Here is a 144,179-nt window from a genome sequence, read left to right as displayed (position 1 = left end):
TGATACATGTAAATGAAATCTGAAACGTTCCTTGTTATAGTTTGTAGTGAATTTAGAAAGAACTTAATATGATCATTATCCTAATACTTGAGAGCTGATTAGTTTACTTATCTATTGAGTCTCAAAAGATGATTTGTATGTATGTGGTTGCTTATTACTCTGCTCGTGCTTACCGTTACATCCTTCACTGAGTCCCGGGCCAGGACACGTTTTCGTGCGCATATTTATTACATTATTCACCGAGTCCCTCACTAGAGGGCCGGGACACGTTATATGTATATATATATGATGATATGATGATATGATGATATGATGACATGATGATATGGGGATGGCGACCAGGAGATCATATGTTCATTATTCACCGAGTCCCTCACTAGAGGGCCGGGACACGTATATGTATATGTTTATGATGCTATGATTGTAATTACCGAGTCCCTCACTAAAGGGCCGTTATATATGTTATATACAGAATGATTATTCAGCTTTGATTACAAAACTCTATATCGATATTGATATGAGAACGATACCGATGAAATATGTTCAAAGGTAAGTTTTATGAAATTCTGTTTGTTGCATTGGGTCCTACACACCTTGTCTCAGTATGAGTCTATTACTATATTTCATGCTTTACATGCTCAGTACATATTTCGTACTGACCCCCTTTCTTCGGGGGGCTGCGTTCATGCCCGCAGGTACAGACGCTCGTTTCGGAGATCCGCCAGCCTAGGATATCTATTCAGCTACTTTGAAGTGCTCCTTTGTTCCGGAGCCTAGCTTGTGGTATAACTCCCTTTTGTTGTATATGTATGTGTTTATTTGGGGTACGGCGGGGCCCTGTCCCGTCATATGATACTGCCAGTACTCTTAGAGGTCTGTGGACATTTGTGTGGGTCTGTATATAGTTGTTCCTGCGTTGTATGAACACGACTTATGTTTTGGGCGTACCCATTCGTAATGGCAGCCTTGTCGGCTTGCATATATGTATATGTTTGGGATGTTGCGTGTAGTGGCAGCCTTGTCGGCTTGCGTAGATATATATATATATGTTGTTGTTGAAGATCGTAACTCCTCAGGAGATAGGTGCCTATGACATACAGAATTGTGACAACTTTAAAATAACGTCCTGCCTTTTTATACAAATAAGTTCATAATATGCTGGTTATAAAAGATTATAGTTAACAGGGGATATGAGTGTCCAACTCGGGCACTAGTCACGGCCTACGGGGTTGGGTCGTGACACGGGTAGCCCAGAGTCGACAGAAATCATACGCCGATAATCGACGTCGACACTTGGAGTTCCAGGTTGGCGATTGGGTATTTCTGAAAGTGTCACCCATGAAGGGTGTAATGAGATTCGGCAGGAAGGGAAAGATCAGTCCAAGGTATATTGGACCTTATCGGATCATCCGTAAGGTAGGCAAGGTTGCCTATGAATTGGACCTACCATAGGATTTGGACGCAGTGCATCCAGTCTTCCATGTGTCTATGCTTCGCTAATGTATAAGCGATCCTTCCAGAATATTTCCCCTAGATGATGTCCAGGTGACAGAAGAGCTGTCCTATAAAGAGCAGCCGATAGCCATACTGGATCGTCAGGTGAGGAGACTGCATACAAAAGATGTGGCTTCCGTTAAGGTATTGTGGCGGAACAATAACAGGGAAGAGATGACCTGGGAAGCCGAAGAAGAGATGAATAAAAAGTATCCTCACTTGTTTCCTTCACCTACAGGTAATCTAAATTCCTAAATTGATTATGTTGATGGATGAATGAACTGTATGTGATAGTTATAAAAGAGATTCCCCCGAAGTGTTTACAATACCCTATAAGACCAGTTCGACATTCGAGGACGAATGTTGTAAAGGGGGGGGGGGGAGAATGTTATATCCCATATTTTGTGCATTAGGACATTTTAAGCCAACCGCGTTAAGTTAAGGACAAGGCTATTTTCCGGTTTTGCCTTAATGCACAAGTTGCTTATAAGTATTATTGGTACGAAATATTAAGGGAAAAGTTGGAATTAGGAAATTGATTATTTCATGAAATGGAAAAAAAAAAGAGAAAAAGAAGCCCCATGGCCGTGTGGCACAAGTGGGTCCCACCCATGGCTTGGCCAATTGCCTTGAGCCATGAGGTGGGGCATGTGTCCACAATTTAGGGGCTATGTAATTATATATATATATGGGACATGACCAAGCAAGACTCATTATTCATCCCTTTCCACTCTAGAAACTTGAAGAAAGTTGGAGAAAAAAAAAAGGGAACCATTCGGCCATGGCTAAGAAAATTGGCCCCATGAAAAATTGATCAAAAAAAATATTTTCTTCTAGTAATTCAACCAAGTGGAAGCCCTTATTAACGTGGAGTGGTTGTTGGAATAAGCAAGCATTCATTGTGCAATTTACAACCCTAGCCAACCAAGAAGATAAGTGGAAAAGGTAAGGTTTAATCTCCTTTTCTATGTGTTAAGGGTGAATTGTGAGTGTTTTAGTATGTAGAAATGGATGAAATTCATGAAATATATGTGTGTTGGTTGTAGCCGTGTGGGTGTTGTGTTGTGTGGAAGGGATGAATTAATTTTCCTTAGCATTTTAGTTGTTGTTGTGGATTCTATGATGCAAATGGAGGTTTAAGTGGTTCAAGTTGGCATTATAATTGTTTGTGGGTTGTTGTAGGAGTTAATGTGATTTTAATATGGTTTCTTGTAATTATGAGAATGAAGTTGCTAATGTGTAGATTATTGGTGTAGTTCATGAATGTGGAAGAAAAGAATGTGTTATTGTTATTGTTATTGAGTTTGGAAGATTGCGGATTGTGTTGTTATAGGTAATTTGAACATAAATGAAATGCCGTCGAATTGTGTAGAAATGGATACCAACGTTAGAATGCGTTCTGAATTAATTGTAGAAGTTGTTAATGGGGTTTATGGTGTTGTTGTTGATGATTTAGCCGAGTTGAATTCTCGGGGTTGGTTTAATTTATAAGGGAAATGGTACCGAAATTTCTGTAAATGAAGTGTTAGTCTAGGATTGGACTCTTAAGTATCCATAGCTAATGTTTGAGATCTTTTGACGTTGTTGTAGATCTTGCGAAAGCCGACACTTAAGTTCGAATTAGCTTAGGAAGCGGGCAAGGTATGTAAGGCTTACCCTTTCTTTCTATTGGCATGTCCTAGAGCTGAGTAAGTATGATATGTTGTTACACCTCGGAAAATGTCCCGTTGGTACGCAAGTGAACGAACTAATGATGTGTGCGAGGAGTGTTAGTGTATAATGTTTCATGATCAAGGTGCGTAAATGGACGAGAATGATTAGAATGAAAAGTCGAGAAATGAGAAAAATTGAAAGTTGGCAAAACTGCCCAGTGGTCGTATAGTGCAAAATACGGACCGTAAAGTGCAATACGGTCCGTAAACTTGACGTCGTAAACTGGCATGTCCAACTTCAACTTTCTGCCAGCTAAGGAAATGGCTAAAATACGACCTGGTGGACGGACCGTAAAGTGATTTACGGCCCGTAAACCATGGTCGTAAATCCCATGCATGCAGGCCAAAGTCTCTGGTCCTGCTTAAGCTTAAAGACGACCACGAAGGACGGTCCCTAAAGTGGAATACGGACCGTAAACCTCCATGGACGACCACTGTTCACCGAGCACAGATTTTCCAATTCATTAAATATGAGGATCAAGACTTATTTTATTTCATTACAACATTACACCACTTCTCTCTAAAACTTCTCTCTACATTTATTATATGAGTTTTCAAGGATTATAAGCCATCAATAACATTAAGACAAGTGAATCAAGGATAAGAGAATCATCAAGGATCATCCAAGTCAAGAAATCCAAATGGAGAAAAACTAGGGTTTTGCTCAAAGAAGAGTATTATCAACCAAAGCTTGTTCCTACAACTTCTAAGGTAAGATTCATGATTTTTACAAGATGTTTAAGGATTGGAGAATTAAAATACATGGATTGTAGAAAATGTGGTCAACTAGGTCATGAATGATGAATAGTGACATTTTGAGAAATAGTTTGAATTGAGTTATGAATGTTGTTGTGTTGCGATATGAATGTGTTATAAATGGTATTAAGATCATGAACTAAACACTTTAGACGAATGGCCGAAGATGGGTGTTATGACCATGAATGTGGGTGGATTAGAGGCAAATTGAGGAATCTAGATAATGTGGATAATGTGAATGACTAATGGCCATTGTTATGATATTAATGAAGGTATAAACGCTAGCATTGGAAGGGAACGTGGAACGTGCAAGTGTAGAATAGTTCGACGGAAAGGTATGTAAGGCTAATCCTTCTTTCATAAGGCATGGTTCTTGGCCAAATTCCTAAATTCCTCTATATGGGTATGTTGTCTTTACATGGTCGACATTCCGAGCTCATAAGCTCACGACCCTTGATATGTACTATGATTGTACTACGTTCCTCGTATGACGAGTAAGTCTATAATGTAAATGTAACGATAATGATGAGGATAGTAATGATGATGAGAGTAAAATGAGACTAGAGATGCTTACGAGCTATGATATATGTATATGTATGTCTATGAAGGGCTAGGATAAGACCCCGAGCTTATGATGCCAGGTAAGACTATATGTATATGACTATGTATAAAGTATGTATACGATTACGAAATGCGCGCACAACTCTGCAGAGGGTACGGATAACCCTGATGCCTTGGTAGGGCCAGGTATGTATGACCTTGAGCCTTGGTTGGCCAAGTATGTATAAGACACCGATCCCATGAGGTCGGGTATGCTATGTAAATGCTATGTATGTATATAAGTGTATGGCTATGTATATCATATGAATATGAATGTGAAAAGACTATGTATATGAATGCAAATAGGGGCATGTATACGTATATGAGCACAAGTATGGTACGAGTATTATTATGGGATACGAACGACGATGTATGCAAGTAAGCGATATGATGATGACGATATTACTGTCTCCCCTCCTATGCTATCTTCGTATGATATCTATTATGCTTCTATATTGATGTTGATCATGCTTTACATACTCAGTACATTCTTCGTACTGACGTCCTTTTGTTTGTGGACGCTGCGTCATGCCCGCAGGTGCACAGGGAGACAGACTTGATCCATAGCTGCTTATTCAGAGGTTGCATAGCAGAGCTCCATTTCTTTCGGAGCCGTAGCCTTTGGGTACTTATTATTTTGTGTATATAAAATTATGGGCATAACGGGGTCCTGTCCCGCTCATACGATAGCTCATACTCTTAGAGGCTCGTAGACATGTGTGTGTGTGGGTAGATGTGTTTGGCCTTGTCGGCCTATGTTTTGTATATCATTTTGTCGGCCACGTTGGCCCATGTATATTGATGTGGCATAAATGCCTATGATGATATAAATGTGTGGTTGTCCATATGGGACTAGTTGACGAATGAATGGAGATGCATGTATAATTATGTGGATCACCTAGATGTAAGTATAAGAGTAAGCTAAGAGGGTGCTCGGGTGGGTTAGCACTGGGTGCTCGTCGCGGCCCCGAGTCGGGTCGTGACAAAAGTGGTATCAGAGCAGTTCAGTCCTAGGATGTGTCTACGAGCCGTGTCTAGTAGAGTCTTGGTTATGGGTGTGTTGCGCGCCACACTTATAAACGGGAAGCTGCGGATATTTTAGGAATATATGACCTTCTTTCTTCATAGGAATCGTGTGATAGAGCTATGATGTAAGAAATTCTTGTTCCAAAATCGTGTGTTGTGTATTTCAGAGATGCCTAAAAAGAAAAAGGCTACAGCAGCCCAAAAGGGCAAGACGGTGGAAGAAAAGCGGGCTGAAAGAGCACTGCCACCGGTAGTAGAGGAAGATGAGTCCCAGAGTGCAGTTCAATCTCAGTCCTCCCAGACAGTGCCTATTACCGAGGAACACGTGGGAGCCTCAGCCCCAGCTCCAGCTCCTCCACCGAATGCTTCGGGCCAAGACGTGAGAGAGGCCATTAAGTTGTTGACTCAGTTGGTTGCGGCCCAGACTCAGAGGCCAAGCGCAGGGCAAGGTGACAGGACTGTTAGTGCAAGGGTCCGTGACTTCATTGCTTTGAAACCCCCGGAATTCTTTGGGTCGAAACTGGAGGAGGATCCCCAGGACTTTATTGATGGTATGCTAAGGACGCTCCAGTTGATACATGCTTCAGACACCGAATCGGTGGAGCTAGCGTCATATAGATTGAGAGATGTCTCAATCCAGTAGTATACGGTGTGGATGGCTTCGCGGGGAGCCAATGCACCTCCACCGGTATGGCAAGAGTTTGTTGATGCTTTTCTCCGTCATTATATGCCTCCGGAAGTTCGGCGAGCTAGGGCCGATAAATTCTTGAATTTGAAGCAAGGTAGCATGAGTGCTACAGAGTATAGTCTCCGCTTCAATTCCTTGGCTAGGTATGCTTCGGCCATAGTAGCGGATATGGGCGATCGGTTGCACCGATTTGTGAAAGGCCTAGGGCCCCACTTGATGGATAAATGCTTAACTGCGTCCCTTCAGGATGGCATGGATATTGCACGCATTCAGGCACATGCTCAGGAATTAGAGGAACACCTACAGCAGCAGAGAAATGAACGTGAGCAGGATAGGGGCCATAACAAGAGGGCCAGACCTTCGGGTTCGAGGAGCGAGTCCAGGGGCGGACACAGACAGCAGTTTCCCAGCCATTCAGGTTATTCTATGACCAGTACACCTCCACAGTTCACGGGGCAGAGATTTGACAGATCTACTCGTTCCGAGCCGAGTCAGGGTTATTCGGGGTCTCAGTTTAGAGGTGATTCAGGCCAGCCAAGGCCACCCGTACCACGATGTTCTCAGTGTGGAAAGTTGCATTGGGGTCAGTGCCGATCAGGTTCAGACGCTTGCTATTCATGTGGTCGGCCAGGCCATATTATGCGTGATTGCCCCTCAGTACATGGTAGAGGTAGGACCCAGCCATCAGGGTCGGTAGCCGGATCTTCGGCATCTGTACGCCTTACGGGGCCAGGTTCACATGCGCCAGTCGGCCATGGTAGAGGTAGAGTCAGAGCTCCCAGTACCAGTGGTCCTCAGCACCGTATTTATGCTTTGGCTGGACGCCAAGATCTTGAGTCTTCTCCTGATGTGGTCACAGGTATATTATCGGTATTCTCTCATGATGTATATGCTTTGATTGATCCGGGCTCCATATTATCATATGTTACTCCATATATTGCGGGTCGATTTATAATTGAGCCGGAGTCTATCAAACCTTTTAAGGTGTCTACACCCGTGGGTGAATCGGTAATAGCTAGCCGAGTATATAGGAATTGTGTGATTGTGATTTGTGATCGTCGTACCATGATTGATTTGCATGAGCTAGAAATGGTAGATTTTGACGTTATTATGGGCATGGATTGGTTGGCTTCTTGTTATGCCAATGTTGATTGCCGAATGAAGATGGTTTGTTTCCAGTTTCCGGGAGAACCAGTCTTAGAATGGAAAGGAAATTCGGCATCACCAAAAGGTAGGTTTATTTCCTATCTAAAGGCAAGGAAGCTGATCACGAAAGGGTGCATTTATCACCTAGTGCGAGTTCAAGATGTAGAAGTTGAGTCGCCGACTCTTCAGTCAGTTCCGGTAGTGAATGAATTTCCAGATGTGTTCCCAGAAGAGCTTCCAGGCCTTCCTCCCGAGCGGGAGATTGATTTTGCGATTGATGTGTTGCCAGACACTAATCCCATATCTATTCCTCCCTATAGGATGGCACCAGCAGAGTTGAAAGAGTTGAAGGAGCAATTAAAAGACTTGCTTGAAAAAGGCTTCATTAGGCCTAGTTCATCCCCGTGGGGAGCACCCGTATTGTTCGTCCGGAAGAAGGATGGCTCCTTGAGAATGTGCATTGATTATCGGCAATTGAATAAAGTGACGATTAAGAACAAGTATCCCCTCCAGAGGATTGATGATTTATTTGATCAATTGCAAGGTGACAAATGGTTTTCAAAGATTGATTTGTGGTCCGGGTATCACCAAGTAAGAGTTAGGGAGAAAGATATCCCTAAGACAGCTTTCAGAACAAGATACGGTCATTTTGAGTTCCGACTGATGTCGTTTGGGCTAACTAATGCACCGGCAGTGTTTATGGACTTAATGAACAATGTAGTCAGGCCTTTTCTGGATCTATTCGTGATTGTATTCATCGATGATATCCTAGTGTATTCTAGATCCGAGGCAGAACATGCGGATCACTTGCGTATTGTCCTTGGAGTTCTTCAAACCCGAGTGTTATTCGCGAAGTTTTCCAAATGCGAGTTTTGGTTGAACTCAGTGGCATTTCTGGGCCACATTGTTGCAGCTGACGGTATTCGAGTGGATAGCCAAAAGATTGAGGCAGTGAAGACTTGGCCAAGGCCCACAACCCCTACGGAGGTTCGTAGCTTTTTGGGTTTAGCAGGCTATTATAGAAGATTTGTTGAGGATTTCTCTTCTATTTCTGCACCGTTCACCAAGTTGACTCAGAAGTCAGCTAAGTTTCAATGGACAGATACTTGCGAGCGCAGTTTCCAAGAGTTGAAAGGCCGACTGACTTCAGCCCCAGTCTTGACACTTCCAGAGGGATTGGAAGGATATGTTATTTATTGTGATGCTTCGGGTGTCGGGCTAGGCTGTGTATTGATGCAAAATGGTAAGGTGTTACGTATGCTTCTAGACAATTACGGAAACATGAGCAGAATTATCCTACCCATGACTTAGAATTGGCCGCGGTGGTCCATGCTTTAAAGATATGGAGACATTACTTATATGGTGTCCACGTGGATATTTATACAGATCATAAGAGTCTCCAGTACATCTTCAAGCAGAAAGAGTTGAATTTGCGGCAACGACGATGGCTAGAGTTGCTAAAAGACTATTATGTTGAAATCCTGTACCACCCCGGAAAGGCAAATGTCGTGGTTGATGCTCTTAGTCGTAGGTCGATGGGAAGTCTATGTGATGTACGACCAGAAAAGAAAGAGATGGCCCGTGATCTTCAGCAGTTAGCTAGCCTAGGAGTCCGAGTGGTAGACTCAGGTAGCAGCGGAGCTACTATTCAGAATTCAGCAGTTTCATCGTTAGTAGCGGAAGTAAAAGAGCGACAATATGAGGATCCTATGCTAATGCAGTATAGAGATACACTCCCTCAGAAGGAGGAGTCATCATTTGACATTTCGGAAGACGGAGTTCTCCGATGTCGAGGCAGGTTATGTGTTCCCGATGTGGCAGATCTACGCCATCAGATTTTGAGAGAAGCTCATTGTTCCTGTTACTCCGTTCACCCCGGAGCGACGAAAATGTATCATGATCTTAAGACTATATATTAGTGGAATGGGATGAAGAAAGAACACCAAAAGCCGGGTGGCTTATTGCAAGCTATAGAAATCCCAACTTGGAAGTGGGAAGTGATTAATATGGATTTCATTACAGGGTTACCCCGTTCTCGACGTAAATATGATTCTATACGGGTGATCGTGGATAGGCTCACAAAGTCAGCGCGTGGCATGAAACACAGCGTCCACAAGAAGGGACGTCAGTACGAGCAATGTACTGAGTATGTAAGGCATGAACAGTGACATAGTAAGAAATACCGAACACGAAAAATAATATAATGGACGTATGGGGATAAAGTAATATAAAAGAGGTCAACCTGTGCCTCTGAATTCCCTTTTAAGGTGAATATCGTGCATGCTTAGCTTTTCAAGAATTTTTCTGTACATATCTATACATATATAATATCTCGTCCGGTCGTTAAAGTGCGGTAATATATATAGATACATATATTTATATACATATAGCATCTTACATGGTGCTATCTTACCCGACCTTCTGGGACTTGGTATCATCTTACCCGGCCCTTTCGGGACTCGGTGTTATCTTACCCGGCCCTTCCGGGACTCGATATCATCTTACCCGGCCCTTTCGGGACTCGGTGTTATCATACCCGGCCCTTCCGGGACTCGGTATCATCTTATCCGTCCCTTTCGGGACTCGGTGTTATATTACCCGGACCTTCCGGGACTCGGTGTTATCTTACCCAGCCCTTTCGGGACTCGGTGTTATACCCAACTGATCAGTGGGAGCGCAATGCATACATACATACATATACATAAAATTATATAAATGAAATCAACATCATCATTAACGTTATCATTATCACTATATCCTTCCTTGAAGGATCAACCATCGTAATATGAAATTGAGAATGTCATGAGAGTACCAAGAACCATGAACTTAGGTAGCATTAGAAATAGAATCGTCATCGCTATATCTCACCTCGAAAGAACAAGTATTATGAGGTGGGATCAATCACAAAGAATAGTCTCAAGATCATGAATAGGCTCAATAACATCGTAAGGATCATGAGATTCATAGACTTCTAGCATTTGTGGAGGCAAGGATATTATGGATATGGTACAAAGGTTTATAACAAGGAATCATGCCTTTAGAAAGAAAGGGTTTAGCCATACATACCTTTTTGGTCACCTTAACTTTAACTACTCAATGCTTGTCCTCCCAGGCTCGTAAATCTATATTCAAGAAAATTTATACTATTGTTAGACTCACCTTTATACGCTTGTCTTAAGCCCTCAAACTAACTCTTCTAGAATCTGCTGAAATTTCGGCAGTATCTCCCCTATTTATATGCCTAGCCCGAAATTATAATTCAGCAACCAACAACCACAACAACAACAACAATGACAATCACATCATTTCTAACACCAATATGTACCACAAAACATCCCACACGATGTTTTCCCAATTTCCACAACCAACCAACTCGCTATACAATTATTTAACGACTTTATCTCCGTAAATAAACTAAAATTAACATTAATAATCGGAGATTCATACCTTATTCTTGTTAAAACAGAGACATCTTCAATATCTACCTTGAATCCACCGCAAAACCATACCAGAATCACATCCATGCGTTTATCCGAGCTTCGATTAATACTTCTCGCTTGAAAATTGCTCACTTTGTGATCGCCCCTCTCTCTCTCTTCAATTTTCTGGAAATATCTGGGCAAAACTTGTGAAAAAAAAGGGGTTCCTACCCTTTTTATAAGGGTCAAATTCGGGTCAAATTCAGGTCGGGTCACTGTAGCAAGTCGGTTAATCTTGTAACGTTCATAATTCTCTACTCCGATGTCCTATCGCCGAGAGGTTTGTTGCGTTAGAAAGTATACTCGGTGAACTTCATTTGCGGCCTTTGAAACACCTTAAAACTCTTAATATACAGGGAGATATACCCCTCCAAAGTTGACCCAAAATTCTGTCCAAAAATTCTTTCAACTATTTTCCAAATTTTCGACAAATTTATTTTCTTCGATTTGCTTGGTCCCGAAGTTTCCCATAGCTTATTATATGAACGTAAACCGTCATGACCATAGGATTACTTTATATAATATCATATATCCTTGAATGGAACTCCAGTATCCATACTTAGAACATCCAACTCTTATTAATTTCCACGTACGAAACTACGGGGTGTAACAATAGGGTCCTTCCATTTTTAACGTTTATTCGTGTACAAACATCCATGTCCGTATCCATACTCATTTACATTTCGTATCCATAATCATGTTCATATACATATTCTTATTCACATTTGTATTCATACCCATATCTATATTACATACATATTCATAGCATATACATAACGTTTACATAGCATGCCCGACCCCAAAGGTTCGGTGTTTCATACATACTTGGCCAACCAAGGCTCAAGGTTACACATACCTGGCCCTACCAAGGCTTCAGGGTTATCCGTACCATCTGCAGAGGTGTGCGCGCATTACATAATCATATACATATTATTTACATATCCTACCCGGCCTTATAAGCTCGGGGTCCCATAATAGTCATACATAGTTACATATACATAATAGCTCATAAGCATCTATACTTTTAACATCACTATCATCATTGTCATCGTTATCATTATCACTGTTGTCGTCATTCATTACATCTATCTTTACAGGCTTACTCGTCATATGAGGAACCTAGTACAATCGTAGCATATCAAGAATCGTGAGCTTATTAGCCAGGAAAAATTGAATCATTTGAAGGACATCATAGGCTTATAGAAGATTTAGATGATTGGCCGAAGATTTAGATAATTGGCCGAAGAACCATGCCTTATGAAAGAAGGGTTAGCCTTACATACCTTTCCGTTCAACTATTCTACACTTGCACATTCTCCTCCGAAGCTCACGTTTCAACCTTCATTAAAGTCATACTATCATTAGAAATCGATAGCTAGCATACACGAGTCAAACTAGAGAAAATTGGACAACATCTCCTTTATTTATACGACATTCCTCCATAGCGTATATCAACTCCCAAACGTCAATAATACATTCACAATATCATAACAATAGTCTTCATTCATCCACATTATCTATATTTCTCACTTCGCTTCCATTCACCCATATCCATGGTTATAACACACGACTACATTCATTCACATACATTGCCTATCCCATGTTCTCAATGTCATTTATAACATATTTATATCACAACACATCAAGAATCATGACTCAATTCAAGTTATTACTCAAAATGGCACTATTCCACATTCGTGACCCATTTTTCTATACCCTTCTACAATCCAAGTATTTCAACTCTCAAATACCTTAAAAAACATAGAAATACCATAAATCTCACCTTAGATGTTGTAGGAACAAGCCTTGGTTGGTAATACTTCACTTGAGCAAAAACCCTAGTTCATCTCCAATGAGATTTATTGACTTGAATGATCTTTAATGGGTTTTCTTACACTTAATTCATTTAGTTTATGTTGTTGATCACTAATACCTCTTGAATTCTTGTGGAACAAATGTAGAGTGATGTTTTAGAGATAAGGGGTGTGATATGGAAATGAGATGAAATGAAACTTGGTCTCTTATTTAATGAACCATTTCAGTCCCCGACCAGATATACGGACCAACATACGGTCCGTACATTTTATACGGGCCGTATGTTTGGTCGTATGTTTGGTCCAGAGAAGTATGTCATTCTGGGATGATTATACGGTCCTAACATACGGACCATATAATTTATATGGCCAGTATGTTTGGCCGTATAATCCCCAGTGTTTTGAAGCTCGTTTTCGTTGACTCGTTTGATCTCCAATCCTTATGGAACCTTTTTAGCACTTGCTTGACACCTCAATACCAATCTAAGGGACGTTATCACTCTTTTCCAAGACATCATTAAATCCTCATTAACGCGTTACTTGTAATTCCTTTCTGATACCTATCGTATGCGTTGCCTTCTCTTGGCCAACTTTCTTCCCCTATCTCTAACATCTTGAAATCTTAACTAGGGTCATCGAATGTCATTTCTTATCTATTGAAATACTGTATCCTCGTACTCTTCACTAGTCTGTCCACTTGTACATCAACGAAAAAATTTCCGAGGTGTAACAGTTTTTATGATGATTTCTATGACCGAATGGCATCAATAATCCTTTCTAATAATTATTGTTGAAAGCTAGTTGCGACGTTTACCTCAATTGTAAAATCCTAACATTAGAAAGAGATCTTTTTCTCAATCTTTTTCTGGAAACTAGTGATTTCAACATGAAATCCTGTTAAAATCATTGTTTGGTAGCAATATAACTTAAATGCGTTAAGGCTCACCTTTGATAGTAGGGAAACATGGAAATAAGAAATATCGGATAAACACTTGATAGGACTGGCGGAAAAGCTAACTCATACGCCACTACACCAACACGACGGAGAATCTCAAATGGACCAATGTACCTCAGGCTCAACTTACCCTTCTTCCCAAATCGCATGACACCTTTCATGGGTGAAATCTTCAAAAGAACCTGCTCACCCGCTATAAACTCCAAATCTCGAACCTTCTGGTCTGCATACACCTTTTGCCTACTCTGAGCCGCTAGAAGCTTTTCTTGAATCAGCTTCACCTTGTCCAAAGACTCCCTTAGCAAATTTGTATCCAAAGGTCTCACCTTGAAAGCATCAAACCACCCAATCAGAGAACAACACCTCCTACCATATAAAGTCTCGAATGGCGCTGGTGCCATATCAATACTCGAATGATAGCTATTCTTGTACGCGAACTCCGTCAATTGTAAGTGTTGGTCCCAATGACCACCAAAATCAATAACATAAGCCCTCAACATAGCCTTAAGTACCTGAATGTCCTCTCGGACTAACCATTAGTCTGCAAATGAAACGCGGTGCTAAGATCTAATAAAGTACCTAACTCACTTAGAAAAGTCTTACACAAATGGGAGGTAAGATAAGCATCTCAGTCTGAAATAATGGAAATAGGAGCCCCATGCAATCGCAAAATCTCTCGGATGTAAATCCTGGCCAACTTCTCTGCATTATATGTAACCTGATCAGGAATGAAATGTGCAGACTTAATCAACCTATCCACAATGAACCAAACCGAATCATACTTTCCCAAGGTCTTCGAAAGACCCACAAAGAAATCCATAGCTATCCTCTCCCACCTCCAATCGGGAGTGGGAAATCTATGAAGCACACTGTGAGGGCTCTGGTGCTCATACTTGACCTGCTAGCAATTCAAACACTGGGCAATGAAATCTTCAATATCTTTCTTCATTATACCCCACTAGTAGTGCTTTCTCAAATCACGATACATCTTAGTCGCATCCGGATAAATACAATACCTAGAAGTATATGTTATATCCTGTGTTTTTATGCATCGAAAAGCGTGCGAGTTAAATGACACTAGTAACGGAAACGAGGTTATCCCCAAAGCTTATAGGTGGTTAGAGTGATTACGGATGTATCATAAGGATTACAAGTTAAACAAATTGAAGAAAATAAGTTTCGTCAAGGTTCGAAATTTATCGAATGAAATACGGTCCAAGCTATAATATCTCGTATTTTTGGACTAGAAAATTGAACCATCCAGCATGAGCAAACTTACTCGAGCTCAGAAGATTTGGTCACATTCAGTCGTGAAAATCAAGAGCTCGGTGTATAAAAAGGATGAAGTCTCGAAAAGATTTAAGATGGAAAAGTGTGGCGACGATGATTGCAAATAATATTTATGTGTAGCAACGGAGGCTATGGACTAGTGCTATATCACATGAGTAGGGTAATGGGTATATGGATAATTTTAAAGGTGATCAATGTTTAAATGAATTGAGATCAAGAAATTAATTATGTGAATAATTGGAGCAATGTTAGATTTTGGAGGGAGATTAATGAATTAATTAAGCAATTGTGGATAACTATTTTAGTGGGCTGCCACGTGGAATGATTTGCAAGTGATGAATAAGGGTCATGTAAAAATAGGTGGCATCATAAGAAGGAGTATAGATAAGTTATTATTACTTGGACCCCACATTTTAAAGAGGCAAAAATAAGAGCTATTTCTGAATGATATCATTCTCTCATTCATGATATATATAATTGTCCAACCATTATGTTATTGGGTACAACAATAGTTAGTAAATATATCAGCAACATTGCCCTTCTATGTTAGCAACTACACGAGTTGTTTTCAAGGGAAGTAACGTGTATTTTTCCTCGCAAGCAACATATGAGTTTTGCCCGGTTCTTCGACCGCGTTGTTCCGTTTGTCGTGTTGTTGAATTCAGACTTTTTTCAAAGTAAAGTAAGATGGAAGTAGAGTAGTTCTTGGCATATACGGTAAGAATTCTCCTATTCTTGATATATTAAAATTCATCCAGGTCATAGTTAAATTGTGATATGAGAAATACAGAATTAATTGCGAGAAATCAGATAAGTTATTGTTGTTGTTGTGTGGGATGATTTGAGGTATATTTTTGGGTTGTATTGTGGCTGGAAATTGCTGGAGTAACTTAAGCATATTTTTGTTGTTGTAATTGATATGTATTTTGAAGGAAAGAAAAATATGAGAAGTGTGTTTGATAATAGTATCTGGGCTTGTCGCTCGTCGTGAAATGTTTGTGACTGGTTGTTGCTACACAGTATCTTGTTATTGATGTATACTTGTTGGATTGTTCTGGTTGTTGTTGTTGATATATGGAATTTGGGAAAATGAGAAGAACGAGGGAGGTGCTGACCATTTTGTTCTAGGATAAATTAAAGTTTCGTTATACGATTAAGAGAAGCGTTTGTATAATTAATGATAGTATAATTGTTGTTATCATATAGATCGTGGATCCAATACGAGTTGAGTTTTGAGTCATTGAGCTAAGACCAGGTATGTTATGGCTATCCCTTCTTTCTTTTTGGCATGAATTACATAAACGAGCGAACGATGAACATACATAGCTCCAATGGTACTTGACATGACAGTTGTTTTTGATTCTCAAGCGTTGGTTCATTCTAATTATTCTATTGAGTCTCAAATGATGATTTAGTTAGTATATGGTTGCTCCAGATATTCTAATCGTGCATAACGTTATTACATCATTTCACCGAGTCTCGGACCGGGTACGTATTCGTGCACAGTTTCATTGCATTATTCACCGAGACCCTCACTAGAGGGTCGGGTACGGTATATATATGATTATTTCACCGAGTCCTTCACTAGAGGGCCGGGCACGGTATATATATGATTACTTCACTGAGTCCCTCACTAGAGGGCCGGGTACGGTATATATTTATATTTCACTGAGTCCGTTACTAAAGGGCCGGGTAAGGTATATATTTACATTCCTAGTCATTGCCTTTGGGGCTACTTGCTTGGTTACTCTCTGCCTTCGGGGCTATTCGTATTACAGGGGGTTTCTCATACTTTCATTATGTCTTATGTCTCATTCTTTATGATTACTGCTGCCTTACATACTCGGTACATTATTCGTACTGACGTCCCTTTGCCTGGGGGAGCTGTGTTCATGCTACGCAGTCCCAAATTGTTTTGCAGGTTACGTATTCAGCTAAGATGGATGGATATCAGCTGGGATTGGAAAACTCCATTTTCCTCCTGGAGCAGTGCCGAGTCATATGGTTATCATATGTGTGTATGGGTACGTCGGGGCCCTGTCCTGACTCATATGGTTCAGGTGTTTACGCTTAGAGACTTTGCAGACAGTGTCCTGTGGTTAGTATGTTGAGATGTCATGTGTTGAGTAAAGCGACCATGTAGGCCGATATATCAATTTTACGTACTCAGTTATTGATTAATTGAGTATCTTCGCAAATTTCTATAGTTTGACGGAAAGTACTTTATTATGTTTTCGATTTTTTTTATATGTCCAGTTTCATTATGTGAATGCCAGAGGGTTCGCTTAGCTCTAAGTAAGAGTTGGGTGCCCATCATGCCCTATCGAAATCGGGGTGTGACAAAGTGGTATCAGAGCAGTTCGTCCTAGGGGTTGTCTGCAAAGTCGTGTCTAGTACTTGTTTATTGTGTGTTGCGCGCCATATTTATAAATAGGGGGCTACAAGGCATTTAGGATGGTTACTCTTCTTTCATATCTAAGATCGTGCAATAGAGCCAAGCCATAGGAAATGAGATTCCTTATACTAACCCTTGATTTCAGCAGAAGAACAGTATCCACAGAAGCAAGTGAGTGGTGATATTTATGTTACAGAGGTAAGTCACTTCGTTGAGGCTACGTTATCAGAATATGTATTTATATGATAATGGATTGGTTGTCATAGAGGTAAGTCAGTATAAGTACAACAGAGGAATTGATTAAATGTATCTCTTGATGATAAGTTCAGTTATAAGTTTGTGAACTAAACAAATTGAATGAATAAGTACAAAGGTAAGCAACGGTACGAAGGATGTATGTCGGGTAAAGTAAGAATGTTGAGGTATGATTGAAATATAAAGCTGAAGAATGAAAGGGAAAGTAAATGGGAAGGTATAACAGGGCAGATCGCTAAGGATCAGGTACATATTGAGGTGTGATATTTGAGGTAGGTTCAACATCTTTGTACTTTTACTTGAAATTGGGAGCCCTGTGTGGCTGAGATATGTCGTGTGTGTATATATATATATATATATATATATATATTAGCCCTATGAGGCATTATTGGTATTTGCTGCGTGCAGGTTTTGAATAGTAAGAAATATAGAGGAAACTCTGCTGAAATTTTCCTAGAATTTAAAGGAGACAAGATATAAGCTTGTAATATATCCTAACGGGAAAAGATGTTGTGTAAACAATAATGGCAGGACGGGATTAAGTTAGGAGTATCGTTGACAACTATAAGACATGAGTAAAATTTTGTTGAATTGATAGCAACAGTAATTATAAAATCGGCATTGATATGGTAAAGTGAAATACTAGCGTAAATTAGGGAGACTGGTAGTACTAAAACATGACATAAAAGAGAAAGGGTAACTCGAATAGCGTATGATACTGAAGTATTGATCGGATGGATAAGCGCAGGTAAAATACGACAAGTCTATTAGCATAATAAAGTAACAACATGACTGAGATAGGGGTACGAAATACGAAGGGTTATAACGAATGTGAATACATTGGTAAGACAACATATGTGGTAAGTGTAATAGGGCTGATAAGAAAGAGTAACATGTTAAGTATGCTTACTTCGCGAGGTTCATTCTATTTTATAAGCAGGCTTGCGAAAGAGATCAAGAAGTGGCACTCTATAGAGATGATTATGATCAGGGTATAATGAGAACATAGCAAGAACTGTAATACAAAGTAAGTAAAGTATAGCGAGGAAACGACTAAAGAGATGACATGTTCTATATTAATAAAGAGTGAATGCAAGTGTGAAACCAATAAGAGAGCCATGGGGACTTAGATAAGAAATCTTATAAGACCTTGTTAGGGGAAAGTCCAGCATAGATGTTTCGCCATGACAGAAATGATAGCAAGCAAAAGGAAAAAGAAAGTCAACTTGAAAAATAAATCAGAGAAAAGTGATATGGCAAAGTATAATCGAGATCGCGAGTGATATCTTTGGCTGGATGTAAAAGACCAAGACTACAAAAAGATGAATAACGAAATAGAACGATTGTTAGGAAAAGGATCAGCATAATAAGGATGAGAAGGAATGATCAGAATGAATAGAATAAGTTTTGGAAGCAAAAAATGGATTTTATAGAAGTAATATATTCTAAAGGATAAAGCGGTACTGAGTTAAGAATAGGGTTCCTTGTGAGAGGAATAAAGGATTGATTATAAAACAGGAGGTAATAAGATAAATTGAGGAGGAAAGAATGTAAAGGAATAAGTATGGGTAAAGAAAGAAAAGGAAATATGTGAAGTATGCGCGCTTAAGAAGTAGTCGTATTATGAGAAAAGGAAGATGCATCTCCTACGAATATCCTGTACCAAGACTGGACGAGTAAAATATATAAAGGAATAAGTTGGAAAGAAAAATGGGGCCATGAGTTATGACTTTACTATACGACGACAAAGCGATAAAGCAACGCTATCGTCAACGACAAATACGATATGATTATGATTGGTTTTGAAATCAATGTTGAGTGCAACACAAGAGTAAAATAGTATGAGGCATAAGGGGTATTAGTTGTGCATGAGACTTCAATCCTTGAAAACAAAGATGGCAAGTTTAAGGGAAAATGCATTTACGGTTACTATAAGTCGATTACGGGAAAGAAAGGAATAACTTGAGATGGGAAGAAAAGGGAAAAATGACGCTATGAGTGAACTCTGAATATCGAAGATTGGGATAAGTGACATTACATGAATTGTACGGATAGCTAGACATACTACTATTTCAAGTATCCCTACGGGGTAGAAGTTGTTAATTGGAGCAGATGTAGATATTGACTCATAACTAACGGTTGAGCTAAGTAAAATACATCCTTGTTTTGATTGCTATGTTGGTAGTATTACGTGATCACAAAACTATAAAATGAGTATGCTAAGACTTCACATATGAATTACTGTAGCTATAAATTATGGGAAATGGCATGAATATGATGCAGTATAATAAGGGAATTGAGGAAAGGGATACATGAATTCAAGATTGGAAGTGAGGTAACATATTTGAGAATGGTATAAGTAAGACCCTTAAAGGGGGGAAATGAGTGAGGAATATATATGTGTAGAGATTGAAATGATGAATCCTAAGATGCGACAGGTATAGGCTCTAAAACAAAAAGTGATAGTTATGCAGAAATGAGTCTACTAGCTAGTAAATAAATGAACAAGAATCGAGCGGGTATCTGAGACTGTACTGAAAATCATTCGTGAAGGCCTTGAACAACATGATATTGAGTGCAAATAAGTCAAGGAATATTGTAAAAGATAGCGATGCTATACTGGAATAGAGGCAAGGAATTAAAAGTAGAGTTGTTTGTTAATGATATTGCGATCTATAAGCGACAAATAAGAAGGGACATAAAGTTTTCTATAGTAGAATGTAAGATGTGATAATCTAGGGGCAATAGAGCAAAGTAAAGAGTATGACGAGATAATTTACAACAGATAGACAAAAGAGTTTTGGTATGGATGAGGTACGTAAAGTAGAACCAACCAAAGGAAGAGAAGTTTATGAATAAGATTAGATGTTCATACACGAATCACACAAGAACAGTTATGTAACTTGAAAGTATTTACATGTCAAGAATGAAACCAATTGGGTACTTAAAAAGAGGAGTAAGAGGTAAGCAAGAATAGTGTGTTTGCGATACTCCGGGTCAGTTGAGGGAAAATACATGGTAAATTGAGTTGAAATGTTGAGTTGGAATTATCATTACGGACAAATAGGAAAATTACTCTAAATATGATATAAGCATATGTTATATGCTTCCTATGATAGCCATGGGGTGTGTTAGATTACTTACGAATTAGATAGGATCATTGAATAAAGGGGATTTTACAAGAAGAATATTACGCCTTGGAACTTTCATTTTTGTATCTTTGTGGTTATAGCGAATTTCAAACAGTTTACCAGAGGGTTATGAAATTCTCGAAAATTATGAAGCCTTTAATGAGTCGACGAGGGGTACCTATGACAGGACATCTCGGATTGAATTTATCTAGACTCCACAGATATGAATCAATACCATTATCATGATCATATGGAAGAAAGGAAGTGGGAGAGATTTGCAAACCATGTGAGACTTAATACCATTATTAAGCAAGAAAAGGATCGACGAGTCCAAGTATCAAGGAAGATCATATTAGGAAACTGACTCACTTATATCTCTTAAAAGGATATTCCCGAGGAATCAAGGGAATATTCCTACCGAGAGTCATTACTAAAAAGGAAACTCGTTTTCAACTATTCAAAAGGAATGTTATAGATAGCGCATGTCAGAGGATTAAAATGATGACTCTAAGAAGGATGTACGCTGCGGACTTTGCGACCTAAATAAAGAGCGGTAAACCTACCCAAGGGAAAGACAGCTCCTATTCTACAGTGTTACTGGAAAGATGGCTCCAAAACAAGAAAAACTTGACCTAAGCTTCAAGCGTTGATGGATATAGTAAGTTGTAGCCAATTATGGAAGTAGCTAAATTATGACCACTTTTGTCATGACCCAACCCCCTTTTGTCAAGACCCAACCCCGTAGGCCATGACTAGTGCCCGACTAGGACACTCGTATACATACCTGTTGGATATAGTCAAACTGAATCAAAGAACAATATGGAAACTTGCAAAAGAACTCTAAGGTTCATAATGTCATCACATATATATATATATATATATATATATATATATATATATATATATATTCAGATAAACTGTCACCTGAGGAGTCACAACTGATCAAATCATAAGACGATGCGCAAGCCGACAAGGCTACCTCTACTCATCCATATCATGTCATATGCAAGCCGACAAGGCTACCACTGTAGACGGACTTCATATCATAGCACATCGTATAGACACAGCTGGACAGAACTTATACACAACCCACACATATGTTTATAGACCTCTAAGAGTACTAACAGTGAAATATGACCGGACAGGGCCCCGTCGTACCCCTGGATGAACATACATATATATATCATAAGATCTGTACCAAAAGTCTAAACTCCGGAACAACGGAGCTCTCCAAGACAGCTGAGTAGAAGTCCTATGCTGAAGGGTCACCAAACTGACTATCTGTACCTGCGGGCATGAAACGCAGCCCCCCGAAGAAAGGGGGTCAGTACGGAATATGTACTGAGTATATAAAGCATGAAATACAGTAAAAAGAATCATAACTGAAAGGATCATAACTGAAATAGGGAGTACAGGAGACAAGGATAACATCCAGAATACCAAAACACTTTACTTTTGAAACATAAATCATGCATGTCAATATCATATATCATACCCGGCCCATTATGGGACTCGGTGACATAATCATATCCTCATCATATATATATATATAACGTGTCTCGGTCCTCTAGTGAGGGACTCGGTGAATAAAGTCATCCTTGGCGCCATAATCACATCACTATATCATCATATCATCACATCATCATATCATCAATATATATATAACGTGTCCCGGCCCTCTAGTGAGGGACTCGGTGAACAATGCAGTAAAACTGTGCACGAAAACGTGTCCTGGCCCGGGACTCAGTGAAAGATATATTGAGGCATGCACGAGCAGAGTAGTGAGAAACCATATGCAAGTTAAAACACATCTGAGACTCAATAGAATAATCAAAACGAGCTATCATTTGAAAATCAAGGCAATAGTCATATCAAGTACCTTTCGAATATCACTATGGATTATATCAAAATAGAACTTTTGGAATCATATACACGTATCAAGACATAATGGAATAGCTTTTGGGAGTCAAAAACATTAGCCATCCTAGTGGCTCTAAGAATAGGAGCTTATTTGAAATCATACATATACGTCGTCTGTTTGTTTCATAAAGATCATGCCAAAAGAAAGAAGGGTTAACTTTACATACCTGCTGAAGGTTATTCGTAATCTCGTTCGCTTCGTCGCCCCTTTAGCCTATTCAATATAAAAGTAACGCTATCGTTAGTAACTATATTTTCTAATTCGTAAATCTGTAGCCCACCGCTTATAGAACTCATTCTTTAACTCATACTCTCTTAATTAGGGTTTTCATTAGTTAAGAACTTAACGGAAATCGGGCAGCATTTCCCGTATATATTCGCCTAACCCGAACTTCCAAATTATCCTCCTGTTATCACAGAAATACCAACAATAGAGATATATACACAAAATTCTTACAATTCAGCCCATAACAATTCTAACAACCCAACAACCTTTCTAAACCCATTTCAACCCACAATTTCATATAACATCAATTTCATGCATTTTCTTACTTCCAATTTCGTCCTATCCAATTTTAATAATTCCATCACAACACTATTAACACAATTACACCACAAAATGAGAAAATCTTACCTAAATTTTCTCGGAGGAATTTCTACACTTAATTTCTCCAATTCCACAATTTCTTCTTCCTCAACTCAATATCCAATGTTGCTATCACCTCCTTGAACTTGCGAATTACCTTAGAATTTAATCAAAGCAAGATTTTTTTTTTTAAAACAGCAGCTGGCCGTGAGCAACAGCTGCCATGGCTGCTCAAGCTCTTAGCTTTAATTGAGCAAGGTTTGCAATGAAATGAAATTAGTCAAAATTAGTCATTAGTATGACTATATATATTTGGTCCACATATAGGACACGTGCCAACTCCAATGACTCATCTATTTGATTATGTTTTATTTTATTTTTTTAATTTATTATCGGGTGGGGCCCACTTCTATTAATTAAATTAATTAATTTAATAAATCATTAATCCTTACTTAATAATCTAATCACAATTAATTAGTCCCTAATTTCCAATAATATTTCTACACTAAATAAAATTTATAAACAATTTATGTTCTAATTAAAATTGAAAATTAAAAGTTCCTATTTCGTACCCGAAAATGATCCCATCTTTAACTTGAGTCGATTCTCTTGGGAATAACTCGACGTATAAAAATATGGGGTATAACAACTTTCTTTGGAAATTCAATAATAAATGATGTCAGGTGGAGAGTGGTATTAAGTTAGGCAAGAAAAGGCACAGCGTGATAGAAGAGTAATTGATTCGTCATAAGATCACCATAACCAGTATAATTATATAGGACTAGTTTAACATTCGAGGATGAATGTTCTAAAGGGGGCAAGGATGTTACATCCCGTGTTTTCATGTGTTGGAAAGTGTGCGAGTTAAATGACACTAGTAATGGAAACGAGGTTATCCCCCAAGCTTATAGGTGGTTAGAGTGATTATGGATGTATCATAAGGATTAGAAGTTAAACAAATCGAAAAAAATAAGTTTCGTCAAGGTTAAAAAATTTATTCGAATGAAATACGGTCCAAGCTATAACATCCCGGATTTTTGAAATAGAAAGTTGAACCATCCAGCATGAGCAAACTTACTCGAGCTTAGAAAATTTGGTCACATTCAGTCGTGAAAATCAAGAGCTCGGTGTATAAAAAGGATGAAGTCTTGAAATGATTTAAGACAGAAAAGCGTAGCGACGATGATTGCAAATAATATTTTATGTGTGGCAAAGGAGGCTATTGACTAGTGCTATATCACAGGAGTATGATAATGGGTATATGGATTATTTTAAAGGTGAACAATATTTAAGTGAATTGAGATCAAGAAATTAATTATGTGAATAATTGGAGCAATGTTGGATTTTGGTGGGAGATTAATGAATTAATTAAGCAATTGTGGATAACTATTTTAGTGGGCTGCCACGTGGAATGAGTTGCAAGTGATGAATAGGGGTCATGTAAACATAGTTGGCATCATAAGGAGTATTGATAAGTGATTATTACTTGGACCCCACATTTTAAAGAGGCAAAAATAAGAGCTATTTCTGAATCATATCATTCTCTCATTCATGATAAATATAATTGTCCAACCATTATGTTATTAGGTACAACAACAGTTAGTAAATATATCAGCAACATCGCCCTTCTATGTTAGCAGCTACACGAGTTGTTTTCAAGGGAAGTAACGCGCATTTTTCCTCGCAAGCAACATATGAGTTTTTCCCGGTACTTCAATCGCGTTGTTCTGTTTGTCGTGTTGTCGAATCCGGGCTTTCTTCAAAGTAAAGTAAGATGGAAGAAGAGTAGTTCTTGGCATATACGGTAAGAATTCTCCTATTCTTGATATATTAAAATTCATCCAGGTCATAGTTAAATTGTGATATGAGAAATACGGAATTAATTGCGAGAAATCGGATAAGTTATTGTTGTTGTTGTGTGGGCTGATTTGAGGTATATTTTTGGGTTGTATTGTGGCTGGAAACTGCTGGAGTAACTTAAGCATATTTTTGTTGTTGTAATTGATATGTATTTTGAAGGAAAGAAAAATTTGAGAAGTGTGTTTGATAATAGTATCTAGGCTTGTCGCTCGTCGTGAAATGTTTGTGACTGGTTGTTGCTACACGGTATGTTGTTATTGATGTATATACTTGGTGGATTATTCTTGTTGTTGCTGTTGATATATGGAGTTTGGGAAAATGAGAAGAATGGGGATGCTGCTGACCATTTTTTTCTAGGATAAATTAAAGTTTCATTGTACGATTAAGAGAATCGTTTGTATAATTAACGATAGTATCATTGTTGTTATCATATAGATCGTGGAGCCAATACGAGCTGAGTTCTTGAGCCGTTGAGCTAAGACCAGGTATGTTAAGGCTATCCCTTTTTTCTTTTTGGCATGAATTACATAAACGAGCAAACGATGAACATACATGACTCCAATGGTACTTGACATGACAGTTGTCTTTGATTCTCAAGTGTTGGTTCATTCTAAATATTCTATTGAGTCTCAAATGATGTTTTAGTTTGTATATTGTTGCTCCTGATATTCTAGTCGTGCACAACGTTATTACATCATTTCACCGAGTCCCGAGCTGGGTACGTATTCGTGCACAGTTTCATTGCATTGTTCACCGAGACCCTCACTAGAGGGCCGGGTATGGTATACAGATGATTACTTCACCGAGTCCCTCACTAGAGGGCCGGGTACTGTATATATTAATATTTCACCGAGTCCGTTACTATAGGGTCGGGTACGGTATATATATGATTACTTCCCCGATTCCCTCACTAGAGGGCGGGGTATGGTATATATTTACATTTCTAGTCATTGCCTTTGGGGCTACTTGCTTGGTTACTCTCTACCTTCGGGGTTATTCATATTACAGGTGGTTTCTCATGCTTTCATTATGGCTTATATCACATTCTTTATGATTACTGCTGCTTTACATACTCGGTACATTATTCGTACTGACGTCCCTTTGCCTAGGGGCGTTGTGTTCATCCCACACAATGCCAGATTGTTTTGCAGGTTAAGTATTCAGCTAGGATGGTTGGATATCAGCTGGGATTGGCAAACTCCACTTTCCTCCTGGAGCAGTGCCGAGTCATTATGGTTATCATATGTGTGTGTGGGTACGTCGGGGCCCTCTCCTGACTCATATGGTTCAGGTGTTTACTCTTATAGACTTTGCAAACAGTGTCCTGTGGTTAGTATGTTGAGATGTCATGTGTTGAGTAAAGCGACCATGTAGGCCGATATGTCCGTTTGACTTATTCGGTTTTTGATTAATTAAGTATTGTTCGCAAATTTCTATAGTTTGACGGAAAGTACTTTATTATGTTTTCGAATTTTTTTATATGTTCAGTTTCATTATGTGAATGCCAGAGGGTTCGCTCAGCTCTAAGTAAGAGTTGGGTGCCCATTAAGCCCTATTGGAATTGGGGTGTGACAGTATGAGCCTCTTCTAATACCAAATGAATCAGATCACCCACACGAGGAATGAACACGCGTCCCTTGATCCTCAAGTCCCCCATATCATCAAGCGTGACCTCCTTGGGCTAACCACTCAACATATTGTCACGAATCTTACATAACTTAGCATCATCGAACTGCTGTGCCCTAATATGCTCCAAAAGAGATGACTTCGCCTCAACACATGCTAAAACCTTGATCAAATCCAAAATATCTAGTCGCACAAGACTGTTAGCCAGATTTTAAGCCTCCATAGCTAAAGGACTCTCCAAAGGAATCAACCGAGCTAAACTGCCCCATACTCACCCCCTTTCGGCTCAATGCATCAGCTACCATATTAGCTTTGCCCGAATGATATAGAATTGTGATATCATAATCCTTAAGCAGCTCTATCTATCTACGCTGTCTAGAATTGAAATCCCTCTAGTTGAACACATGCTGTAGACTGCGGTGATCGGTAAATATATCACAATGGACCCCATACAAGTAATGCCTCTAAATATTCAAAGCGAAGACTACCGCTCCCAACTCAAAATCAATAGTAGGGTAGTTCCTCTCATTAATCTTCAATTGCCTAGAAGCATAAGCCATAACCTTGCCTTCTTACATCAACACGGCACCCAAACTAACCATGATGTATCACAATACACGGAGAAATCTTTACCGTGCACGGGTAATGCCAAAATTGGGGCTGTAGTCTATAAGGTCTTGAGCTTTTGGAAGCTCTCTTCACAAGCATTGGACCACTGGAAAAGTATCTCTTTTTGAGTCAACCGAGTCAGATGAGAAGAAATTGAAGCAAACCCTTCCACAAACCAATGGTAGTAACTCGCCAAACCCCCTAAGCTACGAATGTCAGTCACTGACGTGGGCACTCTGTAGAAGCGTTCCTGGTATCACCACATACAAAGAAAGCTCTAGATGGCAGAGGCTGAGGAACCAGAGTAACCACCTCAGTTGGGTGGCCGAGAATAATATCCTCCAGAAACCTGCCCTGAACCATAACCACTTTGCCTCGAAGGGCCACCTAAAGAAGTCAGTAGGGCTGAATGATTAGGGCATCTCTAAGGTATGCACCAATTACCACAATGGGTCATATTTGATACCGCAACGGGCCTAGGAGCACCCACAGGTACTAGAATCCTATCAATCCTAGGGGCTATGGCAGCAGCAAGCTGCATAACTAGAGTCTGTCCCTGCTTAGGAGTTTGCTCTCCTGCTCTAGTCTGCGATCCCCCTGGAGTAGCGATACCATCCACGGTATGTTGTCCATCAATATGTAGCAGAATATGAGCCATGGTATTTCGAAGCCCCGGAGTAGAAATCACCTCGTGATGAGTCTGGGCTGGTCCCTGCCCTTCCTCAACTGCATGCTCACGCGCATGCTGGCGCTCTGGTTGACGCTCTAGCTGGCGCTTTGGCTCTGTCGATGTTGATCTTTCATGCCTCTGTCATGCCACAAGGGCTCCACTCCTGGCTGTTGCGGTACCAAGACCTATGGCATGGCCGTGGCCTCTTGCGTGACCTCGTCCTCGTGCTCCGGCCCTAACTACAAGAACTGGCATCTTATCCCTAGCTATGGTAGAGTGCGTCCTCACCATCTGTGAGAGAATATAAGTGAATCAGGTACCAATTCAAATATTCTAGATACAAAATTGAATAAAGTAGCACGAAAGAATAAAAGAATTCAAAGTTTCCTAAATGTCCCATAGCTATTTGCATTTAAGTACGGAGTTCATCTTTCTGATCCGCAAGACGCTACTGGACTTGCTCTTGCACGTATAGATCGGGTAACCTAGGGCTCTGATGCTAACTTGTCATGACCCAAATCACTGATCGTGCGGACACCTACCCAATTCCTACCTGGTAGGTAAACCTGTCTCTTACTCAACTTCCAACAACAACATAAGAAAGTAAGATGAAATAATAGCAGTCTCAAATCATAAATCGATAATCATACAGAATCATATAACATAAAACTCCTGAATCTGGTTTGAATAGTAGTAGAGCAACTGAGTACATATGTCTAGAAAATTCAATTCTAAAAATAAACGTCTTTCTCAGAATGGGAAAATAATGACAGAGGGATAGAGGAATCTTTAGGCAGCAGATCAAGCAGATGCTCACCCTGGGCACTCGAAAGCATAGCCTCGGGATCACTCTCGAGGGGTAGAAGTGGAGCCTGCTACAAACTTTTTACTTAGAAATAGTGTACAACATGGTATTATTAGTACATACACCATGTACCGGTAGGTATAATAGCGCGACAATAGTTAGATTACATATATAAAAGAAAGAAACCGAAAGATAGGCATGCGGGCAGTCAAGTACAATCACAACATAGTCCTACAACAAATAACACATGTGATGGGAATACCAAGTAAGAATTAATGCAATATATGAATGAAGTAATTAGTGCATATGCAGTGCAATGATATGCACTGGCCAACTATCCATCTCCCTGCACACATGCCACAGACGGATAACCTTTATGTCCCGATAGTCATGACACATGGGGGAACCGCGAATTCCATGTACTAGTCACTCCGCACACATCCCATAGATGACATCCACAACACCATCCACTCCACACACAGCCCAGAGGTGGCTTCCAAATCACTAGCCGTTTCGCACACGGCACAGAGTTGGCTACTATATGAAATCTGTCCATAATCTTGGATGTTCGCTTCACACTTGTCATCATCAGTACCATTCACAGTTCATATCAATGTATCATACAAAATGAGTATGAAAACAATGCATAATATCAATCTCAAATGTAATCATATCAAATCTTAGTCGTGCCTCTGCATGAGCACATATCACAATATTAATACCAAATCAAGTTTTTGCTTTTATCAATGCTGATGTCGATAATGAGAGACGAATATTTAACAATCCCAACATGAGAGTTTAGCAATAAGTCCAATACCACACACATGGCAACAAGTCAAATTACAACAAACTAAGCAACAAGCCCAGAAAGTCAACAATAATACCAACCTAAGAATATCCATCCCAACTTCATAGCCGAAGGATTAATATGCTTTATCTGTCAATAATTAACTCTACATCTTCTTTGTTAACTGGAGTCTAACAAAAAAGGTAAGTCGTAACCTACCTAACTGCCGAGCTAGTGCCACGAATAGTCAAATCTTAGCCTTGCCCTTTCGAGAGCCTCTGAATACTCGAAGTCTAGCCATTACCAAAATCCAAGTTATAAACGGGGAACAACGGTACCCAAATTCTTATTCATTCTTTAGAATCAAAATCAACCAAGGAAAAGAGGGAAATCGGACCCTCAAGGGCAAAATGAGTAATTCAAAATGGAATTAGTAACCCAATGTTCTAGAAGTTCAATACTGCTATTCAATTGCTAATTTAGCTTAATTATTGATCAATTTCATCATTCAAGGCAAAACCCCCAAATTAGGCATAAACCCTAGCTTTTACATATTCAATATATTAACTCAAATTGAAGATTCAAGCCTATTGGTTACTAATTAAAGAAATTCCATGCTTAGATTAGTCAAACCCATCAATTAATCTTACATTCAAAGCCTAAAATTAAAATAATTAAATTAAGGTTGATACTCATCTTCTCCAACTAGCTTTCTAGACTTTCACCATAGATTTCAATCATAGCTTTCTAGATTTTCATCACAGATTTTAAACATAGGGAAGTAAGTAATGGATAACAAGGTTGAAGAGACTTACCCCAAGAAGAATCCTCTCATAAATACTTCAAATCGACCTTGCGTCACTTTAGAGAATAAATTTTTAGAATGGGAAATGAAGGGTTTAGTTTAGGCTTTTAATGATTCTGGAACATCGTCTCCCGCTCCAGCAGAAGTGGTCCCGCTGCCTCTCATTCGCCTCGAAGGAATACCCTCTGCTGGGGATATTTTAATAGAATCTTAAGATTTCTGCACCTGATGACTAAGCCTCACTGAGGCGGGTCCGCTGGGGCGAGATACCAGTAACCAGCGAAATTCTAGTTTTTCATCAAGTTCACCCCAAATCCCGACATATACCTGAGACATCCCAAATATAAAATAAGTATGCAGACATACATAAAACAATGCTAAAGACTCATTTGTGGTCTCGGAATTCCCATCGGTGGTCTATTTGACCTGGTCAACCTATAACGGCCAAAAACCAATTCCCCTACCATTAGCCCAAAACACACTCGAGTGCCTCAGGAACCAAACTGAACATCCCACCAAGTCATAATCGACCCTCCGGGCCTCATAGAATCAATGAATTTCTAAAAAAGATCCGTTTATCCAAAAATTAACTATCGGTCAAAGGTTTTTCGCTTTAAGGTTCTAATTCTCATAAGTCATAATACAACTCACCCGATTACATTGAGAATCGTGTCTCCCATTCCCGCGGGTCAAAATCAGATTAACAGGGCTCAGGTATGGGTCAACAAAGGCCGATGGGGAAAAAGCACCATAACAACCAAACGGGTCGGTACAATCAACTTGACCCTGTCCAAGGAATCCTGCAATAAATATTTACCTCAAGGCCTCACCTCAAATATGTCACGACCCGACTAGGGGCCATTATGGGTACCCGGAGCTGACTACCGAGCACCTTTCATTAAGCTTAATCATCATATTCAACCTGAACGTATATAAACCCCAAAGCTATACATAGATATTCATAAGCCCATAGAGCTACAAAAATGATATACAAAATGTACACTGACATTATCATGGGTCACAATTTACCCACACGTACGTATCTACGAGCCTCTACTAGAGTACTAGACATAAGGACGGGACAGGACCCCGTCGTGCCAAAAAATATATACACAAAAGAATATGATCATGAGTAGCACATCCGGAATAATGGAGTGCTCTTGTGAATCTGCTGATAAGCTCCTACAGATCCGCATCATCTCTTTGTCTACCTGTGGGCATAAACACAGAGTCCAAAAAGAAAGGACGTCAGTACGAACATTATACTGAGTATGCAAGGCATGAATAATACTGGCATAATAAAGAAATCATGAAGCATGAGATGAAGATATAACCTGATTAACCTTTAAAAGTAAACACGTGTTCTACATCTCACATATATAAACATATCACATGTACCATCGTTGTTAACCCGCGTCACGGTGTAATCATAAGCAGCCTGCATTAGTGGTGATATGTCTGGCCATCTAAGCACGGTGGAATCATATGCAACCCGCCTTCGAGGTGACATGTCCGGCCATCTAGGCATGGTGGAATCATATCATCATATATTCATCATAAACTCATCATAAAGCATGCATTAGAATCCAAAGGTAATCTGTAACCATATCGGGGTGACGTAATGTCGAGAACTCCCGATTCCATTATAGAGTAATCATAATCATCATACCTCACCTTGAAGGATCTAACACTATAAAGTGGGTCTAGAAACAATGAATAACATCAAAAGAACGTATAAGAATCCTTAGCTTCATAGGAATATCATGTCATGAGCTTTAGGATCTTTAGGCTTAGACTCATCATCATTATTATCATATTCATAACGTATCTCTTATCTTTATCTCCTGAGCAGTTCTTAATAGTCATAGGCACATAGTTTCCGGAATGCATGAAAGTCATGGAAAAATAGAGTAAGTCATGTCATAAGAATCATGCCTTAGAAAGAAGGGACTAGCCTTACATACCCTTTCATTTAGCTACTTTATCAATTGAACGTTCCCCTCCAATATTCACGTTTCTACCTTCAAGAGAGTTCGTACTAATATTTGATAATCGATAACATAAGCATGCTTGAACTAAAGCTAGAGAAAATTGGGCAGCATCTCCTTTGTTTATACAACTTTCTCCATATCATATAACAAATCCCAAACGTCAATAACAATATTCATAATATCATACTCAACAATCTTCATCAACTATACATTATTCAATTCTCCTACTTCCATTTCAAGGGCATCCATAACCATGGTCATAATGCTACATTACATTCATCCACCTATAACGTTTCTCCCATATTCTTAATATCATTTACAATATAACTATACTCGTAACATATCAAGAATCATGATTCATTTTAAGCTACTACCCAAAAATGCCGCTATTCTCATATTTGTAACCCATCTTCTACCTCCTTCCATAATCCAAGTCTTTCAACCCCTCAATAGTCTAAATAACATGAATTTATCATAAAACTTACCTTTCATTATGAGGGAATGGTCTTTAGGTTGAAACACTTCACTTGAGGGAAAACCCTAGCTTCAATCCAAAGGAATTTCTTGTCTTGTATGAACCCTAGTGAGCTTCTTGCACTTGATTCCCTTGGTTTGATGAAGTTGATCCTTAATTTATTTTGAATTCTTGAAAATAAATAGTGTGGAAAGTTCTAGAGGTGTGGAGAGTGTTAGAGAGATAATAGGAAATGAAATAATGAACTTGGGGTCCCTTATATAAAACTTAAAAATCTATCCCGACCAAGTTATACAGACAAACACACGGTCCGTACAACTTATACGGTCCGTATGTGTTACCGTATAATGTTTCCAGTGAATACCCCTTTTCTGGAAAAGTTATACGGTAAGATATACGGGCTGTATAAAGGACCGTACAATTCACCATTTCCTGAAACTTGTTCTCGTCGACCCGTTTGATCTCCAATCCTTATGGAACCTTCTTAACCCTTGTTTAATACTTCATTAACAATCCAAGGGGCGTTATAACTCTTCTCTAAGACATCATTGAGTCAACGTTAACTCTGTGCTTTGCAAACCTTTCCTCAAAACACGACTTATGCTTGACATTCTTTAATGAACTTTCTTCTCGTGCTTCAAACGTCTTTGGAATCCTAATGGAAACTGTCAAGTACAAATTCTTGCTCGTAGAAACATCATATACTTCTTACCTTGCGTTAGTCTATTCACTGGGCAATGACATGAAATTTTTTGAGGTGTAACAAAATACATCAAACTAACCAATCGAAGATTGATATCTACTACCATGTAATGCCTCGAATGGTGCCATCTCAATGCTCGAGTGATAACTATTGCTGTAAACAAACTCAGCCAAAGGCAAGAACTGATCCCAATGACCACCAAAGTCAATCACACAGGCCTGCAAGATATCTTCAAGAAATTGAACAATATGCACAAACTGACTATCAGTAGGAGGGTGAAATGCTGTACTAAGCTCATCTCGAGAACCCTACTCCTTCTGTATGGATAGCCAAAAATGGGCTTCAAACTGAGTGCCTCGATCCGAAATGAGAGAAATAGGTACACTATGCAAATGAACTATCTCTCGTATGTAGATTCTGGCTAACTTGTCAGAATCATAGGTATTTTGCGGGTATGAAATGAGCCGAGTTAGTCAAATGGTCCACAATAACCCAAATAGCATCGAATTTCCCCAAAGTCTAATGTAACCCTATCACAAAATCCATGGCAATCCACTCGTATTTCCACTCAGGTATAAGCATCCTCTGAGTAACTCCACCTTACTTTGGGTTCTCATAGTTCACTTGTTGACAACTCAAATACTGAAACACAAGTCTCACAATATCTGTCTTCATTCTGCACCTCCAATAATGTTGGCTCAAATCCTGATACATCTTTATAGCTCCAGAGTGAATATAATACCTTGAACTGTGAGCCTTCTCTAAGATCAATATAGTCAAATTACCCACTTGGGGGGCACGTATATGACGCTTGATCCTCAAAGCCCCTCAACATCAAGAATTGCCTCTTACTTTTCCTTGCAAGATCTTGTCTCAAATTTGTCACAACGTTGCATCCTTAAACTGTTGAGCTCTCTAATCTACTCCAATAAAGAAGACTGTTCCTTCAAACAATCTAAAACCTTGCTAGGGTTTTAAATATCATGTCTCACCGTACTATTTGCCAAGGACTAAACATCTATAGCCAAAGGTTGGTCCCCTACCTGTAACGATGCTAGGCTACCCATACTTACTGACTTTAGACTCAAGGCTTCCTCTACTAAATTGGCTTTGCCCAAATGATAGTGGATCATCATATCATAATCCTTGAGCATCTCTAGCCATCTCCGCTGTCGCAAATTGAGATACCTCTGATTGAAAATGTGCTGAACACTCCGATGATCAGTAAATAGCTCACAATGCACACCATAGAGATAGTGCCTCTAAATCTTCATTGCAAATACTATCGCCACTAACTCCAAATCATTAGTGGGGTAGTTCGTCTCATGCACCTTCAACTGCCTCGAAGCATAAGCTATCGCTTTACCCTTTTGCATCAAAATACAACCAAGGCCAATCCATGAAGCATCACAATACACAGTAACGCCCGCTCCCTCTACGGGTATTACACCTCAAAAAATTTCATGTCGTTGCACGGTAAATAGACTAACACAGGGTAAGATGAATATGATGTCCCTACAAGTAAGAAGGGGTACATAACGATTCTAATTAAGATTCCAAAGACATTCGAGGCAACAGAAGAAAGTTCGTTGAAGAATGTAAAGTATATGTTGTGTTTTGAAAAGGGTTTGCAAGTACCGAGCTAATGTTGATTTAATAACATCTTGAGGAAAAGTTATAACGCTCCTTAGATTGTTAATGAAGTGTTAAACAAGTGCTAAGAAGGTTCCATAAGGATTGGAGATCAAACGAATCGACGAGATTAATTTTGGAGAGAAATGGAGTTATACGACCACTTGTATGGTCCGTATAACTTTATACGGTCCGTATAAGGGTCCGTATAACCTTACAGAAAAGGGAAACTTCCTGATGGTGAAATATAGCCACTTATACGGACTGTATAATGTTATACGGACCATATAAGTTTCCGTATAACATGATCGGGACAACCTTTTTTTCTTAAGTATAAATAAGTGATCCAAGTTAGTATTTTTCATTTCCCAACTTCTTTACCTTTCCCAAGAGCTCTAGAATGTTCCATATACTTCATTACCGTAAACCCAAGGTAAATAAAGGATCAAATACTACAAATTGGGGGAATCAAGGGTATAGGTGCTCATTCGAGTTGCTAGAAGTTAAGAATCTCTTTGAAGTTGAAGCTAGGGTTTTCTCCAAGTGAAACATTTTCATCCAAAGCCCATTTCTACATGAACAAAAGGTGAGTTTTATGATCATTTCATGTTATTAAGAATATTGAATGGTTGAAAGACTTGGATTATGGAAGAAAGTATAATATGGAAGCTTAAATATGGAAGCTTGAATAGTAACTTGATTTGAATCATAGTTCTTGACATGTTATGAGTATAATTTTTTTATAAACGGTATTAAGGATATTGGAGAAGCATTATATGAGGATGAATGTGGTGTTGTATTACGACTATGGTTATGAATGACTTTGAGAGTAAACTTTAGGGATTGAATAATGACTAACTTAGAGAAGCTTATTGATTATTATATTGTGGGTGTGTTTTTGATTTTTGGGATTTGGTTATTATATGGAGAAAGTTGTATAAACAAACGAAATGCTGCCCAATTTTCATTAGCTCTTAGTCGCTCTAGTTTAAGCTTAAGTATGTTTTCGATTATCTTATTATTAGTGCTAATTCTCTTGAATATAGAATCGTAAGCTTGAAAGAAGAGCGTTTAGTGTGAAGAAGACATAAAAGTAAGTGAGGCTAGTCCCTTCTTCTTCTAAGGCATGACTCGCATATTACTATCTCTATTTATGATTTCCATGACTTTCCTTCATTCCAAAAGTTACAAATCTTTGATAATTAAGAGCTTCTCATGGGATAAAGATAAGAGATACGTTATGAATATGATAATAATGATGATGAATCTATGTCTAGAGATTCTAAAGTTTATGACATGATGTTATTGTGACGATAGTGGTCTTGTGGTATGAATTTTTTGATGTTTCTCATTGTTGCTATTCTCACCTTATGATACTAGTTCCTTCGAGGGGAGGCATGCTGATTATGATTACTCCATAATGTAATCGGAGGTCCCCGACCTTATGTCACTCAGGTAGAGTTATAGCTTTCTTTGAGCTCTCATTCATGCTTCATGTTAAGTGTATAATGATGAGATTACACCGTGCCTAGATGGCCGGACATGACATCGCTAAGGCGGGCTGATTATGATTACACCGTGCCTAGATGGTCGAACATGACACCGCCAAGGCAGGCTGCTTAAAATGACGACGTGCCTATTTGGCCAGACATGACACCACAAGTGGGCGGCGTGTGATAGTTACCCGAACGCGGGTTAACAATGATGGTACATTTGATACGCATGACATGTGTTTTCCTTTAAAAGTTAAGCAGGCATAATACTCACCTTAAGAGGCACTCGACGTTCAGGTTATATCATTACCTCATGCTTCATTATTTCTTTATTATGTTAGCATTACTCATGCCTTACATACTCAGTTCATTTTTCGTACTGACGTCCTTCTTCTTTTGGACGTTGTGTTCATGCCCACAAGTAGATGGGGAGACGGACCAGATTCCTTGGAGCCTGTTCAGCATATATATACGGGAGCACTCCACTACTTCGTAGTTGCAGATTTTGGGTATATCCTTTTGTGTACATGTATTGGGTATGGCGGGGCCCTGTCCCGTCCCTATGTCTCAGTATTCTTGTAGAGGCTCGTAGATGCTTATGTGTGGGTAGGAGATGTCTCATGATCACTACAATGTATATTCGTATATCATTTTTGATAGCCTCGTAGGCTTATGTGCACAAAGGTAGATATATTTTGGAAATGATAATGATCATATCATGACAAATTCCATTCTGAGAGTAATGTATATTTAGGAAAAGCTTTATGGTAAGTATGATGGGCGGTGCTCGGTAGGGTAGCTCCGGTTACCTGTCATGGCCCCTAGTTGGGTCGTGACAAAGGTGGTATTACAGCAGTTCTATCCTAGGGTGTGTCTACGGGCCGTTTCCTGTAGAGTCTTGTTTATGGTTGTGAAGCACGCCACACTTATAAACAGGAGGCTGCGGGAAATTTAGGAATAATGACCGTCTTTCTTCTTCAGCAAAGTTGATAAAAGGAAAAGTTGCAGCAGCCTAGGAGGGCAAGAAAGAGGTTGAAGAGGGGAATGAACGGGAGCCGTCTATGGATATGGAGGAGAGCGAGCCCTAAAGTAAGGCCCTATTTCGGTTCTCACGTGCTTTGCCCACCCTAGATGGGCAAGAGGGAGCCCCAACCTTAGCTCCAGCACCCCCAGATCCTCCACAAGATGCCTCGAGCCAGGAGATGAGGCAGGCCGTCCTTTTGCTGACCCAGTTAGTAGCTGCTCAAGCTCAGTGGCAGGATACGGGCCACGATAACAGGAGTTGGAGGAAGCGACTCAGGTCTTCGGGGTTCGATCATGTGTTTAGGGGCACTCCGAGGCAGTAATTCTCTAGGAACTCATCTCATTCAACAGCTAGTGTGCCACCATAGTTTCCTAGATCCAAGGCTGATAGATCTGCTTGCATGGGGCCAGTCCAGAGTTTTAGAGTTCCTAATTCCCAAAATAGGGGTGATGCAAGCCATGAGAGATTACCTATACCACGGTGTACTCAGTGTCGTAAATTACATTGGGAACCGTGCCGCTTGGACTTGGATGTTTGTTATGCCTGCGCTCGGCCAGGCCATTTTAGGCGCGACTGTTCATCGTTACGTGGTAAAGATAAGGTTCGGTCTACAGGAGTGGCAGCTGGCTCTTCATCATTGGTACGCCCTTCGAGGCAAAGACAGCAGATGTTAGTAGGCGGTGATAGAGACCGAAAAGGGATGCCCAGTTTAAGTGGATCCCGCCATCATACCTATGTGTTAGCCGGGCGACAGGATCTTGAGTCTTCCCCTGATATTGTCCCAGGTATATTGTCAGTATCCTCTTATGATGTGTATGCATCGATTGATTCGGGTTCTACACTGTCATATATTACTCCTGATGTTTGTGACTGTGTTGAGGTGAAAACCTGAGCCAATCAAACAATTTGAGATGTCCATGCTTGTTAGTGACCCAGTGATAGCCAGAATCAAGATCTATGAGTAAATAAACCTCCCTAAAGGGAGATGATTGACATTGTGTGTAAATAAATAAAAAATTATATATATAATGGAATTCTAGAAAGAGTGTGCAGGCACAACTTATGAGACAAGCTTCATCACTTATATCCTTTTATGGTAAACAGTCTTGGGCTGCTGAGTTGCATAGTATATATGTTTCGATATGTGTCCTATTAAGGAATGGGATATGTTTTCTGGGTTATGTGCAGGTTTGGGATTGCTATATTTACAAGGGAAACTCTGCCGAAATTTTACTAGGAATCTAAAGGAAATTGTGGGAACTGTAGACGGAATTGCCGTGAAAAAAAGAGAAGGCTAGCAACGAGTGATTATGGGCGGAGCTAGTGGTTAAAATGCAGGATAAATATAGCGAGTATGTATTATACTAAAGGAATGATGAATAGGTTGGGATGGAATAAAGAACACGAGAAGGGAGAATAGTATGCTCGAAATAGAAAGAATTTTTATATACTAAGGAGAATTAAAGGGATAAGCACTCTAGAAGAAGTTGAAAGTTAGGAAATTTGGCTAGCTCTCTTCATTTTGGGGAACATTATGTTACGAGATAAACTTGATGTATATTTATAAGCCGGTGCATGATACACCGAAACAGATTACTAAGCTAGACTTCACCTAAGGATTATAGTAGGAGAAACTTTCCTATCACTATAGGCTAGCCTTAATGACCTTGGCGATACCTCGAGAAAAGAGATTAGAAGAGATGTGTTCACAAAATCCCCTTGCCTAGGAATTGATTGACCTTATGATCGCAGTTTTGTTCTGTGTTATAATTTAAGTTATGCAACCGGGAATTTTCTTGAACGATTATATGACAGGGATTGATATTACAGATATGAGGGAAAGCGAAAATAAGATAAGATTGCTCGGCGAAACAAAAGGATGACAAGTGATGAATGCTCAGTATATGTGATGTGCGTGTTGCAAGCGTTAGAAACAAAGAAGGAAGGGTAGGAGCGAGGCAGATAGGAGGGAAGTCCACTAGAACGGTAACTCGATAAATAGAAAGTGGAAGAGAATTAAACCTTGTGAATATCCTAGCATTAAGTAGGAATTGTAATAGGCGTCATGGAGTGATTGAAATTTTGAATCTTACTGTACGCATGGTGTGGTTGATTGAATGATAACAAAGAATGTGGGACCATTAGTGGATTAAGATATTTTATGCATGAAGGGTGACTTTATGCTACATCTCTCTAGGTGCGACCCTGTTATTAAAATGTTGAGATGGCAGGGGACAATGCTCTTATAGCAGTGTGAGCTGATCAGAGAAGAGTACGAAAGGATTGGCGTTGAGCCTTAAGTTGCAGTTCAAAAAAAAATAGGAAGAAAAGAGGAGGGGTAGTTACTGGTACTCTGAAATATGCTTAGAACGATTGTCCTGTAGATGAAATCATCTAAGAAGAGGATGAGGACTAAGCCGGATGAAGAAATAAGATTTGATTGTAAACGATCAATGGACTAACGTCATATGTACCGCCAGACAGTAACAAATGGAATTACACCCCCGTTGAGTTACACGGTAAAGGTCCCTGGGAGTAATTATTGAAGAAAGGTGAGCCAAGAGAGGGCGAGTTCGTAGACGATGTGGTATAGGGAGTATAGAGAGGGTATGAGCTACATCGATAAAATGATTAATATGCAGGACGATCTATGGACTTTGATAGAATTGAGGAAAAGAGCATAGGGCTAAAGGAAATCTCCTCATGGTTTGATGGTCGTGGCAACAAAATGGTAACCAAAAGAGACCATCAAAGAAGTAGTCTTTGATTTTTCGAGGCAACGTAGCCGCCAGAGGCGTAAGAATAAGATAATACAAGATATGGGCCATAGAATGTAAGACGGGCGGAGGACCCAACATGACAGTCGTACAACAATAAGGTAGATTACGAGGTAGAGTTAAAGGATGAACATATGAAAAAAGAGCGGTATTAATCCCAAGAAGATACATCCCATGAGTATTGCGGATTCGGTTCCAGTGTAAGGTACACAAGAATAAAATGGTATTTCCATATAATAAGGACTCATGCGAATGATTTTTATAGTGAGGAGATACAGGTGATAAGAGTAAGACTTGGATTAGAGATAGAAGTGAATAATGGGCTTAGATGAGGAGTCAAGTGAAATGGCCATTGCGAGCAAGTTGTATGGATGCAAAGTTCCAATATTTCATACTGATGGAGATAATGAACTAATTAATAATAGAAGATGCGAAATTAATAATAGTAGAGGGTCAAAATGGAAATGAACTAATTGGATGCATGTAAATACCAGACAGTAGCGACCTACAATGAAAAGGAACAAATATGTATGATCATGTAAAAGAGGGAATGTATGGGTGATATGAGAACTTCAAGCTTAAAGTACTCAAACACGAAGAAATTAAGGCCGCATAGCGAAGTAAATGTAGTAAGATAGATTTAGGTGAGAAACTGGAAGCGAACAGTGTGGATAAAGAAGGAAATAAGGAGTAAACCTGTGTAAGACAATTTCGTGGTACTAGCCAAGGATGAGGATTGAATCTAGAGTTGAAATAGGCATGGAAATTGTAAAGAATCATATAAGCTATCTATGAAAAACTTGTCAAAATGCTTGGTTCTCTACAGTGTTTGAAGATCAATAGATTTCGAGAGATTTGGGGAAGATGGGCCATTCTAGTAAACCTCCATTTTTGAATAAATCAGCAGATAGAGCTCGTTTTCTAACTTCCCGAGGTATGCTAAGGAAACGTACGTTAAGCCTTTAAGAAAGATTAAAAGACCTATAAGAGGGTTTATAATTGATATATATCGGTGGTCGCATAAGCTTACAAGAATGGGAGGGTATTAAATCATTGGAGTGCAGAAATTTCATTTCAAAAAGATTTGGGGAAGATTATTGAAACATTTTATGAGAATTTCTTGCTGCTCTCTCAAATTTGTTTGAAGAAGTGAGGGAAGAACTGATGCAAGCTTGATGAAGATATTACGAAAGAACGTAAAAGTAGAAGAGATGCATTGGGAAGCGAAAGAGGGTACGATGTCCAAGTATACGCATTTATCTCCACTCCCAGAACAGGTTCGAGATGAGACACCATTGCCCCCAGGTATGCAATTCAATTTTCTGAGTGTCGACTCGAATGCCATCATCTGAAATAAGATGGCCCAGAAATGTTACAGAATTTAGCCAAAACTCGCACTTTGAAAATTTTGCATAGAGTTCTCGGGCTCGAAGAATTCCAAGAACAATACGTAAGTGATCTGCATGTTCTGATTCTGTGCGATAGTATACCAAAATATCATCAATGAATACTATCACAAATAAGTCCAAGAGTGGCCTAATACATTATTTATCAAGTTCATGAATACTGCCAGAGCATTAGTCAACCCAAACGACATTACCCGGAATTCATAATGGCCATATCTCGTTCTGAAAGCTGTTTTAGGAATATCCGCTTCTCTAACTCTCACTTGATGATAACCCGACCTCAAGTCTATTTTAGAAAACCATTTGGCACCTTGTAGTTGATCAAATAAATCATCAATCCTTGGGAGTGGATACTTGTTCTTTATCGTCACCTTGTTCAACTGCCTATAATCGATGCACATTCGTAGGGAACCATCTTTCTTTCTCACGAAGAGAACTGGTGCTCCCCACGGTGATGAACTGGGTCTAATAAACCCCTTCTCAAGCAAATCTTTTAACTGTGCCTTTAGCTCTTTCAATTCTGCCGGAGCCATTCGATAAGGAGGAATAGAAATAGGCTTGGTGTCCGGAAACACATCAATGGCGAAGTCAATCTCTCTTTCTGGAGGAAGGCCTAGGAGTTCATCTGGAAATACATCTGGAAATTCATTCACTACCGGAACGGATCGGAAAGTTGGCGACTTTGCTTCTGTATCATGAACTCGGACCAAGTAATAAATATAGCCTTTAGCTGTCATCTTTCTTGCCTTAAGGGAGGAAATAAACCTACCTTTTGGAGATGCTGTATTACCCTTCCATTCAATCACGGGCTCTCCCAGAAATTGAAATTGAACTATTTTCATCCGACAATCAACATTAGCATAATATGAGGCCAACCAATCCATACACATAATCACATCGAAATCTAACATTTCCAGCTCAATTAAGTCAGCTTTGGTCTGGCGATTGTATATCTCAAGTACACAATTTTTATACACTTGTCTAGCTATCACGGGATCACCAATCAGAGTAGATACCTCAAAAGGTTTAATTGGCTCAGGTTTCACCCCAATACGACCAGCAACATACAGAATAATATAGGAGAAAGTAGAACCCGGATCTATCAATGCATATACATTGTGGGAAAATATGGATAATGTACCTCTAACCACATTCGAAGAGGACTCAAGATCCTTGCGTCCGGCTAAGGCATACACACGGGGCTGGGTGGAACCTGAAGTAGATGCTCCCCCTCTGCCTCTACCTCGACCTGCTGACATCTGGGAGTCTGCCCTACCGGGCGTACTGAAGATGAACCATCCACCGATCCCGTAGGCTGAACCCCAACTCTACCACTCATCGACGGGCAATCTTGCATCATATGCCCAACCCGGCCGTAGGCATAGAAATCATCTGAACCCTGGCGACACCGTCCGGAATGTAATCTACCACTCTGGCTGCATTGTGGTACTGGAGGTCTTCTCTGGCTATAATCTCCCCCAAACTGAGAATCTGGGGCCCTCGAACTCTGACCCTGTCCTGAACGAAAGGAGCGATCAAATCTCCTACTCGTAAATCGAGGAGGTGGACTAGTCACCGACTGGCCTGAGTGTCTAGAATATGTCTGCCTTGATCCCCCTCTATAATCACTTCTTACCCCCATAGATCTGGCCCTCTTGCTTTGCCTTCTATCAATTTCACGATCACCTCTTTGTGGTTGCTGTCGTCCCTCTATGTTCTGGGCATGAGCTTGTATTCGGGAAATATCCATCCCATCTTGCAATGAAGCCGTCAAACAATCCTTGAACAAATGTGGCCCCAAGCCACTCACAAACCTATGTACCCTGTCTCCCATATTGGCCACCATAGTCGGGGCATATCTAGCCAATGAATTAAATTGAAGGCTATATTCCCGGGCACTCATGTTTCCTTGCTTAAGATTTAAGAATCTATCCTCTCTAGCTCGGCGAACCTCGGGTGGCAAATAGTGACGGATGAAAGCATCTACAAATTCTTGCCATACGGGAGGAGGCTTATTTTCTCTTCTTGATGCTAGCCAATTGTTGTACCACAATACCGCTACATCTCGAAGTCTTCATCCGGATTTGACCCAAAAAACTCCAGAGCATTTAAACTCATAAAATCACGGGCTCTGGTACTAGCTGCCCAATCACCTGAACTCACATTGTGCCGCTGTGCCTGGGTGGCAACCAACTGCGTCAATAGATGAATGGCTTCGATCACTTGTTGACCCGAAGCACCCGGTGGAGGAATTGGAGCTGAAGCTCCTCCTTGTTCTTCTACATTGGGCGGGATGGAGGAAGTATTAGATAGAGCCTCATTATGTGACTTGCCCTCTTTTACATTCATTGGCGGCTCTCTTTCTACCAGCCTTTTTGTCGTAGTCTTGCCCTTCTGGGCGACTGTAGCTTTTCCCTTTAGCGGTATTTCTGAAATCATAACACACTATTAAGAAGGGAAAATCTTACAATACAGATCTATCGCACGATCTCTTACGATGAAAGATGGTCATTTTTCGTAATGCCCTGTAGCCTCTTGTTTATTAGTGTGGCGTGCAACACACCATAAACAAGACTCTACAAGACACAGCTCGTAGACACTTTCTAGGACTGAACTGCTCTGATACCACTTTTATCACGACCCGGCTAGGGGCCGTGACGGGTACCCGGGGCTAACCACCGAGCACCGCTCGTTCTACTACTCATCATGCTCATTAAACGTTTTTTTATCGAATTCATACTCAAATCATAAGAAAATCATTTTTTCATTTGATAACATAAATGTTTTTATAGACATAAGCCTTTAGGCTATCAAAATAATATATGTATATATACATAATGGCAACCTCGTGAGACCATATAACCCACACTGCGTATCTACGAGCCTCTACTAGAGTGCTAGACATAGGGATGGGATAGGACCCCATCGTGCCCAAAATATGCATATATACACAAAAGAATGATCAAGCACCTCCGGAACAATGGAGTGCTCTCAATCAGCTAACAGCTCCTACGAGTCTAGATCAAGCTCACCTCCCTGTCTACCTATGGGCATGAACACAGTGTCCAAAGAAAACGGACGTCAGTACAAACATTGTACTGAGTATGAGTGGCATAAACAATAATAGTACGTCAATGAGATAAAGGAAGCATCAATAAGGGAGCAACTGTATATGACTGTCACTTATAAAAGAAATAGCACATGCTGACTTACTTCATATCCACCATCATATCATATATGCATAAATGTATAAGCTGCCCGTCCATATAGGTACGGTGTAATAATGTATAAGCTTCCCGTCCATATAGGTACGGTGTGATAATAATTCATCTGCGTCTAGGCCTCCCGCGTCGAGGATGTAAGCTGCCCATTAATGGTGTGTGTCTGCCCGTCCATATAGGCACGGTGTAATGTCATATCATCATATACTCATCGTAATTCAACATTTTCATACATAGCATAGACATATTATAACTAACTTTATTGATCATTTTATAGACCTATCATGACTTAGCATCATTATACATTTATCATTGAAACATACATTAGAACTTAAAGGCAACTATGGCTATGTCGGGGTGATATGAGGTCGTGAACCCCCGATTCCATTATGGAGACTTTTTAAGTATTCTACCTCACCTTGAAGGAAATAGTATATAAGGTGAGTGTATACAATAAATGACATCATTAACTTTATGGTATTCTGCCTCACCTTAAAGGAAATAATATATAAGGTGAGTGTATACGACATACGACATCATTAGCGTTATAGGGACATCATATCATGAACTCTAGAATCTTTATGCTTAACTCATCATCATCATTACTGAACTCATAATGTATCTCTCATCTCATATGGCTTTTCATGAACATAGGCTATTAGTTTTTCGGGATCTAGAGAATTCATGGAGAAGAAAGAAAGATCATACCATAGGATTCATTCCATAGAAAGAAAGGACTAGCCTCACATACCTTTGGCGTTTAACTAATCTACCGCGTGCTTGTTCTCCTTCGACGCCCACGTTTCTACCTTCAAGAGAAGTCGCATTAACATTAGCTAGTCGATTACTTAAACGTGCGTACTAAAGCTAAAGAAAATTGGGCAGCATTTCCTTTGTTTATACAACTTTTCCCATATTCTATATCAACTCTCAAACATCTATAACAACGTTCACAATATCATAAACAACAATCGTCATCCATCTATATTGTCCGCAATTCACCATCTCACTCCAATTTCTCCATAATTGTGATTATGGTTCATCATTGCACTTTCTCACATATAATACTTATTTCATGTTCTAAATGTCGTTCATAACATTTTTACAATCATAACATATCAATATTCAAAATTCAATCCAAACCTTCACCTAACAATGTCACTATTCATACTTTCATGACCCATTTCTTATATCGTTCTACAATCCAAGTGTTTTTAACTTTCAACACCTTAAACAACAAAGAATGATCATAAAACTCACCTTAGATAATGGATGAACAACCCTTGAGTGGGAATTATCTTCTTGCACAAAAACCCTAGCTCACTTCCTTTGAGATTTCTTGGCTTAGTTAGACCCTAGCGAGCTTTATGCACTTGATTCATTTGAATTCTTGATATTGATCTTTGTTTTCCTTTGTATTCTTGTAGATGAAGTTTGTGGAACCTTCTATAGGTCTTGAGAGATGAAGAAGTGTGTGGGAAATGAAATTAATGAAGTAGAATCATATTTATATAATTGAACTTACTCAGCCCGTCGGGACTTCCACGGACATTTGTACGGTCCGTGGAACATTGTACGGTTTGCACAACTAGTCGTGGTTCACCACAGGAAACCATCATTTCTAATGGCCATTATACGGACCAGTGTACGATCTGTGCAACATGGTCGTGGAACTCACATCTTTTTTCGAAGTTGTTCTCGTCGTTTCGTTTGATCTCCATTCCTTATACAACTTTCTTAACACTTGTTTAATACTTCATTAATGATCTAAACATCCCTATAACTCGTCCTCAAGACCTAACCAAACAATTCTTAACGCAATAGTTTACGAAACCTTTCCTAAACCTCACTTATACTCCACTTATTCTTATCAACCCTAATTCCATCAATTCATATAGCTCCAAGATCTTAACGTCCGCATTCTAAGACCACTAAACATTCGTCCTATAGTCTTAAGAACTTTATGTGACCCTTAAGCTTGCGTTGGTTCATTCACTATGCAACGACATGAAATTTCCAAGGTGTAACAATAGGCCAATCATAGGCAGCATGTATATGTAAATAGAAGTGCGTGGCTTGTTTGTACCACCTACTTAACTATGTATCATGAAGTTGTGGTGTTATTTTATACATCACTGCATTATAACATGTGCCTCAGTCTCTTTGCCATGATTTTGATAACTTTTAATGTTACTCGTATGTGAACTACTTCCTATGTAATGATGCTTGTGCACAACTTTGGGACTCTGGTTGTATACTATGGCAACAATGGGTTTTGAGAGTTTGATATGGTTTGGGGGATAGGTCTAGCCACTCTCCGATATCCAGCCATGCCTGGGGTTCGTGAAACCCCTTGGAACTTGTGTGGTGTCAAAAATAAGGGTGGTGACAACCTTCTCCCTTTGGTATGGTATGGGTTAGAGCTTCAGTGAAGTCAATAGTATTTGATCAAGTCCTTTAGTTGTGCACTTGTAATCAAATGGAATGTATATGCATATATGTGTATAGTTATGATAGTAATAGGATCACCAAACATAGACTAATTCGATTCCTTTTCTTTTCCCCTTCTCCTACTGCACAGTCATTTGGGCTAGAGTCCAACCAGCCTATTGGGCCAAAGGCCCAATAGGAATATTCTTTCAAAATCTGTTAAGTCTAAAGGAGGAAAGGGAAGCTAATATTATCGAAGGCCCAGCCGTGGGTGAGAATGGCACGAAAGCCCAACCATGGGTAAAAATGGTCTTTTAGGAGGTTTGGTACATCCCTAACATATCTCTCCTTAAATTTCATTATGCTAGTTTCTTTTTGATTGAAGTGTTGTATTTGTATGATTATAAAACAAAACTCACATTATTATTGGAATCATTTATGTTTGGACTAGGCATCTTACGTGAACGGTGCATATGCCATTTAGTTCGACCTTAGGCCCCAACTTGATTTTTCAAAACCCGAATTAGTATAAACATTTTTTAAAAGAATAAAAATGGCTAAAACAGTAAAGGAATAGAGAAGATTTGTTTCGTCCTTACTAAAATATATGTTGTTATCATTTTTTTCTAAAACTAGGCTTAAACCTTTTTTAAAAAACTAGAAGAAAGTTTTCCCAGTTGTAAATTCAGTCCTCAAAAAACTCTTTTTCAGTCCAGGCAGAGAAAATAGGTGTAAATGCTACACTTTCGAAAATTATCAGAAATGAGTTCTTTCTTTTGGACAAAAATCAGACGGGAAGTGATCTTTAAGTATATGCATATGTTGCGTATTTATGTATCAAAACAAACATGTTTTCTGGAATTAATTCAGATAAAAGATGGAGTTTTTTTTTAGGGCCAAGGCCCAACCCAAAGATTGTATTTTTTAGGCGTGACTTAACAATTTTTTTCAAAAAAAGAGATAAGTCAAAATATGTTTTGGGTTTAGCCCAGTGACTGAAGAAAGACGTGAGATTTTTGGGCCAGAAACCAACAGACCATAACCATTTTTTTTCCAGAAAAAATAGAGATAATATAAGTTTGGGCCAAAACCCATGTATAAAACGTTATTGCCAAGATATAAATAGTTTTTTTTTGGCAAATTTCAAAGACGATCCTCGTAAATTAAATCCGCGTAAACTATTTATAAAAATAAACTTTTAGATAATGATGTTTTAAAAGCGTACTGAATGAACTAATGGATCATGTATGAGTCTAGCATGAACAACAGGAACTGCCAATAGGAAAAAAAAAATCAGGTGTCATTCAACCAAATTGCCATGAGGATCAGGAGCCAGCACATGATGTTATGGAGTCTTTAGGGCTAGATCTAGTCCTCTATCAAGAGAAAGAGAATGAAGAGATGAGTAATGATCCAGTGATGATGGATGGATGTAGTACAATAGATCATAATGTCAATGAAGGAAGGGAGATCATAGGAATGGAAAATAACACTAATAATGATTATATTGTTGACAATGCCATATTAAATGATGAAGTTTTGGATGAGGAAACTGTAGATGCAAAGAAGGAGAGCATTGTCAATACAGATGATGAAGTAGAAGGCAGCCAAATTGATAAAGCTTGTTCTACAGGTTGTTATCCACCTACTACAGAAGGCAGTGTCTTGATGGCTGATACTGATGTACTGGTGATGAAGGAAAATAATCAAATGATGTTTGTTCCTAAAAAAGTATCTCCTACGAAAGAACCGCATTCTTTAATTTCTCATGACCTGAACAGTATGGATAGAATCAATGAAGGGGATTTTTGTAAGAATCAATCAGGCAAGGATTCAGATTTCAACAGGATAGAAGAAGAGGATATACTGCAGCATAAGACTGATATATCTAAAGTTACTGATGTGATTCACAAAGAAGTCAAAAAATCTAAGGAGGGCAGGAAGAGCAAGAATGGTGGAGAAATTGGGTCTGCTAAGATCCAAGGAAAGAAAGCTCAAACAGGATCCAAAGGTGATGGAGAGGTGCAACCATCTAGTATTCTTCTAAAGAGAAATTTGCTAGTAAATCTAATTTCCATTGATGAAGTCATTCTTTTGGAATATTAGGTTAGTTAATACTCAGAAGTCTTTCCATAGAGTTCAAATGTTGCACAAACATCAAAAGTTTGTCCTCGTAGCTTTATTGGAGCCTTTTCAACAAGCAAGGCATAGTAACAGATATAAGAGAAGATTGGGTATGCAGTTTGCTAATCATAATTGTAATGGTAAGATTTGGTATTTTGTTCCTGATGGAATTGATGTGGAAATATTAATGGATATTGATCAACAGGTGACTATTAAGCTTCTATTTCAGGAGAGTGGTAAGCAACTAATTTCCACAATGGTTTATGCAAAGTGTGATTCTACTGCAAGATTAAATTTATGGGATAGTATATATGGCATGTTCTGTGAATTTACCATGGATGGTTGGTAGGGATTTTAATGTTATTTTGAATACGGAGGAAAAAATAGGTGGTTTACCAGTTTATCCATCAGAATATGAAGACTTTGCATTTTGTGTGAATTCTTGTGAACTTGCTAAAGTAGAATTTTGAGGAAGCCCTTTTACATGGTGGAATGGAAAACCTGGGCAGGATTGTATATTCAAAAGATTGGACAGGATACTAGTTAATTAGCAATATCAGGACTGGTTTACTAATTTGAGCATGTAGCATTTGTCAAGAACTGGTTCAGATCATGCTCTACTTCTGCTTTCAGCAGGAGAACAGAATCAGCAATTTCAGAATCATTTTAGATTTTTGAAATTCTTGTTAGATCATGATTCATTCATGGATGAAGTGGAGCAGCATTGGAGAACTGAGTTTATAGGAGATCCCTTCATCACATTTAAGCTAAAAATGAAAAGTTTAAAGGCTACTTTGTCTAGGTGGAGTAGAGATACATTTGGAGACTTGTATAAACAGCTGACAATCAGAGAAGATATTGTAAAGATCAATGAGCAACTGTTTGAGGAAGATCCATCAGAAGAGAATAGAGTGGTGTTGTAGAGGGCACAGGCTGAATTTAGAAGGTATCTGCATTTTGAGGAAGAGTTTTAGAGACAAAAAGCAGGCATCCAATGGCATTCAGAGGGAGATAGGAATACAAGATATTTTTACAGTCTTGTAAAAGGGAGAAGAAAGAGGTTGTTGCTTACAAGAATACAAAATGAAAATGGAGAATGGGTTGACAATTTGGATGATATTGCTACTGAAGCTATTTCATTCTATCAGAATCAATTTTCTCAGGAATGTGGTGTAGGTGATTCAAATTTACTGGATCACATTCCTGAGAGAATTTCAGAGAGGAGCAAAATAATATCTTGTGTGCTAAGCCAACTCTTGATGTAATGGCTCGTTTGGTCGTTATGGTATCCTCGGCATTTTCGCCTGTTCTCGAGCATTGATTAGCTCACTTTTGACTCGAGGGGACCGTTGGCACGCTTCTCGAGGTGTCTGGGCCGAATTCGAGAAACTTTTATGAAAATATAGTTTTAAAGTGAAAAATGATTGACCCAAAGTTGACTTTTGGGCAAACGAACCTTTTCAAAATTTCGTCAATTCCGAGAGGTCCGGATGGTCATTTAGAACTTGTGTGTGTTTGGTTCAGTTCCTAATGCACTTGGGTGCATTTCGGGACTTGGAATGGAAAGTTATAATTAAGGCACCGGGTGTTGACTCGGTTAACGAGACCTCCGTTGGGAATTTCAAGGCCACAGGCGCGTTCGTAGTGCATTTTTATGTGAAACTAGGTGTTTGGTATGTGAGCAGATGGCCTCGAGAATTAGTCGGAAATCAGATTGAAAGATGAAACATGGGTTAAGTTTCTAATGTCTGGTGCCCGCTTTGGCTACACCAGCACCGCTGGAGCAGTAGCCCTGTCGCTGGAGCGGTCAATGACTTTTAGTCATTACCGCTGAAGCGGCCATGTGGCCGATGGGGCGGCGCCGCTGGAGCGGTCCAGGTACTGCTACAGCAGGTGACAGGCAGTTAATAATATTAATGAAGTGTTAAAAAGCCCTAGACCCTCATTTTACCCCTTTTCGATATTTGAGCTTGAAGAAACTGCTCTTAATGACATTGGGAGGAAAATCTTGAGGGTAATTCCTACTCATTTCTTCATTCTTCCTTTAAACCATAAGCATGTTAGATTCCCCCTTTTCCCTTAATGAACCCTTGGAGGCAAGAGTTTGAAGAGGGGTTGGAAGAACATTGGTCCTAGGATTATTATTGGATAAATTGGTGATCTTTTGTTAGATATTGACTAATCTCGGTTCATTAATCATAGATCTTCCACTTTTAACGTTGAATTTTGGATTTGGAGATTTAGGGTTTATACCCAATTTGGGGGGTTTGCATAAAATCAGAATCGAGGCTAATTATTGAGCTAAATCAGAAATTAATGGTTGGATTATGATTGCCTAGTACTTAATTTGGTATTTTTCCTGCGAATTTTCCGCTTTGCCTTTGTGGGACCGTTTCCCCAGATTCTAGGGTTGGAATTGACCTAATTGAAATCATAGCAATATTAGTATTATTCTTCTTTATTTCTAATATAGAATTCGATTATGCTTAGACTACTTTGATTCTGAGCTTCAGCGGAAGGGCAAGGAAAGGAGTGAGTTGTTGGTGTTGCGGTTCGGCAGTCCAGGTAAGTTATGGTTTACCTTTAGTGGGACTTTGTATAGTGAATCACATATTTAGATTGTAATGTCGGAGACAACATGTGAACCTTCGGGTATGAAGTTGGGATGGATATTGCCTTAGGTTGGGCCCTGATGTGTGTTGGGACTAGCCACCCCGTTATGTGCGCTTGATTGTTCAATTGTGTTGGCTTGATGCCATGTGTAATTGGTAAATATCGACTTCTGTCTTGTCGTCTTGATTTGGATAGAATTGACATACCCGTGGTTAGTATTTGTACCTGGATATATTGTTGCGTACCCATTGTTGGTACTTGACTTATTGATAAATGTTGGCATACCCACTGTTTGTATTGTGATGTGATACTTGTTGGCGTACCCCATTGTGGTACTTGTGATATTGAACTTGATTGATTTACATATGCATTGCACGTATTCTCTCATATTCATGCATAGCCGATACCCGGTGATGATCCAGTATCGTTGATTTAGCGAAATTGATATTTGATAAACTCTTTTACTTAAGTGATTGTAAAAAGGCCGATGTCAGAAGATCCATTCCGGAATCGTTGATTGTATGAAACTGATATTTTTATGAACTCTTTTACTTGAGTGATTGTGAGAAAGCCGATGTTCGAGGTTCAATTCCGGAATCATTGATTGTGTGAAACTGATATTTGACAGACTCTTTTACCTGAGTGACTGTGAGATGGCCGATGTCCGATGAGCTATTCCGGCACCGTTGTTGCATGACCGATTCCGATGTTATCCCACAATCGTTGTTAGTGCATGGACTGAGCGGGTCCCCCGGGGTGGTGCCGGTGAGACTCTCCCTGTGAGCAATTAGCCAGGGTCCCGTCTACTGGAGTACATGTGTACAACTCATTTGCATGGCATGGCATCACATTTATACCATTATTGCATTGCATTGCATTATGACTTGATTAAGATGTTGTCATGATTAGATTATGATGATTTTGTTGTGATGATTGGATTGTTATGATTCTATTGTGGTGATTGGATAGGATCGGATATACTCGGACTTGGCATATTTAGGTTTAGATGCTTACATAGGTGATGACGGATACTCGGTTGAGATTGTATTGTCTCATGCTTGTTTGGTTTATTTGCTTATCTGCTTTATCTTGTGAATTGTGTTACCTATACTTAGTTGGCCGATGATGCCTACCAGTACTGTTGATTGTACTGACCTGCACTTACTGCATTCTTTTATGAATGCAGAGTACCAGGATGGATCTACTTCCGTGACCCATGGTTGATCGACTCTTCATCTTTTTCTCGAGTTTCCAGGGTGAGCATGGTGTCTACTGACCTTAAAGACCTTCGTATCACATATCTTACTTTTATTTCAGAGATATAGACATTATGTATTAGTATTCTAGACTATATTATTCTCCTTAGATGCTCTTGTATTATTCATATTAGACCCTGGGGGGATTTACTGTTTACCGCACTTTTTACTAATATCTGTCTACATATATCATGAGACTTACGTATTTCTTCTATTTCGCTGTTTTAAATTCATTCTTCGTGTATTTATTCATTGTTGGGATAAGGGTTCACTTACCGAGGTAGAGAGGTAAGTGCCCGCACGACCTAAGCAAAATGGGTCGTGACAAGTTGGTATCAGAGCCCTAAGTTACCCGGTCTTTAATACAAGAGCATGTATAGTAGAGTCTCGCGGATCGGTACGATGAGCTCCGTACTTATCTGGGGGAGGCTATAGAACATTTAGGAATTCTCATTTTCCTCTTTCCGTCATGCTAATTCAAATTGGTATCTGGAAAGATCAAATTGGTATCTGACTCTTATCTCTTCTCTCATAGATAGTGAGGACTCGAGCTGCCACGACCCGAGGTCGGGTGCCAGAGCCTACAGCTATGGCTAGCACCCGAGGGAGAGCGACAGCCAGAGGGCGCGGCAGAGCGAGAGGCCGCGAGGCTGCCCCAGCCAGGGGTAGAGCTCTTAATGTGGGCCAGCGACGAGAGACTGGGCCGTAGAGGATGGCGTGGCCCCAGGACGAACACATTCTGAGGTTACTTCTGATGAGGCCGTGAATGATACTATGGCCAGAATATTGCTTCATCTCAATGCCCAGCAGGCGGCCGCCGACGTTACTACACCCGACAGAGGTTCACATACTAGGGTTAGGGCGCAAGCCCCTGAGCAGGGACCTTTGTGGGTAGCATATCCCGCCGCAGCTATGGCTCGCCGCATTGATGCTATACCCACCCCAGGTAAGGATATTAGGAACATGGATGGCCGTTATGACTACTGCTGATCAGGACCTGGCGGGGAGGTTCAGGAAGTTAGAGCCACCGAGGTTCTCTGGTACTTCGTCTGAGGATGCCTATGAGTTTATTCGTTATATACATGAGTTGCTGCATCGTATGGGGATAGTGGAGACCCACGGCGTTGATTATCTATCCTACTAGTTTTGCGGCGACGCGAAGACGTGGTGGAGGTATTTCGTGGCGTGCAGACCTGAGGGTTCTCCTCCTCTGACTTAGACTCAGTTCTACCGGGCCTTCCTTGAGAAGTATGTGCCCGGGTCTTTCAGAGAGGCTCACAGGGAGCAATTTTTACACCTTGAGTAGAGGGGCATGTCCTTGGAGTCTCATGTGACCCGTTACCTCTATTTGGCCTGATACTCTACTCCATTGATCCCTACTAAGGCTAATAGGATCAGGCGCTTTGTTGGAGGACTAGTGGGCTCTCTACAGATTCCTTGTCTTCTGATGGATCTATGTAACATCCCATAAATCTGTATAGAGTGTGAAGGCCTTGTATGAGTCCTTTGGAACCTCATATGTTGGGTTACGTGCATGACTTTAGGCTAAAGACCCAAAAGGAGATGGTCAAAATGAAAATTCACTGCAGTTTCACAAAAAGGAGGTTTGACGATCGTCCTTTGTACCGTCGATCTGTTCGATGCTCCATTCTTTGCACTGTAGAAAGTAAGGAAGAGAAAGTTGCTCACTGGAAATTTCATGACTTTGACGGAGCAGATCGACGCTTCGTCGATTTGTTCGACGCTCCGTCGTTTGTACTGTAGAATTGACCTACAACAAAGACCATTCGACGAAGCAGATTAACGCTCTGTCGATTTTTTCAACGCTCCGTCATTTGTATCGTCGATTGTGCCTGACGGACTGAAATTATATAAGTTGCAAAGTTTTAGTTTTCTTCCATTCTTTTCACTCTCAAAAACCCTAAGGATGAAAATACCTCTCTATGGCTCCAACACTAAGGTAAGAACATCTAAATCATTGATTATCAATCGTAACATCAAACCCATGATTCTTGTGACTAAAAACTAGGGTTTGCAACATAATTCTTCCTAAAGTGATTCAAGCTAGGGTTTGGGTGTTCTTCACTAGAAAAGTGAATTGTTAAACTTTGTTTAACACACTAAGGTATGTCTCTCTTTTAAAAACCTCATCATGGATATATGTTTTCTTCTCAAAGGTTCTTTATTGAATAAAGAGGTGAAATTCTCATACAAAACCCTAATTCATGTCTTTGCTTGTGGTTGGTGTGCATGAGGGGACAAGCCTACATTAAACCTTGATTGTATTATCCTCTATATACGTATATGAAATCATAATCATTTTCTTCTGGAAGAGATGATCACTGATAATGGTTAATTGTTGGTATTGATGATTTTACAAAGAAAATAAGATAAAGGAATCTGGTTTAAAGAAGTGAAAACGTTTTCAAGATTATCTATGAAATTATGGATTTTCGTAATGGCATAATGAACTTTAATGCTATTTGATGGTGTGACTACTTGAAGACAAATTTTGAATCGACTTCTATGCTATGAACTTTATTGTTGTGTTTGGCCTAGCTACTTAGGAGGAAGGGTAGCTACTATGGATCCTAGTGTGACAATGCCTACCCATTCGGGAGAAAGAGTGGCCACTTCCGGTTCGCTACCTGGGTTGTGATTATGCCTAGCTATTCGGGAGGAAGGATAGCCACCGTTGAATTTCATATTTTGGTGTGGTGTGCTGTGACAAGGGAATTTCTACGGTCACCCCTTTGATGTGCTTGATTCTTGGGCTTGTATTGGCATGTGTGATATTCTTATTTTCTCATGGAATTGTTGTTGTTAATTATGATCAATTGAAAGGCATATTTGAAGTTGTGCCTTGACAAGAGGCCTTATAATCGGTGTTGATAATTCTTGTTGAGATACACAACATGAATAACTGTTCTTACATTGGTTTCACATGATTTTCAAGACTGATTTGTTTATATATTATTGTACTTTAATTTCATATTACTTGTTGTCGCCGAGGCACTCACTGAGTTCGAAGTACTCGGGCATACCATAGTTGTTTTTTATGGTATGTTAGGTAACGGTGAAGAGAAAGTTATTGATACTCCGGGCGTTTAGGAAGGACTTGTGGTTGCTGCTGATTTGGTGAGCCCACACATTCATTCGTGGGACACCCTATTTATTTAATTCCATTTATTTATTTTAGTTTCGGGGCTGCGTCCTGATGAGTTAGACATTTATTCCTTATTCCTGGAAGATCCTTAGTATACATTCGAATGTGGGTAGAAGAAGAGTTGTCGTTTGAATCTTTTGGGCGAACTACCATGTTTTGGTTGAATTATTTAAATTATAAAGACTTCCCCTGATTTAATTCATATTTCATGATTTGATACATTTATTTTATAAACTGTTGGAGGCGAATATTAAACCTGGCGGGTTTAAGTGTTATTATTGTGTCTTTTTGGTTCTTCCGATGTTGTTCGTGACGTCGGATGCTGGTCAAGTCTAGGGTGGGTTTTGGGGCGTGACAAGCTTGGTATCGGAGCCTAGGTTTAACTACATCCCAGGATTTTTGCCAGTGTCTTTGGAGCTGTGTCTAGTGGGGTTTCCTTGTGCAGCCTTATCACCTGCATGACCGAGAAACTCCCAGGACATTTGTAGGTGTTTCCTATTCTTCTTGATTCTAGATTGTGCTGTAGAGCTTAAAGTCCTTTTAGGATCTTTCTAATTCGTTCGTTAATTCGTGGCTTGCAGAAATGGCTCTGACGCGATCCAAAAATAGTAACCGAGCACAACCCGTGAGAGCTAACCGAAATCTTGGGGGCGTGAATGCTGGTAATGGAAATGATGTTGGGAATCAAGCACCACCTCCAGCACCGCCTGCTCCTGCTGTTCCTGTTGCGGGTGTGCCTGAGATTGGTACCATGCAATAGTTATTCAAATGTTAACTGCTTTGGTTGCGGCTCAGCAGCAGCGTGGAGGTGTGGGACCTCATGGTGGAGGCAGACTTAAGCAATTCCTAGACTTAAAGTCACTTGAGTTCTTTAGGTCACAAGAGTTGGATGACTCCCAAAACTTTTTAGATGAGACCTTCAAGGCATTGAGGGCAATGGTTGCCCAGGATTCCGAAGCTGTAAGGCTCGCTTCGTATCAGTTAAAGGATGTTGCTCACGCATGGTTTGAGATGTGGGAATCTGAGAGGGGTGACGCTGCTTTAGCTCCGACGTGGGCTGAATTTGAAGAGGCGTTCATGGAAAGGTTCTTTGCTAATGAGGAAAGATTTGTTATGGCTACGAAGTTTGAAAAGCTAGAGCAGGGTAACAAGTCGTTTCGTGCGTATAGTTTTGAGTTCACCCGTCTATCAAAGTATGCTTTATACATGATTCCGACTGAAAAGCATAAGTTGACTCATTTTGTGAAAGGCTTGGTACCACGTATCAAGTCTTTATGTGCTGCTGTTGCTATGTCTCCTAGTTGCACTTTCTCATCTCTGGTTGGGTTTGCTGAACAACAAGAGAGTTGGAAAAATTAAGAGAAGGTAGATCGAGATCAGAACAAGAAGTCTCGTTCGGCGGGTGGTTTCAGTGGTAGTAATTATAAGGGAGGGCAGAGTAAAAGGTATTCTGCAACTGCTCAGTCTGGCGCTTATTCAAATGCAAGTGTGCCTTTTGGTAGGCAAGGTCAAAAGAATAATAACCAAAGAAGGTTCTCCCAGGAAAGTAGTCGTCTGCTAGTGTAGGAAGAACGTATATGTCATTATTGTGGGATTAGAGGCCACATTAAGAGGGAATGCAAAAAGTGGCTACGTGAGATGGCTGCTATGAATAACCAAAAGAATGATTCGCTTGTTTCTGCATCTGCTAAAAAATCGCCTGCTGGTAATGCTAACAATAATAATCAGAATGCTTGTAATAATGGCAAAGGAAAGGAAGTTTCTAACACTTCCGGTAGAGGGACAGCTCGACTTTATGGATTGACTCGTAGGGAGGCAGCTGAAGCTTCTGACGTTGTGGTTACATGTATCCTTACCATCTGTTCTCATGATGCTTACTCATTATTGATCCAGGTTCAAATTTATCCTATGTGACCCCTAATTTTTCTCTTGATATGGGTATGAAACTCGAACCTTTGTTGGAACCCTTTGTTGTTGATACGTCTTCGGGTGTTTCTGTTATTGCTTCTAGAGTGTACAAAGATTGTGTTGTTGTGATTAAAGGTCAGGATACCGTGACTGATATGTATGAATTTGAGATAGTGGATTTTGATGTAATTATGTGGATGGACTGGTTGTCCGCGTGTTATGCTAATGTGGATTGTCGCCATAAGTTAGTTCGCTTCCCCTTTCTTGAGGAGCCTGTTATTGTGTGGGAGGGTGAAATTGCTAAGCCAAAGGGTAGATTTATTTCTTATCTTAAGGCTCATAAGATGATTACTAAGGGGTGTATTTACCATTTGGTTGTTGTTAATGATATAAAAGCTGTAGTAACCGAATTTGCATCTGTTCCCATAGTCAGTGATTATCCCAAAGTATTTCCCAAACATCTTCCTGGTATTCCTCCTGATAAAGTGGTTGATTTTGGGATTGATGTTATCCCCGACACCCAACCTATTTCTATTCCACCTTATCGTATGGCTCCAGCGGAGCTAAGGGAAATAAAGGATCAATTGAAGGATTTGTTGGATAAAGGTTTTATCCGACCAAGTTCCTCACCTTGGGGTGCCCCAGTCTTATTTGTTAGGAAGAAGGATGGTTCCCTTAGGATGTGTGTTGATTACTGTCAACTTAATAAAGTGACCATTAAGAATAAATATCCTTTGCCTAGGATAGATGATCTACTTGACCAACTTCAGGGTGCTAAGTACTTTTCAAAGATTGACCTGAGGTCGGGTATCACCAATTGAAGATAAAGGAGAAGGATACCCCGAAAACCGTTTTTCGCACTACTTATGGGAATTTTGAGTTTCTAGTCATGTCCTTTGGGTTGAATAATGTGCCTGTTGCATTCATGGATTTGATGAATCGTGTGTTTAAGCCTTATCTAGACCGCTTCATTATTGTGTTTATTGATGACATTTTTGTGTACTCTAAGAATCGTGAGGATCATGCTAATCATTTGAGGATAACTTTGACAACACATAAGGAGAACGAGCTTTATGCAAAATTCTCTAAGTGTGAATTCAGGCTTGAGTCTGTGTCTTTCTTGGGTCATGTGGTGACCGATGACGGCATTAAGGTAGATCCTCAGAAAATTTCAGTAGTTAAGGATTGGCCTAGACCAAGTAGTGCGACTGAAATTCGTAGCTTCTTGGGTTTGGCAAATTATTACCGAAAGTTTGTGGAAGGTTTTTCTTCCATAGCCTCACCATTGACTAAATTGACACAGAAGACTGCTAAGTTTCAGTGGTCTGAATCTTGTGAAAAGAGTTTCCAAGAGCTTAAGACAAGGTTGACTTCGGCTCCTATTTTGACTTTACCTTCTGGGTCTGGTGGATACGTGGTGTATTGTGCTGCTTCCAGAATTGGTCTGGGTTGTGTATTAATGCAGAACGGTAAGGTGATTGCTTATGCTTCGTGACAGTTGAAGAAGTATGAGAAGAATTATTCGACTCATGACTTAGAGTTGGCTGCCGTGGTATTTGCCTTGAAAATTTAGCGTCATTATTTGTATGGTGAGTATTGTGATGTTTTTACTGACCATAAGACCTTGCAATATATATTTAAGCAGCGAGATGTCACACCCCGATCCTACTAGGGTGTGATGGGCACCTGACCCCATATCCGGAGCCGAGCGAACCCGCTGACTCTTATTACATACTTAATTTCCTCAGATTCTTACATTAATAAGAAATGAAAACGTAGTAAAGCCTTTAGAATTTTTTTTGTACTCAATTTAAAAAAAAACTGTAAGTATACGAAACTTATATCATAACACAAATGACACATCGGCCGGTGGAGCCGCTTACTGAACTGACAACCAATAACCACGACTCTGTCTGCAAAGTCTCTAACTTCGAACAAGACCTCATAGCATAGTACGCTGACTCGGCTACACTCCAGGGCCAAATGGAGCTCGCCAACTTCGTTGGAACATCTTCTATAAGAGCTTCAACTCATCTTGGGTGTACCTGCGCGGCATGAAACGCATCCCCCGAAGAAGAGGGGTCAGTACGAGCAATGTACTGAGTATGTAAGGCAAGAGTAATAACATAAGATCATGGTAAGGGACGTAAAGCATAACATAGGGTAAGAAAATAACCTGTATCTCTGTTTGCCTCTTAAGGTAGATATCATGTAAGCTAACTTTACCTTTTGAAACAACATATAAGTATTTACAAGTACTGCCCGACCATATAGGTGCGGTGTATTTCTGCCTGAGCATATCATGAGATAAAAGAATAACCTGTACATCTGAGTGCCCCTTAGGGCGGATGCCATGCATGCTAGCTTTCCTTTGAAAACATTTCTTTTCATATGTATAGAAAATAGAACATGTCATAGCGCTGACCCCCGTCGGCTCCCCCACATATGTAGAAAAATAGAACATATCATATCATAGCGCCGAATACGTCGGCTCCCCCACATATCCCGCGTCCGGGATGAATACGCCAGCTGACCAGGTGGCAATGCGTCTTATAGCGCAACATATCTCCCTTTCCCCATCTTCCACAAATACATATACATATATCATATACATATATCCCGTAAGCAGCATGCACGAGAGCCTAAAGAAAATCATGTTTCTATCGGAGTGACGTAAGGTCGGTAGCCTCCGATGACATTATGGAATAACCGTGGTCGCTTGTCTCACCTTGAAGGGACGATAATCATAAGGGGAGACTAACAACGAATAGCAACGTTAAGAATCGATAGGTACGTACATAATTCGACATATGAAGACTCAAAAACAAATTTCGGGTCAATCGGAATTAGTATACAAAAGTTACGAGCTTTTGAAGTACAGAACATTCTACGATCATTTCAGAAGTCATTTTTGAAAAATCATCCTTATCATAGTCTTCATAACATATTCTCATCCTTAATACCATCATTGTCACTATAAAACATATCTATCGTTGTTGTCATAAAAACTTATAGTACCATAAACCTTTATTCTAGAAAAGTATGGACGTTTTGGAAACGTTGACGGGTTATCGGGAAAGTAATCGTGCTTTGAAATCATAAACATCTAACTTTTGAAAATAAGGAAAATATGGAAGCAAGTATGAAATCATAACGTCGGGATCATGCCTTGAAAGAAAAGGACAAGCCTTAACATACCTGCGCCGCGCCTTACTAGCTACTTTATTCGCCCAAACTTGTTAGTCTACATTCAAGAAGATTGATATTATCGTTAGATTCATCGGCATATACTTGTCTTAACCTTTCAAATAAATTCACTTATGATCTGCAAAAATTTCGACAGCATCTCCCCTGTAAATATACCATCCCCGAGAATCCAACTCGGCCCAAATCATCAACCAACAATCCGAGAATTCAACTCGGCCAAACTATCAACAACAATACCAACAATCATACTAATAACTTTAACAATTCATCCAAAATACACTCTAACAACTCAATCAATATACTACTTCCTCCAAGACGTTTCAACTCCAATAAAAACAATAACAACACATTTCCTTTTTTTCCTTCCAAATTCATGAACTACACACTAACAACATCATACTAACAACATTACACTAACAACATTACCTTTCATGCATGCAAGAACATTACATTCAATTTACATAAACCTCTAAAACAACTCTCCAGCTACTACAACTTCATTAAGATCATTAAGCTTTTATTAGCAACATAGAATCCACACAATAACAACAATTATACACGGCCATACACATACACCACACCTCACGGCCACCACCCCTACATCCACATTCTTCATGAATTTCACTCATTTTTATACGCTACAACATGCACAAACATCCATAACATACAAAAGAGGATAAATTCTTACCTCTCCTCTTATTTCCCTTCACGACTAGGACTTGCAACTCACAAGAATATGTGCTTTTCTTGCTCCAATGAACACTCCACTTTTCTAGGGGCCCTTCAATTAGTTGCTTGGCTAGAAGAGAATAATTTTTAATGAAAAATTTTCGCCGAATGGCCTTCTTATTTTTTTCTCCCTCTCTTTTGTTCTTGCTCTCTCTCCAAAATGTCTTGAATTAAAAGATGACCTCTCATATATATATAGTTCTACAAGCATGTGAGGGGCACATGCCCTTCTCTCCATATTTTTCTAGAAATTTCTTCTTTTTCCTTGAATTTTCCTAAAATAATCAAAGATGATCATTTGTCTTCTTAAGCAAGCTTTGACCCATGCATATTTATACTTAGCCCCATTAAATAAAAATATGGCACACCATACGGCCAACATGGCATTCTTTAAGAATTTTCAAGACTTTGTGTAAAATTTCCATTTTACCCCTAGCCTTTCCACAATAATACCATAAACCGTTTTGTGAATTTTCCCTTTTTACCCTTATTCTTTCTCAATATTTCCTTACCAACTATGTCCATAAATAATATTCATAACCAACTTGTACACTAAAAATAATTTTGGAAGATGGTCATTCCCTTAACTTACCACGACCACCATGAAATATCCGAACGCACAAAACACGGGATATAACACGAGCGTTGAATCATAGACAGTGGAGTTGTTAAAAGACTAAGACTTGAATATTTTAAATCACGCTGGTAAGGCTAATGTGGTTGATGATGCTTTGAGTAAAAAATGTATGGGCACATTGGCTTATTTGCGTGCACATGACATGCCTATAGGGAAGGAAATTCAAAGACTTGCTAGTCGTGGGGTCAGACTTGATGAAACTAAATATGGAGAGTTAGTGGGAATCACGCCATCACGGTCTGACATGGTGGAAAGGATAAAGTACAAGCAATATGATGATGAACTTTTGGCAAAACTGAGAGATGGTGTGGAAAGGGGTGACTACACTTCATTTACTGTTGGTACTGGTGATAGTGTTCTGCGGTTGCAATAACGATTGTGTGTTCCTGATGTTGATAGTCTTAGACAAGAATTAATGATGGAAGCTCATAGTTCCAAGTATTCGGTTCATCCGGGATCCACCAAAATGTATAAGGATTTGAAACAACACTATTGGTGGAAGAGCATGAAGGTTCATATTTCTAACTTTCTGGCTAAGTGTTTAAACTGTCAACAGGTGAAGGCCTGGCTCAGAATATCGAGATTCCGCAGTGGAAGTGGGAGGAGATCAATATGGATTTCGTTGTGGGGTTACCCTGCACAAAGGCCAAGTTTGACTCGATTTGGGTTATCGTGGATAGACTCATAAAGTCTGCCCATTTTCTCCCTGTGAAGACGTCATATACCGCAACGGAGTATGCCAAGTAATATCTAAAAGAGATAGTTAGATTAGATGGTGTTCCGACATCGATTATATCTGACAGAGGTACGTAATTTACTGCTCATTTTTGGACATCCTTTCAGGAAGGGTTGGGAACTAGAGTGAAATTGAGCACTGCCTTTCATCCTTAAACTAACGGGTAGGCGGAGAGAACTATTCAGACTTTGGAAGATATGCTACCAGCTTATGCAATCGATTTTGGAGGAAGTTGGGAGGAACACCTACCTCTGGTGGAATTCGCTTACAACAATAGCTATCAAGAGAGTATTCAAATGGCTCCTTATGAGGCTCTTTATGGGAGGCATTGTCGATCTCCAATTGGTTGGCTTGAACCAACTGAAGTGGAATTTTTAGGTCCGGATTTAGTTCATGAAGCAATTGAGAAGGTTATTCTTATTGTGCAACGGCTTAAGACAGCTCAGAGTAGACAGAATTCCTATACGGATTTGAGGCGTCGTGAGCAAGAGTTTTCTGTCGGTGACAAGGTGTTCTTAAAAGTGTTGCCGATGAAGGCAGTAATGTGGTTTGGTAAAAAGGGGAAACTTAGTCCCCGTTTCATTGGCCCTTACGAGATTGTTAGGAAAATTAGGGCGGTGGCTTATGAATTGAAGTTACCATCCGATATGGCCACGGTGCACCCTGTATTTCACATTTCGATGTTGAGGTTGTACAAAACTGATTCTTCCCATGTGTTGAACCATGAAGAGATTGAAATTAATGAAAGGTTAACCTATGAAGAAAAACCAATTTAGATTCTAGAGTGTAAAGTTAGAAGGTTGAGGACGAAGGATGTGGCATCGGTTAAAGTGTTGTGGCAAAACCATAATACTGAGGATGCTACTTGGGAAGCAGAGGAGGACATGAAGAAGAGATATCCCCACTTGTTCCCTATGGCAGGTATGAGGTAGCGTTTTAAATTACTCATGGATGAATCATTGTGTTTGTTCGAAGCAACTCGTGGTTTAGTGAATTTTTTACTAGAGCATTATTCTCATTCAAGGACGAATGAATCTTAAGGGGGGAGGGGGATAATGTAACATCCCGTAAGTCTATATAGAGTGTGAAAGCATTGTATGAGTCCTTTGGAACCTTACATGTTAGGTTACGTGCATGACTTTAGGCAAAAGACCCAAGAGGAGATGGTCAAAATGAAAATTCACTGCAGTGTCACGAAAAGGAGGTTTGACGGTCGTCCTTTGTACCGTCGATCTGTTCGACGCTCCATCCTTTGCACCGTAGAAAGTGAGGAAGAGAAAGTTGCTCACTGAAAATTTCATGACTTTGACGGAGTAGATCGACGTCGATCTGTTCGACGCTCCGTCGATCTGTTCGACGCTCCGTCGTTTGTACCGTAGAATTAACCCAGCACAAAGACTATTCGAAAGAGTAGATCGATGCTCCATCGATCTGTTCGACGCTCCGTCATTTGTACCATCGATTGTGCCTGACGGGCTGAAATTATATAAGTTGCAAAATTTTAGTTTTCTTCCATTCTTTTCACTCTCAAAAACCCTAAGGACGAAAATACCTCTCTAGGTCTCCCACACTAAGGTATGAACATCTTAATCATTGATTATCAATCCTAACATCAAACCCATGATTCTTGTGACTAAAACTTAGGGTTTGCTACATAATTCTTCCTAAAGTGATTCAAGCTAGGGTTTGGGTGTTCTTCACTAGAAAAGTGAATTGTTAAACTTTGTTTAACATACTAAGGTATGTCTCTCTTTTAAAAACCTCATCATGGTTATATGGTTTCTTCTCAAAGGTTTTTTATTGAATAAAGAGGTGAACTTCTCATGCAAAACCCTAATTCATGTCTTTGCTTGTGGTTGGTGTGCGTGAGGGGACAAGCCCACATTAAACCTTGATTGTATTATCCTCTATATACGTATATGAAATCATAATCGTTTTCTTCTAGAAGAGATGATCACTGATGATGGTTAATTGTTGGTATTGATGATTTTACAAAGAAACTAAGATAAAGGAATCTGGTTTAAAGAAGGGTAGCTACTATGGATCCTACTGTGATAATGCCTAGATATTCGGGAGGAAGAGTGGCCACTTCCGGTTCGCTACCTGGGGTGTGATTATGCCTAGCTATTCGGGAGGAAGGATAGCCACCGTTGAATTTCATATTTCGCTGTGGTGCGCTGTGACAAGGGAACCTCTACGGTCACCCCTTCGATGTGCTTGATTCTTGGGCTTGAATTGGCATGTGTGATATTCTTATTTTCTCATGGAATTGTTGTTGTTAATTATGATCAATTGAAAGGCATATTTGAAGTTGTGCTTTGACAAGAGGCCTTATAATCGGTGTTGATAATTCTTGTTGAGATACACAACATGAATAACTGTTCTTACATTGGTTTCACATGATTTTCAAGACTGATTTGTTTATATATTATTGTACTTTAATTTCATATTACTTGTTGTCGCCGAGGCACTCACTGAGTACGAAGTACTCGGGCATACCATAGTTGTTTTTTATGGTATGTTAGGTAATGGTGAAGAGCATGTTCGTAATACTCCAGGAATTTAGGAAGGACTTGTGGTTGCTGCTGATTTGGTGAGCCCACACATTCATTCGTGGGACACCCTATTTATTTAATTCCATTTATTTTTATTAGTTTTCGGGCTGCATCCTGATGAGTTAGACATTTATTCCTTATTCTTAGAAGCTCCTTAGTATACATTCGAATATGGGTAGAACAAGAGTTGTTGTTTAACTCTTTTGGGCACACTATCATATTTTGGGTGAATTATTTAAATTATAAAGACTTCTGCTGATTTAATTCATAGATTCATGATTTGTTACATTTATTTTATAAACTGTTGGAGCCGAATATTGAATTTGGAAGGTTCAAGTGTTATTATTGTGTCATTTAGTTTCTTCCGATGTTGTTCATGACATCGGATGCTGGTCATTTCTAGGGTGGGTTTTGGGCCATGACAATCTATAGGGGGCTTTCTTCCAGTCCATTATTAAGCATGCTTCTATGGTTGAGGTCGCCAAGGATCGTGCTTTTAGTGGTGTTGACAAGAGGCCACGTCAGACTGGCAGTTTTTGGGTTTCTGGTACGAGGGACGCCGGTCAGTTTTCGAGGCCACCTCAGCCCTATTTCGGTTGTCCCATACATTCCGCATTACCTGCTTTCTCTAGTGAGCCACCTAGGCAGAAAGCTCCTGAAAGTTCGTTCTTTAGACCAGTAGACGGGGCTGCTTCATCCGGGTCTTCAGCTTCCGTGTTTCAGCACTCGACTCCTCTTACCTGTTTCTCTTGTGGAGAGGTTGGGCATGTTGCCAGGAGATGTCCCTGACCTAGGTGGGATTATCAGCCGCCGAAGACTCTTGTATCATCCGGTGGTCAAGGAGGGACTTCTCATAGAGGCGGTACTCAGTCAGGTCGCGATACTTCCTATGGCTTTAGAGGTGGTACTCAGAGTGCGAGAGGGGGATCCCCGACTGGGTATGGTGGAGCACATTGTTACTCATTCCCTGGTAGTCCCGAGGCAGAGGCCTCAGCTGCTGTGATCTCAGGTACCATTTCTGTCCATTATAGAGCAGCATCTGTGTTATTTGATCCTGGATCCACTTATTCGTATGTATCTGCATTCCATGCCATTGGGTGGGATTTTTCATGTGATAGCATAGATATGCCTATTCATGTGTCTACTCCGATCAGAGATTCTGTGGTTGATCGAGTCTGCTGGTCTTGTTTAGTTACTTTTATAGGGTACGACACTTGGGTAGATTTGATGATTCTGGATATGGTGGACTTTGATATTATATTGGGTATGTTCTAGCTTTCTCCTTATCATGCAATCTTGGGCTGTCACACCAAGACAGTCACTTTAGCCATGCCGAGCATTCCTAGGCTTGAGTGGAGAGGTACTCCTAGTCCCGCTCCGAAGAAGATCATTTCCTTCCTTCGGGCGAAGAGTTAGTAAGTAAGGGGTGTTTAGTGTATTTGGCACATGTTCGCGATACGATAGTTGCGTCTCCACCCCTTGAGTCTATCCCTATTGTGAGCGAGTTCGCGGAGGTATTTTCGTCAGATTTGTCAGGTATACCACCCGATCACGACATTGATTTCTGTATCGATATAAACCCGGGAACTTGCCCCATTTCCATCCCACCATATTGGATGGCTCCTGCCGAGTTGAGGGAGCTTAAGGAATAATTACAGGATTTGTTGAGCAAGGGGTTCATTAGATCGAGCGTCTCCCCTTGGGGTGCTCCAGTGTTATTTGTGAAGAAGAAAGATGGGACCATAAGGATGTGTATTGATTACCGCCAGTTGAACAAGGTCACTATCCAGAACAATTGCCTTATGCCTCGTATTGATGATCTATTTTACTAGCTTTAGGGCACTTCGATGTTTTCTAAGATTGATTTGCGTTCTGGCTATCACCAGTTGAAGATTAGGGCGAAGGATATTTCGAAGACAGCATTTCGGACGAGATATGGCCACTATGAGTTTCTAGTGATGTCTTTCGGGCTTACCAATACCCCGGCTGCATTTATGACCTTGATGAATGGCATCTTTAGGCCGTTCCTTGATTCCTTTGTGATTGATTTCATTGATGACATCTTGGTGTATTCTCAGAGTAGAGAGGAGCATGAGAGCCATCTTCGTACCGTTCTTGGGTTGTTGAAGAAACATAGCCTATTTGTTAAATTTTCTAAGTGTGAGTTCTGGTAGGCGTCTGTAGCATTCTTGGGCCATGTGGTGTCCAAGGAAGGGATTATGGTTGATCCACAGAAGATTGAGGCTATGAGGGGTTGGGCGAGGCCCACTACGATTGCCGAGATTCATAGTTTTGTGGGTTTGGCCAGTTACTACCGTTGGTTTGTGAAGGATTTAACTGCCATTGCTTCATCCTTGACCAGAGTAACTTAGAAGGATGTTCCCTTCCAGTGGATAGATGATTGTGAGGAGCGCTTCTAAAAGCTCAAGCTTCTTTTGACCACAACCCCTATCCTAGCCTTACCTGTGGAAGGTAAGGATTTCACTGTCTATTGTGATGCTTCCCGGATGGGTTTGGGTGAGGTGTTAATGCATGTGGGTAGACTAATAGCTTATGCTTCCCGCCTGTTAAAGGTTTACGAGAAGAATTACCCTACCTATGATTTGGAGTTGCTGGCCGTAGTGTTCACCTTGAAGCTTTGGAGGCATTACTTGTACGGTATCCATTGTGAGGTTTTTACAGATCACCGTAGGCTTCAACATATGTTTACCCAGAGAGATCTTAATTCCAGGTAGTGCCGATGGATGGAGCTCCTGAAGGACTATGACATATCTATTCTATATCATCCCGGAAAGGCTAATATGGTGGTTGCTGCCTTGAGTCGCAAGACAGTGAGTATGGGGAGTTTAGCTCGGTTGATTGTTTCTGAGCATCCGTTGGCCATAGAGGTTCAGACTCTGGCCAACAACTTCGTCCGCCTTGATATTTCAACCTCGCGCAGTATTTTGGCCTGTATAGAGGCGAGGTCATCTTTATTGGATCGGATCAGGGCTCATCAGTTTGAGGATGCTTAATTGAGCAAGATTCGAGATAGGTTTTCGAGAGGTGAGGCTAAGGAGGCCGTGATTGATTCTGAGGGCATTTTGAGAATTAGAGGACGCATGTGCGTTCCTTTTGTTGGTGATCCAATTCAGTTGATTTTATCTGAGTCCCATAGCTCTCGCTATTCCATCCATCCAGGAGCGACTAAGATGTACTGTGACTTGAGACAGCATTATTGGTGGCGTCGTATGAAGAGAGATATAATTAATTTTGTGGCTAAGTGTGGAAATCGTCAGCAGTAAAGTATGACCACCAGCGACCCGGTGAGGTGTTTCAGAGGATGCCTATTCCAGAGTGGAAGTGGGAGAGGATTACCATGGATTTTCACGGGTCTTCCGAAGGCCCTTGGCAAGTTTGATTCTATTTGGGTGATAGTGAATCGGTTGACTAAGTCCGCTCACTTTGTTCCGGTTGAGGTTTCCTAGACCGCTGAGAAGTTAGCCAAGATGTATATTCGGGATATTGTGCGATTACAAGGGATCCCTATTTCTGTTGTATCTAATCGGGGTACTATCTTCACTTCCCGATTCTGGAGAGCATTTCATGAGGAGTTGGGTACCCGATTGGACTTTAGTACAACTTTCCATCCCCAGACCGATGGGCAGTCCGAGCGGACCATTCAAGTACTCGAGAAAATATTGAGAGCATGTTTTATTGACTTTGGTGGTCATTGGGATCAGCACTTTCCCTTGGTAGAATTTTCATACAATAACTGTTATCATTCGAATGTTGGTATGACGCCTTTTGAGGCCTTATATGGTAGGAGGTGTAGATCTCCGATTGGTTGGTTCGGTAGTTTCGAGGCTCAACCTGGGAGCACGGATCTATTGAGAGAGTCCCGTGATAGAGTGAGAGTTATTCAGGCCAGGCTCGTGGCAGCTTAGAGCCGGCATATGATGTATGCGGACGGGTAGGTCCGGGATTTGAAATTTTCTATTAGTGACCAGGTTCTATTGATGGTTTCACCCATGAACGGTGTTATGAGGTTTGGAAAAAGGGGCAAGTTGAGCCCCAGGTACATTGGTCCGTTTGAGATTTTGGATTGTATCAGTGATGTAGTTTATGAGTTAGCATTGCCGCCAGGCTTGGCGGGGCTTCATCCGGTCTTTCATGTTTCGATGCAGAAGAAATACCATGTCGACGGTACCTACATTGTCCGTTGGGATTCTATATTGGTTGATGAGAATTTGACTTACGAGGAGGAGCCTATCGCGATCTTGGATAAGCAGGTTCGAAAGTTGAGGTCAAAGGAGATTGCTTCTGCGAAGGTACAATGGAAGCACCGCCCTGTGGAAGAGGCTACTTGGGAGACTGAGTCCGATATGCGTAGCCGATATCCCCAGTTGTTCACTTATTCAGGTATTTCCCTACTTTCCTTCTTTTCTTCGCTCAAGGACGAGCAATGGTTCGATTTGTATATGATGTAATAACCCATTTGGTCGTTATGGTCTCCTTGGCATTTTTTCCCGTTCCCGAGCATTGATTAGCTCACTTTTGACCCGAGGGGATCGTTAGCACACTTCCCAAGGTGTCTAGGTCAGATTCGGGCAACGTTTGTGAAAATATAGGTTTAAAGTGAAAAAAGGTTGATCCAAAGTTGACTTTCGGGCAACCGAACCTTTTTCAAAATTTCATCAATTCCGAGAAGCCCGGATGGTAGTTTATAACTTGTGTGTGTGTTTGGTTCGGTTCCCAATGCACGTAGGTGCATTTCGGGACTTGGGATGGAAAGTTACAATTAATGCACCAGGGGTTGACTCGGTCAACGAGAACTCCGTTAGGAATTCTGATGGCACAGGCGTGTTCGTAGCACGTTTTTATGTTAGATTAGGTGTTTGGTATGTGAGCATATGGCCTCGGGAATTAGTCAAAAATCGGATCGAAAGATGAAACATGGGTTAAGTTTCTATTGTTTGGTGCTTGCTTTGGTGACACTAGCACCGCAGCAGCGGCACCGGCACCACTGGAGCGGTCAATGACTTTTAGTCATTGCTGCTGGAACGGCCATGTGGCCCCTGGGGCGGCGCCGTTGGAGTAGTCCAAGTACTGCTACAGCGGGTGACGGGCAATTATCAATATTAATGAATTGTTAAAAAGCCCAGACCCTCATTTTACCCCATTTCGATATTTGAGCTTGAAGTAACTGCTCGTAAGGACACTGGGAGGAAAATCTTGGAGGTAATTCCTACTCATTTCTTCATTCTTCCATTAAACCATAATCATGTTAGATTCCCCTTTCTCCCTTAATGAATCCTTGGTGGCAAGAGTTTGAAGAGGGGTTGGAAGAACATTCTTCCTAGGATTATTAATGGATAAATTGGTGATGTTTTGTTAGATATTGACTAATCTCAGTTCATTAATCATAGATCTTCCACTTTTAACATTGAATTTCGGATTTGGAGATTTAGGGTTTATACCCAATTTGGTGGTTTTGCAAAAAATCAGAATCTAAGCTAATTATTGAGCTAAATCAGCAATTAATGGTTGGATTATGATTGTCTAGTACTTAATTTGGTATTTTGCCCGCGAATTTTTTGCTTTGCCCTTGTGGGCCCGTTTTCCCAAATTCTATGGTTGGAATTGACCTAATTGAAATCATAGCAATATTAGTATCATTCTTCTTGATTTCTAATATAGAATACGATTATGCTTAGACTACTTTGATTCTGAGCTTCAGTGGAAGGGCAAAGAAAGGAGTGAGTTGTTGGTGTTGCGGTTCGGCAGTCCAGGTAAGTTATAGTTTACCTTTAGTGAGACCTCGTATAGTGAATCACATATTTAGATTATAATGTCAGAGACAGCATGTGAACCTTCGGGTATGAAGTTGGGATGGATATTGCCTTAGGTTGGGCCCTGATGTGTGTTGGGACTAGCCACCCCGTTATGTGTGCTTGATTGTTCAATTGTGTTGGCTTGATGCCATGTGTAATTGGTAAATATTGACTTTTGTCTTGTCGTCTTGATTTGGATAGAATTGACATACCCGTGGTTGGTATTTGTACTTGGATATATTGTTGGCCTACCCACTGTTGGTACTTGACTTCTTGATAAATGTTGGCATACCCACTGTTGGTATTGTGATGTGATACTTGTTGGCATACCCCGTTGTGGTACTTGCGATATTGAACTTGATCGATTTACATATGTATTGCACGTATTCTCTCATATTCATGCATGGCCGATACCCGGTGATGATCCGGTATCGTTGATTGAGCGAAACTGATATTTGATAAACTTTTTTACTTGAGTGACTGTAAAAAGGCCAATGTCCGAAGATCCATTCCGAAATCATTGATTATATGAAACTGATATTTTGATGCACTCTTTTACTTGAGTGATTGTGAGAAGGACGTTGTCCGAGGTTCAATTCCGAAATCGTTGATTGTGTGAAATTGATATTTGACAGACTCTTTTACTTGAGTGACTGTGAGATGACCGATGTCCGATGAGCTATTTTGGCATCATTGTTGCATGGTTGATTCCGATGTTATCCCGAAATTGTTGTTAGTGCATGGACTTTGCGGGTCCCCCGGGGTGGTGCCAGTGAGACTCCCCCTGTGAGCAATTAGCCAGGGTCCCGTCTGTCTGTTCGGTAAAGATCTGGGACGGGTGGCACTTAGACTTCGCGAGTCACACTGGGTTGTGCTACCGAGACATCGATATTTCTGTCCGGAGTACATGTGTACACCTCATTTGCATGGCATGGGATCGCATTCATACCACTATTGCACTTCATTGCATTATGACTTGATTGAGATGTTGTGATGATTGGATTGTGATGATTTTATTGTGGTGATTGGATGGGATCGGATATACTCGAACTTGGCATATTTGGGTTTAAATGCTTACATAGGTGATGACGGATACTCGGTTGCGATTATATTGTCTCATGCTTGTTTGGTTTATTTGCTTATCTGCTTTATCTTCTGAATTGTGTTAACTATACTTAGTCGACCGATGATGCCTACCATTACTGTTGATTATACTGAACTGCACTTGTTGCATTCTTTTATGAATGCAGAGTACCAGGACGGATCTACTTCTGTGACCCGTGGCTATTTGATTCTTCGACTTTCTCTCGAGTTTCCAGGGTGAGCATGGTGTCCGCTGACCTCTAAGACCTTCCTGTCACACGTCTTGCTTTAATGTCAGAGACATAGACGTTATGTATTAGTATTCCAGACTGCATTATTCTCCTTAGATGCTCTTGTATTATTCAGACTAGACCTTGGGGGTATTTACTGTCGTCCACACTTTTTACTACTATCTATCTATATATATCGTGATACTTACGTATTTGTTCCATTTCGCTATTTTAAATTCATTCTTTGTGCATTTATTCATTGTTGGGATGAGGGTTCGCTTACCGAAGTGGGAAGGTAAGTGCCCGCACGACCTAAGCAAAATGGGTCGTGACACTTGAAGAGGTTAAAAATGTTGTTTTTCATTATCAGGTGATAGTGCTTGTAGACATGATGGTTTTTCTGATGTTTTTTTATCAATGGTGTTGTAATATAGTTGGTGCTGATGTGTATAATGTGATCCATAGTTTTTATGAGGGACGAACTTTACCAAAGTCAGTAACTCATATATATCTGGTCTTGCTGCTTAAGAAAGAAATAATCAACACTTTTTCTGACTTGAGACCAATCAGCCTCGGCAATTTCATAAACAAGATTATTTCCAGACTATTGCATGACAAGCTAGAAGTGATCCTGCCATCTCTAATATCCTCAGATTAGTCTAGATTTGTGAAGGGTAGAAATACTATTGAAAATGTGTTGCTTACTCAAGAATTAGTGGCTGATATCAGAAAGAGAGGGAAACCTGCTAATGTTATCAATAAGCTGGATATGGCAAAGGCTTATGATAGACTTTCTTGGAGGTTTCTTGTTCAAGTTCTCAGAAAAATGGGATTTGTTGAAGTGTATGTCGACATGGTATGGAGATTCATTGCTAATAACTGGTGTTCCATTCTCATTAATGGGCAATCTTTTGGTTTTTTCCATTCTACAAGAGGGGTCAAACAGGGAGACCCTCTATCTCCTGCTCTTTTTATTCTAGCTGCTAAGGTCTTGTCTATGGCTCTTAATTCATTATTTGAAAAAAACAGCTTTAGAGGATATGGAATGCCAAAGTGGAGTGCAAATTTAAATCAGCTGTCATATGCAGATGATACTATCATATTTGCATCTGCAGATAAAGCATCTTTGGAGATGATTATGTCCATTTTACATGAATATGAGAGAGAATCTGGACAAAAGATCAATGCAGACAAGAGCTTTTTTTATATGTATAAGAAGGTGGCTAGTATGCTGAATCAAGAGGTATAACAAATAACAAGCTTCAACAAAGGTGAATTCCCATATACTTATTTGGGATGTCCTATCTTTCATGCTAGAAGGCAGAAACTATTCTATAAAGACATGATGAAGAAAGTGAAGGACAAGTTGCAGGCTTGGAGAGGTAAATTACTATCAATTGGAGGGAAATCTGTGTTGATTTCAAGTGTTGTACAAAGCATCCCAATTTATTTAATGTCTGCTATGGTGCCTCCAAAGTGTGTCATTAAGGATTTGCACAATGTATTCAATAGATTTTTTGGGCAAACTAAGGAAGAAGGAAGAAGCAAGCACTGGTCAGCATGGGAAAATGTATGTTATCCAAAGAATGAAGGAGGGTTAGGCTTCAGATCTCTAGATGATATATCCAAAGCATTGTTTGCTAAACTTTGTTGGAGATTTAGGACAAGCAGTACACTATCGTCCAATTTCATATGGAAAAAATATTGTAAGAGGTTCAGGCCAACTGTGGTTCAGTGGAAAGGGGGATCTCAAACTTGGAAAATGGTATTGCAAGCTAGAGATGAAATGGAACATGGTATTCGGTAGGAACATATGAATGGATCTTCTTCAATCTGGTTTGATAATTGGTCTAAACTAGGTGCCTTTCATGATCTGATACCTATTCATTATCAGAATGAAGTTTTAGGAGAAGAGCTTGAAGAGTTGATGAGTGAAAGTCATTGGTACTATGCAAAGTTACAAGAGGTGTTACCAGCTGATATTGTTGATCATGTTAGAAAGGAATTGGGACATTTTGTGAGAACAAATGAGATAGATAAGCCATGGTGGATGAGCACAAGTTCTGGTAAGTTTACAGTTAAAAGTGCATAGGAGAAGCTGAGGAAAAGGAATCAGATATTACTTGTTTGTGACAAATTCTGGATCAAAGGTTTGCCATACAAAATCTCTTTTTTCTTATATAGAGTTTGGTATTGGAAGATACCTATAGATGAAGTGCTGATGAGAATGAGAATCAACACAGTTTCAAGATATTGGTGCTGTCAGAATCAGCAGGAAACCAAGGATCATATTTTCATTACAGGTCATGTTGCAACTACAGTATGGCATTATTTTTCAACTGCAGCAGGTGTCTTGGGCCCTTTTCTACAGGTTAAGCAGATAGTCTTGTGCTGGTGGAACTTTCAAACTGTGGCAAGGTTGAAACCTTTATATCAAGCAATTCCTGCATTGGTTTTTATGGCAAATCTGGAAGAGCAAGAATAGCATGAGGCATGGAGGATCATTTTCTCAGCACAAGATCATACATGAGATCAACAGGAACATATTTATGCTAGCAAAGAAAAGATATCCTTAGCTGTAGAATATGCCAAAAAGATGGCCTAAGATAGTTGAATTATTAGAGAACTAGAGGATGCCATTAATTTATAAACAGGTGAAGTGGAATTTGTCACTCATCAAAACTAACACATGGTTGTATGCCAACGAGAAGGGCAAGAGCTAAAAAGGAAAAGCATATGGAAAGGAAGATCGAACAAACCCCAAAGGCTATGAAATCTACATGGGGATACAGTGATAATAGTGAGGACGAAGCTGATCACTCAGCCTTCATGGCACTCAGAGACTCAAATACAGATCGTGAAGAAAACACCAAGGTAAACAATTTAAACCTAAAAGGTAAACTTGATATACTGTCTAGAAAGAACCTAACCTCATTACTAATTACCCTTATTGCTCAATATCATGACATAAGTTCAAAAAGTGGTGAAAACCGGGTTGAAGAGAAAAATTGTTCACTGAAGGAACAAGTTAAACAACTTGATTCATCTAATCTGGAATTGAAATCGGAATTAGCAGTGGTTGAATAAGGGAATGACCTTAGTAACTCTCAATATCTCAAGGATGATGGTGAATTGAAAAGTATTGAAACCGAGTTACAACTTGAAAAGGAAAAGGCTAGAAGAGTGAATACAGAACTAGTTCAAACTAAAAACGACCTTGAAAAAGCTAGATGTTGGACAAAATCTTCTTTTATTCTTAACAACGTCACCCGTAGAACCAACAGTCCAACTGTTGGGATAGGGTTCAAAATAAGAGCTGATAAAAATGGATCTAAAAAGGAAAAGTTGTACACTCTATGTGGTAAATCTGGTCATGACAGAACAAATTGCCACATATACAAGAAACATCAAGAAAGGAATCTAGTAATTGCTAGCAGAGAAGTCAAACCTTTCAAAACAAATAAGATAGGTATATGGAACAGGTTCCCTTGCAAAGAAAGACTTGATTCATCCCTTCGTGTAAAGAACAGGACCCAAGCTAGTTTGGGTTCCTAAAACTAAACATTGATCATCTTTGCAAACGAGGGTGAAAGGAAGCAAGCAAAACTGGTACATGGAATGTTACACCTCACACTTTTAGAGCATGATCATGCCACGTACTTCACCGTATTAATAGAGTATTGGAGACGTCCCATGAATTTTTAGAATGAACAAGCCATGGGAAGTACATAATAATGAAGTGAAGAATGAGTTATGGTCTCATAAGTCGTTAACGGGAAGGAAAAACTTGGAACCAAAGGAAATGACTATTATCAAGTATGATCAATGACAAATATCATGTATGGAGAGTTTTGGAAAATTCCGGGACCAAGCAAAACAAAGAAAATAAGTTTGTCAAAAATTTGGAAAAAAAGGTTAGAAGAATTCTGGATAGATTTTTGGGTCAACTTTGGAGGGGTATATCTTTGGGTATATAAGGAGTTTTAAGGTGTTTATAAATCCTAAATGAATTTCTTCGAGTCTAGTTTCCAACGCAATAAACCGTTCGTCAAAGCGACATCAGAGCAGGGAGTTATGGACGTTAAAAGTTAGGCGGACGGAGCAGAAAAATGCTGCTACAGTAACCAAGTGCTACAGTACCCCCGACCCAATATACACCTATAAATACCCCTCTCACCCATTAATTTTCATCGATTTTCACCAATTTATCATCCCCCACATTTCTAGAGAGTTCTTGAAGAGCTCTTGAGAGTTCTATAATTTCCCCTAACTTTCCATAACTTCCTATAATTTTCCCTAATGCTCCATAATACTCCATAACCCTCCATAATCTTCCACAGCCTTTCCATATCATCAAGAGAGAATATCAACATCAAAATCTCAAAGAAAATTCATGGGAGATAATTGTTCTTGTTTCTCTTCAAGGTGGTGGTGAACTTGATCTTGGAAAGGGGTGAATGAAGTGGAGTTCTTCCACTATAAGGTATGTTTTTCCTATTATTATTTACATGATTGAGATGATGTAAAGTTTTAGCAATTCTTAGAAAGGAAATAATCATAGGAGAAAAATCATAAAGAGTTGAATTGAAGTTGATGGCTATGAAGTGAGCTTGAAAGAGAATTTTGGATTAATTTGAGATTAAATTGAATATAATTCTTTGATTATGGTATTATGGATGTGTTATGGTCGGTTTGGAAATTAGAGAAACATCGTGTGGGATGTTTTATGGAATATATTAGTATTGATATTGTTGTTGAAGTTGTTGGTATTGTTTGGGAGTTGTTTTGGTATTTGGAGGAGGTAAAGAATATAAGGGAGATGCTGCCCGAATTTCGGCAGATTCTAAAAAGATTTCATTTGAATGCTTGAGAAAAATGTATAATATTGAGCCTAATGATAATATGGATGGTTTTCATGTAGAGTTGCGTGCTTGGAAGAATAAACGTTGAATGACTAAGGCGACTGGAAGGTACGTTAAGGCTCGTCCCTTTCTTTCTAAAGGCATGATTCTTTTCTTATGAATCTACACATGTTTTCCATAACGTCCTTATTTCCCAAAAGCTAGAAATTCATGATTCCCAAAGTTCTTATATTGCTAAAGATAGATGTTCCCTATGATGATAATGATGATGATGATGATACCATTTCTAGAGATTACAAAGTTTACGGTTTTGATGCTATTATGAGATTATTGAGTTTATTTCATGACCTTCTTGATTTTATTTATTGTTGTTGGTTTCACCTTATGTTAATTGTTCCTTCAAGGTGAGATATAGCGATAATGATTGTTCTATAATATAAATCGGAGGTTACCGACCTTACGTCACTCCGATAGAGAAGTAACATTTAATTGGGCTCTCGTGCATGTTATATGTATTTATATATGTGTAATTTAGATAATTACCGCACCTTAATGGCCGGACAAGATACTACATATATTTCACCAGCCTTAACGGCCAGACAAGACCGCGCCTTAATGGCCAGACAAGATAATATATATATAACACCGCACCTACATGGCCGGACAGGACAGTGCCTACATGGCCTGACAAGACCGCGCCTTAATGGCCGGACAAGATGCTATATATATTACCGCGCCTTAACGGCCGGACAAGATATTATATATTTATATATTGATTTTTTTTTAAAAAAAAAAGCTACGCATGCACGACATCAGCCTTAAAAAGGCATCCAGAGGCACAGGTTGATCTCTTTTATATTACTTTATCTTCATACTTTCATATGTTATTTTTCATGTTCAGTATCTCTTACTATATTATTATTCATGCCTTACATACTCAGTACACTGTTCGTACTGACGTCCCTTGTTGTGGACGCTGCGCTTAGGCTACAGGTAGACAAGTAGATGGATTTGATCCATAGGAGCTTCAACAACAGAATCTCAGGAGCGCTCCACTTACTTCAGAGCTGTAGTCTATTGATATCGGTGTTCATGGTCACTTGTAATCTATGTAGAGGCTCGTAGACATGTGTGTACAGTTAGAAATTTCATAACCCTACCAGTTCATATTGTTGTAACATTTTAGTAGCCTTGACGGCTGGTGATGATGGACACAATTGTTGAAGATTATATAGAGATATGTCGTTATGTTGTGATATATGTCCTTACAGATTATGATATCCATAAGCTATCTTTATAGTCCACCCAGATATGATTATGAGATGTATGTTCAGAGGTGCTCGGTGTGTTAACTCCGGGTGCCCGTCATGGCCTTCTGGTTGGGTCGTGACATGGATGGTGCTTGCTCAAGACACAACTAAAGACACAGAAAAATTTTGCTCACTCTCAGCCATAGAAAGTAGAAATATGGCCTTTGGAGGAGGCAAGAAATGGAAAGTCAAAGGTATAGGGAAGATAGACAGATCAAAAGAACATGCATATGTATATAATGTAGATGGCCTTTGGACCAAACTGTATTCGCACCTGCTTAAGCGTCATGGATTGTGATCCTTTCTTTATTCATGAAAGGGTTGGGCATGGTAGCTTAGGTCAATTGAACAAATTAGTATCCAAAGGACATAGTGATTGGGTTGCCTGACATCAAGTTCAAGGATGATAAAGTGTGCAATGCTTGCGCAAGAGAAAAACATCTTTTAAAACAAAGAAGCTAATCAGTACCACCAGGTCTCTGGAACTGGTCTGTATCGATCTATGTGGCCCAATGAGAGTAATGAGTCACGGAGGTAAGAGATACATGTTTGTTATTGTTGATGACTTCACCAGGTTTACCTGGACTCTGTTCCTTGCATTAAAGGATGAGGCATGTGATGCCTTCATAATTCTGGTAAGAAGGTTGGAAAGAAAGTTAGAAAATAAACTAGCATCTATCTGATCATGGTATTGAATTTAAAAATGTAAAATTTGAAGAATACTGCTCAACAAACGGAATTGGCCATAACTTTTGTACACCTAGAACTCCACGTCAAAATGAGTGGTAGAAAGAAAGAATAGAGCCCTAGAAGAAATGGCTAGAACTATGATGTTTGATAGTGTCACGACCCAACCCGCCATGACTGGCACCCATCTAAATCCTAGTGGACGAACCAACACACGAGACACCTATTCATTCAATTCGATTTTATATTAACCAAGTTAAACAGTATTACTCATTCAAACATCAAAGAACAAAATAAGTCATAACATAAATACTGAAATAAGTGAGGAAGTTTTAACTATTACAATCTCCAAAATTCGAAAATCGTACAGGACTCTAAGCTAAAAACATGTCTAAGAATCTAAAGTCTAACAAGTAAGTAATCCATAATGTCCAGAGCACAAAAAGGCATCATAGCAAGAAGATATTTGGGCGGCCTGGCATGGAAAGAAGCTCACCCCAAAATCTATCAACAAATATCCTCCCTGCTAGATGTGAGGACGAGCAACGGTCTCTAAATCACAATCTTCACTCAAAGAATGCAGCAAGGTAGTATCAGTAGAAACTATGTACCGGTAGATATCATAGGCCGACTAAGATTAGTATCATGCATATTTCATAAAATCAATAGAATAAAACAATCCAGTCAACAATCATGAATATCAATAAATCACAGCAAGTCAACCAAGAACAATCACAATCAAATCACGAAGATGTCAAGCATCACAATCACGTAAATCACAACGAAAATAAATTTACCACAATAACCTCACTCGCTGTACATACATGCTAGCTGATGTCTTAGCTCAGTAGGCATGACCTGCAGCGGACACATGGTGTCCATAACCCGTTCCAGATCCACTCCTCGGTCTCGAGCACAAACCTCAGCCTCGGAACGAACTTCTGTCGCCAGACATATCAAAGTACCTATCGTTTCCGGAATGATCCTCGAACCACGAACCCATAATCTAGGTCACATGTCTGCCTTTCCATACCTCTTAGAGAACAGTGTTTCATACCTTTCCAGTATCAACAATCAACTCATCATTTCATGTCACAATACCCTTGAGAAGATTATATTAGCTTCTCATCACAACACATTCACTGTAGATTCAATCACACAGGAATAATGGCACGAAGCCTACACAATCACTCAATCACATTCACGTAGGAATTTAGCCACACAACACCATGCATGAAAACTAGACATGCTTTCTCCGAAGGAGATCACAAAACATACAATCAACTAATCAAAATCTAACTTAAGTAAACCGTAACCAACCTCAAAGTAGAGCTGGAACACGCAAGTTACTTTGCTACAACCTTTCCTTTCCTCAAAGCATCAATACGTTCACGATCTAAAAAATGAAGGCTCAATGAGTCACATTGCTCAATTTACAAACACCAAAGCAAGAATACCTTTCCCTTCCCCCATTCTAAGGGTGGATGATTTTCTAGGTGATAAACAACCTATCAAGGCCCCTAGTATTCATTTACCATCAATTTATACAACATTCTATCAAACATTCCCATTACAAACAGTTTTCTATGGCAAAGACACCATTTTTATAGAACCCTAGGTCTCAAATTACATAGTTTATGATTCTAAATATTCAATTTATGACAAATAGCAACTAATCAATCCATTTAATTGATAAATAAGCGATAATAACCCCAACCCATCAAGTTTAGAAGTTTTGTTAACATTCTAGGGTTTCTACTTCACTTTCACCATTAAAGACCCATGAAGATGATTACAATAATGAAGGGGAAGGGAATGATAAAATGAAAAGCAATGGAACTTACCTCTCAAGGTTATCTTGCCCTAGCTTGAAAATTCTTTCTAGGTGCTTGTTGGGAAGTGTGTTGGTGTTTTGTGAAAAGAGAAAATAAAACTGAGTATATAAAATTCGGGCTGCTGTTTTACGTCGACCGTTGCAGTTGTCATCACGCCATTGCCACAGTATCGCTACAGCGGTCGAGTGACCGCTATAGCGTCCCACCACAAAATCGATGTGACCGCTATGGCGGTCCATCTACCACTATAGCGATACCGCCATAGCGGTACATTGCCCGCTACAGCGGCCACCAAGTAAAATGGATGGCCACTGGCAGCAGTCCGAGTACCGCCGCAGCGGTACTCCTACCGCCACAGCGGTTCATTTTGGGCAGTGAGCTCGATTTTGTCCAGTTTCTCCCCCATCTCCCCACATTTAATCCAAGGCCTCAAAAACACGACACAAAACATGCATACATACAAAAAAACACCCCAAGAAACCACCCATGGCCTCGGAATTCCCAACGGAGTCCTAATTTCCCATAACGACCGGAAGGATCGTTACACCAGATACCAATTAAAACACCGTTCGTCCTCGAATGACAAAGGTGAGAAAACTAGCGAGGAGTTACCTGACTCGGGGAAAAGCTGAGGGTATTTGCTACGCATATCGGACTCTGTCTCCCAAGTATCTTCTTCATTTGGTCGATTCTTCCATTGAACTTTCACAGAAGCTATTTCCTTGGACCTCAACTTGCGAACATCCCTGTCTTAGATAGCAACGGGCTCTTCCTCATACGATAAATTTTGATCTAACAAAACCAAATCCCAATAGATAATATAGGAACTATTGCCGTGGTACCTCTTCAACATCAACACATGAAACACCGGATAAATGCCTGATAGACCCGGAGGTAAAGCCAACTTGTAAGCCACCTCTCCCACACATTTGAGAATCTCAAACGGACCAATGTACCTCGGGATAAGCTTTCCCTTCTTCCCAAACCTCATCACACCCTTCATGGGTGAGACCTTTAACAGCACTTGCTCTCCTTCCTCAAACTCAAGATCTCGGACATTGCAGTCCGCATACTCCTTCTGCCTACTCTGCGTTGCCAAAAGCTTTGCTTGAATCACCTTCACCTTCTCTAGGGACTCTCTCAGAAGGTCGGTATCCCACTATCTCACCTCGAATGCATCAAACCATCTAATAGGAGACCTACACCTCCTTCCATACAATGCCTCAAATGGGGCCACATCAATACTCGAGTGATAGCTATTATTCTAAACAAATTCGGCTAAGGGCAAGAACTGATCCCAATGCCCACCGAAATCTATCACACACACACGAAGCATATCCTTAAGAACCTGAATAGTCCGCTCAGACTGCCCGTCAGTCTAAGGATGGAAGGTTGTGCTAAGATCTAACTTCGTACCCAACTCTTCATGCAAACACTCCCAAAACCTGGATGTAAACGTGGTGTCCCTGTCGGACACGAAGGAGATAGGAACCCCGTGAAGTCTAAGCACCTCTCGAATGTAAACCTTATCCAATTTCTCCATATCATAAGTTATCTTCACCGAAATAAAGTGGGCAGACTTAGTCAACCTGTCGACAATAACCCAGATAGAATCAAACTTCCCTAGCGTCTTCGGAAGATCCACCATGAAATCCATGGATATTCTTTCCCACTTCCACTCCGGAATGGGCATCCTCTGCAATGTACCCCCAGGTTATTGATGTTCATACTTCACCTGTTGACAATTACGAACTCTACTATATCACTCTTCAGTCCACTCCACCAGTAATGTTGCCTCAAATCATGATACATCTTAGTGGCACCAGGATGGATAGAATACCTCGAACTATGAGCCTCTGTCAGAATGGTCTTAATCAAGTCGCCTACACGTGGCACACACACTCGCCCTTTGATCCGCAGCCCACCCTCCTCATCAATCACGACCTCTTTGGCCTCACCACGCAATACCTTATCACGTATTTTACATAGCTTAGCATCTTCAAACTGCTTAGCTTTAATCTGCTCTAAAAATAATGACCGAGCCTCAACACAAGACAACACCTTGCCTTTGTTAGAAATATCCAGTCTCATAAAACTGTTAGCCAGAGTCTGCACCTCTCTAGCCAACGGACGGTCAGAAGAGATCAAACGAGCCAAATTTCCTATACTAGCTGACTTCCTGCTCAATGCGTCGGCTACTACATTAGCCTTACCAGGGTGATACAAAATGGTGATGTCATAGTCTTTCAGTAGTTCCATCCATCTCCGCTGTCTAGAGTTCAAATCTTTCTGAGTGAACACATGCTGCAAACTGCGATGGTCTGTGTATACCTCACAATGGACACCATACAAGTAGTGCCTCCAGATTTTCAACGGAAACATAATCGCTTCCAACTCTAGATCATGAGTAGGATAGTTCTTCTCATGCACCTTCAACTGTCGAGAAGCATAAGCAATCACCTTCTTTTCCTGCATCAAAACAACACCCAAACCAGAACGTGAAGCATCACAGTAAACAACAAAATTCTTGCCCTCCGCGGGCAATGCTAGAATCGGTGTTGTGGTCAACAATATTTTGAGCTCTTGAAAGCTCTCCTCACACTCGTCGGACCACTGAAATGGTACATTTTCTGAGTCAAACGAGTCAAATGAGAAACAATAAAGGCAAACCCTTTCACAAACCGCGATAGTAGTTATCCAGACCCACAAAACTACGGATCTCGATCACTGATGTGGGCCTAGACCATTCCTTGACTGCCTGAATTTTTTGAGGATCCATCGTAATACCCTCTTTCGAAATAACATGCCCCAAGAAAGACACAGAAGACAACCAAAATTCACACTTGGAGAATTTGGCATACAACTCCTTCTCTCAAAATACTCCAAGAGCAATTTTCAAATGTTTCTCATGCTCTTCTTTACTCCTAGAGTACACCAGACTACCATCAATGAACACTATTACGAATGAGTCTAAATAGGGCTTAAACACACTGTTTATGAAATCCATGAACACAGCTGGGGCGTTTGTAAGTCCACAAGATATAACCAAGAATTCATAGTGACCATACCCGGTCCGAAAAGCGGTTTTAGGAACATCTTCTGCCCGAATCTTCAACTCATGGTACTCTGATCTCAAATCGATTTTAGAGAACACAGAAGCTCCCTGTAAATGTCAAACAAGTCATCAATACAGGGGATGAGATACTTATTTCAGAGAGTTACCTTATTCAGTTGATGGTAATCAATGCACACACGCATAGATCCATCCTTCTTCTTAGCAAATAACACAGGAGCACCTCATGAAGAGGCACTCGGGTGAATAAACCCCTTACTTAGAAGATCTTGCAACTGCTCTTTCAGTTCCCTAAGTTCTGCTGGTACCATCCTATAAGGTGGGATAGAGATAGGACGAGTCCCTGGGTCTAAGTCAATCCTGAAATCAATGTCATGATCCAATGGCATACCAGGCAAGTCCGTAGGGAACACATTCGCAAACTCGCGTACCACTAGAACCGAATAAAGGGATGGAGTATTTGCATTGGTATCACGGATATATGCCAAATAAGCTAAACAGCCCTTCTCTACTAGCTTCCTAGCACGAACAAAGGATATTACTTTCTTAGGGAGGGGACTAGGGTTACCCTTCCACTCGATTCTAGGTGCCCCGGGTATGGCTAGTGTAACAGTCTTAGAATGGCAATGAAGTATAGCATAATGCAGGGACAACCAACTCATACCCAAAATAACATCGAAGTCTACCATGTCTAAGATCATCAAATCTGCCCAAGTACTATACCCCATAAAAGAAATTGCACACGAAGGGTAGACTCTATCCACTTCCACAGAATCTCCAACAGGAGTAGACACAAAAATAGGGGTATCAAGAGTATCACACACCATATCCAGATCCACAGCAAAATAGGTAGATACATAGAAAACATTAGAACCCCGATCAAACAAAATAGAAGCCATACGGTCATAAACGGAGATAGTACTTGTGATAACTACATCGGAGGCCTCAGCCTCCGGTCTACCTGGGAAGGCGTACAAATGACCGCGCCCCCCTGTCACCTATGAACCACCGTGATTACCATTACCAGTCTGAGCCCCGTCCCTGCTAGGCTACTGTACACCTCTACCTGCCTGAGGACCACCTCGATTAGGCTGGGCACTACCCCTACCCTCAGTGTGGCTGCCCCGCCCTACCGGTGCGCAGTTCTTACCCCCATCAATCTGGTACAAATAGAGCTCAGGGAGTCTGATACTGAGTTCCCTGCCCACTCTGTCTAAGTCTGGGGAAATACCTCTTAATATACCCTATCTCACCACACTCGAAGCAAGCACGATCCAGTGTAGGCCGCTGAACAGAAACTGATGAAGCAGTGTAGCCTCCATGCTGACCGGAAGCCTAATAATTTTCCCCTGATGGGCCCCCAGTTGACACCTGCATCGCGGACTGAACCAGACGCCTAGATTATACCTGCGAACTCTGACCCCTCAAGAAGGAGTTACTGAACATCCCACCCTTACGGGCCTTCTTCTCAACTTGCCTTGTATAACTCTCATGCCTAATCCCCTTAACGATACGGACATGCTCGACTATCTCCTGAAATGAAGCCTAGTGGCTACAAGCTGAAGAGATGATAACTTCAGTCCGGTATTCAACCCCTTCACGAACCGCCGTATCCTCTCCCCTTCAGTGGACAGCAACTGAAGAGCATACGAGAAAGGGAGTGGAAATGGGACTTATACACAGCAACAGATAAGTTCCCCTGACCAATAGTAGCGAACTCATTCTTCCTTCGGTCCCTCAGAGTACGAGAAACGTAATTGTTCAGAAACACAGAGTAAAACTGAACCCAAGTCAACGGAGGAGACCTAGCTGGCCTACACTCCACATAAGCCCTCCACTAAAGCTTGGCATCACCCAAGAACTAGAAGGTCACAAACTTCACCCCGTACCTATCCACGGCCCCCATCTTATGGAGCCTCTCATGACAGTCGATGATGAACTCATATGCGTCCTCTGACTCAGTACTATAAAATACATGAGGCTTCATTTTAGTGAACCTCCAAAACAGATCATGTTCTTCACCAGTCATCACTGGCCCTGTAATTGGCCTCAGGAAAGCCTCAAAACCCGGAACCTCATCCAAGCGAGGTGCCACTGCTGCTATATACTGAACCCTCAGAGCCTGTGCTCTGTCCGGTTCTGGGGCCGCTACCCCTGCGCCCCTACCCGCTAATATAGCTCTGGCCTATGCTAACCCATGCAACCAATGCAGCACCTGTGCCATAGCATCTGGTATACCCTAAGCAACTGCAGCTTCTGGTGGAACTGGTACTGCTGCTGGCTGGGCAAGTGCGGTTGCATCTCCTGCTAGCGCATTAGGAACCACTGGAGGCAACGGGTCAACGATTGGGACGCCGCCCCCAGCTGGGGCCGCCTCTCTGCCAGCTCCTCTGCCTCCACCTCTACCTCTAGCTACTGCTGCGCGTGTTATTGCCATCTGCAAGAGAATGAAGGATAGTCAGATACCAATTTGGATCAGCAGATACCAAATGGAATCAAGTAGCACGAAAGAAGAAAGAAAAGGGAGTTTTCCTAGTGTCCGGTAACCTCTCGAAGATAAGTACAGATGTCTCCATACCAATCTACAAGACTCTGCTAGACATGTCCTTGTACGATGAGATCGACGAACTTAAAGCTCTGATACCAACTTTGTCACGACCCAACTCGCCATGACTGGCACCCATCTAGATCCTAGTGGGAGAACCAACACACGAGACATCTATTCATTCAATCCGATTTTATATTAACTAAGCTAAACAGTATTACACATTTAAACATCAAAGAACAAAATATGTCATACCATAAATACTGAAATAAGTGCGGTAGTTCTAACTATTACAATCCCTAAAATCTGAAAGTCATCGTACAGGACTCTAAGCTAAAAATATGTCTAAGAATCTGTAGTCCAACAAGTAAGTAATCCATAAAGTCCAGAGTATGAAAAGACATCATAGCAAGAAGATCTTCGGGTAGCCTGGCATGGGAAGAAGCTCACCCCAAAAGCTGTCATCAAATATTCTCCACGCTATATGTGAGGATGAGCAACGGACTCTATATTATAATTTGCACTCAAAGAATGCAACAAGGTAGTATCAGTACAAATACTATATACCGGTAGATATCATAGGCTGACTAAGATTAGTATCATTCAAATTTCGTAAAATCAATAGAATAAAACAAGCCAGTCAACAGTCATGAATATCAATAAATCACAACAAGTCAACCAACAACAATCACAATCGAATCACCAAGATGTCAAGCATCACAATCACGTAAGTCACGATGAAAATAAATGTACCACAATAACCTCACTCGCTAGACATACATGCTAGGTGATGTCTTAGCTCAGTAGCCATCACCTGCAGGGGACCTATGGTGTCCATGTACCACCCGTTCTGGATCCACTCCTCGAACTCGAGCGCAAACCTCAGCCCCGGACCGAACCTCGATCGCGAGACATATCAAAGTAGCTCTCGTTTTCGGAATGATCCTCCGACCACGAGCCCATATCACATGAGTGCCTTTCAATACCTCTTACAGAACAGTGTTTCTTACCTTTCTAGTATCAACAATCAACTCATCATTTCATGTCACAATACCCTTGAGAAGATTATATTAGCTTCTCATCACAACACATCCATTGTAGATTCAATCACACAGGAATAATGGCACGGAGCCTACACAATCACTCAATCACATTCACGTAGGAATTTAGCCACACAATACCATGCATGCAAACTAGACATGCTTTCTCCTAAGGAGATCACAATATATAATCAATTAACCAAAGTCTAACTTAAGTAAACTGTAACCTACCTCAAAGCAGAGCTGGAACACGCAGGTTACTCTGCTACAGCCTTTCCTTTCCTCAAAGCCTCAATACGTTCACGGTCTAAAAATAGAAGGCTCAATGAGTCACACTGCTCAATTTACAAAACACCAAAGCAAGAATACCCTTCCCTTCCCCCATTCTAAGGGTGGATGATTTTCTAGGTGATAAACAACCTATCAAGGTCCCTAGAATTCATTTACCATCAATTTATACAACATTCTATCAATATTCCCATTACAAACAGTTTTCTATGGCAAAGACACCATTTTTATAGAACCCTAGGTCTCAAATCACATAGTTTTTGATTTTAAATGTTCAATTTATGACAAATAGAAACTAATAAATCCATTTAAATGACAAATAAGTGATAATAACCCCAAACCATCAAGTTTAGAAGGTTTGTTGACATTCTAGGGTTTCTACTTCACTTTCACCATTAAAGACCCATGAAGATGATTACAATAATGAAGGGGAAGGGAATGATAGAATGAAAAGCAATGGAACTTATCTCTCAATGTTATCTTGCCCTAACTTGAAAATTCTCTCTAGGTGCTTGTTAGGAAGTGTGTTGGTGTTTTGTGAAAAGAGAAAATAAAACTAAGTATATAAAATTCGGGTTACTGTTTTCCGTCGACCGCTACAGCGGTCGAGTGACACCACAAAATCACTATGACTGCTATGGTGGTCCATCTACCGCTATAGCGGTACCGCCATAATGGTACATTGCCTGCTACAATAGCCACCAAGGAAAATGGACGGTCGCTGGCAGCGGTCCGAGTACCGCCACAGCTGTACCGCCGTAGCGGTACTACTATCGCGACAGCGGCTCATTTTGGGCAGTGAGCTCGATTTTGTTCAGTTTTCCCCCTATCACCCCACATTTCATCCAAAGCCCCAAAAACACAACACAAAACATGCACACATACAAAAAGATGCCCCACGAATCCACCCGCTTCCTCGGAATTCCTAACGAAGTCCTGATATCCCATAACGACCGGAAGGGTCGTTACAGCTAGTGACGTTGCTAGAAACTTGTGGGCTGAATCTATCAATACTGCTTGCTACATACTCAACAGATGCATGACTAGGTCACTTCTAAAAAGGACACCCTATGAGGTGCTTAAAGGAAGAAATCCAAACATCTCCCACCTAAGAGCCTTTGGATGTAGGTGTTTCATTCATAATAACGGAAAGGACTCTCTTGGAAAGATTGATGCCAGAAGTGATGAAGGAGTAGGCTACTCAGACAACAGCAAGTCCTATAGGGTTTTTATCAAAAGGACTATGGGTATAAAAGAAAATGTGTATGCTGTTTTTGACTAATTCAGTGTCATATCTGAGAAACAAGTACAGGATGATGATGAGGATCCCATATTCGACCACAATACTGAGTCGACCACAATATTGAGTCAACCAAGAAGTGAGGATCTAGTTGTTACATGATGAACTAGGTCCATCAACCAGTGAAGAGCTGGGCACTCAGACAGGGGAACACTTGATGAAAATCTGAATCAGCCTGACTTATCAAATGATCACCAAACGGAAACTGATGCAAACTCTCAAGGGATAGTCCTAAAAGGATACAAATATCAGGGATCACACCCTATTGAAAATGTCCTGACTGACCTAAACTCTGGAGTAATAACTAGATCTACCTTGAAGAATCTATGTGCTTTTAATGTTTTTCTATGTGTTATTGAACCAAAGAAAGTAAATGAAGTTTTGCAAGATGCAGGCTGGATTTTAGCTATGCAGGAGAACTTGACCAGTTTGAAAGAAATGAAGTCTGGCACCTTGAACCAAAACTGAAGAATAGAACAATAATTGGAACCAAATGGGTGTTCAGGAACAAGCTAAATAGGCATGGAATAGTCATACGGAACAAGGTACGATTAGTGGTTCAAGATTATAATTGGGAAGAAGGTATAGACTATGATGAAACCTTTGTTCCAATGGTAAGGTTAGAAGCAATCAGACTCCTTATAGCCTTTTCTACTTACATGGAGTTTACTCCCTATAAAATGGACGTGAAAAGTGCATTCTTAAATGGGTTCTTAAAAGAGGAAGTGTATGTCAAACAACCCTCAGGATTTAAAGATATTGAATATCTTGATCATGTTTACAAGCTTAATAAATCTCTCGATGGGCTTAAACAAACTCCAAGAGCCTGGTACGTGAGGCTATCAAAGTTTCTCCTAGCACATGGTGACACAGGAGGTAACATTGATAACACACTATTCTTGAAAATAAAAGGAAAAAACCTATTGATTGTGCAGGTCTATGTGGATGACATCATCTTTTCTATAATAAGCGAGGCATTGTCCAAAGCATTTGCAGCACTGACGGGAAGCGAATTTGAAATGAATATGATGGGATAACTAAATCTCTTCTTGGGATTGCAAATCAAGCAAACCTCTATAAGCATAATGATCCATCAGCAAAAGTATGCCAAAGAACTACTCAAAAGATTCAAAATGGAGAAGGCAAAACCAATTGACACTCCCATTACTACTGTCACAAAGCATGATCTGGATGAACCTGGTCCAGCCGTTGAATAGAAACTATACAAAGGCATGATTGGCTCTCTCTTGTATCTCATGGCTAGCAGACCTGACATAGTATTTAGTGTGGGACTTTGTGCAAGATTTCAATCCAATCCTAAAGAATCCCATCTAAAGGTAGTTAAATGTATCTTGAGATATTTGAAAGGAACAAGTGAATTAGGACTAAGAAACCCGCGAGGAAGTAACTTCAAAATGGATGGATATGCTGACGCAGACTATGCAGGGTATCTAGTGCATAGAAAAAGAACTACAGGTATGGGACACTTTCTTGGATCCTATCTAGTCTCCTAGTCCACTAAGAAGCAAAATTATATAGCCTTATCTACTGTTGAGGCAGAATATATGGTGGCTGCTTCTTGTTGTGCTCAATTGCTATGGATCAAGCAACAATTACAAGATTTTGGTATGCAAATTGACTGTGTTCCCATTTCCTATGATAACACTAGTGTCATTAACATTGCTAAAAACCATGTTCATCATAAAATAACTAAACATATTGATATAAGACTTCACTTCTTGAGAGATAATGTTGAAAAAGGTCTTATTTCAATCAATTTTTGTGCCACCGATAAGCAAACTGCAACATCTTTACAAAATCCTTAGGAAGAGAGCACTTTGAGAGGAACATGCTTGAATTGGGAATAATTAAGATTGCATAAGTATCCTTCAATGATTGGCTAGAATAATGTCTTTATTTTTTTTTATTTTTTTTTTTGCATGAAAGCCACCAAACCAAGTTTGGCAGTGTTTTATTAATAGAAAATAGTAAGTTTTCTGTACAATAGTGTAAAGAAAGAAAAGAAAAGAAAAGCCAAATGAAACTATCCTAAAAAAGAACAAAAGGACTAAAATGGAAACCACATCCAAAGACTATATGGATACTAATCTACTGCAGCTCCTCTTGCCTTGCCTTGATACCATCTCAAACACCTACAAGCTCTCACCAGGTGCTATGGTTCAAAGTCAAAATGAATACATATTCAGGCTTCCAGGATGGAGTAGAAATCCTCCATGTTACTTCAGATGTAGCTGCTATCTCCTTGCCATGATGTTGGCCTTTGTTTTCCATTTCTCAAGTTGCCTGACTGAACCAATCTTTAGCAGTCTTACAAGAGAATGAGCTTCAAGCTAATACCACTCTTATACTCTTGCCAAAGATAGTTTCATACAGGTCCATGTGCTATTCATGGCATGTTGAGATGCAAACTTGTTGCTGCTACTGCTCTCCAGCTTGTTATTAATCTCCAGGGATGTGATGGTCCTTAGCTAGCATGATCCTCATGTATGGTATATGTGACTTCTCTGTATTTAGAATTTTCCTTGCTTTCACAGGAAGTGAAGTAAATTTCTTTATTTAAAATATGACTTAAATTGAATAATATTCTACTCAATCTTGTACATTTGGTTGTATGTCTTATATTGTGATAGCACCATATTCTCATAAAGTTTAATGAACACTTCATCATAGATATTATCCTAGAATTGCTACATACAGATAAAGGCTCATTCACACATCAAGTATGTATCCTAATCTTTGTAGTTACATATATCTTTAGGCCATGAACCATGTTGTCTAACCTATTCTAACAATTCATCGATCCAAGTCTTATGCTTACTAACGGTCAAAACGTGAAAGACTCCACTAACACAAATGCCTTATCTTAATTACTCACCCCATATCTCCGTCATTGTTAATCCATCCTTTCCTCCAGTATTGGCCCACTTTCCCTCTTCCAGTTCCATGAGTACTTCTCACCCTACCACCACCCCACCAGTAAATATGCCTGAATCAAACGATGATGCTCAGATTCAGGGGGAAGAATTGCTTAAAATCGCCCACTCCAAAACTCAGTAACGATGTAAAAGGATATGAGCACCCTCTAAATACAACAGAAATGACCACTGCTAAGAAAAAGGGTGGGAAGGGATGGTGGATCCTCATGGGGGAAAAGAGGATAACAAAATGAGGTTCGTGACAGATACCAACCACCCCAGCCTCTACATTGGGAACAACCCTTGCAAAGAAACCAGTCTCCCTACATTGTGTCATAACATTCCTAGTATGTCTCAGTTCTGAGTCCAGTTTTTCTTAGCTTCAATGGCCTATTATGTATTTTATAATCAATGATTGAACATGTACTTGATGTTTTTCAATGGAATTTGGGTGTTTTTCTCTAGCTTTGTTCTAATTTGTGTGCTTTATTGTTCTTGCTTATTTCTTTTTGAGACATCATGTCACGACCCAACCGGAGGGCCATGACGGGTACCTGGTGCTAACCCACCCGGGCACCTCTTATCGTACATTCACAATTACATCTAGGTGAGCCACATAGCTTAATCATACTTTATATCCATCATTCATACAAATCTCATTGGGAAACAATACATTTATATCATCGTCAACAACTATGCCCATATCAATGTACATAAGCCGACGAAGCATGTATACATATATGATTTTAGTCCATTGCTTGAAGAGAATGTGACTTGTGAGAAGCATTATAAATGCTCGACCATTCTTGAAAGTGAATGTGTCAAGATGTGATAAAAATTATGAATAAGGACATGCTAATGTATGGTTGATTAAATGCCACAACTCATCTCTAAGGGAGTTTGAGAGAAATATGAAATTTGTATTTTGACATAAACAGTTATTGGGCACGTACTTTTAGTACGTCACAAATATTGCGGTATATCTTATCATGAATGACCGAAGGGTAATAGCAACAAATAAATCTTGCATATAAAGGTTTTGACCATGACCATAATGACAATTACTTCGTAAAAGGAGATGTTCACCATATGGATGGTGTTATGATATATGCGGTACTACATAATTAATTGGAGCTCAGGAAAAGCTACTTTGTTACTACCTGGAGGAATGAAATTGTTCATAATATTGGTGTTGTAGTAAGTCTCAAAAGAAACTTTTTTCAAAGGCGTTGGCCAAATATGAATTATATTGAGACTATAAGTTATGGAAAGATTTTATATCTTCATTTACTACAATCAAAGCGGGTTATAAATATTTATGTGAAAGGTTACCCGCCTTTTCCTCCTGTTCGAACTATACAAATATGAGCATGATAATGGAGTCACATGTGATAGTAAACTAGAAGTTTATTGAAAGAAATGTTTGTTGCCATGACCGGTTGGCCATCCCGGTTCTAAATGTGATGCAAAAATAATTGAGAATTCATGCGGTTATATATTGAAGAAATAAAATATTCTTCAAGAATTCTCTTGTGCTTCTTGTTCTCATGATGACAAATTGATTAATTTACCAGCTAAGGCTGAGATTGTATCCCATAATTTTGGAACGTATAAAAGATTTTATATATATATATATATAAAAACCAGTCACCTGCCATGTGGACCGATTTACTATTATATGGTTTTAATAGATGCATCTATCTTATGGTCACATGTGCATTTGGTATCAACTTGCAATTTGGTTTCTGCAAGGTTGTTTGCTCAAAATTAAGTGCAGGATCCCCAATTATGAAATGATGCTGGTTTATATCCAAATTTGTTTAGCAGAAATTGTATGCCTCCAATTATAGCTAAACGATTGATTATGAGAACAAACTCCCAAAATGAAATTTGGGATGAGATATGTTATATGTGGCAACACTTGTACGCATCAAGCCAACAAGTTATAATAAGTTCCCCTATCATAATTGGTTCAGGGTCAGGAACCAAACAATTCCCATCTAAAAATTTGAATGTGCGGCATATGATTTAATTGCTCCACCACAATGCATAAAGATGGGTCCCCAAATAATGTTGGGAGGTAAATGTTAGATTTCCTAACATTAGGGAGAAGGATAATAAGCGGCTGGAAAATAAGGTATATTTAATGAATTATCACTGATATGATCCTCGTTGAACGGATAATTCAAGTTAATTGGCAGACGAATTTACTGACCCAAAAAGTGTATATTATATTCTAGCTACAAATGCTACAATTTCAATTAGAATTAAAGTCCTTGAAGAACAGAGTCTATGGCGATAGACAAAGATAAAACTCCTTGAAGAAGGATAGGAGTAAATGATAAAGATGGTCATACTAATCAGGCAAGTGCTTTAAAATAGCATCACGACATAATATTTCATACAACCTTTGGATAGGTTTGGGTGCCTGAAAATGATGAAAAACAAACAGATCTCGATAAGTTATGTCGTATTGGAATCGATACCAAATGATCGTCGACGGTATCTTTTGATATAATGTAGCACTCAATATTATAAATGGTGATGAGGATCTTGAATTTAAATCTGTCAAATAGTGGACAGATAAATGATTGTCCAAATAAATACGCAATTCACGTATATTTTGTTTCACTTGGAAAAGTGATATTTTGGATCTATAGTCCAAGGACCTCAAGATATAATGTCAGTGGGGTACAAATAAATTATTGTGCGAAAATTAAAATGAAAAATAAAGTCATAAGATATAAAGTACGACTTGTGCCTTGTGGCATAAAGGTTTTTCGCGAAAATCCTGGCATTATTGTATGGAGATAAGTTCTCCTATGGTGGATGCAATGAGGTTTCTTATCAGTCTGACAATACATGAAAAATTTGAATGCGGATAATGAATTGTTGTCATTTCTAGCTAGACAATGAAGTTTATATGAAAATCCTTGAAGGATTTAAAAGGTTTTAAAGCGATTCCACTGAGTACCCCAATGGCCATGAAATCGCTTAACAATAAGAAAGATCAATTTGAATCTCCTGAAAATGGTCGGAAAGTACCATGTATTTGTGTAATTGGTGCACTTATATTTTTTGCTCTTATAAATCATGAGATAATATTTTTATTAATGTGCTTGCAAGATATAATTTTACTTCTACGTGGAGATACTCGAGTAAAATCAATTATTGGTATAGATTTATTATTTCTAACAATATTGTCAAGGGCTTGTTGGGTATGCAAATGCAGGAAGATTATATGCTCTATGTAACGTTCGATGGCACGCAGGTTATTTATTTACATATAGGTGTTGCCATATTATATTGTTCTGCTAAATGTCATTTATTTGCTACTTATGTAAATAATGCAAAGATAACAATGACCGTAAAGCAAGCAAATGACATATTGATATCGGGATGAGCTCAACGATGTAGCATCTTTGTGGATGTGAGTTGGTCACAAAGACATGACCAATATCAACACTTGGAAAGCTGGTATATAAGATCATTGGAAGGCATCATCTACAAGAATTGATACGTTGAAGGTGGAATAGAATAAAACACGTCTTGTTGAAAGTTATTTTCACACACAATGTTCAAAGGAATGGTGAAAAGATATTCAAGTGACAATTTAGCAGATTTGTTAACGATAACATGGTCAACCTCAACATTTGAGAAGTTGATGTACAAGATTTGAATGTGTTGTCTTCGAAATATCAAATGATGTTATTATCAGGGGGAGTAAAATGTCCGCTGCACTCTTTTTCCTTAGTCGAGATTTTGTCCCACTGGGTTTTCCTGGCAAGGTTTTAAAAGAGGCAGCAGATAAGCGTATTGCAAGATATGTGTACTCTTTTTCCTTCACTACGATTTTTCCCATTGGGTTTTTTCTAGTAAGATTTTAACGAGGCATATTGTCTAATAATAGACATCCAAGGGCGGGGGGGGGGGGGGGGGGGGGGTGTTATGAAAATATTTATGTATGGATGTCTTACTCCTCCACATATAACTCCCACTACTTCATGTTCATAACTCTTGTAGATGTAACCCCATTATTTTATGACCACTACTCCCACACTTTATTTCTATAACCCCCAAATAGTTACTACCCATGTTTATGACACACCCTTTGGTGTTTTCAATAAATTCCTATATAGTTAGGTTGTAAGTAATAGTTGGTGACTTGAACACATTTTGGATGAATAAGAAATCTCTCCTCTCTTGTCTGTGCATTTCTATTGTTTACATCCTTTACTATTGTTACTCTTTTAGCTTAATTTTACAACAATGACTATATTATGTACGCTTCTATCCAATTATAGCTATCTTTTTCATAATTATAGTTCGTAGCTGGTTTTGAGTATTTTCGCATGTATTTCAGTGTATCTAAATACACCATTTCAAAATACAGTCAGCCAAAATACAACTATATTTTTACCTGTTTCGCGTGTATTCAACTACACAATCAAATACATATGTGTGTGTATATATATATCAGTCAAACAATACATAGAGTCAAATACATATATCTATAGATCGGTCAATCAACATATACAGTAAATACACAATATTTACACTTAAATCAGGTCAAATCTTCAATGAAAATACAAAATACAATCAAATCCGGTCAAAAATCTCCGATGAAATTACCAAATATACCGTATTTAAAAATGAAAAAAAAAATCAAATCCGGTGAGGTCTCCGGCAGAAACATAAAATACACCGTATGTATATAATAATTTACGGATTAGAAAGGTAGTGGAAGAGAAAGAGGCGGCAAAATTATACAAAGTCAATGAGCAAAAACTAAAAATTTTAATGTTTTGAAACGAAATAAAGCACAGGATCTTTACTTTTATACAAACTTTTAGTACAGACTACAGAGTACTATCAGATGGATCATGGATGGACCTCCTTTAGTATCTTTTTCCTTTACAGGCTTTTAAGAATTTATTGTTGGAATGAAAAGTTGACCTTGTCCTCATGTGTGCATGACAAAATTACAGGCATGAAGGGGTGGCGGGGGGGGGGGTTGAGGGAAAATATTGATACAAATAAATAACTCTGTGAATTTGGTATAGCTACGATAGGTGAGTTGAAAATTATTATAATTATGAAAAATAATTAAATTAAAGATAGTTATTATTCATAAATAACTCTTAGCTATGATATGTAAATTTTCCTTCAAAATCACTCACCCAACCCGTTAAAATAAGGGCGGTTTAACAAATTATCAGCTTATTTTGCCAGCACTACTCTGCAATATACTCTGCTATCAGAAGACTAATGCTATTTGAGCTTCTTTTTTTTTAGCACGACGTCACTGATCTACAGTGGAGGTTACCAAATTCTGTAATCAAATGTTCCAACAATGCAACACACAAGATCCTTTAGCAGCCTTACAATGATATCGATGCTTTGAAAGATTACTCGTAAACCTTGAAACAACAACACAAAGAATGAAAATGACTGGCCAGTATGCACCAAATAAATCAAACCTCCACCTGAAGTTTTAAGATTCATGCATTAGATTATTTTTTTCAGTACCATGTATCTTCATAGTTCATTTTTTCCATGAACATGCATAGCTATAACTTCAAGCTTGTTGACTGACCATATTAAAATGAACAGTACTAAAAGATTTCTCTTTGCTTTACTTTGATCCCAACGAAATATTGAAATAAACCTACATTTTTCATTTGAATCTACTTATTAAATGCTACATAGATTGAGCTACAAAATTAGTGCTTGGAGTGCGGAATTTAATTTTTATGTTTTTTCTGAAAGATATTTTCTAAGATATTTTGCTATAAACTGTTTTCTGTTTGGCTGGTGAATGGAAAATATCTTTTTGGAAAAATATATATTAGCGATTAATCATAACATTAAAAAATCTTAAAATGTTTTGTTGATATTTTTTGGGGGTAATAAAGGTTAATAATATTGTTTAGGTATTAATTGGAATAATTATTATGAAGTTTGAAGTCATGATAGTTGTAAGAAGAATGATTTTATCCGACAAGTTATTTTCCCCTTTTTGATTTTCTATAATCAGACACCAAAAGTGACTTGCTAATGGAAAACATTTTCCTGATTTATTTTTTGGCATTAAGTGAGAATTCATCCCTGTTTTTATCGGTAAATAACTAAGCTTTTTACTAAGTGCACCATTAAAGTTTTTGTTCATTTTTGTGATTTAATTGGCTTCTTCATGAAAATCATTTTCGAAAAATGTCTTTCCTGTCTTTATTTCCTTTGGCTATTCTTAAAAATAATTACTTCATGTATCTATCTTTTAAAAAGAATGTCACTTTTTGTATTTATTACTAATTTAATTTTGAATTTCTTATTTTTTTTCTTAATAAGAATTATTTGTAGCAACACAAATATATAGCTTATTTTAGATCGAAATTTTCAAATATTTTTCTCTCTTTTCGAAATTCCCTACCAATAACAACTATCACATAAACTTTTCAAAAGGATCGAGTCAGCCCATGTCCAGCTCGGTAAGAACCGAGATTGGAATGGCCCAAAGGGTCCCGGGGGGTTGGGTTGGGAGGGGGCTGGACTGGTTAAGGTCCTAGGTTCGGCTGGCCTAGGTACTAGCCTGACTGTCAGCGCACCTGGTCACCAGCCTGGTTAAGTATAATTTTTTTTTAAAAATTAATCAATTTCTAGCCGTTGGACAACAGCCAAAATGGCCGCCCGACCCCTTTCCTTCAAAAATTTATTTTAACTCTCAACTTTATAAAATTACACATTGACCCTATGTTCACCTATAAATAGTCCTATCCATTCTTCATTCACACCTCTACACTACTTATAATTATAATTTTTCTAACTCTCTCTCTCACACACACACAAATTGCTATTAGATTTCTATTTGTATAATGGATAGTTCCCCTCGTGTATCTAGACCCCAAAATCTATCAAAAACGAGTAAGGTGATTTTGCTTGAATAGAAGGTACATAAGGTTCAGAGTAAAACTTCATACTGAAACATGTCGAGAATAATAAAATGGGGACATGTCATCTAATTAGAGACTTATTGATAGGCACCCTCATGTAATGTGAGAGATGAAGTGGAACTTTAGAAGGTCGAAGTTGGATTTGATCGGCAAGAAGAAACAAAGAAAGATAGGAGATTGTCCAAAGATTGAATTTGAAGTTTCTCTATTTTTTTTTTTATTTTTTTTTTAAAGTTTATGAAATTGGAAAATCATGTTTGTAAGCTTTGAATTTGCATTTGCAATGTTATCAGTTTTTTGAAGTCCTTTTTTTATTTTTATTTTTAATGAAATTAAATGAATCATATTTGTAAGCTTTGTATTTGAATTTCCAATATTATCAATTGAAGTTTGAAGTTTGAAGTTTCTTCTTGTCATGACCCAATTTCACTAAGTTGCGCGGGCACCTACCTTTCCCCTCTCGGTAAACGAAACCTTATCCCAACAATTTTTAAAACATGAATAAATAAGTACATGAGCGGAAGAGATAGAAATATGTACGTCTGACATAATAATAGATAAATAATGCAGAGATACATCAAAACCACCCCAGTATTTGGTCTGGTCATACAAGAGCCTTTAACTAGAATCTACGAGTCTGGAAATAACAATAATACATCAAAAGTCTCAATATTTCTCAAAATATTAAATAAGACATAAGTAAAGGAAGAATCTTCAAGGCGGCGAACGTCCCGGAGCTCACCCTTAAAGAGTCTAAGCAGCAACCCTCGAACTACTATCAACCACGAGGATTAGAGGTCGACCCTCCTTGAAGTCTGCATTCATAAAAGAATGCAGCAAGTACAGGTCAGTACAAACAATAAGTAGCGGTAGGTATCATAGGCCGACGAAGATTAGCTAACACATATCAAGGCAATAAAGTAAGATAAACAGGTAAATCAACAAGGTATAAGTCAACACGAGCCAGTAACCAAGTACACATCATCACCTATGTTATAGCATCTAAACTCAAATGTGTCAAGTCTCAATATACCAATCCAAATCCGTATATCACAAGTACATCACAATAGAAGCCATAGTACAATGCAATGCAATAATATATAAAGTGTGAATGCAATGCATATGCACCATAAACATGTACTCCGATGATAGAACATCGGTAGCATAACCCATGGGGGACCCTAGAAGTCTATGCCCGCGAAGTCCATGTACCTCACGATTCCGGAAACAACCTTATCAATCGCCACCTCACGATTCTGGTAAAAACATCGGCAATCATTACCACTCATCCACAATTTTGGGATAAACATCGAACATCGGTCCTTACGTCACTCTCATCCAACTGAGCCCAGCTCATAACAGTGTTTCTTTAAGTATCATCAATGTATCAACAGTATATCATGAAGGATGATAATGCGTGCAATGTATGAGTTCAATGTTAATAGTCAAATCAATATCAAAAGTACCACACATGGGTACACCAACAATATCATGAAAAGGCTACACAATAAGCAATAATAGAATCACTATCCTTGTCTCAATCGACAACAAGTAAGATACTACAATATCATAATCAAGATATATCAATAGTCTCCAATATCTACTATCTCCACGTGGCATCGATCCAATAACAATAGAACAAGATAAGTCACAACACAACGGGGTGGTTAACCCCGATCACACAATAGGGCCCAACCTAAGATAATATCCAACCCAACTTCATACCCGAAGGTTTATATGCATTCTTGATAATATCGTCTAAATATATGCTTCGCTAAACGAAGTCTCACCATAGGGTAAACCGTAACCTACTTGGAAGGCTGAACAACAAGGTCTCAACAATCACAACTTAGCTTTTCCTTTCCTTTGAGCCTCGAGATAAAGAAAGTCAAAGCACATTCGAAACAAGAAATTAGAATCAAGAAGAACATCGATCAAACCTTACTTCTATTCAAGACCCAAATCCCCAACCTATGAAATGGGTTTTATGAACTAGAAGGGTGGAATTAGGAATTGTTACACCTCTCATTTTCATACGTTGAGTTTCGCCGAATGCTAATTGTCCTAGCCGTGGGAAGTAGGATATATTTTCGAGGTCATGGGAATAGATATGTCCATCTTGGGTATATAATGGAGAAAAACCATGTTTAGTAAGCCTCAGAAAGGTTTAAGACTCGTCGGATCATCGGAGTTAAGTTTCGGTGGAAGTTTGGTATAATGTCACATTATGGCGCACTTTGTGGCGCAACATGCAAGTAGCAAAGCACGCTTTGCAGCCACGCAGTTTCTCAGCAAAGTGTGACAGTGAAATTTGGTGATGTCGCGAGGTCTGCGACACAACATGCGGCTAGCAAAGCACGCTTTGCGTCTAGCAAAGCTTGCAGCAAGTTGTGTCGGTCCAGAATTTTCTGAACCACTATAAATAGACCAAATTCGACCCAAAATCATATTTTCACCATTTTTGGACATAGAAACCTCTAGAATTCTCTCCACTCTCCATCCACAAGAAACCAAGAGAAATCCATGATCAACTACATTAAACCCACAAAATCAAGAGTAAGAAACCTACCAAAGTTCATCTAAGTCAAGAAATCCCAAGGGAAGTGAACTAGGGTTTTTTGTGCAAGAAGAGAAGTTCCACTCAAGTGTTGTGCATCCATCATCTAAGGTGAGTTTTATGATTATTCTTGGTTGTTTAGGGTGTTGAAAGTTAAAAGCACTTGGATTGTAGAAAGATATAGGAAATGGGTCATGAATGTGTGAATAGTGACATTGTTGGGTAAAGGTTTGGATTGAGTCATGATTATTGGTCTATTGTGATTATAAATATAGTATGAATGACATTTAGAACATGGAATAAGTATTATATGTGAGAAAATGCGATAATGAATTATGACCATGATTATGGAGAAATTGGAGTGAAATGGCGAAATGCGGAGAATGTAGATGAATGATGATTGTTGCTTATCATATTGTGAATGTTGTTACGAATGATTGGGAGTTGATATAGAATATGGGAAAAGTTGTATAAACAAAGGAAATGCTGCCCAGTTTTCTTTAGCTTTATTAAGCACGTTTAAGTAATCGATTGGCTAATGTTCATGCGACTTCTCTTGAAGGTAGAAACGTGAGCATCAAAGGAGAACAAGCAAACGATAGATTAGTTAAACGAAAAAGGTATGTAAGGCTAATCCTTTTCTTCTAAGGTATGAATCTTCCTAATTTTCCATGATCCTCCTATACGATGGAGACTATGAGTCCATGAATATACAAAGCTACATATGCATATGATTAAGAAAGGAAATACGATACGAGCATGATAATGATGATGACGAATATAAGTATGGTATCATCGAAGCTTCTCTTTGCGTACACTCACCTTACATTGTTATCTCCTTCAAGGTGAGATATGATGTTGATAATTACTCCATAATATAATCGGGGGTTCACGACCTTATGTCACCCCGACATAGCCATAGTTGCCTTCAAATTCTAGTGTATGTTCTTAATGATAAATGTATAATGATGCTAAGTCATGATATGTCTATGAGATGATCAATAATGTAAGTTTATGATATACCTATGCTATGTATGAAAATGTTGAGTTACGATGAGTATATAACGATATGATTACACCGTGCCTAGATGGCCGGACATGTCACTGCTAATGCGGGCTGCTTATGATTACACCGTGCCTAGATTGCCGGACACGTCACCGCTAATGCAGGCTGCTTATGATTACACCGTGCCTAGATGGCCGAACATGTCACCGCTAATGCGGGCTGCTTATGATTACACCGTGCCTAGAGGGCCGGACATGACACCACTAGTGGGCGACATATGATGGTTACCCGGACGCGGGTTAACGATGATGATGATGATGATGCGATGATACATGCACTATGATTATATAAATATGCGATATATGTATGAAATGTATTCACCTATAAAACTCATGCAGGTTATATCTTCTCCTATGGTTTATGATTCTTCTATTATGCTTATTTTATTCATGTCTTACATACTCAGTACAATATTCGTACTGACGTTCATTTTCTTTGGACGCTGTGTTCATGCCCACAGGTAGACAGGGAGATGGTGCAGACCCATAGGAGCCACCTGCAGATTTACAGGAGCACTCTATTATTCCAGAGGTGCTACTTGGTTTATTCTGTTGTGTATATATGTATTTTGGGCACGACGGGGTTTTGTCTCGTCCATATGTCTAGTACTCTAGTAGAAGCTCATAGATACGCATGTGTGGGTAGTATGGTCTCACGATGCTATAATTGTATATATATTACTATTTTGATAGCCGAAAGGCTTATGTATATAAATTAATTATGTTTTCAAATGAATAATGGTTGTCTTATGATTATCAGTATATGAATGGTAAAGAAGTGTGTAATGACTATGACGAGTAAGGAAATGAGTGGTGCTCGGTGGTTAGCCCCAAGTACCTGTCACGGCCCTGGTCGGGTCGTGACAAAAGTGGTATCAGAGCAGTTCAGTCCTAGGAAGTGTCTACGAGCCGTGTCTAGTAGAGTCTTGTTTATGGTGTGTTGCGCGCCACACTAATAAACAAGAGGCTACAGGGCATTTAGGAAAAATGACCATCTTTCATCTTAAGGGATCGTGCGATAGGGCTGTCTTATAAGATTATCCCCTCCCTAATTGTGCGTTATAATTTCAGCAAAGCTGATGAAAGGAAAAGCTACGGCAGCCCAGAAGGGCAAGATGGTGGTTGAAAAAAGGCTTGAACGAGAGTCGTCTATAGATATGGAGGAGGGCGAACCCTAGAATAAGGCCCCGCCTCGATTTTCCCATACTTCGCCCACTTTCGAGGATTAGAGGGTAGCCTCAACTTTATCTCCAGCACCCCTTGTTCCTCCACCAGATGCCTCGGGCCAAGAGATGAGATAGGCCATTCTTCTACTGACTTAATTGGTAGCCGCTCAGGCTCAGCAGCAGGATGTGGTCCACGATAACAGGGGTTGGAGAAAGAGAGTTAGTTCTTCAAGGTTTGATCATGAGTTTATGGGTGCTCCTCCGCAGTTTCCTAGACCCAGATTTGATGGATCTACTTGTTCTAGGTCACCCCAGAGTCTCAGAGTTTCAAGTTCTCAGATTCGGAGTGGTTCTAGTTAGACGAGATCCTCGGTACCACGATGTACTCAGTGTTCTAGGTTACATTGGGGACCGTGCCGCTTGGGTTCGGATGTTTGTTATGCCTGTGCTCGGACAGGCCATTTAAAGCGCGATTGCCCATCGCTACGTGGTAAAGGTAAGGTTTGGACTACAGGAGTGGTAGCTGGCTCTTCATCATCGGTACGCCCTCCAAGGCCAAGGCCGAAGATGTTAGTAGGCAGTGATAGAGACCAAAGAGGAACGCCCAGTCCAAGTGGATCCCAGCATCATATCCATGCGTTAGCTGAGCGATAGGATCTCGAGTCTTCCCCTGACATTGTTCCAGGTATATTGTCAGTATCCTTTTACGATATGTATACATCGATTGATTCGGGCCCTATGCCGTCATATATTACTTCTAATGTTATTGACTGTGTTGGAGTAAAAGTCTGGCCAATCAAGGAAATTGAGATGTCTACGCTTGTTAGTGACCCAGTGATAGCTAGAATCATAATTTATGAATAAGTTGCTTGATCGTATGTAGAATATATATATATACATCTATGGGAGTTCTAGACAGGGTCTGCAGGCAAAACTCATGAGACAAGCTCTATTATTTATATCCTTTGATGATAAGTGATCTTGTGTGGCTGAGTTGCGTATTATGTGTTTCCCGGTATATGTCCTATTGGGACATCGGACGTGTTTCTGGGCTATGTACAGGTTTGGGATTGTTATGCTTACAAAAGAAACTCTGCCGAAATTTTCCTAGAATCTAAAGGAGATAAGATATAGGCTTGTGACATGTTCTAACGAGAAGAGATGTTGTGCAATAAGGTAATGGCAGGACGAGATTTCATTAGGAGCATCATTAACAACTACACGGGATGAGTTAAATACTAGTGAATTAATAGTAACAGTAGTTATAAGAGTGACATTGATACGGTAAAGAGAAATGTTTGGTAGTACTAAAACATGACATGAAAGAGAAAGGGTAACTCCAATAGAGTGTGATACTGGAGTATTGATTGGACGGATAAGTGCGAGTAAGATACGATAAGTTACTAGCAACTAAAGTAACAATACCCGGAGACAGAGGTATGAATACGAATATAATGAATGAGAATACAATGGTAAAATAATTTATATGGTAAGCGTAATAGAGCTGATTAGAAAGAGTGGCAGGTTAAGTATGCTTACTTCACAAGATTTATTCTATTTTACGAGCAGGTTTGAGAACGAGAGAAGGAAGTGGCATTCTATAGCATTGATTATGATTAAGGTATAATGAGGGCATAACAAAAACTGTAATACAAAGTATAACGAGGAAACGACCAAGGAGGTGACATGTTCTATATGAATAAAGAGTGAATGCAAGAGCAAAACCAGCAAGTGAGCCATGGGGCAGTAGATGAGAAAGCTTAAAAGACCTTGTTAGGGGAAAGTCCAGCATAGGGATTCCTCAATAACAGAAATGATAACCAACAAAAAGGGGGAAGTCAACTTAAAAAAGAATCAGAGAAAGGTGATATGGCAAAGTGGTAGTAGTTTGTGATTGGTATAATTAAGAGTATGAGTGATATCTTTAGCTGGATGTAAAAGACCAAGACTACAGAAAGATGAATAACGAAATAGGACGATTGTTAGGAAAAAGATCAAACATAATAAGGATGAGAGGGGATGATCAGAATGAACGAAATAAGTTTTGGTAGCAAATAATGGATTGTACAAAGGTAGTATATTCTAAAGGACAAAGCGGTTCTAAGTTGAGAATATGGTCCCTCGTGCGAAGAATAAAGGATTGATTATAAAACGGGAGGAAATAAGGTAAATCGAGGAAGAAGGAATGTAAAGGAATAAGAATATGTATATGATATGGATATGTATGCGATATAGATATGAATATGAATACGAATATGATATGGATATGAACACGAATATGTATACGAGTACGACTATGGATACAAAACATAAATGAGTACGATTACGAATACGGATACGGACACGGACATGGATACATGTGTATGTACACGAATCACGCAAGAACGATTATGTAACTTGTAGATATTTATGCGTAGCCAATGAAACCAAGTGGGTACTTAAAAGAGGAGTAAGAGGTAAAACAAGGATAATGTAGTCATGATACTCCGGGCCAGTTGAAGGAAAACATATGGTAAATTGAGTTGAAATGTTGAGTTGGGATTATCGTTAGGGATAAATAGGACAATTACCTGGAATATGACGTAAGAACAAGCTATACGCTTCCTACGGTATCCCGAGGGTGTGACAACTTACGCATGCAATAAGATCACTGAATGAAGGGGGGAGCTTAGTCCCCGATACATTAGGCCTTATGGGGTGGTGCGCCAATAGGCAAGGTGGCTTATGAATTACATGTCTCAATGCTCCGCAAGTGTGTTGGAGATCCTACAAGGATTGTTCCAATGGATGACGTTCAAGTGACAGAAAAGCTAACCTATGAAGAACTGCCCATTGCCATATTAGACAGGCAAGTACGAAGGCTTCGGAATAAGGAAGTAGCTTCAGTCAAAGTCTTGTGGCGAAATAACAACCAAGAGGAAATGACCTGGGAAGCAGAAGAGAGTATGAAGTCCAAGTACCCGCATTTATTCCAACCCCCAGGAGAGATTCAAGATGAAACATTAACATTATGAGGTATGTATGCTTTCTTTTCATGCTTTTGGTCGTGTGTGGCCATAAATGAGTTGATATTGTGTTGTAGCCCTGTGAGGCAATATTATTATGGGTTGTTGTGACAGGAGGGTAGTGCCATATTACAGGGGAAACACCGATGAAATTTTCGTAGAATTCCCGAGTGTTTAACATTCGAGGACGAATGTTCCAAAAGGGGGGGGGGGGGGGGGGGGAGGAGAATATTACACCTCTCATTTTCATATGTTGAGTTTCGCCGAATGCTAATTGTCCTAGCCATGGGAAGTAGGATAAATATTTCGAGGTCATGGGGATAGATATGTCTATCTTGGGTATATAATGGAGAAAAACCATGTTTAGTAAGCCTCAAGTAGGTTTAAGACTCGTCGGATCATCGGAGTTAAGTTTCGGTGGAAGTTTGGTATAATGTCACATTATGGCGCACTTTGTGGCGCAACATGTGAGCAGCAAAGCACGCTTTGCGGCCACGCAAATGGGCAGAAAAGTGTGACAGTGAAATTTGGTGATGTTGCAAGGTCTGCGACACAACATGTGGCTAGCAAAGCACGCTTTGCGTCTAGCAAACTTGCAGCATGTTGAGTCGGTCCAGAATTTTCTGGACCACTATAAATAGACCAAATTCGACCCAAAATCATATTTTCACCATTTTTGGACATAGAAACCTCTAGAATTCTCTCCACTCTCCATCCACAAGAAACCAAGAGAAATCCATGATCAACTACATTAAACCCACAAAATCAAGTGTAAGAAACCTACCAAAGTTCATCTAAGTCAAGAAATCCCAAGGGAAGTGAACTAGGGTTTTTGGTGCAAGAAGAGAAGTTCCACTCAAGGGATGTTCATCCATCATCTAAGGTGAGTTTTATGATCATTCTTGTTTGTTTAGGGTGTTGAAAGTTAAAAACACTTGGATTGTAGAAAGATATAAGAAATGGGTCATGAATGTGTGAATAGTGACATTGTTGGGTAAAGGTTTAGATTGAGTCATGATTATTGGTATATTGTGATTGTAAATATGTTATGAATGACATTTAGAACATGGAATAAGTATTATATGTGAGAAAATGCGATAATGAATTATGACCGTGATTATGGAGAAATTGGAGTGAAATGGCGAAATGCGGATAATGTAGAAGAATGATGATTGTTCCTACCATATTGTGAATGTTGTTACGAATGATTGGGAGTTGATATAGAATATGGGAAAAGTTGTATAAACAAAGGAAATGCTGCCCAATTTTCTTTAGCTTTAGTAAGCACGTTTAAGTAATCGATTGGCTAATGTTCATGCGACTTCTCTTGAAGGTAGAAACGTGAACATCAAAGGAGAACAAGAAAGCGATAGATTAGTTAAACGAAAAAGGTATGTAAGGCTAATCCTTTTCTTCTAAGGCATGAATCTTCATAATTTTCCATGATCCTCCTATACGATGGAGACTATGAGTCCATGAATATACAAAGATACATACCCATATGATTAAGAAAGGAAATACAATACGAGCATGATAATGATGATGACGAATATAAGTATGGTTTCATCGAAGCTTCTCTTTGCGTACACTCACCTTACATTGTTAGCTACTTCAAGGTGAGATATGATGTTGATAATTACTCCATAATATAATCGGGGGTTCACGACCTTATAATGATGCTAAGTCATGATATGTCTATGAGATGATCAATAATGTAAGTTTATGATATACCTATGCTATGTATGAAAATGTTGAGTTACGATGAGTATATAACGATATGATTACACCGTGCCTAGATAGCCGGACATGTCACCGCTAATGCGGGCTGCTTATGATTACACCGTGCCTAGATGGTCGGACACGTCACCGCTAATGCGGGCTGCTTATGATTACACCGTGCCTAGATGGCCGGACATGTCACCGCTAATGCGGGCTATTTATGATTACATCGTGCCTAGAGGGCCGGACATGACACCACTAGTGGGCGACATATGATGGTTACCCGGACGCGGGTTAACGTTGATGATGATGATGCGATGATACATGCACTATGATTATATAAATATGCAATATATGTATGAAATGTATTCACCTATAAAACTCATGCAGGTTATATCTTCTCCTATGGTTTATGATTCTTCTATTATGCTTATTTTATTCATGTCTTACCTACTCCGTACAATATTCGTACTGACGTTCATTTTCTTTGGACGCTGTCTTCATGCCCACAGGTAGACAGGGAGATGGTGCAGACCTATAGGAGCCACCTGCAGATTTACAGGAGCACTCCATTATTTCGGAGGTGCTACTTGGTTTATTCTGTTGTGTATATATATGTATATATATATATACATACATACATATATATATATATATATATATGTATGTATGTATTTTGGGCACGACGGGATCTTGTCCAGTCCATATGTCTAGTACTCTAGTAGAGACTCGTAGATACACATGTGTGGGTAGTATGGTGTCACGACCCAACTAAGGGGCCGCGACGAGCACCCGCTGCTATCCCACCCGGGCACCCCTTGACAGACCTTTGCATAATATCTAAGTGAGCCATATATTTAAAACATACATTTCTATTCATCCATCATACTAGTCCCTTTGGACAACAAGATTCTTTATATCATCATAGGCATTTATGCCACATCAATGTACATGGGCCGACGAGGCCAACAAAATGATATACAAAATATAGGCCGACAAGGCCAGACATATCTACCCATAGACAGGTGACTACGAGCCTCTAAGGAAAGTATAACATAACACATAAGCAGGACAGGACCCCGCTATGCCCATAATATGTACACAAAAGAATAAGTACCCAAAGCTATGGCTCCGAATGAAATGGAGCTCCGCTATGTAATCACTTAGAATGTAGCTACGAATCAACTCTGTCTCCCTGGCCACCTGCGGGCATGACGTAGCGTCCACAAACAAAAGGACGTCAGTACGAAGAATGTAAGAAGGGTTAGCCTTACATACCTTTCCGTTCGACTATTTATCGCTTGTACGTTCCCCTTCAACGATCGCGTTTCTACCTTCATTAAAGTCATACTATCATTAGAATCGATAGCTAGCATCTATGACTAAAACTAGAGAAAATCGGACAGCCATAACGTATCTCAACTCCCAAACGTCAATAATAAATTCACGATGCCATAACAATAGCCATTACTCATTCACATTATCCATATTTCTAGACTTACATTCAATTCATCCATAACCATGGCCATAACACACACGACGTCCATTTACATACATTGTTCATCTCATGTTCTCAACATCATTTATATCGTATTTACATCACAATACATCAAGACCCATAGCTCAATTCATACTATTTCTCAAAATGACACTATTCCATATTCATGACTCAATTTTCTATACTCTTTTACAATCCAAGTGTTTCAACTCTTAACTACCTTAAAAAACATAGAAATATCATGAATCTTACCTTAAATGTTGTAGGAACAAGCTTTAGTTGATAATACTCCACTTTGAGCAAAACCCTAGTTTATCTCCATTTGGATTTCTTGACCTTGGATGATCTTGATGGTTTTCTGACACTTGATTCCCTTGATTTATGTTGTTGATCACCAAATATCCTTGAATTATTGTGGAATATATGTAGAGAGATGTTCTAGAAAGAAGGGGTGTGATGTAGAAGTGAAATGAAATAAGCCTTGGTCCCCTTATTTAATGACTTAAAAATCTGATTTGAAGTGCACAGTGGTCGTAAACTCGGTTTACGGTCCGTATTCCCGTTTACGGACCGTCCTTCGTGGTCGTATTTAATCATATCAGAACCAGAAACTCAAACTGAGATGTGGTGATTTACGGACGCAGTTTATGGGCCGTAAACCACTTTACGGTCCATATTTTGGGTCGTTTTTAACCATTTGCTCATTTGGCAGAAAATCGAAGTTTTGGAAGCCAAAATACGACATGGCAGTTTACGGACCGTATACCACTTTACGGTCCGTATTTCATTTTACGACCAACTGGCCAGAATGCAAACTTGCAACTTTTCACATTTCCAAAACCTATAATTATTTATTATGGAGCATAACCTCTCTCTTATTGCGAATGCCTTCGGAATCTCACTTAGGGTCGTCAAATGTTATTTCTTACTCGTGGAAACATCGTACACTCCTACTCATCACTAGTTCATTCACTTGCGTACCAACGGAAGATTTCCCGAGGTGTAACATATGGTCTCACGATGCTATGATTGTATATATATTACTATTTTGATAGCCGAATGGCTTAAGTATATAAAATTAATTATGTTTTCAAATGAAGAATGGTTGTCTTATGATTATGAGTATATGAATGGTAAAGAAGTGTGTAATGACTATGACGAGTAAGGAAATGGGTGGTGCTCGGTGGTTAGCCCCGGGTACCCGTCACGACCTTGGTCGGGTCGTGACAGGAATATAAAGGTTCCAACATGAAATTAAAGCTCTAGGTGATCAATTCCCATCAATATCAAGCTAGAATAACCAATAATTTACTTAAATTCGGATTGTAGGCAAAACCCCCAAATTTGGGTATAAACCCTAACTTCCAATCCCATAATTTAGCCACTAATTTGGTAGAATCATGCAATAATAGATTCTAGTAATCAATTCCATGCTTAATAAAGCTAACCAAATTAATAAATCAAGATTACAAGCCTAGAAAGAAGAACTCATAAAAACTCTCTTTTAATCCTCAAGTTCTTAAAGAAACTAGCATATTTTGTAGATTTCCTATGATGATTAATGGAATATGGAATGGTAATGAAGATGGAAGAACTTACCACAATGATTCTCCCCAAAGAAATGCCTTGAAATGCTCCCAAAAGCTCTATTTTCGGAGTAGGTAATGAATGAAAGACTTAGGTCCTTCAAATAAGAATGAAAGACTTAGGGCAGGGCCTTTAAATAAGAATGAAAGACTTAAGGCCTTTAAATAAGAAATCTAGTCTGTTGGCCGCTTCCGTGGGCAGGCCAGTGCTTTAGCGCTTCGGCCGGTGCTTTCACGGTTCGGCCAGTGCTTTCGTGCTACCGCTTCAACGGTTCGGCCGTGCCTTCGTGCGCGCTACCGCTTCCTCGCCAAAGCGGTCACTAGACACCAAAATTTTCGGGTGTCTTCCTAAACTTGAAATCGACCCCCGGAACCTCCCGGACACAAACCAAATATGCAGATACACATAAAAATGTGCTACGACCGTACTCGTGGCCTCGAAATTCCCATCGAAAGTCACGTTGACCGAGTCAACCCCCGATACCCCAAAACTAACACGTTGACCGAGTCAACCCCTGATACCTCAAAACTAACTTTCCAACCCAAGTCCCAAAATGAACCCTGAGTGCATTGGGAACCAAACCGAATATACACACAGGTTCTAAACGACCATCCAGACCTCTCGGAATCGACGAATTTCTGATAAAGGTCCATTTACCCAAAAGTCAAGTTTAATTCAACCTTTTTTCGCTTTAAGCCCTAATTTCTCAAAAATTCATCCAAAGTCATATCTAAAACACCTCAGGAAGCATGTCAACAGTCCTCTCGGGTCAAACATGAGCTACAAAAGCTCGGGGAAGGGTCAAAAGCATCAAAAAAGCAGTAACGACCAAACATCAGATACTAATTAAACAATCGCTCGTCCTCGAGCGACAAGGAAGAGGACGGGGAAAGATACCTGAGCCCGTATCAATTAGGGATATCTTGAAGACATATCGGGCTCCTCCTACTAGGAAGGATTCTCATCGCTCGGAATAGAATCCCAATGAATGATACAGGAACGATCAAAATGGTACTTCTTCAACAAAGAAACATGGAAGGACGGATGAACACCTGACCGGCCTGGTGAAAAATTAACTCATAAAACAGAGGATCAATACAATGGATAGTCTCAAATAGGCCAATACACCTCGACTTCACTTGCCCTCCTTCACACATCGCATGACACCTTTATTGGGTATAACATTCAGAAAAATCTGATCGCTCACTTTACCGAGCACAACTCTCCAAACTTAGCTCAAGCTCCTATCCTCATATCGCCGTATTCGAATTTCCCTCGCAACTGATCGTCGAATAATCAAATTGCTTTGCTCAAATTCTCTGATTGATAAAACGACAACTCTGAACGCGATCAATAGGAGGACAAACACTTTCCTAAACCAACGCAATCCTCCGAAACATGATCACAAACCATAGTCCATTCTGAATCGATAAAATACTCTGATTCCACTAACTCTTTCTCCCATATTTTCTAAAGCCGTCACTCACACCGTAACTTTTTAGAAACACATGAACACACACCACAAGCCCGAAACCATGATTACTCTTTCTAGAAATGAATCCTTGATTTACCTAAGATCTTTACACAATTCCATCAAAACTTATCTTACTATCAATCAACTTGGCTAGTTCCAAGTCTTCTTAAACCTTCAAATCACAATACATGAACCATACCATTGAATATCCCGCAGAGCAAAGTCCGCCGGAACCCAACTGATCATTATAAAGGCCTCTCGCGCAGCAGTTCCTCCTCAAATCTATATTAAGCTCTTTGTAAACCATTATTCTATCCAAGTAACTGTTCTTAGAAAATATCATCAGATCCACTGGGAAACCCTAACAAAGCTCGGTAAATCTGTCATACCTCAAATCTGAGCCGAGACGCATCGAATCTTTAAATATCTTCCTGGAAATATAACCATAGACCATTAAACTTAACTCAAACCATGCTAACCCTGAATGAATGCACAACTCTCGAATATCACTAATATTCGTTTGAGATGACTCCGAATTCTCGAAACCAATCACAATCCTATCGCACCTCTGTGGCGGTCAATTCTAATCTTTTCCTCACGCATAACAAATCATGTCTATCACTTTTGACTCCATAAGTTGAGTCCTATCCAAGTTATCAACTTAGTACCAAAGAGCTATACCTTACGATTTCAATCTTCGTGTTTCTCAACCTTTACCCGATACGCAAATCCGATATAACCTCGAACTTTTCGACGCAAAACCTGAAACCTCATATAGTAATTATATAACAATCGAACCTCTCATAGTATCACCTCGATATGCTCATAAATTCTCCAAAAGTATCCAATCTTACACTGCCGCTCTAGATGTCACGCAATTACCCCCAAGTCTTTAATAACCAAAAGCGCTTACCTAAACTGTGCAGTCAATATTACTTGCAACATAAAATATTACTACGAGTAGGTCTCACCTCAAAAATAAAACTCTAGTCCTCACATGATAGGGATTCCACAAATCTTCTCTCTTAAAGCATACTAACTCATCTACTGTAGAAGGTTACAAAACGTAGCCGACAGTGTACCACCAAGCCACTTCGTATAAACCTCAACATGTCGGTTCACTGAGCATGCTTATCACTAGTTGCCGATCACGACCCCTACCGGATTTTTTTCTCATATCACTTAGTCCATTTCTGTAGACTTCTTCTTTAAGCTCACGCAATAATCACATCTCATCTGAATATGCAAGACAATGGTGCCACAAACAAATTGACTCAAGTAATCCCAAGATGTACCACATTCTTGCCGACTCTCGATCAACTATACCTTTTATCGACTCGTCAATTTCCCAATTTCTAATCAATCTCGATCATTGATACCGTAATCAATCCTCGATCCACTCAATCGAATACCGCACAATCATAAGTTCTGCAAGCTAGCTGAATCAATTCGGGAGATAGAATCATACCACACACTCTGCACATTAGAGTTTTCTTAACCCTTACAACTCGAAATTGAACACTCTCTAACTCCAACGTATCACACAACAGTCTCACTAATATCCTCATGTATCTCACTGAAGCTTCCTTGCCCGAATTTCCTTACTTCATTTCTGAAATGTTATCCTGAACTCAACTCAGTTAACCCATCATCGATCTGTCATTTCAGGTATCCATGTTCACTAATCCCTTACTCAAATCCTTAACGTCACTAGTTCTTGAAGAATAACCTATCACCTCAATTATCAAATCTGAACACCTCTAACCACTCGCACGCCAATCCCTCTTCTAACATCACTAGTAGTGGGATCTAGACAATTTTACAAAATGAATACAAGGTTCCCAATCTTAGTCCACCACTGACCTCTATTAGTCTATGACATAACTGAACGTACCAACTTATCAGTAAACTCTCAAGCCCACTCTGCACTGTACAATCTCAACCAAGCTCTCTGTTATATCCCGTACTTTCGAGTGTTCGGGAAAATTTGAGATAATTTTGATTTGTAAGGAATGAAGTCATGTGTTGATTTGAATTCACACATGTGTGTGTTGTTCATGAGAAATATTGGTGTGGAAATACGGAGGTAGGCCAAGGGCCAAATTTGGAATTTTGGAAATTAGTTTCGGGAATTACAAAACGAGAGTTATAAGTCTTTGGGGTCAAAAATAAATATGAAAAATTAGGCCCAAAAGAGGGGGGTGGCCGGCCACTATGGCCCAAGCCCACACCTCACAATTTCCATGTGTTAAATATTAGATTAAGGGGGTCTTTATCCTTTAGAAGTTTCATGAATAATTGAGAGAAAGAAAAAAAAATAAAGCAAGAGAGCAAGAACAAGAGGAGGGGTTTCGGCCCCTTCAAAAAGAAAAGGAAAAAAATCTTAGCTCCTTGAATCATGGTCCAAAAATCATGATTTTCTAGTAATATTACTCACTCAAGGATGCTCTCCAACATGGTATAATTTTCAAGGCAAGAAGGTGTTTGTGTTGGCAAGTGGAGAATTGAAGAAGAGGTAAGGATTTCATGTTCTTGTGATGTTATGAAAGCTTGGTTTATGTTGTAGTGCATGGAAATGAGTGGAAATTATGAAAATATGGAAGTTTACATGGCATTTATATATATACATGTGTGGCCGTGTGTGTGCCTTGATGTATAGATAATATGAATTGAATTTTATGTTGTAATCTAGTTGTGGTTATGATGGAATTCATATTGAGAATGAAAGTGGAATGAATTTGGTTGAAGTTGGAAATTTATATGATTGGCCGTGTGATGTTTGAAAATTGAAATGGAAATAAATTAATGTTGTTTAGTATGTTAATTGTGTCGTTGTGAAGTGAATGGAAGAATAATGGTTTTTGTTGTAATGGAAAGTTTGTTGTTGAGTTGTTGTAGGAAATATGTAACCTTATTGTAGTTTATGTAAATATAGAAATGGAAGTTTTGAGGTGTGAATTATGGTGATTGTTGATGAAGTGGAAGATGGAAACATGTTATGAATATGTATGTTAAAGATTATAAGTTTTGTATGATTTTATGACTTGGATGGAAAGTTGGTATATTTGGTATATCGTGTAAATATTTCGTAGAAATGATATGAAATGCTTCCAAATGGCATTGTAATGATCTTGATTAATGATGACTATGAAAACGTTGAGATTAGTTTGGAAGTGTGAAGTCGGAATGAAAGTTTTTGCGTTGTATCGAAAAGGAAGCTAGTTGTATTATGATGTGTTATATTGGTGATTGTTGTTGTTGTTAGTGTTGTTGTTGGTTTGGTTGTTGACATATGGAGCCGAGCTAAGTCTCGGGGATGCTATGTATATAAAGGAAATGCTACCCAAATTTCGGTAGGCAAGTATGTGCTTAAGTTGGGCCCTTAAGGCTTGAATTTGACAATTGGTAAAAGTGACCATTTGCAGATTTTGGACGAAACGGGAATCGAGTCTGGACGAGCGTAGAGCACAACTAAGGTATGTAAAGCCTTCCCCTTCATTCTTTGGCATGTCCTAGACATACTAGGCTGAGATTTGAGCCTCGGGGGCAATTCTGCTCATAGAAATCCGAGATTGATTTTTGGTACTATTCATTCAATGCAATTGAACTACAAAAGGTGCATTTTGTTAGAAAAATGGTTAAGCATCCGTAACTTTCACAAATGTAATCCGATCGCTCTGAAACTTTCCTGGGTGACTCCGTAGAGTATAATGTGCGTGATTCATGTCTGCCACCTCGACTTGACCCGAGGTGGGCCCGCTATCCCCGACTTCTCTTCTATGGTCCTGTTTGTTTCATTCTTGTACGATAAGTCAAGGGAACTTATGGTTATTGTTCCGACTACTAAACGGGAGTTATTTTAACTATTCTGAGTTTGATTTAATGTTTATTGAAACGATTGTGGAGACAGAAACCTTGATATCTTCGGAATGGCTTTAGCCAGCTCACTTTTGTCCGGAGCTCACAGGTAGCTCCTGGTTATTATGCTGTTCACTATACGATAGGTGCTATGACCACCTTTATGAGCCTTATAAAATATGTTTGACATCTAAACCGTTTTGAAAATCTTACCCTGATAATTTGGATAAACTACTTATCTTCTGTATTTTCTGATATACGATTTTGGCATACCTGAATCTTGTGTGACGCATGATCCTGGCACGTGTGATTTATGTTTGGGAAGTAGTGATTTGGTATCCTGTATGGTTATTTTCTTTTTTACCGAGTCCCGGGCCGGTTATGTGAATATGCGCATATGTGATATTGGCCGCTGGACCCTCGACAGCGGCGTGTCCGACATTGACTGCTGGACCCTTGACCGCGTCATGCCGGACGTGTGGCATTGACTGCTGGACCCTTGACCGCGTCTGCCGCACTTGTGATTATGCCCGACATAGACCGCTGGACCCTTGACCGCGGTATGTCGAAATTGTGGTAGTGACCGTTGGATACTTGACCACGGTATGTATGATTGTGACCGCTGGATACTTGACCGCGGTATGTGTGATTGTGACCGCTGGACCCCTGGCCGCGGTATGTGTGATAATGACCGCTGGGTACTTGGCCGCGGTATGCGTGATGGCGACCGCTGGACTTATGGCCGTGGTAAGTGTGCGTTTGATTCTTTTGTATGCATGAAACAAAAATGATTTTCAAAAGAAAGTAAAGAATTTTGGCATTCTAATTGCCGTATTCGTCAGCCGGAACCTCTTGTGTGTGACTTGCACGTCAGAGGTGACATTGTGGCATCCTGGTTATTCGTGCACACTCCGTTGCACTGTCTACTGCGCCCCTCATTAAAGGGCCGAAACCTGATATAAATGTATATTATCTATACTTGTGTAAGTTATGATTCTATATGCATGGTTCTGCCTGTTACACTTCTAGACAGTTGATTCAGAGAATGATTCTATCGGTGTTGCTTCTGTATGACTGAGCCGGACTATGATTCAGTCGGCTATAGTTCTGCACCCCTAGCTTTGGTTGCGGGTATGTCAGTCGCACTCTGTGCCCCGATCCGCACAATGATCCTGTCAGTTAAGCTCTGTGCCTCTGTTTCATATCACGATTCAGACGGCTACACCCCGTGCTTATGATATATGTCGTGGTCCTGCACACACACTCTGTATTTTTGTTTCGGACTCGGGTCCGATCCTACCTGTTGTACTTCTATACTTCTGGCTCGGGTTTTGATTATATTGTTACATGGTCGCTTTACATACTCGGTGCATTTCCGTACTGACCCCCTGTCCTTCGGGGGCTGTGTTTCATGCCGCGCAGGTACTCCCAGTTGAGGTGAGGACAGATGGAAGATATCTCAGCACAGATGGCAAGCTCCATTTGTTCCCGGAGTGCTGCCGAGTCAGAGCCTGTATGTTATGCGCTTGGAATCTGGTTAGAGACTTTGCAGACAGTGTTGTGGGTGTTGGTTGTCGGTCTGTGTATGTAATGAATTTTGTATGTTCACAAATTTGTTCGGCCTGAGGGCCACGGGAAAGAATTTTTCTGAAAGAAAAGTTTTGCTATGTACTTTATTATTTGAGTTAAAAAAAATATGACGTGATTTTATGTGTACCAAGAGTCTGAGGGTTCGCTCGGCCCTAAGTAAGGGTCGGGTGCCCATCACACCCTAGTGAGGTCGGGGTGTGACACTCTCACATCACTAATTCTTGTTTCTACGATTTTCTTTCTGCCTTTAACCTCGAGGACACCAATCAACCTCATCGGTCACCTTTTTACTGAACGTCACGATATAATGCCCCCACAATCCAAACACGACTCACGTACCCATGTTACCTTACCTCAAGTCTTATAAACCTTAATCTTCTGAACTCGATAGCAAGATGCCTCATTTAATCCTTCAATTCCCATATTCTATTTCAAATCACTTTTATCACAATCAACCAACAATACTCAAATCCACTCAATCCTCTAACTAATCATCCATCTAAGCCAAACAACCCACATAACAATATCCATATTTCTCCTCAAATATAAGTGAAATAACCAGTAACTCCTCAAGTCATTAACTCATCGCATTCGCTTATAATTGAAGTCATTTCTATTAGTCGATTACTAGCTCCTCAGAAGCCTACAAACCAATCAAATTTACCAACCAAACGATGTGACCATAGCATTCACTTACTAACAGAGTAGTTATTTAACATCAATGAGCTTATATCGAGAGTGAGCTTTTGTACCATATCCCCGAGATATCATGTGAACCTGTAAATACGACCGTTACCAACCTATGCCTAATTATTCCCACAAGGTTCAATACTCTATAATAACCATAACTCAGACAACCACCTCCATAGGTACTGTTCTGTCATGCCAAACCCCCTTTTACCTTTCACAACCGAACATGAAATTCGCCCTCGCATCAATCGCAACTTTATCCTGACAACTATGTCAGATACCAATTTTTTCTTTCCCAATATCACGAAAAGTACTTATATCCAAGATATTCTGAGAAGTTTTACTTTGCTACACACTTTCCACAAAAGCTTCCTCTATGTCCTTATTGTTAATTTCTTTTCTTTATTACCTGCGATTACAATACGTTTGCCAATATTCGATGGTCATCACCGAACTTACACTTGTTCTCACATACCGAAGTCTAATACTCTACCATTGCAGAATCGTCAACCCGCCATTGGTTACCAGTGTCACGTACACCATCATAAAGCCTTGACGAAGCTGAAGTCAACCGATCATATCACCGAGCAACCCACTATTGTTAAGCCATCAATGCACCTGTCACATCCGAGCAACCCAACACTGACACATGGAGATCATGTAACCCTCTAAACTATCTTTCCCTGTTCTCACTAACCCTACAGTAAACAAGTCTAATCGCGACTCCACATAACAACTGAGTATAATCGCGACTCCACACAATTAAATCCTTAGGCCATACTAGAGACTGAACTGGATCACGCATCCAAATCAGGATAACACATCTCGTACCATTCCACAACACGTCATAGATTGACCATTCGCATAAGAATTTGAACACTAGTTTCTACCCTCTGTGGGTGATTGAGATAAGAGAGTTTAGATACCAATTAGAATCGACTAGATACCAATTTGAATAAAGTCGCACGAGAGAATAAAGGAAAGTGAAGTTTCCTGAATGTCATATAGCCTTTCGCAGATAAGTACGGAGCTCATCGTACCGATCCATGAGACTCTACTAGACACGCTCTTGCATTATAGACTGGGTAACCTAGGGCGCTGATACCAACTTGTCACGACCCAATATCGCTAAGTCGCACTGGCACCTACCTTTCCCACCTCGGTAAGTGAACCCTTATCCTAACAATTTTAGAAACATGAATAAATAAGTACATGAGCGGAAGAGATAGAAATACCTATGTCTGACATAATAATAGATAAATAATGCGGAGATATATCAGAACCACCCCAGTATCTGGTCTAGTCATACAAGAGCCTCTAACTAGAATCTACAAGTCTGGAAATAACAATAATACATCAAAAGTCTCAATATGTCTCAGAATATCAAATAAGACATAAGTAAAGGAAGAATCTTCAAGGCGGTGAACGTTCTGGAGCTCACCCTAAAAGACTCTAAGCAGCAACCCTCGAACTACTATCAGCCTCGAGAAGTAGAGATCAAACCCACTTAGAAGTCTGCATTCACAAAAGAATGCAGCAAGTGCAGGTCAGTACAAATAATAAGTACTAGTAGGTATCATAGGTCAACTAAGATTAGCTAACATATATCAAGGCAATAAAAAAAGATAAACATGTAAATAAACAAGGTATCACCTATGTTATAGCATCTAAACCCAAATGTGCCAAGTCTCAATATATCAATCCAAATTCGTATCTCACAAGTACGTTACAAGAATATCACAATAGAAGCCACAATACTATGCAATGCAATAATGTATGAAGTGTGAATGCAATGCCTATACACCGTAAACATGTACTCTGATGATGGAACATCACATCTCGGCAGCACAACCTATGGGGGACCCATGAAGTCCATGTACCTCACGATTCTGGAAACAACCTCGGCAATCGCTACCTCACGATTCCGACAACAACTTCAGCAATCGCTACCACTCATCCTCGATATTTGGATAAACATCGAACATCGGTCCTCACGTCACTCTCATCCAACTAAGCCCAGCTCATAGAGTGTTTCCTTAAGTATCATCAATGTATCAACAGTATATCATGAAGGATGAGAATGCGTGCAATGCATGAGTTTAATGTCATTAATCAAATCAATATCAAAAGTACCACGCATGGGCGCACCAACAATATCGTGAAAAGGCTACACAATAAGCCGTAATAGAATCACTACCTCGTCTCAATTGACAAAAAGTAAGACACTACAATATCATAATCAAGATATATCAATAGTCTCCAATATCTACTATCTCCACGTGGCATCGAGCCAACAATAATAGAACAAGATAAGTCACAATATAACAGGGTGGCTAACCCCAATCACATAACAAGGCCCAACCTAAGACCATATCCAACCCAACTTCATACCCGAAGATTTACATGCATTCTCTGACAATATCGTCTAAATATATGCTTCTCTAAACGAAGTCTCACCATAGGGTAAACTGTAACATATCTGGAAGGCCGAACAGCAAGGTCTCCACAATCACACCTTAGCCCTTTCTTTCCTTTGAGCCTCGAGATAAAGAAAGTCTAAGCACATTTGAATCAAGAAATTAGAATCAAGAAGAACATCGATCAAACCTTACTTCTATTCAAGACCCAAATCCCTAATCTATGAAATGGGTTTTATGAACTAGAAGGGTGGAATTAGGAATCTAAAGGTTCCAACATGAAATTAAAGCTCTAGGTGATCAATTCCCATAAATATCAAGCTAGAATAACCCATAATTTACTTAAATTCGGATTCTAAGCAAAATCCCAAATTTGGTTAGAAACCCTAACTTTAAATTTCATAATTTAGCCACTAATTTGGAAGAATCATGCAATAATAGATTGTAGTCATCAATTAATAAAGCTAACCCAATCAATAAATCAAGATTACAAGCCTAGAAAGAAGAACTCATAAAAACTCTCTTTTAATCCTCAAGTTCTTAAAGAAACTAGCATATTTTATAGATTTCCTATAATGATTAATGGAATATGGAATGGTAATGAAGACGGAAGGACTTACCACAATGATTCTCCCCCAAGAAATGCCTTGAAATGCTCCCAAAAGCTCTATTTTTGGAGAGGGTAATGAATGAAAGACTTAGGGCCTTTAAATATGAAATCTGGTCCGTCGGCCGCTTCCGCGGGCAGGCCAGCGCTTTCGCGCTACCGCTTCAGCTGTTCGGCCAGTGCATTAGCGGTTCGGCCAGTGCTTTCGCACCATCGCTTCAGCAGTTCGGCCGTGCTTTCGCGTCCGCTTCGGCGCCAAAGCGATCATCAGACACTTGAATTTTCTAGTGTCTCCCAAATTTGAAATCGACCCCCAGAACCATCCCGGAACCTCCCGAACACAAACCAAATATGCAGATATACATAAAAACGCACTATGAACGCCCTCGTGGCCTCAGAATTCCCATCAGAGATATCGTTGACCAAGTCAACCCCCGGTTCCTCAAAATTAACTTTCCAACCCAAGTCCCAAAATGCACCCGAATGCATTGGGAACCGATCCGATTATACACACAAGTTCTAAACGACCATCCGGACCTCTCGGAATCGACGAATTTCCGATAAAGGTCTGTTTACCCAAAACTCAACTTAAGTCTACCCTTTTTTGCTTTAAGCCCAAATTTCCCAAAACGTCACCCAAATCGTATCTAAACACCTCGGAAAGCGTTTCAACGGTCCCCTTGGGTCAAATATGAGTTATACAAGCTCGGAGAAGGGTTAAAAGCATCAAAAAAGCAGTAACGACCAAATATGTCATTACACTTCTTAAATTTGTGTCCACTTATGTCTTACAAAGTTCAATAGCATAACAAATTCAAAGTTCTCAAAGCACCAGCCCCGTCTGGCGCACCTAAGTCTAGATAACTCATAATCGGGTGTGGGGCCCCCCAACCCGGAGCCCAACTCAACTCATAGCCCTGTCAGGCCCAAAACTGTGATAGACAGGGTTCACCCTTAAGGGCTGAGCTTGGACATGCCTAACTCAGCAGACAATTTTACTAGACTTGTCACATATAAAATAGAACGAGGGAGTATTGACTTGAGGATAAAGATTAGGGCAACTTACGCAATTTCTAGCAAATAAGTATTAAATTATGTAATCTACAACTATTTACTAATTTACAGAATCTACCATATATACCCTATAAATGAGTAACGGAGAAAATCTTTAGATATGGTAATATTCCTATAAATAAAGTAATTAAATTCGATAGGTTAAATTTTTTCCTAAATTTAAGTAATATGTCCCTACAACTACCTATCAATAAGTGAAACATTATCATCAAACCCTAGAAAAACTCCATTAGCAGACAATAGAATTTGCTCATACATTCCATCTTCTTTATGGTATATTGTAATACTATATATGTACTATATATATATATATATATATATATATATATATATATATATATATATATATATATTATATACAGAAGGTATTATTATGTTATATACTGTATATAGAATACAAATTTAAATATATTAATTATTCCTACTATTATACCCACAAGTATTTTATTATCATCTTTTCAACTACACTTGCCAATTTGAATATACCATATACATGGTATTATTATATTATATATTATATATAATATAAAAATTAAATATACTAATTCTTACTATTATATCCACAAATATTTTATTACCATCTTTTCAATTATACTTACCATTTGAATATACTATATATATTTTTAGTATTTGTTTCCTTAAGAAACAAAACTAGTGTGAAAACACGGTAACACATGCTTAGAAATACATAAATAAATAAATAAATAAAATCTAAAAAGCTTTAGTAAAAAGCTACAAATGCGTAATACTGAGGAATAGTGTAGATCAGAAGACTTCGAATATGTATATAAAAACAAAGCTTGAAAAATTGTGTTTCTAGGAGCTTGAGGAAATGAATATGGAAGGGAGAGGACATGAAATTGAAAATTACAGCATCTTTGGATTGAAAAGGTAACTTTTTAGGTGAGAGAATTACATTTTATTGTGCATTTAAGTAGGAGAGAGATTTTAGGGATATGAAAGATTGTATATAATATAATGAAAAGTTAAAAGATTTTTTTTTTTAAATCAAATTTACCACTAAGCATGTTGCTTAGTGGTTATTATTATATATCAAACCAAAACCAATCCACTATACAAACAACAATGTCAAAATGAGAGCACAAGAAAATAAACTTCTATGTTATGATCACACATAGTACATCTCTTTCTTTATCTGCATCATCTTCTATCCATTGGCTCCTTTTTTCTGCAAAGTTCTAATTCTGACGTTGACAATATAAGACTTATCCATGTTGATAATCCTTCTTCGAGCACTTGGTAATTCTGAAAAGTGATTGAACTCAACTTCACCTCCAAAATCAAAAGCTATGTTAGTTAAATAAACTTCCATGGTGTTTCCTTCTATGTATATATGCTGCACTACCATATTGAGACCATCCATCATCCTCTTGATCTTTTCCACTTCTACCATAATAACCCAAGGTGGTTTCCAAATCCCTTCTAACACCTTTTTCAATAGCAATGAATCAGTTTCCAAAATAAGAGGTTGAAGTTCCATTTCCACATAGTAAGTTAAGCCTTCTAGTAATGCTTTGGCCTTAGCAACCACATTAGTAAATTCCTCCAATTTATTTGCCTTAGCATACACTAGATTTCCACCATCATCTCTTACACAGAAGCCTATAGAATTTAGTCCTAGATTTCCTTTGGAGGCACCATCAGTGTTACATTTGTACCACCCTGCAGAAGCACATTACCAAGATATAATCTTTGTCACCATCGTTGGTCTGTATCTTTCCATGAACTGAATCATATCAGGATAAATATATGGTATATCTTTCATCCAATGGTATGTCACCCTTGCAAGATAAAATATATTATTATTAACTTCATGTATCACCTTATTGAAAGATACTTTCTTACCATACCTTTGATTATTTCTCCTTTCTATAATTCCCAAATGATAAATGCAAATTGGCTTCAGTTTGGTGCACACCTTTGCTTCCCACCATGTTGTCACCACCTGATGAACCTGTACCATAGGAGCATCGATTCCTACTGCTACCATGAATGTTCTCCAAACTGCTGTGGCAAAATTACTTGTAAGAAACAAATGTTGAATTGTCTCTTGTTGAGGTATAGTGCAACACCAACATCTTGATACCCACAAAAATTCCCATATTACACAATTGATCATCTGTTGGTACTTTAAGCTTCCATAATCTCCATAAGAAGAATGAAATCTTGAATAGCACTCCTTTATTCCAAATATGCAAGTATGCAGGTTGTTGATGATCTTTGTTCCTAACTATGTTCCATGCACTGGTTACTAAGAAATATCCTGATTTTGTAGCCATCGACCATGGTCTATCCCAGTACCCCTCAAGCTTATCTGCATGACTATTAGTTTGAATATGATCTACAATATATGCAAGAAAATTCTAATGTAGCAACTGAGAATTCCACTTTCCATCTTGCATGAGTTGTGACACTTCTTCAAGTTCCTCATTAATGAAAAATTCCTTTAGCACAACATGATATAAGCATCCCAACTTTGTCCAGTTTTCATGCCATACATTAACTGAACCAGCTTTTATCTCCCACCAGGTTTCTTGTTCAACCACTTCCCTTATTTCAGGAATCCTTTTCCAAACTTGTGACCTAGATTTCCATTGAACCAAACTTGGAATCTCTTTCCTAAAATACTTATTACAATGTAGTTTGCCCATAATGAATTTGATATTCTAAATTTCCACCATAGCTTACCATGCAAGGCAGTAGAAACATCAAATAAGGATCTAAATCCCAAATCTCCCTCCTGAGTAGACAGACAATAATGTTCCCAAGAAGCCCAGTGTCTACTCCTACCTTCTTCCTTGTTACTCAAAAAAAAAATCTTGCAAAAATTCTATGTAATTCTGCCAGAATATACTTTGGAGGGGATATGACTGATAACTTATAAACTGGTAAACTTTGAAGAACACCCATCATTAGTGTTGCTTTTCCTCCAAAAGACACTAGCTTTTCTTTCCAAGCATGAATTTTAGCATTAACTTTTTTTATCATCTCAGCATAAAACAACTTCTTCTTCCTTGCATGAAACACTGGACACCCAAAGTAAATGAAAGGAAATTGTCCCTTTTGAAAACCTGTAATGTCACTTACTGCTTGCATCAAGTTGTTGGCCACCTTATTATACACATAGAAACAACTCTTCTCTATATTAATCAATTGTCCTGATGCTACTTCATAACTGTTTAGTACACTCATAATCATCTTCAATGAGTTAGTTTCCGCACATGCAAATATGATTGAATCATTTGCATATGTAAGATGATTCAAATTAGCAGACCATTTAGGCATGCCATATCCAATAAACTTTCTATCATCCCATAATGCATTTAATCTTCTTGACAACACTTCTGCAGAAAAAATAAACAAAGTTGGGGATAAGGGATCCCCTTGTTTGACACCTCTACTAGATTTGAAAAATCCAGCAGCCTGACCATTAACAAGAACTGAATACCAGTTATTTGAAATCAACCTCCATATCAATCCAACAAAATGTTTGGCAAATCCCATTTCTCTGAGTACATGCATGAGGAATTTTTAATCTACCCGATTATATGCCTTTGCCATGTCTAGCTTTAGGATCACATTTTTTGGCTTTCCTCTAAGTTTGATATCCGTTACTATTTCTTGAGTTAGCAACATGTTCTAAAAAATACTTCTCTTTTTCACAAATCCAGATTGATTGGAAGATATCAATGAAGATAACAGTCCTTCAATTCTACCATGTACCACCCTTGATATCACTTTATTGATGAAATTTGATAAGCTTATTGGCTTCAGGTCAGAAAAATTTCTGATGTCTGGCTTATTTGGTAACAATACTAAGTTAGTATGAGTAACTGACTTAGGTAAGAATGCACCATCAAAGAATGTCAGGACTAATGCATACACATCATCTCCTACTATTCTCCAATATTTCTGATAAAAAAAACACTTGTAAAACCATCTGGACCTCCAGAACTATCTCCATTCAATGCAAAACCAGCCTCCTGAACTTCCTCTTTTGTAGGATACTTACAAGATCTCTATTCTGCTCTATATCCACCATGCTAGGTATATGTTTAAGCAACTCAAAGTTTTTAGAATCACCATCTTTTGTGAACTGCTTGTGAAAGAAGTTCACAGCTTCATCCTGCAGTTGTTGCCTAGTTCCAACCAATTTCCTTCTCCATCTTAAATTCTTTTGTGAAACAATTTCTGTCTTTTCCTATTGACATAGTTATGAAATAAACCTATATTATTATCACCCTCAGAATACCAAGAAATACTTGCTTTTTTCCTCTAATACTGCTATTCTAAGTGCAAATACTTCTTAAGTTCAGCCTGTGCTTTTTGAAGCACTATTCTATTGACAATAGTGGGCTCATCTTCAAATAATGCTTCTTTGATCTTCACCACGTCATCTCTAATAGCCATTTGTTTGAAAATATCCCCATAAGTTTCCTTACTCTACTTTGATAAAGTCATCTTGACATTTTTCATCTTCTGCTTAAACATTAAGAATGGATTACCAGAAAAATCAGCTTTCCAATAATGTCTTACTACATCCTGGAAACTTCCATGTTGCAACCAAAAATTAAATAACTTAAAAGGTTTGACACAAGAAATAGGTTCCTCATAACAAGACATGATCAAAGGAGCATGATCAGATCCAGTTTTGGTTAGGTGCTCCACCTCTATTTGTGGAAAGCAAGTCTGAAAAGGAATATTCACAACTATTCTATCTAATCTCTTAAAAATGCAGTCTTCTCCGGCTCTTCCATTCCACCATGTATAGGGACTGCCCTTAAGCCCCACATCAAATAATTCAAAAGAGTTTAGCCAAAAAGCAAAGTCTTCATACTCCTCAAGTGAAACTGGAAGTCGTTCTAGTTTCTCTTCTTCATTCATAATTACATTGAAATCACCCCAACAACCCAAGGTAAATTCATATCACCAGTAAGGAAATAAATATTATCCCAAAGTTCTAATCTTTCCCAGGCATCACACTTTGCATATACAAAAGTCATAAGCATCTCCTTTCCCATATGATTCTGTTTTGGAGTGATTTGTTGACAATCCATGACTATTTTCCATTGTACTGCTGCCACTAAAAATATCCAAATCTTGCCATTCACATTTGCCAATGCAGTTTCCATACCCAATCTCCTTTTGTACCTTTGTAAGTGTCTACAGTTTTAAAAAGGTTCCATAAGGGCTACTATGAAACATTTATACTACCTCTTTAAAAGTATCAATCTCTCAAAGGCCTGATGTGTATTGACAGACCTAACATTCCACACCAATGTTGTAATCATCATTTAGATTTGTTTGTTGTTCTCTTTGGAATTGTCCTCTTTACTTGAACTGGTTCTGCAACTTTGCCCTTCTTTCCTCCTTTGACAACAACTTTTGGAGAAACACCTGCCTCTCTGATCACTTGTTTCATATTACTTTCTCCAGTTTCTCCTTCATCTTCTATACTCTTATTCTCCTCTAAAGCTTCTTGTAGTTCTATTAATGTGATTTTTTTGGAAGTATTAACGTAATTTTTTGGAAAGTAGTTGTAATTTTTGAAAATTCCTTTTTTAAATATTGTATTTGTGTTACTTTCCCTAAAGATTATCTTAATCTTTATCCAAAATGTCGCGCAAGATTTGTTGTCTCTTTTCAGGAGAGATAAATAAATTAGCTCTACGTGGTTGAGCTTTGACGATATGATCTGAGACTGTTCCATAAGTTGTTTGTCACCAACAATCAGATTGCTAACATACGTAGATACATGTATATATAGGGAGTGTACTAGCTCTACCTGGTTGAATTTTGATAATCCAAGACTATTAATTCCATAAGTTGTTCGATACCAATTGAATTGCTAACATATATCACTACTAAAATGAGTATTCTTCTGGAAAAAAAAAACACGGAAGAGCTATCGGTAATCGATGTTATCCGGAAAAAAATCAGCAGACAGAGGTCTACCAGAAATTATCATGTCAGTGAGAAAAATGACGACCGTCGTAGGTATTTTCATCTAGCCTCCATTGATTAATTAAATTAATAAGAAGATGGTATTTTCTGATAACGAAAAAAAAAACTAACAGAGTCCCTTGATTTTGTAAAATTACACAATTATATGTATAACCTTACTTAAATGCACAAATCGAGATTGGAAACCTGGTCTGTACCGTGGCATGGTACTAATGTACCACAACAACACTAATGCTAGTTGATCTAAAGCTTCCATTTTTTAGAGTTCCTTTTTTGTGTGAAATTAACCTTGAACGTCTGTCGGTTTTCTTTTAAAAAAAAAAGAAATTTTAAAAAAGAACTTCAAAGTTTGCGCGCATTTTTCGCAACACTAACCAACGGACATCCGGCGATTTTCCTAAAAGAAAAAACAAGTGGTAGGTTTCCGCACATTTTTTGTTACACCTTGTAGTTTTATACATTTAGATTCATCGTACGGTAGTTGTCTTAGTTTCGGACACCGGAATAGTTTCTAAGGATATATGAGGTTGGACATGCTTAACTTGTGCATATAAGGGTTTAAGTTCATGTTTGGTAAGTTATGAAAGGATTAGAGAATAAGTGAATCGAAGAGGAAAGGTTCGTCAAAAATTGTTTCTGGGAAATATAGAATATGGGTTGTATAATTGAGATATGGTCCGTATTTTATTATATGGTCCGTATTTAAGGATCTTAAAAATTCCCAAAGAGCACAGTTTCTGAGATGGTGTTATACGTCCCATTACGGACCGTATAATTTTATACGGCCACGAAGTTAGCTGTATAAAATTAAACGGCTAGTATATATGGCCCATATTTCTCAAGTCGGTGGATTTTGCTAATTTTATATATTACGACCCCTCTTCATTTTAAGTCATTTTAAACATAAACCCAAGTTCAAGAAAGCTCTAGAAACCTCTCCCAACTTATTCAAACACTTCTCCAAGCATAAATCAAAGATCAAAGTAAGGATCATGGTGCTTAGGGTTTCAAAGTGTGGTTGAAACTTGTCTCTTCTTCTTGTAGAAGCTTTGAAGGATATTTCAAGGTGAAGTGATCTTGGAATTGGAGTGTTCTTATGTTTTTGAGGTAAGATTTCATTTTATTTCATGTTTATGAGTTCATGTGGTAAATATATTAATATTTGAGGAGAAACAATTGGAGGAAAAGTTCAAATATGAATTTGATGATATTTTGAGTTGTAATTAACTTGAGCTATGATTGTTAGCATGTTTTGAGCATAATTTTGTTATGAGGGATAGTAGTAATGTTGAGGAAATGTGGTATACAAGTGTATATGGGGCTGCTTTATGGTATATCTTTAAATATGGAGAACATGAGGTTAAAGAAGATCATTTGGAGTTGTTGCATAAATTGTTGGTCGTGGACTTTGTGGTAATGAATAAGAAATAGGGGAAAGGCTGTTCATTTCACTTTGGAATCGAGTCATCATTGATATACGTGGTATACAAGCGCCATCTAAGTCGCGTATGTATTCTTTGTTATAAGAGTTGCGCTCTAGTGGTGATAAGCTTGTTGTCGGATTACTTGGATGACTCGAGGTATGTTAAGGTTGCCTCTTTCTTTCTCTTTGGGATCCTTATGAGCAATATGCACACGTAACGTTAATCTATAATTGTTCTGCTCTTAGAGTTAGGGATGATACATTGATTAATGTTCCAGATTGTTGTCTTCAGAAAATCTTTCTCTAAATCCAGTATGGTCTCTAGAGTTACTTGTACTCTTATCATGGTTATGCATTGCATTTCTTTATATATGCATATACAGACACTTGACACCTCAGGTGTATATACGTGTATATTATGTATTATATATATATTTATGGGGTATAGGGAAGGTGACGTCGTTATATACGCACTACCACCTAATCAACTAGTCACATGATGATTACGATAATGATGATGATGATGCCCACAAAGGCCGATACAATACGATTGGATGCTCAAAGAGGCTTGATAGGCGTTATACACGCATGTCTACATATATATATATATATATATATATATATATATATATATGTGTGTGTGTGTGTGTGTGTGTGTGTGTGTGTGTGTGTGTGTGTGTGTTACACCTCTCGTTCTCGTAGTGGTAGAACCTATGGTTTCCTAGTTGGGTATGCCCTTGGAATAGAGACCTGAGCCCGAGTTTGAAGGTAGAAAGTGTCTTGCCCCGAGTACAAGTTGGAGTTGAAGTGATTCTTGGGATCTTAAACCCTCTCAAGGTACGTAAATGATTTCTACCCATGTATTTGAGTTTATTATCAAGAGTTTTAGTGATTTAAGTAAAGAGAAGGTATTTGTGGGAGTGGTAAGTTGATGAAGGGCAAGGTAGTGACTTGAGGCTATGTTAAGAGATAATTAGGGATAAATTTGAGTATATATTTATATATATATATATATGTGTTTTTATTGTAATTGTGGTCAATGCTGGATTGAATGGGAAATTGAAGAGTTGTAAGCAAGCTTACAAGGGAAATTATTGTCTATAATTCGTTAAGCACTATATGCGTTTAAAGATAGTTAGTGTTAGACCTTGGAAAAATCCCCCGTATATGTACAGTGAACAGGCTAGCAGAGGACATTGCATATGCGATGTTTTGACTAGTAAGAAAGTATAGACGGCCCTCAACGAGATTTTAAAGGCATACAATGCAAGGAAAGAAAGTTGTTAAGGAAAGCGAATCATACGTTGTGTATCGGATAAGAATTTCGAGCAACAAGTCCATGATGGCATAATGATGTCTTAGAGAAGTGTAATAATGTCCCTAAGGTTGATGTTGAGATGTTAAACAAGTGCCAAGAAGGTTCCATAAGGATCGGAGATCAAACGAGACAACGAGAACGAAAACGAAATCACTGGGCATTATACGGCCCAACCTACGGACCGTATAAATTGTACCAGCCGTATGTTGGACTGTATAATTGGCCAAGGAGGCCACCAGCTACTGGACCAAACATACGGCCACACATACGGTTTGTATAAATAGTACGGACCGTATGTTTGGTTCGTATAATATGGTCGGGCAGATTTAAGTTTAAGTATAAGGACCCCTTTTTCATTTCATTTTTCATTCCACTCTCACTCTACACTTCAAGAACCATCTAGAACCCTTCCTACTCTTCAACTACAAGAGAAATCAAAGGGGAACTAAGATCAACAACACATAATCCATGAATCAAAGTGTATGAAACCCAAGTAAAGTTCATCTTCCTCAAAGAAAACCAAAAGAGAGGAGATAGGGTTTTGGTGCTAGAGGAGAAGCTCCACTCAAGACTTGTTCAACCATCATCAAAGGTAAGTTTCATGACCATTTCATGTTGTTTAAGGTATTGGAAGGTTAAGATACCCGAATTGTAGAAAAGCATAGCAAATGGGTCATAAATGAGTGAATAGTGCCATGAGTGAATGGTAGTTGAATTGGATCATGAATGTTAGTGTGTTGTGAGTATGAATACGTTATAAATGACATGTAGACCATGATATAAGGGTGATACATGAGAAAATACGATAGCGCACCCAAAACCATAAATGTGGGAAAATGAAGAGAAATGGTGGATCATGGTCATTGTATATGAATGATGATTTTTGATTGCTATGTTGTAATTGTTGTTGTGAGTGTTGGGACTTGATATGGAATATGGTAAAAGTAGTATAAACAAAGGAAGTGCTGCCCAATTGTCTCTAGAAATAGTAGTGCGTTCTTATAGTTGATTAACTAACGTTAGTACAAATCCTCTTTTGAAGGTAGAGACGTGACATCGAAGGAGAATAAGTGAACGCTAGATTTCTTAAACGAGAAAGGTATGTGAGTCTTAACTCTTCTTTCAAAAGGAATGAATCCTTCAAGTTTTTCCATAATCCTTCTATAAGATGAAACTTATGAGTCCTTCTATATATTGAATCACTGATTAGCATGATAATGATGACGGTGAGATAGAGTATAGGGATTCAAGGAATTGTGGAACGATGTTCCTACAATGCTAATGATGTTATTATTGTTAACACTCGCCTTATGCTTTATTTCCTTCAAAGCGATGCATGATACTCATAAATGTCCATAATACAATCGGGGGTTCACGACCTTACGTCACCCCGACATAGTGTGGTTGCCTTAAAGCCTAACGTATGCTCTTAATGCTAATGTATAATATGTCCATAAGATGATGCTATGTAATGAGATGTGTAAGGGTGATGTGTTATGATTGATTTTGTGATGATATAATTCCACCGCGCCACGATGGCCGGGCATGCACCGCTAAGGTGGGCTGCATATGATTCCACCGTGCCTAGATGTCCGGGCATGTCACCGCTAAGGCGGGTTGCGATGTTACACCGAGCCTAGAGGGCCAAGCATGATCACCACTAGTGGGAGACATATGATGGTTACCCGGACGCGGGTTAATGACGAGGACTATGATGAGATGATTTATATGATGTGATGACATGTATACCATGATTATGTAAAATGTGATATATGTAGGTAATACGATGGCCTATGACATTTGTGCAGGTTATATCTTTTTCTCATGACTCATGATCTTTCTATTATGATTGCTTACTTCATTCCTGTCTTACATACTCAGTACAATATTCGTACTGACGTCCGTTTTCTTTAGACGCTGTGTTCATGCCCACAGGTAGACTGGGAGGAGATGTTGCTCAGGATTCTTAGAGGCTGTTAGCTGACTGAAAGCCCTCCATTGTCCCGGAGGTGCCTGTGATGATTCTTTTATGTACAGTTGTAGATGTCATCTCATAGAGGCTCGTAGATACTCAATGTGGTTCATGTGGTTTCACGGCGTGGTCATTGTGTAAATATATACATATATTATTTTGCTAGCCTAAGGGCTCATGTGTATAAAAACATAATGTTTCTCAAGGAAAACGGGTTTTCTTATAAATCGAGCATGAATTTGATAAATGATTGTTAAATAAGCCTAAGGAGTACTAATACGAGCGGTGCTTGGCGGTTAGCCCCGGGTACCCGTCACGGCCCCTAGCCAGGTCGTGACAAAAGTGGTATCAGAGCAGTTCGGTCCTAGGAAGTTTCTACGAGCCGTGTCTAGTAGAGTCTTGTTTATGGTGTGTAGCGCGCCACATTAATAAACAAGAGGGTACAGGGCATTTAGGAAAAGTGACCATCTTTCTTTTCATGAGATCGTGCGATAGAGCCATGTGTAAGGTTTTATCCTCCCTAATAGTGTGTTATGATTTCAGAATGCCGCCAAAGGGAAAAGCTACAGCCGCCCAGAAGGGCAAGACTACGACAAAGACGCGGGTAGAAAGAGAGCCTTCGGTGAATATAGAAGAAGGTGAATCGCACAACGAGGCCTTGTCTAATACTTCTTCTATCCCGCCTAATGTGGAAGAGCAAGGAGGAGCCCCAGCTCCAATTCCTCCGCCGGTTGCTTCGGGTCAACAAATGACCGAGGCCATTCCGTTATTGACACAATTGGTTGCCGCACAGGCACAATGGCAGAATGTGGGTTCAAGCGATCGGGCAGCAAGTACAAAGGCCCGTGATTTTATGAGTCTAAATCCTCCGGAGTTCTTCGGGTCAAAGCTGGAGGAAGACCCACAAGGTTTCATTGATGAAATGTTGAGGACATTGAAGATAGTCCATGCCTCTGAAACTGAATCCGTGGAGTTGGCATCTTATAGACTCCGGGATGTGGCAGTGTTATGGTACAACAACTGGGTATTATCAAGAGGAGAGAATGTGCCTCCTGGCAAGAGTTCGTAGATGCTTTTATTCGTCACTATTTGCCACCCGAGGTTCGCCGAGCTAGAGCGGACAGATTCTTAATTTGAGGCAAGGAAATATGAGTGCCCGGGAGTATAACATGCAATTTAATTCTTTGGCTAGACATGATCCGACTATGGTGGCCGACATGGAAGATCGGGTACATAGATTTGTGAGTGGTTTGGGGCTACATTTATTCAGAGATTGTCTGACGGCTTCCTTGCAAGACGGGATGGACATTTCCCGAATGCAGGCCCATGCTCAGAATTTAGAGGGGCGACAATGACAACAAAGGGGTGATCGCGACAGTGATAGAGGACAAATCAAAAAGGCTAGATCTATGGGCACAGGCAGTGATTATAGAGGGGGATCGAGGCAGACTTATTCCCGACATTCAGGCCAGTCAGCGACTAGTGCACCTCCTCGGTTCGCCGATAGGGGATTTGATCGCTCTTTTTCATCGGGACAGGGTCAGAGCTCGAGAGCTTCAGGTTCTCAGTTTGGGGGTGATTACAGTCAGAGGAGACCACTAGTTCCACGATGTAGTCGGTGCCGCAAATTACACTCAGGGCCATGTCGTCAGGACACTGATGGTTGTTATGTTTGTGGGCAGACTGGGCATTTGATGCGAGATTGTCCCTCACGGTATGGTAGAGGTGGGGTTCAGCCCACAGGCTCAGCAGCGAGTTCCTCATCAGCACGCTCAGCGGGGCAGACTCCCCAGATGACAGCAGGCCGAGGTAGAGGCCGAGGGGCAGCATCTACTTCAGGTGCCACTCAGCCCCGTGTATATGCTTTAGCCGGACGGTAGGATCTCGAGTCCTCTCCGGATGTGGTTACAGGTATACTGTCTATATTCTCCCGTGATGTGTATGCGTTGATAGATCCGGGTTCTACATTCTCTTATATTGCTCCATATGTTTCTGGTTGTATTGGGGTGAAACCCGAGTCAATTAGACCCTTTGAGGTACTCACTCCGGTTGGTGATCCCTAGTTAGTAAGACAAGTGTACAAAAATGGTGTCCTTGTGATATGTGATCGATAGCCCAAGGCTGATTTGATTGAGCTGGAAATGGTAGATTTCGATGTAATCATGGGTATAGATTGGTTGGCTTCATGTTATGCAAATGTTGATTGCCGCACAAAAGTGGTTCGATTTCAATTTCCGGGAGAGCCCGTGCTTGAATGGAAAGGTAATGCAGCATCGCCAAAGGGTAGGTTTATTTCCTATCTTAAGGCAAGGAAGATGATAGCCAAGGGTTATATTTATCACTTAGTTCGGGTTCATGACACCGAGGCAAAGCCGCCAACTTTCCAGTCAGTTCCAGTAGTTAATGGATTTCCAGACGTATTCCCAGATGAACTTCTAGGTCTTCCACCAGAAAGGGAAATTGACTTCGCTATTGATGTATTGCCGGGCACCAAGCCTATTTCTATTCCTCCTTATCGAATGGCTCCGGCAGAATTAAAAGAGCTAAAGGCGCAGTTGAAAGACTTGCTCGAGAAAGGATTCATTAGACCCAGTTCATCACCGTGGGGAGCACCGGTCTTGTTTGTGAGAAAGAAAGATGGTTCCTTGCGAATGTGCATCGACTATAGGCAATTGAACAAATTGACGATAAAGAACAGATATCCTCGTCCAAGGATTGATGATTTATTCGATCAATTGCAAGGTGCCAAGTGGTTCTTTAAAATAGATTTGAGGTCGGGTTACCGTCAAGTGAGAGTCAGAGAAGCGGATATTCCCAAAACGGCCTTCAGAACGAGATATGGCCACTATGAATTCTGAGTAATGTCATTCGGGTTGACTAATGCTCCGGCTGTATTTATGACTCTGATGAACAACGTATTCAGGCTTCTTTTGGATCTATTTGTGATAGTATTTATTGATGATATTCTAGTGTATTATTGCACGGAATCAGAACATGCAGACCATTTGAGAGTTGTTCTTGGCATTCTTCGAGCCCGAGAATTATATGCGAAATTTTCAAAGTGTTAATTTTGGCTAAATTCTGTAACATTTCTAGACCATATTATTTCAGATGATGGCATTCGAGTCGACACTCAGAAGATTGAGGCTGTGAAAACTTGGCCAAGGCCTACGACGCCCACAGAAGTTCATAGTTTTCTGGGTTTAGCAGGTTATTATAGAAGATTCGTAGAGGGCTTCTCATCTATTTCAGCCCCACTGACGAAGTTAACCCAGAAGTCGGCTAAATTTCAATGGAACGATGCTTGTGAGCGCAGTTTCCAAGAGTTGAAAAATAGGTTGACCTCAGCTCCAGTTTTAACACTTCTGGAAGGGTCAGATGGCTATGTTGTGTATTGCGATGCTTCCGGTGTGGGATTAGGATGCGTATTGATGCAGCATGGTAGATTTATTGCATATGCTTCGAGACAATTGCGGAAACATGAAAATAATTACCCAACTCATGATCTCGAATTGGTTGCGGTCATTCATGCCTTAAAAATGTGGAGACATTACTTGTATGGCTTACACGTTGATATCTACACAGACCACAAGAGTCTTCAGTACATTTTCAAGCAAAAGGAGTTGAGCCTGCGACAGAGGCGGTGGTTAGAACTATTAAAAGATTATGAAGTCAACATTTTATACCACCCCGGGAAGGCGAATGTAGTAGCCGATGCACTTAGCCGCCGATCAATGGGCAGTTTGTGTGAAGTCCCTCCGGAAAGGAAAGAGATGGTTCAAGAACTTCATCGATTGGATAATCTTGGAGTGCGTGTAATTGATTCTGGCGATGCTGGTATTAGTATCAAAGATTCCACAATTTCGTCCTTGGATATGGAAGTGAAAGAACGGCAGTGTGAAGATCCTCAGTTATGTCGTTATAGAGACACATCTCATGGGAAAGAAAAGTCTCCGTTTGAAGTTTCCATGGAGGGGATTCTTAGGTACCGAGGCAGGTTATGTGTGCCGAATGTGGCGGAATTGCGCCGACGAATTTTAGAAGAAGCACATTGCTCTCGATATTCTATTCACCCAGGTGCAACCAAAATGTATCATGATCTCAAGATGATGTATTGGTGGGATGGCATGAAGAGAGACATAGCCGAATTTGTAGCACAATGTCCAAATTTCCAACAAGTAAAAGCTGAACATCAGAAACCGAGAGGCTTATTCCAAACAATAGAGATACCCACCTGGAAATGGGAAGTGATCAACATGGATTTCATCGTGGGATTACCCCGTTCCCGTGGCAGGTATGACTCTATATGGGTGATCGTGGATAGATTGACGAAAGCATCCCATTTTCTTCTAGTTAGGACCACGTACTCAGCAGAAGACTATGCAAGGCTATATCTCAAAGAAATTGTGCGAATCCATGGAATTCCATTATCTATTATCACAGATAGAGGAGCACAGTTTACAGCAAAGTTCTGGAAGTCTTTTCAAGAAGGTTTGGGCACGCAAGTAAAGTTTAGCATGACATTTCATCCACAGACCGATGGGCAAGCCGAGCACACCATTCAGATCTTAGAAGATATGCTACGGGCGTGTGTGTTGGATTTCGGTGGTAGTTGGGATGATCACTTACCCCTTATTGAGTTTGCATACAACAATAGCTACCATTCTAGTATACAAATGGCTCCATATGAAGCTTTATACGGAAGGAAATATAGATCTCCAATTGGATGGTTTGAAACAGGGGAAGCACAGTTAATAGGTCTCGAATTGATTCAACAAGCGGTAGAAAAAGTCAAGGTGATTCAAGATCGGTTGTTGACAACCCAAAGCTTCCAAAAGTCCTATGCGGACAACCGCCGACGATACTTGGAGTTTAAAATTAATGATTGGGTATTTTTGAAAGTGTCACCCATGAAAGGGGTGATGAGATTTGGTAAGAAAGGGGAAGCTAAGTCCCAGATACATTGGACCCTACAAAATCATCCGCAAAGTGGGTCAGGTAGCCTATAAATTGGATTTACCTTCGGAGCTTGAATCAGTCCATCCAGTCTTTCATGTTTCGATGCTCCACAAGTGTATTGGAGATCCTACAAATATTGTCCCGATAGATGATGTGCAAGTAACGGAAAAGCTGACCTATGAAGAAGTGCCTATTGCCATCCTAGATAGGCAAGTGCGAAAGCTTCGAAATAAAGAAGTAGCGTCAGTCAAAGTATTGTGGTGAAACAACAATCGGGAAGAAGTGACCTGGGAAGCGGAAGAGGGTATGAAATCTAAGTACCCGCACTTATTCCAACCCCGAGGAGAGATCCAAGACGAAACGCCAACAATATAAGGTATGTATGCTTTATCTTTATGCTTTTGGTCGTGTGTGGCCATAGGTATGTTGCTATTGTGATGTAGCCCTGTGAGGCGATGATATTATGGGTTGTTGTGACCAGTTGGTAGTGCCAAGTTATAGGGGAAACTCTGGCAAAATTTTTGTAGAATTCCGAGTGTTTAACATTCGAGGACGAATGTTCCAAAAGGGGGGAAGAATGTTACACCTTGGAAAAATCCCCCGTATATGTATAGTGAACAGGCTACCAGAGGATATAGCATATGCGATGTTTTGACTAGTAAGATAGAGTAATAGGCGGCCCTCAACGAGATTTTAAAGGCATACAATGCAAGGAAAGAACGTTGTTAAGGAAAGCGAATCATACGTTGTGTATCGGATAAGAATTTTGAGCAACAAGTCCATGATGGCATAATGATGTCTTAGAGAAGTGTAATAATGTCCCTAAGGTTGATGTTGAGATGTTAAACAAGTGCCAAGAAGGTTCCATAAGGATCGGAGATCAAACGAGAAAACGAGAACGAAAACGAAATCACTGGGCATTATACGGCCCAACCTACGGACCATAAAAATTGTACCAGCCGTATGTTGGACTGTATAATTGGCCAAGGAGGCCACCAGCTACTGGACCAAACATACGGCCACACATACGGTTTGTATAAATAGTACGGACCGTATGTTTGGTCCGTATAATATGGTCGGGCAGATTTAAGTTTAAGTATAAGGACCCCTTTTTCATTTCATTTTTCATTCCACTCTCACTCTACACTTCAAGAACCATCTAGAACCCTTCCTACTCTTCAAATACAAGAGAAATCAAAGGGGAACTAAGATCAAAAACACATAATCCATGAATCAAAGTGTACGAAACCCAAGTAAAGTTCATCTTCCTCAAAGAAAACCAAAAGAGAGGAGATAGGGTTTTGGTGCTAGAGGAGAAGCTCCACTCAAGACTTGTTCAACCATTATCCAAGGTAAGTTTCATGACCATTTCATGTTATTTAATGTATTGGAAGGTTAAGATACCCGAATTGTAGAAAAGCATAGCAAATAGGTCATAAATGAGTGAATGGTAGTTGAATTGGATCATGAATGTTAGTGTGTTGTGAGTATGAATACGTTATAAATGACATGTAGACCATGAGATAAGTGTGATACATGAGAAAATACGATAGCGCACCCAAAACCATAAATGTGGGAAAAATGAAGAGAAATGGTGGATCATGGTCATTGTATATGAATGATGATTGGTTATTGCTATGTTGTAATTGTTGTTGTGAGTGTTGGGAGTTGATATGGAATATGGGAAAAGTAGTATAAACAAAGGAAGTGCTGTCCAATTGTCTCTAGAAATAGTAGTGCGTTCTTATAGTTGATTAACTAACGTTAGTACGAATCCTCTTTTGAAGGTAGAGACGTGACATTGAAGGAGAATAAGTGAACGCTAGATTGATTAAACGAGAAAGGTATGTGAGGCTTAACTCTTCTTTCAAAAGGCATGAATCCTTCATGTTTTTCCATAATCCTTCTATAAGATGAAGCTTATGATTCCTTCTATATATTGAATCACCGATGAGCATGATAATGATGACAATGAGCTAGAGTATAGGGATTCAAGGAATTGTGGCACGATGTTCCTACAATGCTAATGATGTTATTATTGTTAACACTCGTCTTATGCTTTATTTCCTTCAAGGCGAGGCATGATACTCATAAATGTCCATAATACAATCGGGGGTTCACGACCTTACGTCACCCCGACATAGTGTGGTTGCCTTAAAGCCTAACGTATGCTCTTAATGCTAATGTATGATATGTCCATAAGATGATGCTATGTAATGAGATGTGTAAGAGTGATGTGTTATGATTGATTTTGTGAGGATATAATTCCACCGCGCCACGATGGCCGGGCATGTCACCGCTAAGGCGGGCTGCATATGATTCCACCATGCCTAGATGGCCGGGCATGTCACCGCTAAGGCGGGCTGCAATGTTACACCGAGCCTAGAGGGCCGGGCATGATCACCACTAGTGGGCGGCATATGATGGTTACCCGGACGCGGGTTAATAACGAGGACTATGATGAGATGATTTATATGATGTGATAAAATGTATACCATGATTATGTAAAATGTGATATATGTAGGTAATACGATTGCCTATGACATTTGTGCAGGTTATATCTTTGTCTCAGGACTCATGATCTTTCTATTATGATTGCTTACTTTATTCCTGCCTTACATACTCAGTACAATATTCGTACTGACGTCCGTTTTCTTTGGACGTTGTGTTCATGCCCACAGGTAGACAGGGAGGAGATCTTGCTCAGGATTCTTAGAGGTTGTTAGCTGACTGAAAGCCCTCCATTGTCCCGGAGGTGCCTGTGATGATTCTTTTGTGTACAATTGTAGATGTCATCTCATAGAGGCTCGTAGATACTCAATGTGGGTCATGTGGTTTCACGGCGTGGTCATTGTGTAAATATATACATATATTATTTTGCTAGCCTAAGGGCTCATGTGTATAAAAACATTATGTTTCTCAAGGAAAACGGGTTTTCTTATAAATCGAGCATAAATCTGATAAATGATTGTTAAATAAGCCTAAGGAGTACTAGTACGAGCGGTGCTCGGCGGTTAGCCCCGGGTACCCGTCACGGCCCCTAGCCGGGTCGTGACAGTTAGTAATTGAGGAAAATAGCCTAATTAAGGCCTATGTTATCTTAATTGTAGACTTGCAAGTTCGAGAGGTAGAAGTTGGACGATTGGGTATACTTCAAGGTATGTTAAGGCTATCCTTTCTTTCCTTTGGCATGATCCTATGATATGAGTCAACAAGCGAGTCAGCAAGCTTCCATATTACTCTACTCTTAGAAGCATTAGAAGTCCTTCAGTCTTTGATGTTCATGTACCTAGTTTATGAGTGTTCCTTTTGTTCATGGGTCTAGTCTTATGTAGCCAGTTATATATATGCAGTTGACCCATGCATTACATTCATTATATATATTTATGTACATTGACTCGTGACCAGAAGGCGTTATATACGCGAATATTAGATATATGTGAAGTATGAGAAAAGATATAGGCGTTATATACGCATTACCACTATGATGATGATATGAGAATCAGGCTGCAAGTACCGCAACAATGTATATGATGATGGCCGCAGAGAGGCCGATATGATATGAGAAAAGAGACAGGCGTTATATACGCACATATATTAGGCGTTTTACACTCATACATATATAGATGTATGACCATCATTGATAAGCATGAGCATGCATATTATGTGCCCATAGAGGCATTGTCAGTTATACAGATTTATGCAGATACAGGCAGATACTAGTTCATACAAGTACATGTAATTAGTCATTTCAGCTTATGAGTTCAGATC

Source organism: Lycium barbarum, chromosome 7 (genome assembly GCF_019175385.1).
Source record: "Lycium barbarum isolate Lr01 chromosome 7, ASM1917538v2, whole genome shotgun sequence".
In the NCBI taxonomy this organism is placed as follows: domain Eukaryota; kingdom Viridiplantae; phylum Streptophyta; class Magnoliopsida; order Solanales; family Solanaceae; genus Lycium; species Lycium barbarum.
The sequence above is the reverse complement of the archived record's forward strand: the minus strand, read 5'-3'. Positions refer to the sequence as shown.